Below are 139,880 nucleotides of genomic sequence, written 5' to 3'. Positions count from 1 at the left end.
GCGACGTTCAAAATGTATCACCAAGTATGTCTGGACCACAATTTTATAACTCACAGAAGGAAAAGATGTTCCTGCATCAGTAAAAGCCATTTACACTGAAAAATTTGTAAAAAGGTCATCGTGTGGCAAGCCATATGGGAATGGGGTAAAATTTCTTTTTCATTCATAGCCACAGCTATAGGGGAGGATACATGATCCCTGGGTATACTTGATTCCTTCGCTCTATCTCGAAACCGGAATGTCTTTCAAATATCAAATGTTCTTGAAAAGTGTGCCGAATAGAACGAAACAACAAGGCTGTTATCTCAACAGATTTCAAAAATTTTATTTTTCGAGTTATTGAACTTTGTTTGAAAAATTTAACAAAATGTGATTTGAATATCTTTTGAATAAATGTTTCTCACATGAAAAAAATGTAATAAAAATATTTATTCAAATGTGTCAATCATTAGAGTATAGGTAATATGAACTTCATAATGCCACATTTTCCAATCAATAGTAAACCCTCAATTTTTTTAGAAAAAGATTACCAAAATGTATGATATGGGTTTAATAGATCCCTAAGGTTCAAAAAATGTATTTTTCTTCTGAATAGATCGTGACCATTGGTTATCACAAAATTACTAAAATTTGTCCAATAACTAGTATCTATCCAGTAGTTACCTGTTAAATAGTACTCAAAATACTGTATTTATCTAAAAACTAGCAAATTGCGCCTTAAATATGCAATGAATCTAGGGTAGTAGAAAAATTTTTATAATTCACTTTAACTGATACTTACAAACTGTAAAATATGAACTAATATGGCCAAAAATAGTCAACCGACTTTTTATCTTTGGATTTTGTTAGATTTTTGCCTAGGGTCAGGGCACCCTGCATTAAGGATCAAGTCTCCTTGAGTAAAGGATCAAGTCTCCTTAAACTTTCAAAATATCACAATTTTTTTTCGTCTCACGAAAATGCTGCTAGTTCATCTAAGGGTTTGTGTATCGTTCTAGCTTTTGGAGCATATAAACTTCAAATTACACGCTGTCAGAAAATGCAAAAAACGACAAGATGCTAAATTTTTACAAAAAGATATGATGAAAATAAGAAAAGGGGATCAAGTATCCCCATTCTCCCCTAATGAACAGCAAAATGTACGTGCAAGAATATTTACAAAAAATGTTGCTGCCCTTAATTTTTTTTTTTTTTTTTTTAGGTTTGTCAATTTGTTTATTAGTGCTTATAAAATTATGTACAAGAGATCAAATTTCAATTCTTAAGTTAAATTCTAATTCATTCACATTAACTACTCTGTTTGAACAACTTTCAATGTACATAATTGATGTAACTAGCAAGCAAGCGTAGAATGATTGTGCGAGTACTCCTATTCGTACCCTCCAGCGAAGGCCTTAACAAATCATCACTTGATAAGCGCCGACCTCCAGCAGAGATGATAACTTGTTGTAGGCATCGAAAACTATCTTGAGCTCGTGCGCATGCAAAAAATTTGTGTTCCAACGTCTCCACCGAACCACAGTGCAGGCAAAGATCGTCGTCGGCGCGTCGCATTGTGTGTAATAATTGCTGATGGGCTAATTTGCCATTTACCCACACGTAAAGAAGGCTCTGTTGGTGGGGCAACAGCAAACGAGAAAAAATATTCTTCCAAATTCGTCTCCAGTTTTCACTTGGGTGATCTCGCTCGACTCTCGGCTGCTCCGTTTGCGAAATGAAAAAACTCTGTACGTTTGCGGCAGTCATTAATTGTCTCAGCTGATCGGGAAGACTGGGGTAACTGGTGAGAATTTGTGTCAAGCAAGGAAGTGTTGTGGGGCTATTCGTTGATTGGCGATGAATGATGAAATCTTTATAAAAAGGCATCGATTCAATTTCACTCAGATGACGGTTGATGAGTAGCGCTTTACATTTCATAGCAGGGATTTGTAATTTTAATCCACCGTGCTCAACGTTGCGGGCGAGTTGTTGAATTGGAACTCGGGCGCAGTAGCCGCGCCATAGGAATGTTCCAATTGTTGATGTTATTTTGGCTATATGTACGCTGTACGGCATAATTGTAGAGGATACGTACCATAGTTTGGAGGTAATGAAAGTGTTTAATAACGTAACCTTCTGATGTACAGTGAGCGTGCGAAGATTGTGAAGCCAGATCTGCCGACTAAAGTTTACAATTAGTTTTTCCCAATTTAACCGTATCATTTCACGAATGCAGTTAGTAAATATCAAGCCCAGAATTTTGATTTCTTTTGCCGTTTTAAGCCATGATGCTGATAAAGGGTTCCCAGTTTGCGAACCTACGTCGATCGATGTGGTTTTTTGCTCATTTAGTAGCGCCCCTGAGACTTGGTGAAAACTTCTGAACAAATTGCGCATGTTGGAGATCTGTTCATTATTGGTAATGATAACGCTTATGTCTTCAGCGTAAGCAACAATCAGGTCATTTCCGCATACGGTTTCTAGGCGCCGTAGAAGCGGATGTAGATACAATACAAATAGATGCATTGAAAGAGGATCGCCTTGACGTACAGAGCGTAAAATAGGAAGAGGTGTCGAGAGGTGGCCATTAATGAGAAGACGAGATGTGGCGTTGTTAGCAATGTTGTTTAGCAGGTGTATCAAATCCAAATTAAAACCAAGGTCCGATAGAGTTTTGAAAAGGAAACTGTGTTCTACACGATCGAAAGCGTGATCGAGATCAAACGATATAAGCTTACCCTTTCTTCGAGTCGTAATCAGCTGAGCAATTCTATCCTTTAAAGACAATGTGGCTTGAAAAATGTTACGTTGGCTGTTGGAGCATTTTTGACTATCGCTGAGCAGGTGGTGTTGTTGCATTACTTTTTCGATTCTCGCTTTTAATATTCGAGAAAGCAATTTGTAGTCGACGTTCAGAAGACTTATCGGGCGATAGGAGTGTGCCGTGTTTCCCGAATCTCGTTTTTTTACCAACACTATAACGCCGTTAACAAATTCCGATGGAAAATTAGAGTTTAGAGCATCATTCAGCACTAGATTGAGCTCTCGGTGAATGATGTCGAACGTACGTAAATAAAATTCTCTCGGCAAGCCGTCGGGACCTGGTGATTTTTTGGGTGCGCTAGTTTTGATTGCCGAAAAAATTTCATCCGTTGTGATGGGTCGCATACATGCATTATTTTCGTCGTCGTTTTCAGGAACTACTCGTTCGCAGCGGAAATCGTCGTTCTCTTCTACGGGGACATTTGTGTACAAATTTGTAAAATATTGCACCAAATGTCTTTGTATCGAAACGGAGTCGGCTAACGTTTGATTCTGCTCGTCTTGAAGATGATCGATCGTGGTTCTCCTCCTCGCCCTCTCACCCAACTGGAAAGTGGAAAGAGGCTCACCAGCAATGTGTGTCTCGTTGTTACGAATAAATAGCTGGGTAAAACGCCGCTGATGTGCAAGCATATCACCTTTTAGCCTATTTATCGTTGTTATCATCTCGGGGTTCCGAAAGTAGCTATCATACGCATGTTGTAGAAGACCGAAAAGTCGTTGCTGCTCGCGATGGAAATCATCGAAGGCTAACTTCGATTTCCACCGGTAGAATGTTTGGATTTTGTGTTTTGCGTATGATAGCCACCACTGCATCCACGATGAGTAGTGACGACGCTGGCGAGTCCAATATTGCCAGCTGATTTGGAATTCCTCAATGTTGTCATCAGTGAGAAGGTGTGGGCGAAGGCTCCAGAATCCTCTACCATTGGGCGGATTGGAAAGTGGAAGGCAAATCCGAGCGGTAACTGCTTTGTGGTCTGAGAAACAGCAGACGTGAACAGCTGTTGCCCTTAGCTGTGTTCGTAATCCTTCACTCACGTAGAAGCGGTCAAGGCGGGATGTCGAGTTGTGTGTAATGTATGTGTGACCAGCTTCGCGAGCCCGAAGTTGTAGCCACACGTCGCGTAGGTTCATCTGCTGGATCGTTGTTTGTAAAGCTGGGCTCGAGTTGTTTTGGCCTGTGGCATCACACTGTCGAAGCACACAATTAAAGTCGCCACCTAAAATTATGTGTTCCGTGCGATGTCTGAGGTAGTAGGCAATAGTTTGGTTGAAAAAACGTTCTCGCTGAGCTCGGAGCATGGAGCCAGATGGTGCATTCACATTGCACAGAGTTGTGTTGTTTATACGAACAGCTATTAGTCTGCCATCTAAGCTTTTCTCGACATGCGAATATTTCATGTGTTCCTTTAGGGCTATCGCTGTACCTCTTCTTGCTTCGTCTACATTGCACAAGACGTTGTAACCTGGTAAATGTAGTTGTTCATTTTCGACTTCTTGTAGGAAAATAATGTCCAGCTCCAACGTTCGTATAAACGTTCGGAGAGCGTTGAGTTTTGTTGGGTTGGTGATGGTGTTGATGTTAATTGTGGCTATATTGCAACTTGTGTTATCCATGTTTGTTGTTAGGCCTCTTCATCAACACTAATGTCGCTGTAGCCGCCAGTGTGCTTCATCTTCTTACTAGGTGGATTCTTCTGACGTTTGCTAGACCGAAGATTTTTTGACGCTTGCGAAGCATCAGATTCGCTGCCTTCGGAAGTACCTATCGGGGCATTGTGTGTTGGTTCTTGTGTCGGTTTTGGTATGGCAGGTGGAGGCATGTTAGCAATCTGAACATCTCCTACCTGTGTCGTGGTTTCCGGCTGTGATGCTGGTGTCGGTGTAGGTTGGCTGGCTGGTGTCGGTATAGGTTGGCTGGCGAGTGTCGAAGCAGAATGGCTGGTGGGTGTCGGTGTAGGTTGACTGGCTGGTGTTGGTCTTTGGAAATGTTGTCTCTTGGGGAGAGTTGGTTGTGTTGGTTGTGTTGGGAGTTTTGCTACATTAGCATACGAAAGTTTGTTTTGGTCTGCTGTGAGTTTCTGCACAAGCAGTTTTTTGTTCTGCACACAAGGTATCCCGTTGTGTATGAACTCGCTACAGTGCGGGCACGTCTGTCGCTGGCCTTTGTAGCTCAACGAAGTTGTTTGTCCGCCTATCACGACGAAAGAGGGGATGTTGACATCCACAATCATGCGAGCAGATCGAACACCAGTCGATACTCCTCCCAAGAGAAATTTGTCGTCCCACAGCACATCGCGTACCGATAGGACTTGGCCATAAGCCTGTAGAAAAATTGCTATTTCTTCGTTCGACACAAACTCAGTCAGATCGAACAGTCTCACTTCAACTGCTCCATCCTCCATCATGATGCGTACTTTGTACGGTTTGCCTTCCACTACGATCTCGTGTTTGTTATCATGTTCCTCGATGATACGCTCCGCGATCTCGAGGTCAGTCACCTTGACATACACACAACCGAGTCGTCTATTCGGTTGCAGTTGTAACACGTTTTCACGAGTAAGACCGAGCTGTTGCCCGACGAAATTATGTACTTCTTCATACGGCGGGGCTTTGGGTGCGAGGGAGAAATCGATGCGAAAAGTATTTTCACGTCTCCCCATCGCGAAATCGAAATGCGCGCGTTACTACACACACGGCACTTGATTCGCGTTATTTGTCGAAACGTACTTTAACTTCGTAGGATTTAATGTTTTCGCTCTTCTGTAAATCACGACCGATCCGCTCAAAAGCTGAGCGCAAACTGCAACAATCCAATAATCTGTTGGCCTGATCTCGCTTCGTTCCACTAATCTAAGAATGCATTATAGTGGTATGAAGTCAACAAAGTCACATGTTTACCGAAGGAAATTCGTCTAATCGAAACTTTTCGGGCTTTGCTTGAGGAAATATATGAAACCAATGGACAGTGTTGAAAAATTCAAGAAAAATTGGCCTAAACTGATAAAAATGGTTGAAGAAAGTACTGGGCAGAAGCTGATGAGTAGTGTTAAGAGAAAAGTAAGAGAACTCGCCTACCCTACAAAAACTAATGCTAAATGAATCATGAATTGAAATGAAACACTATTTTGCAATATGTTTGAGAATAGTGTTGCGACGTTACGCCGAGCCGTTACCGCAGCTGAGAACAGCATCGAACAGAGTGAGGCCGATGACATATACTGTATTTGTTTTCTCCACTCGTGGAGTGTTCCACCGTACCCGATAAAAACAAACACAAATCGTCGCCAGTGTATTGCTATCTCACTCACTCACACGCTCTCTCGCAACACTGGCAAAATTATCGGTGGGACACCGTCCGTAAGCAGAACTCCGACAGGTCAAAACCAGTGCAACACCGTCCGAATAAACAAACAGTTTGACAGCACCTAGTGGTGCACCAGTGCAACACTAGTGCAACACTCGGCATAAACAAATACGGTAATAGTGAGTGCGATGCGATGCGAATCAGCGGAAAATTTACGGACGCAGCCTACGCGAACTCGAGCGGCGGAACAAATTGACATCTGCTTCGCCGCAAGCGATTCACATACATTTTCATCAAATGTGGTTCACCGCATTGAATCGCATTCACCGCATCGCATCGCATCGTATTCACTATGTCATCGGCCTGAGAGGATCTGTAATAAGAAATGTCATGATAGAGAACACGGTAAATTTAGATTATTCAGAGACTGAATAATTTCGGTTCAGCGGTCGTACCATGTATGAAGATGAAAACAACTGAGTTGGAATCCATCAAAATTCTGAGTTGTTTTCATCTATTGACTTCCAAAGCCTGGAACTTAGCGAAGACGCATACGTTTTCGAATAAAATAGATGAAAACAACTCAGAAAGTTCCAAAAACCATTGTTGATTGTTTGGATGCGATGGTCGGATACAGTTGACGAAATAATCAAGGTGAGTACAACTTTTAATCACATTTTCTATTAGAAATTAAGTGGTGTCGAAAGGATAAATACAAAAACAAAATTAAAAAAAATTATCTTTTCTTCCAGCAATCTCTATGGAAGCCATCATTCACAACTGTAAGTATAATTTTGAAGTGTAAATCATTTTCACCTATGATGTTTTTTTTCTTGTCTTTCCAGATCAGCTCAAATAAGACAGAGTGTGCTGGCAGGTGAGCGGCCAAGTGGGACATCACGAAGTTCCACCGGCTGGATGCGGTCAAAGGCCCGGTGGCACTTACTTTTTTTGTCGTAAAAATAAATCCAACCGAATAAAAATGCACACATCCATATTCTAAATACACCGTACAATCGTCTTTTTCTTTTTAAAATCAGAAATTCCATTCAAAACCGCTTTGAAATTTCATAAATTTTTGATTTTTTTTCATTCAGTCGATCCATGAACAAGCCTAAACCACCCTGAACAAAAACAACTCAGAATTCGCGAAAACCCCTACAATTCATTTTTGAGTTTTATCGCTCTAATCAAAATTTGAGTTTTCCCAGTTTTGGCGCATTTTGAATTATTTTCCTTCAAATCTGAGTCAAGGAGAATTAGAGTGAAAGATAGTAAAGAGGAAGTAGAAAGAGTGAAGATAGCAAAGAAAAGATAAGTAGGAGGAGTGGTTTTGGAGTAAAAAGTTTGAAGTAGCTAGCAACGTGGTTGTGCGTAATATTGTAGTTCTTTTAGAAACCGTAGATATTTTCCGTTCGCTAATCCAAGTGCACCGGCTCGTGTGGTTATAGTTCAGATTGCACCAAACTGTAAGTTCCGCAAACCATAATTTAGAACATAATCGGTAAAACTTAGTTCTCAATTCTTAGGTAAGCGTGCTTCTTGAACCGGTCAGCACTGTAGATTAAACTGGAAAACGCAAAACTACTAGTTTCCGAATCCGATTGGTATTTCCCAGTAGGTGATATTCTGACCATTACGGATAATACCGTGAGTAGTAAGAAACTAGCACCCAAGTCCATCTTATTGATTTCCCCTAAATTGAATTTATAGGTTAGAAGGTAGAAGTTGAAAGGGGATTTGTAAGAAAAAGTTGTAAAAGCGTCTATAAATTTGTCGACTAATAAGAAGTGGCGTTTGTTTTCCGTAGCGACAACAAATAGAGTGTTAAAAAAAATCATTGGTTCTATTATTTTAAAAATAAATATAATTTAAAATTTAAGGAACAGTCTTTAAATATGATTTCACCTATGGTAAAAACATTTTAATATCCAGAAGAGTTTGGGACATCCTTTTTTATTAAATCCTGATTTCCGTTAAAGGCATCTGTTTATAAGAGCCTTCAACCTGCCTGATTTATTTCTCAAAGCTTAATAATACGGATTAATACGGTTATAAAAGTTTTTACTTGCAACACAAAACCCTTAATGTAAGAAACCCTTAAACATGAATAATCAGAGTACAACAAATAAAAATAAATTTCACTGCTTTTCATGCATACTTTGCTCGAGCAAAAATATAAAAGCGAAAATTCGTTTTTCTGTAGCTCCCAAACTTTATAATTTAGAAGAACTATTCGAAATTGCCTAAATCAATTGATGGAAAATAAATCTAAGTTGTATTTGAAAAGAAAAACACTGGTATTACTAAATGTACGGATGGCCTTCTGGAGCCACTTTTAAGTATGGTTGGTTCGTAAACCATCACTAGTTTTATCATATTTGAAATTAATGGTCTATGAACGAGAAAATTATCTTATGATGATCAATGTTTTATTTCTACTTTCTGTTATAGTAAACTCAACATGCATTTTTACTAATTAATTTGAAATATTTTTTTTTGTTTAATAGGTACATATGAAATAAAATACTCATTTCTGTGTTTATAAAAAAAAACTGGTGGTAGGAGTTTTGATTCTAAATTTTCAAAATTTTGTAGTTGAAATTCTAAAATTTTTCTTTTCATATTGAACTCCGCAAGCAGTATGTTTCAAATGGATTATTCAAAAACAGCTACTCTCGCAGGTCACACCAAATATCAAACAAAACGATACTGACTTCGTGCAACTCCCTTCCCACGGGAGAAAACCGGGGTGAACAGAGTGATGAATCCCATCGAAATTGGTATGCATTGCGGGAAAATGGCCCTTCCGGTAAACCTGAATGGTATGGTCGTCGGATGCTTGAAAAACACGTTTGAAAATGTCGAAAACCATACCTTTCCCGGGTGCAAAAACTTACGCAACAAAGCTACGTGAGAAATTTGTTTCTCTTTTCGGTTTCCGATGGATGGGTGTGAATGGCAAAAACAGTCTGTACCAAAACTTCTTTGGAGACCTTTAAACTCGGAAAACAAAAACCCCTAATTATATCCGAAAATAAAGTTCCGCCGAAGTCTGAAAAATTAAATTACTTGGAAGGGAAAATTACCATATTATTTTGTTTCTTGGAGAAACCGTCACAAGGCTATAAACAGATAAATTTTAACATTCTGATGACAACACAAAACACTTATCCTTTTCATTTAAGGAACACCGAGTGACAATTATCCCGGAGCTGTTGCTGTTTCCGTCACATGGAATAAATTTAAAAAAAAAACAGGAGATGTATCATTCATGATGAGAGTATTGTTTCGTCATGAAGTGTTCTTGTTCCAGTAAAAAAAAACCGTTCCTCAAGGAATGATAATTTTAGAAAGCTTCCAATTGGAGCACCAGAAGATAATCCATGAGATGGGACGGAACGAAAACAAACCACTTGTTGTAATTATTTTATGACTTGTGCTTTCAAATTGTAGGATTGGAAGACATTTTAATGTGTTAAAAAAATTTAAATATATATTTATTTCTAGTCAGAATATTAATTTAAAATGCCAGCCCACGACTTAAGTTGAGAAACTTTTTTCCAGTTAACAGCAATTTTATGAATCATATGTATAAACAATCTATCTATGTGCTTACTTATTTATGTGCCGATTTATAATAATTGGATTCCATGATTCTCATTCACTGATTAACGATTTTGGCCTTCCCATGTGACACTGGCCACAAAACCGCTGGATCATGAATGAAAATAATGCTCTCCTCAACGATTACATGCTGCCCATTATCTTTTCCACTAGACCAAACAATTGTTCCAAAGTGCTAATTCATAAACCATTCATCGAAAAGATATCTCTGCCAGAGCTAGGAACTAGGGTAAGTAGCCTGATTGTTGACATCAGAATGTTTAATTTTTTTCATCTTTTTTAAAGTTCAACCACCAGAACGATCACCCTACTTTCTGATTTCTCTTGGATGTAACAACAGTATTTTTTAACCTACGCATCATACGCAAGCCTCGTGGCGTCTGCGTAACGTTCCCAATATAATGGCGGTTGGTGACAAGAGTTTTTTTTATCATGCTCCATTCTCGGTTTCATTCAATATTTTCTTTCTAGTGTGGCGGCAAGTCACAACATCAAGCGAACGACGAGGGACGAAAATTGTGCTCGCAGATTTAATTCACCATTGCGCTTTGATGTTTTCCAGCAGAGAGTCCCTGGTCCAGTGGGGAATTAATTTTACACGCTACACTTTGCGTTCGTTCGCGTATTCATGAGGCAAACATCAGCCAACAGCAGCCTCGGTTTCAAGGTTGTCAAGGTGCAGTATCACAAGTCGAGGAAATGCAAAACATCAACTTTGCATCTTACTCTCAGAAGTTAATTTCTAAATTGCATTTTAAAATTATTCTAACACTCTGGCAGTTAGCTACACTCTTCCAACCTTAGAAAAAATCAAAATTCTCAGCAAAACCTACAAATTATTATTTAAAATTAAATGTACGTGTGAAAAAGCGCGGTGACATTTTTCTCTGCAGTAACCCAATTGAAACCGTATGCATGTACCTACCTGTCAGTGCGAATTTGTTGATTCATATGTTTGCATGAGAGATTTCCCTGTTTTCTGTTACCTACGTCAAGAGAAGTCCACGAAATGGAAAACATTTATTGAATTTTTTATTACAAGGGTTCAATCCGAACACAAACATACATCTGAAACGATACCGGGAGTAAAAATATTTGAACTCTGACACAATAACTTTCGACATTTGATGTTCAACGGTTCAAAAACTCATATTCTTTCTGTCAATCAGAATTATACGGTATTGAACAGCGATAATTTCATTGATTTATCCTAAATTAAACTTTTGAATAGTTATTGAGATAGTTTAATCCTTTGGTTTACGAGCACGACGAGTCTGACTCGTGTTTGGAACGAAATTTCAGAACTAATAAAACAAATGAACTGATACCGTGACTATTTGGCTGTGCCATTCAAGTCTTATTTTTCCGATTAAATTTTCGATTATGTTTGAAATTGCTTTGAGCAATCCTAATCGCACATTTTTGCAAAGGTGTATTATCCAGCAAGAGTGGATGGCTATTTCTTCCCAAGCAGCTTGAAAAATGCACCTCAGTGAATTTTTCGTTCTCAAACACTAGCTCAGCTCTATTTAAATCGTCGGGTGTACACCCAAATGAAGAGCAATGAAGACCACAACTAAGTGAGACAAAAAGCAAAAATTCCAAGATAAATAAGTGCAGAGAAAAGTTCTTTAAAAACTCAGTTGGTTGGGTTTCTTTAAAATCGGAAAAAGAAATAGCCAAACCGTTTCGTGATGTTTGTTGATCGGTTTCTTGGGTTCCATAGGTGCCACACCTACCGATTTTTCGGTATTCAAACCGATTTTTGGGCAAATTTTTATCCAAGAATCGGTATATACCGAATACCGATTTTTGGTAAAACCTACCGATTTCATACCGATTTTTGGAAATTTCTTTCCGACAGAATTTTTTTTTTTCAAAATATAACTATAACTTTCATTTTGCTTTTTTTTTAATTTTGAACCAATATAATTCTAGTGCCTATATAGCTAGCAAGTCTCAGAGTATTCGAAAGCATCTTTGTTGGCATCTTGAGATCGAGTTTTGATCATCAAATAACATGGTAGATTAGGGAGTATAGCAGTTTAAGACATAAAAAGATCATGTCTTGAAGTTGTATGTTAAAAATTTAGGAATTTAGGATAAGTATACGCTCTTGATAAATAGCATAAATAAAAAATAACTCCGATGTTTTTAGATAACTTTTGAAAACTGATAAAATTGGAGTAGGCTGTGGCCGTCGATGACAGTTGTGTTTTTTCCGGCTGGAAAATTTTCAAGGCTCACGAACTATAAATTCGAAAATTTAATTTGAGCCAAATAGTTATAAAATGTGAATAGAAACAGTTATAAATTCGAATAACTATCCAGAAATCTTCGGATAACCGGAGCGTAATCCAGTTGGTGCTACTCGATATAAAATCTACAAACTTCTTGATTGATGTCGGCCGTTCACACTAAGCGGGGAAGAAACGTTCGGAGTGAACCATTCATGTGCGTTGGTCTCTGGGAGATATTCAAGCTAAGTATTTTCTTTAATCTCCACCTTTAATATGATGCAAATTTAGTTTGAATACAACAACGTTTTAAATTTGAAAAATGTTCATGAATATTTGTGCCACTTCAAAAATTTGCATAATAGTTTCGTAATTTTGTTGAAATTAAGATATTTGATCATCTTGAGATTTGATTGATGATGTTTTCAAATTCTTGTCGTTTATTCATTTAAAAAATTTGAATTAAAAATATAATGTTAATGAGTATCACAATCACAGAATTTTTTGAATTTTTTCACTTTCATTCTTTTTCATATACATAAGGAAAATAAAGATTTTTTTTTAAAATATTAATTATTATTTTTAGAACTCAAAAGAAAAACTCGCTCAATTGGTGTTCAATTTTTGAGAAACTACAAATGAATAGTTTGCTATGGTTTTAATGAGCCGGAAGGATTACCTCGTTTACTGGGTAATATTGATTAATAGAATCACTTTGCTTTCTTTTTTTATTTCAATCCTATATTAGTTATAATTTTTTGAAATATTCCAAACAAAAGAGTTTAAGGTTTATTTTTAGGTTTCCTCCCAAGAATATATCTTTTTCTGTGTAATTTTACCCAAATTGAAACATTAAAATTTTTTCTAGAAACTTACTTTGGAGACAGTAAATACGAAACGAAATCAATCAATTTTATACAAGTTTTCAAGTTTTTGTTATTTTTCAATCAAAACAGTAAAGTATAGTAACACTTGTGATTGATTTGCAATAGATCTCAAAATTCGTCAAACACGTATTCAATTTGTTTATACAATACATTTTATTTCGTTTAAATGAGAAATAAATCTTTTTTTTAAGTTTTCAAAATTAATGCAGTTTTTTTTAAATTTAGTTTTAGTAGTGATACTTCAAGTAAAATTGAGATAGGAAATATTATTAAGGAAAAAGTCATAAACTAATTTCATTAGGCAATAGTAGGTAATTAGAAGAATAGGCTTGATATTTTTAATTACACTAGTCAAAAGTGTCTCCCGATCACCTCCTTTTATCCAAACCTCAAAACCAAAATTATTTTGCTAGGATGCAGAGGTGACCTCGGTCCTAAAGCACAAGATTGATCTTTCATCTTTTTCTATATTTTCCAATCTATCAATTGACTACTAGGACGTGGCCGGCGCCGTTATTGATGTAAAAAGAGAGAGCATCAGGTTTGAGCATTGTGAATGTGGTGCCAATCCCAGGCTCCATTTATTTGACCTCTGAACAAAACTGATGGCCTCGGTCAATCACGGCATCCATTGGCGATGTGGAACTCGTTCTACTGAGCCACGCCTGCGATCATGGAGTTCGAAATATATTTATTTTCATAACGATTTTTTCCAAATAATGAAACATTAAAAAATAATTCCAAATAGCATTGGTATATTCATACGAAAGAAAAATGTTGAAGAAACATTTCGGACTCAATGATTAAAGGTGGATGTGAGTAGTCAATCAAGCTAAGCTAAGCTAAACTCACTTTTGAAAACTGATAAAAATTCTTTTAAAATTTGGTGCTGCTTTGGCTTAGCTCCTAAACATTACAAATATTTTAAAAATAAAGAGTTTCACACAACAATCAACATTCCCGGAGACCACGAGTAATTTTGATTTAAAAGAAAAAAGTTATGGAAGTTTTGATTTCGTTATTTTTTTTTGTACACCGAAAAAACCGGAAATATTGACGAAATTTTAGAGAAATTTTAATCAGATTTGAATTATTGATATTAAAAAAAACAATAATTCAAATCGTTTCGCAGTCTTCATCAAAGTTGTTAAATGAGTCAAGATCTATAATATCAAATACTCAATCACTTTCTTGAATGATGTGATCTGCTGTAATCTTATCTATTCAAATTTTAAAAATTGTAGAAATTAAATTTTCCTCAACGTTGAATTTCTGAAACAAGAACATCCTGGCAAGATCTGGATCCATTAATGTAGAACAGGGGTGAGCAACCTTTTGGAGCACCGGGCCAATTTTAATTTGAAATTCGTTCGGCAGGCCGCATTAATATAAAATTAAGGTAATAATAGTTTGCAGAACTTTACGTAATTGTTTATAACGACACATATTTGACAAAACAAAACTGGAAAATGATAATTGAAACGAATTCATGTAGGTTGCATTTTTTTTTAGTTTAGGGCGAATAAACCAGCCGAAATTGAATAGTTTCATCACTCAATCTTGATCATTTTTCATCTTTCTATGGTTCGTAAAAAGATTTGAACCGTTTTCTTAAAAACTATCTTTTATTTGTTGAGCAAGGTTTCAAAATCATGAAAAATGCATAATTTCACAAATTTTGAACCAGATTTGTCAAAGTTACATTTTCAATTTGTGATTCTGGAAAATTCTTACAGATTTCATAAATTTTATCAATTTAATTTAGATTCCTCTTCGATAAGCTTTCTATGGTTGAATCATGAAAATCTTATAACTTTGGTAATGTGGATTTCTAATTTGAAGTAAAATGACTCAATTTAATCAATTTTGGTATGATTTGCCTATGAAATTTCTGAAAATTGCATCATACATAACACAAGACAACCAAATAAACATTTTTTCGATGAGCAAAAAATCTCAGAACTGATTTTGACTAATTCAGAGGCGCTGAATTCAATTAGTTTTTTTTGTAAGCTCAAGTTTTATTGATAACTTTTAAAACTAAGTTGAATATTAGCTATTCAATTTGTGTTCTTTTTTGACAACAATGTAAAATACTAACCCCCTTATTCTGCGCCGCGCGTGAGGTGACGATAGTCGAGTCGGTCGGAGTCACGTGAGTCTTGTCACCTTATTCCCGAAGCCGATGTGACAGAGCGTACGATTTGTCACTCACGGTGACTACTAGGTTAGGATAAAACTCAAAAATATCATTCTAAAAGACGTTTCTCACCTAAAGCGACTACTGGAATCGGAAGACTCGACTATCGTCACCTCACGCGCGGCGCAGAATAAGGGGGTAATACTTATTGACTAAACGATGAACTGTCCCAAAGACTGCAAGTTATTTCAAATTTTGAGAAAAAAGTTATTAAAGTTTTCTTTTTGATATTTTTCCCCCAAACTTGCAAAAAAACATCAATTTCGACGAAATTTAAAAGAAAAATTAAACTAAGTGAATCTTTTATATTTTTAAACCCTAAAGTCAAATCATTTAAATAATATTGCATCTATGCCTTTAAAAGAACTCAATGAAAAGCTTAAATCCTACAAAAAAGTCAACAATCTGGATGATTATTGGACATCTGCAAACGCAAACAAGTGACGTGAATATCAAGTTATTGGTCAATCATTTTTTTGTTTTATAGGGACTGCATTTTTATGTTAACTTACAATCTATCGTAGAAAAAAATCGTAAAATAAATTTAATCTGAGATAAGCTTCGCGGGGCGCACAAACATGTCTAGAGGGCCGCAAGCGGCCAGTGGGCCACTGCTTACTCATCCTTGATGTAGAATAATAAATTGATTCAAAATCAGCACCAAAAATTCTGTCCCCTGTGTAGTATTCAGTACGAAAATACTAAATGATAATAGTGTTAAGAGTGAGTAACACAATAAAGTCGCAGTGGACTGTCTTTTTAACAAAAAAATATCATGTTTTAAATCGCGATATCAGCAAAATAGCATTTTTTTAAATATTATTTCAATAAAAATGGTTTTAAAAGTTAAAAAAAAATCGGTTTTTATACCGATTTTCGAAATTTTCATACCCAATTCCGATTTTTTCGGACTTGAAAATACCGATTTTAATGTGGCATCGCTCCAGGGTAGAGTTGCCTAGCGTGATAGAAAGAGGAGGCAAAACATTGCTCCTTGGTGATGTGTTTTAGGATTTCTCCTTCTCTCACACAAGCGCTGAAACTTGAGCGCCGGCTGCGCTCGACACTTGGTTTTGGTTCCACTCAAATACGAGTGTAGAGCGTTTCGGAAAAAGTGTTGCGCTCTCGAAATCGAAGCAGAGAACAGTGCGATGATCACGTTAGATATCTTTGATCCTAAAATGGCAGATTTAGCTTCAAAATTTTGATTCCGCACCGAGACTTGCAACCCTCCATCATATCCCCCTGTTTTCGATGTCGCGTTGCTGTTGTTTTAACGTCGAGCATGACTCAGATGATGCTGATCTGTTACTGTGAAATAGGGGTTCAATTATACTACCTTGAGGACACTCTGACCCATTAGACTGAGTCGGTTTTGGGGTTATTTTTGAATTTATCAAATCCTGGGTTTTAGAAGCATCGTTTCGGTTCAAAACTTGTCTATGATTCTTCGAATATTTTTCAAGTAACGTTTACATGAATATATTTGAACTTTTAAGTTTGTATGGGAAAATTGAATATAATTTGTTCTGAAAAATCAATATAATTTTGTTTCTTCGGTGGAACGGAGCCTACTTATAGGCAGACGTGCATAAATTCGCTTCGGAAAAAATAGTTCTGATGACGCGTTATGTGCAGATTGATTCTATCTTCGTTCCAATGCGCACAAAACTAAGAGAACAGTTCTGCATTGATGATTTCGAAGCAGCGTTGCCAGATCCACGGATTTCTCCGTAAATCTACGGATTTTAAGCATTTCTATAGAGCTACGGATCGATTCTACCTGACAGCCACAAAAAAGGTCATCAAGTTGCATTTTGAAAATAAAAATCAGTATTTTTTTTTTATTCTCGTCAAACCTGTGGACTTGAGTGGTTTGCAATCTGGCAACAGTGTTTCGAAGCATCTCAGAAATAAAATCACACAAAGAAACAACAGAACGACGCGTTCTGAACACAAAATGCGCACCCGCACACGAGTTTCAATTTTGAATTCGCAGAACCAGGGTTGCCAACAAGTCAAGAACTGCTGAATTTAAAAAACAAGCTACGTCAAAGTAACGGAAATTTCGCTCAAAAAGATGAACCTTTTTTTGGTCGTCGCTCAACACTTTCACTTCAGCAATTGTATCTTATGCCATTTCTTACTACTTATTTTCATCACATTCACAAAAATTAGGTAAAATCTGGCTTATTTGCAAAAATCTGAGAAATACAATAGCTTATCAGGTTATCAGGCAAATTCTGAAAAATCAGACACATTGGTATCTCTGCGCAGAACTGTACGTTCGTTTTGCTGACGTTTCCTTTGATTACAGTAAACTCGACCGAGTTTATCCGAAATTCACTTACTGGAAGAGTTCTGGTAGGGTTCAGGGACTGGTGAAAAAAAAAATCAGGATCGTCAAAGTAACGGACATTTCGCTCCAAGTTACCGGGTTGTCAGGCTGAGCCTTAGGCAAATCCTTAAAAATCAGGCACATTGGCATCTCAGCTTACCGGTGTTTTCCGAGTTAAACCTACCGATAGCATCATTGCCTCCGAATTAGCTGTTTGCAGTTTGGGTTCAACGAATAATAATCGATCTGCAAATAGGGCCGAGTGCGAGTATGTAGACTCGCGATTTTAACTTGTCTGTTTATTTATAGGTTTTGTGTTTATTTAGAAATTCTCGAAAGGAAATTTTCCGCACTTTGCCGAAGCCGAAACTTTGTATCTTACCAGGCCAAAAAGTTATTAGATGTTGAATAGGTGTATGTCTTTTGGCATTGAAAATCAATAAATTCCACTGACATCACTGCTTGTGCCTATCGAAATATTCCTTGAAAACAGTCATGCAATACCTCGTTAGGCACAAGCAGTGATTTCAGTAAAATTGATAGATTTTCAATGCCAAAAGACAAACACCTATTCGCCTATTCAGAGCGATCAACAATTGGTGATTGATAGCCTTAGAGTTAGGTTCTTAGTGGAGCACTTGAGAGATATTGGGTCAAACGGCACACGGAAAGAGTGCGGTTGTGTGCTATTGTCGGAATTGTTTGATTTTAAGGGATAAAGGGTTATTGTCGGAATTGTGTAGAATCTCATCTGGAAGAGGCAACTAAGTTGCATATTGGTCAGGTTTAGCTGCTGTCTGCTGTGGAAGATTCGCGAGACGGACTGGTGATCAACGAAGAAAAGTGCAGTGGTAGGAGGAGATTCTAACGATTGATTAGTAAAACTGAAGATGTAGGTGTTAGATTTTGTCTGAGTAGATACACTGAAGGCTGGAACGTTGGAGCCATCAGGGATCCGGTGAAACATAGGAGATCGGAATACTGTTGTCGAATGACAGCTACTGGTCCAGGAACGAAGATGGATGACCAACGTTTATACAAAGAAGTCCATATTGAAGTTCAAAAAATTAAAAAGCTGTTATCCAGATCTCTGAACAGCATTTAGGACGCCATGATTTGGGACGACATGAACCAATCGGATTTTAGAATTCATTAAACGACCACCTACACGAATCAAATCGTCTTCGCTCAAAACGGAATCCATTTTAAAGGAGATTTTGAGGAGCCATCGTGATTTTTCTTTAGCAAAAAATGATCCATCCCTTTGTATTGATGGTAGTTGTTGGTAGATTTCATGTACCCTTGGGAGTACGAGAAAACTCATTGGCTTGGGGAAGCTAGAGTTTTTAGATCTGACAATCGCGTGTACTCTTTGTTTTACTTTAAAAGACGCTTGACCAGTCTCAGATACGGAAATTTGAACCCTTTTACGTGTCAAGTGTTCAGTCTCTGACTGAAAGCTTCTGTAATGAAGTTACTTTCCGAACCCGAGTCTAGGAGCGCTCGGGCCGGAGCCTGACATCCAAAATCATTCTCAATTATAACCACCGCCATCGAAAGTAAAATGCGCGACGAATTTTAAGCGTTGCAATGTTGCTGCTTGTAGTCACCGCGTTGACAACCTGGGTACAACCTGTTGCTGAAGTTGGGTTGGTGCTCCTAACCTAAGAATCCTCTAGGAATCCATCCTGCCAGTTAGCTTTGAAGCAAACGAGAGTGTGGTGTCGACCTTTTCAAACTCGGCATGAGAATCTCGATTGGATGTTAGACCATTTCACCGTCAGATGCCTCAGTGATGAGTCTTCCTTCTTTGTATTTCTTGGACTAGCGTAACCGTAATACAGTAGAAGAGATGGGTAGGGATGTTGTAGACCACTAAATATATTCAGCTTCGACAGACATATAGGTACTGCAGCAATTTACCTCAAAAAAATTCAGTGCGCCTCGTGTTGTCGTAATCCGCAATAAATTGTCGTCTTGAAAACTCAACGTTCTAATTCCAGGGTAAAACAAAACGCCTCGAAGTGAAATGTCGCAAAGTGAGATAGTCGTCCGAATGAATGATTGAATCTCAGGGAATGCACAGGAAGTAATCGAAGAGGATACAAATTTGTATTGAAAAGGGATGTATTAACATTAAACAGTGCCCAAGCAAAGGTAGAACATACACTATTCTAAGGTTATTTACCTGAGAAACGTTTTCCTGCGCTGTCTCTTCTTTCGATGTGTTCGACTTTTTTGTGGTTGGGAGATAATTTTGGTTCCGTATTATACCTATGCTATATTGTCGGGATCGTAAAACCGACTAGTTGTTTTCCTTGGATGCCTTGCGTTTGACGCGTTAACCGAGCTGGAAAAACAGGCGGCCGGCCTGACAGTATCTAGTTCTGCCAAGTTAGTCCTCTACGTTCTCCGTGTTACGTTAAAGTGGCCCTCGCTCGATTAGAACCCAGAAAAAGATCCGTTTCGTAATTCCGTTCCATTCCGAGATTTCGTGGGATCTCGAACTCTAACATATACTCGTAATTTGTGTCTTTTATTTTACGTGACATAAGTAATACGGTGCCTATCCAGTATTTCGACCATCAGCTTCGTTCAACAAATCAATCATGCAAACAATCGACAACGATGCAGCGATGACGTTTTTCATGCAAGATGGCTAATTTGGACGCCGACATGCAATGGCGGCCTTCCCTCCAAACTCCAAACGTAATGGCGCCAAATCTCAGCGCAAAGTCCTTTTCAATGTGAGATTGGCACAGCAAAGTACATTTCTGTGGTTCCTCACATCCGATTCGAAGGACCATTTGTTTGGACGTGGCACAGTGGGCCAGGAACCACACTTTTGCGGTCAAAATTGACTGCAGATCAGAGGCTTCGTTGTAGCTCATCGGTATCTTCGACAAAGTTACTCGACTATATTTTCGCTATCTATTGATGGATTTGAATTAGTTCTATTTTTCTCCGCAAGGTGGCGCCAAAATCTAACTTTTTACAGAAGCAAGATACAGGCATGGTTTCTTCTACAAAGTTGTTTATTATACCTTCAGCATCAACTTTGTAGAACATTGTTAAGCTCTATGTTGTGAACTTACCTTGCAAAATTAATAATTTAAGAAAACCTTGCAAAAAAATGGTTTTTTTCACCTATTTTATTTGAGCTATACAATACCTCAAATTTCCACAGAACTCGATTGGAATAAACTCAAATGAGATATTCTAGTGGAAAACTTTTTCCTTTCGCAGATTTTTTCTGTCAAAATCGCAAAAAATAGGTTAAAATTATACATTTTTCAAAGTGCAATAACTTGCTTGCGAGCAGTTTGGCGCACCTCATTTTTTGAGAAGTGACAGTTGTAGTTATGATCTAAATGCATGTAAAAAATGTCGTTGGGTTCTCGTGGGTTCCTTGCCAAATGATTTAATAAATTTGGTTAATTTTTTATACAAATTCTCATATTTAAAGACCTTTTTCAAAGAAAACTTCCGCATTTCTCGTACAAAAGTCGAATTTTCATCGTTCAGTTATTGGATGAATCTATTGCTTGTTGAGTCGATGCTTGAATACCATTTTTTGCAAGGTTTTCTTGAATTATTATTTTGCAAGGTAAGTTCACAACATAGAGCTTAACAATGTTCTACAAAGTTGATGTTGAAGGTATAATAAACAACTTTGTAGAAAAAACCATGCCTGTATCTTGCTTCTGTAAAAAGTTAGATTTTGGCGCCACCTTGCGGAGAAAAATAGAACTAGTTCAAATCCATCAATAGATAGCGAAAATATAGTCGAGTAACTTTGTCGAAGATACCGATGAGCTACAACGAAGCCTCTGGCCTGCAGTCAATTTTGACCGCAAAAGTGTGGTTCCTGGCCCACTGTGCGTGGTCTGGAAAATCCACACTTCCTCCTTCGATAGCCTTGAATAAGAATTGACGGTACCAACACATGGATGATGGAAATAATTGGGGTCCAAAATTCTTCGGTGATGGGTTGCAGTCCTTTAAAATTTATCCACGGTTCTTTTCAGATGATTAAAATGCTTTTGAACTTAGTTCGAAACAACACATAGTTTAATGAAACTGGTGTATTCAACTTATCATCTATTTGATACTTATTATAGCCTAGCCTAGTTACAAAGATTTTGAACGCTGCGCATTCGAACGAGAACTGACTCGAAAACCTAAGCCTACGCTAGCTTCCCCCATTTGACCATTCAACTTCCATCAACGATAACTCCCGTTTCAAGAGCCTTGAGAGCCTACAGCATCATTGACGGCTCTGGCTCCAATTAGTAATCAATACTGACGATGACCAACATGTTACTCTCCTTGCATCCACTATTACGATGAGAATTATTGCTCCCACTACATGCTCCCATTATACGGTGGAACCTGACTGCTCCAATCAGTGTCATCGCTAACTAACTTACTAACAGTCTGCTACCTTGGCGGAACATTTCTCAAAACCATTTGGTGGCTTAGTAGTCAGGGTGGAGTGACACAAATAGACTCCAACAGTGGTATTTTGACGAGTGAGGCCCATTTATCTGCTGGATACTCTTGCCAAGCTATCAAAGAGGATAATCTTCAACTGACTGAAGATCTGCCCAGAGGTTAGAAATAACTGTCGGACGGCCAAATCGATTTTTGGGGAGATTTTCAGTAGAAGTCATCCACTTATATGCCGCAAGTCTCGATTCGCTAACTTTGACTTATTTCATTCCAGAACGGGCCAGATAAGTCATCGCCACGACCCAGTGTCTCTAGGACTCACAGATTCTTATCTGATCCCCTGATTTGTTTTATCACGAAACCAGCTTTATCACTGACATAATTGAACCACACTTGGCCTACTATTGTGTGGTGTTAGAGCCAACTCTATCTGTATCTAACATTTCACAGTGCTGGACAAAAATTTGGAATGTGATGAAATTGCTTCTTAATAAAGTTCTACCCGTTCATTTTCACCAACTTTCATTTATTCTATTTTTCTATCTAGGTGTTCTTACTGAAAAGGACATCACTTTTAACCGATATGGCCGATAAATTAAGTAACATTAGCTGTAATTAAGCTGCAATTAAAGCGGTTCGAATATAAGGTTGGTTTCGGGGTAACATGCGATTTCATTCTATTTAGATCGATGTTTGATTCCATACATTCATATGTAGATACAATCTATAGGAAAAGCAAATCAAGTCAAAATCAATATCACCTTAGAACATTGTAAAATGAAAATTTCATGAAAAATTATCAGCTGCGAGAGAAATGGCAGCCTGTCATAGTTGGAAGTTTCTGCACTGCTCTGTGTGATTTTATTCTTTTTTGAACGACGCAACTGTACATTCCTTCTGTGTTTTTAACTCTTTTTAGCAAACTGCCTCTTCAGTACTTAATCATAACAAGTTCATGACAGCAAAATGGACACATCAGTAAAGGACCGCTCAAGTTGCTCAAATGCGGAAAGGAAAGTCATCAGTTCTCGTTAAACCAATTTTAATGGCTCTATTATTGTCTTTATTATTTTATACTCATTTCATCAAATCTATTCTTACTTATTAATAATCGACCTTTGCTTGTTTTAACTCACGCGAATAATACATAATTTATTAGTTATCATAAATAAGCTAGTACATAAATATTTGCTACGCTATTCAGCTACTCATTTGTACGCCACATGCGATGCGCCATATATTCTAGCTACTAAACTACCTAAATGCTTTGATATATAATTTCTAAATATGTATAATGAGCTCTTGAGCAAATATCGACAAGGAAATTATTCTACTGCTACCTATTGTTCTCCTCCCTTCTACTAATCAGTCCCGGAGGAACCCCCGGAAAGTACCCATGGTGAGCGTGGAACAGCCCGATCGGCCACTGTTGCCCACCTCCCAGGTGCTGGTGATGACCCCCGAATACACCACCAAGCTGCTGATGACCACCACCGAAAAAGGGCGGCTCACCCCGGAACAACCGCATCATCCAACCGGGTGCCAGGTACGGCATCAGCGTTCGGATGTTTGAGAAAAATAGAGCGGACATAAATTGACGGCAGCTCTGGTAGATACTTCGGACAAAGTTCAGGTACATCTGGAAACCTGTGGAAACCATACTGGACCAGAACGCCATGTATTGGGAGAAAGGGGTCCAGAGGGGTGGCGTTGGGGGTGCTCCTAGTGGGTATCCTCCGAGGTCTGCGTGGCCGGAAAAGGGATCCTGATGATATCCTGGATAAAATGGGGGTGGTGGCGGGGGAGGAGGAGGTGGTGGTGGTGGATATCCCCACAGTTGGTAGAACTGGGGAGCTGGCCTTGGAGTTGTGGTGGTCGTTGTTGTTGTCGTTGTAGTTGTGTGCTCATCGTGGGAACTGGAGGAACTGGAGGAACCGGATGAGGCGTGGAATATTCTGGGTTCCGCCGCCTGACTGATGCTATTTCGTGCTAGTCTACGATACGTGGTTAGCTGCTATTCTATCGGGTCTATACTGCGAGGTCCAAAAGTTGATTCGCGATCGTATATCAAGGCCTGATGGTGGTGAGGGTCGACGTTCTGGAAAACGCCGTAGTGCGGCGAGTTTACCTGTGAAGTTGTTATTGAGCTATTATTAATATTTATGTTAAAATGTCTTTAATAACGATGCTTATGACCGTCATTACTATGTCCAATCGGGGTACGAAAAACACGTGCTTCGATCCATCCATGTATCATTGTATAGATCAACGCAAAGTCAGCCTATCGACTTTGCTTCTTCTAGACAATAATACGGTGTGGGACAAATGGTCTTGTGCGGCAAGAAGTTTTCTCAAATCTCGCTCTTGGCTCATTTTCAACACCTTTCATGCTTCCTAATCTAATCTATCCGTCTATAATTTTCATAACTTTCATTTAATATTCTTCCTATTAGAATGTATAGTTCACCGAAATGCCATTAATCATTCAATTAAATCATAAAAATCAGCGGTGATATTCTGTTAACACTATGTCTAGTATGGTGGTTAAAAATAACATTAGTTTTCAATTGAAATTTGCTTATTTTTATTGATTCCAAGACTTTCAAACTGCAAGACTTCAAATAAATTTTTGAGTACTTTTTACCTGTGGGTAATATAGGACGAGGTTAGGGATAATTATTTTACGTAGTAGAAAATAACACATTCCAATAAATTTCCCATAAGCAGTAAAAACAAGATTTCGAAGCTCCGTTGGAAAAATCACACAGTAAATATGTTTATTTACCACGGGTCAACGGATTCATCGTAATTTCTCTCGAAGCCAGAAACTGTAAATGTAAATATCAAATGAGAATTTCGATTACATACAAATAATAGCAAATCAGATAGAATAAATTGGAAAAAACAGTTTTGTAACGCCGTTAAGCTGAAACTGACAAAAATGAAATAAAAATGACAAAAAGACAATTACCCAAATTACAAAAATAACAAAAATGAATTGTCACCATATTATAACTAACTTTGCATTTGAATTTAAAATTGTTACAAAATTGCAGGGTAAAGCCTCACAAGAGGGCATGTCAATAAATAAAAAAAAAATATCGAAGGAATAAAATGCTAAAACTTAAGTATTTATCGAAAAAAAAAACATAATAAAACTTAAATTCTAAATATCACAAAAATTTCATCAAAAGTTGAATAAAAAGGGGAACTTTATCAGAATTTTCCCAGCAAAATGTCTCGATTTCGAATAAAGTGTTCAAAGAAAGTTCTAAAGAAGTTTTACGGCTAATGAATATTTAAAAGATTCTACTCTTTGCCTCAATTTAACTTCATTGCTGAAATAGAAATTCAACAAATATTTGTTTTTTTTTTCTAAAAGTCAACACCATTTAACCAGAATTTATGTAATTATGACGAGTTTTCCAACAACACGTGTAGTTTTTTTGCAATCATCTTTGGATCCAGAAAAATCATGTTGTTGTGATTTAGAATAAAACATTCTTTAGCGGAAAAACCAATGCAAATAGATAGGGAGGAGAGTATTCCTTCACTTTGATTTCAAACGGTTATTATTCTTAATTTATCGCCAGAATCCTTTATAAGAAACGGCTGAAATTATGCATCAAATTTAGAACGCTCTCGAGTTTAACCCATTAATGCATAGTGTTGTTTCTAAATAACACTAATCAAAATCCAAATATCTCAAAAACGCGTGAATATTTTTGAGTGTTGCATTCACAAAAAATATCCTAGTGATTAAAAAAAATTAGCCCATGGTATTTTTAATACGATATTTTAATATACCTATGTTTGAGATATCGAACAAATTATGCGGAAGAATTTGGAAAATCAAATTTATTTATATTTTTGAAAAAAGTATTATTATTATTATTTATTTAATTTGGGACATTTTACCAACTTTTTGGCATTCGTGTCCGAGAAATTCTTAACCTACCTAATTCTATTAAATTTTGTTATACAATACAACATCTTTCAGAAATCTTTAAATAGCTTTTTCTTTTGCTGGGTCGTAACTAAGTATATCGCAAATATCTCTGATATTGTTGTTCTGCCTTGCTGAATCAAATCCCCTACAATCAGCAAGAATATGCTGGATAGTGAGTTGTACTCCACAGTATTGGCAAACAGGTGGGGAGTTCCTATCGAATAGGAAAGCGTGGGTTAAACGGGTATGACCTATCCTCAGTCTGCTTAAGATCCTTTGTTCAGCCGCACATTTACGGTCAGTTGGTTTGGAGGTGAATTTTTTATCTCTACGTAGGAAATTTGTTGAAGAACTCCACGTGCATTCAAATTTTTTCTCTTAGCTTGTATTTGATGAATCGTTTTATGTCTTGAGCAGGAACAGCAATAGTAGAAGATAATTCGTTTCTTCCTGATTTTGAAAAAAAAGTAGTTTTTAGAAAATCGCTGTTATTTCTTCAGATTTTCAAATTCTAACAGATTTTTTAATCTCTATCAATCACAAACACCTTCCTGCAGACGAGAAGCGGAGTAGGCTCTGGCTGGATACGACGCGAAAAATTTATCTCGCGTCAAAAATTTTAAAATTTGAATAGTTTTTTGATGTTTTTGAATCTACAAGTGCAGTTTTGAATTAGTGTTGAGTGTTTTCTTTGAGGATTACAGGTTTCTTTTAATTGTTGGCTTCCTGATTCGGATTCGGCGAAGATTACTCGGAATACTCTTTGCTGGAACTGTGCCTGAAAGGGGCTGGTTCTACGCCCTCCGGACTGTCCTTGGATCCTATTTCTTTGCGACCGGCGGGATGTTTAAGATAAGTGGTTATATTTCCGGATAATTACTCTGTTAATGATACTAGTTACAGTTAAATTGAGGTCGCAGTGGGAGGTCGCAGCAAGCCGTGCTCGAGAACGGACTTGTTTTTTTTCGACGTCGCGTTTTCTCGTCTGTTTTTCGCGTACAAAAAAAAACGTTAATTTGGGCTAAATAATGGTGATCGACTCTCAGTGCAGTGTTTTTAAGTTTCATACCTTGGGAAAGTGGTTTTTGTGCAATATTTAGTGTTAAAAAGTGTTATTTGTTTTCGAGCTGTCTCAGTACTACAGAACCTACTACTGAAGAAAAGGGGCTCATGCTATGCCCTCCGGAAAAACTCCAGAGAATGTTGATGGAATCCGAGCCAGGAACTTGAGGATGGCTATCCTTCTAATACCCAAGCTAAGTGGAAAATTTATTTTGCTTTTTAACTTATCTTTTTATTGATATTTCATTAAATTCTGTTATAATTAATAAATCATAAGAGTCTGACGTTTACAGCTCGTTCGTAACTTCAACTTTCTGGGAGCTTAAAGTATTTCCTAGAAAAGATTCGAACCTGGATAAGTTACCGTTAACGGAGCTTCTTTTTGTGCCACGCGTGTTTATTTCGGCTCTCAGTAAAATTGGGTTTTTTTTTTCGAAGAAAGTAAAGTGAATTGCAGTGTAAAATAAGCTGTGCTATGCAGTTTTCGTTTTCGTGTTAAAAGAGTGCTAAATTTAATGAGAATAGTGTTTCGGTGGCTTTATTTTTAATAATTTTACTTAGCATTTTCCGTAAAAATTTCATCAATTTTTCTAATAATCAACGCGAGTGTTGTTATCTCTCTTTTTCATATGTCTACGTTTAGAGATGTGCGTAGTCGGTGGCGGCGGCAGCAAACGAAAATCAAAATGGGATGCTCGCCTGCTAATATTATCATCGTTCCGTTTGTTCTGCTAACCAAATTTAAAAAGGGTTTTTTTTTTTGGAATAATGCCTTCCTGGTTTGGCCGATCTCGGGTACCAAAAGTCCGGGAATATCATAAGATAAGTATTAATCTTGGCTTCAAATTTGATTTTTGTTCCCAGTGATCTAAAATAAGAAATGTGCGCTAGGAAGTGTCGAGTTCATCCACAAAAATCAATCTGAAATATTCCTGTTCAACGATTGATTTTCCTTTTAATTTGTTTTGTGTATAATTATGTTAAAAACAAGATAAAGCTTGTGAGATTTGGCGAAAATTTGGGGAAAAAATTGAGAAAACATAATCCAGTTGAGTTATCAGAAATACAGGCACGCCAAAGCAGGATGAAAGAGAAATTAATCATGCCATCTCGTTTACTCGTGTGGTTGCATATGCTTAAGTATGTCAACGATGTTACTGATATTCATTGCTGTTTTTGCCCTAGCGCGGAATGCTTTGCAGTACTTCTCAATCTTAAAAAAAAAAAAATCAAAATCCTAAGTATTTGAAGAATAAGATTTTGCGGTCTTTGAAATTAGGTATAAAAAGAAAGATTTTCGTGACTCACTTCTTCGTTTAATGTTGATTATTATGTTTTTAATGTTGGTCCATCTATTCAGTACAATACACAAAAAAAACCCTTCGTTTGTGAATCAATGTTTAAAAATGATAATTAAATTCGAATTAATTAATATTGTAAAGGTTCTAAAAAAATGTATTTTTGTCCTAATAACCATTAAGTTTGCATATTATGATAAGCTCGGATAAAAAGTAATATCGGTTGGGTAACACCGACTAAATCAATATCGTCGCCCCATGATTGTGTACTAGCATTACCAAATACCGATGTTAAACGTTGTTAGAAGAGATAGGAAAAAACATGGTTGCTTTGATATCGTGCTGCGCCAGAGGAAGGGGGATGAAAGATTTTTCTAGCCAGCTCGCTCACACTTGAAAATGATGAAAGACGGAAGCTTTAATCAAAATTAAATGAGAAGACGAAAACTGTCCCAGGTGTTTTAAATTTAGATAGGTACTACTTGGGCGAGGGACTGAAATAAGATGAAGAGATGGGTTTAGTTTGTGTAAGGCGCCATGATGTACATGTTTGGATGTAGATTTTTTATGACTTTTATTTATATTTACTTATATTTCAGTTGTTTTGAGCAAATATCTAATACCTGCTTATGAGTTTTTGAATGAGGAAAGGTTGACCTTTAAAATTGATTACCGAAATTATAATGGCTGATTTTTTACGTATGTTTTTGGTGATTGTTGCTGTAAAACAATTCTTTCAAAAATTATCAATTTAACCTCATTTTAATCAGCTTAATGGATATCTTATGCAACAATGTTTATGGTAATAATAGGAAATAACAAATCCATGAATTTAAGCTCATTTTAAACATCAAAAATGGATTGATTGAAAAGTAGAATACTCATTCTGAACTGAATGTGTAACAGACGTATTTTATTATTCCAATTCTTTGCAGCTGAGTGAAGAATATCGAAACCAATCATTAGTTAATAAATGTATGTAGAATCTCTCGTCATTTTTTTTTTTAAATTTTATTAAATCATGACATATTTTTGTAAAAGGCATTAGGTATTGATAAAAATTAGTAGTTTGATAGTTAGTAAAGTTTTATTTTTTAAGTGATAAGAAAAAACAGTTCCAAGGATAATATGTCTTCTTTTTTTTTTTGAACTTCATTTTCTTGTATTCAATCGCACCAAATCAGGAGTTAAGGTTCAGAGGGATTTAAGTACCGTAAAGTTTCGTAAAAATTTGGTTCAAAGTTGTCAAGGTGCTAATTTTTCAATATTTTTTTCGAATTCGAGTAGTTTCATTTAATCGAAAAAGGTCAATAATTTCTTTTTTTTTAATGTTGCAGCATATCTAGATTGAGAAATGCAGAGTTGATTAATTTATTCTAAATTGATGCTTATAGCAATTGTATCCCTCTGATCCAAATAGTTTGAACAATTCTGATCATTTGAAGCTTTGTTCTAAAAAATTTCTTATGAAATCGAATAATTCTTCACAATAAATTTGATTTCAAAGTGTCATTAGTTATAAAATATTTTGGTAAAAGTTTAGACAAAAAAACTGGGAAACTAGGAGGAAAGAAATCAGTTTCAGGCTTAATGGGCTTCTTCATTTGCCAAGCATATATTAGCAATTTAAAAAAATGTGAAAAATTTCATGCTACCGTGTTAGCACAAGATCATTTTAAATGAATTCTAAATACATAGATTTGATATAATGGAACACCAAATTATGACTTTCAATTATATGAGGCCAAGTTCAGCTAGGAACACATTAGATAGTACAGAACAGTCTTAATTTTGTAAACAAACACCTTTTTAAGGCCTCTAGGTTCGATCAGGAGTTTCAATAGGAAACTTAGGAGTTTTAAGATATTAGGAGCTTAGGTCTCAAGTGGCTTAATCGTCTACCAAGGTGATTTTCCATGCCGCACTACCTTATCCCAAAACACTCAGCGTGGAGATTTGTGGAGGGATGGCGTACAGCCGGTCTCCATTAAACATATCTCCACATGTGCTGCTCTTCCCTTCCTCCTATCGACTACATGGACTTGGCCGGCGTCGTTATTGGTTCATTTGAAAGTAGGAGATTCTCAAAACTGTACAGTGAGATTGTGTTGCTTGTTCCCAGCACCTTTCACTTGGTTCATTGTGCAATGTTGATTATCTCGAACCAATCACGGAGTGCAACCATTATGCCATTGGCCAGGAGGGGCCGCAGGTGGACCGTAGTTGATAGCAAGCTCAAGCTCAAGCTCAAGCTCAAGCTAGTTACAGTTAAATTGAAGGTAAACTTGCTCAGTAACAATTTGATTGTCCGACAAGAAATTTCATTTTGATACCGATAATGCCAAACAAATTATTTATTTAATCATTAAATTTCTTTTTACTTTAAGTTGTTCTTTGTTTAAAGGTAACTAATTTTATGTTACTTTATCAAGATTACCTTAACCTTATTGAGCGTTAAGAATCAGATGCAAAATGAACGACCTCATTTCTCTAGCAATCGTACATCGGAGTTCCTTACAATTGAAGTTTTTCATATTGCTAAAAGAGTTCATTTTGTTTTATAAGTTATCAGATGTTGTGGAGTAAGTAATTTTTTTTTAAATTTGACTGTTATAAATTGAAACTTTAGTCGACAAATTGTTCAATACTGTAACGATGCGAGATTTTTGTTGCTCATACGGATTTCAATAAATCTAAGTAAAGAAAAATGGCTTACAAAATTGATTTATGTATGAAGTAATTTGAAGGATTATTTGTTCGAAACATTTCGATGTGGATAATCATTTGTTTGAAAACTTATAACACTAAATATAAAAATAATGGCAAAACTTAAAAATTAATTTTCAGAACGAAATATGAAATTTATAATGAATTACCAACATGAAAATTTAGTTATTGATTCCGGAGTTTGAGTTATACTAACAGTTTTTAATAGGAGTAATCCAGTATTTAAAAATAATAAAATGTTCTGATTGATTAGAAGTTACTCGAATGGGTAAATCGAAAAAAATATCAGATCTTTTCAAAAGAAGCAAAAATTTGAACATTACTTTGTACATGCAATGAAGCTCAAAAAGAGGCAAGGAGAAGAAAGGATTGAAGAATTTTCAAAATGGTATTAATCACGAAAAATAGTTTGAGAAGTTTTTGTCGGCATATTATGAATAATACATTCAATTAAAAAAAAAATGTTTTTTTTTTCAACCATAAAAGCCTTTTGATAATTCTTTGATTAAACAGGGATCACTGATAGGGAAAAAAAGCTAGTTTGGTAGGGATGAATTGTGGATGGTAATAATTTTCTTTCAATACTTAATTCAATATATATTTATTTAACGTTTATCGAATGCCTCGTAGAAGTAGGAGTTTCCTTATGAAATGTCTAGGAGCATAGAAGGTGTAGGAAAATACGATCGCACCATTGACCAAAATGGATCCTGATCTTTACCTTTTTCTAACACACACACTCCTTCCTTTGATACTTGAATATAGATTCGCAGACGTACAGACGGTTTCCATAGTTGGTGATACTTACTTATTTCTGGTTCTGACTATTTCAAAATTATTTTTGGAGTATCCAGGAGCATGAAGTTGCTAGTTGAACCTAAAGAGTATCAAACTAACATTCCTTCCTTTTCCCCATTGACTACTAGGACGTGGCCGGCGCCGTTATTAATCATTTCAAAAACGGAGAGCATGAGTTTTGTACATTGAGAATGAACTGCTAATCCCAAGCACCATTCTTTTGGACTTTGTGCAAAATTGATGGCCTCGATTAATCACGGAGTAGCAACCATTGGCGACGTGGAACTTGTTCTGCTTAGCCACGCCAGCGATCATGGAATTCGAAATGCGCACGAATTGATAAAAAATAACAAAAAAATCATCTTTTCTTTTGAAGTACGTAATTAAATAGCATTACCATCCCCTGAAACAATTAAATAGCATTTTGAGTTCAATGATTTAAGGTGGATATGAGTAGTCAAACAAGCTAAGCTAAGCTAAGCTAAGCTCTATCAATCACAAACACCTTCCTGCACCCAATTAACAAGGTTTTGAAGAAATTAGCAAAATCGTACTGAATTGAACTAAGAATTTCAAGAAATATTTTTCAACTTTGATGGGCCACAAGATTTATTATACTCAAAATAACGACTTCAAACCTGTTGAGTTTTGTTAGTCGAATTAAAAAAGTTATTATGTCACTGAATCAATAACTGCAATTCTCATTTTTAAAAAGTCATGCATTAAAGGGTAAATATTTTTTCTATAAAATAGCTTTCTCCTCCGTTAGATAATTACTCTCAATAACAACGTTTTGTACCCAAATAAACTTATAAAAGTTCATTTTTCAATGTCAAAGTTTTTTTTTTGTCTGAAACTTACAAAACTTTATATTATCGAAAAGGGACTTTATTTGTTTTTATTAATATGTCTCGCATTTTCATTTGAAATAATTCGTTTTCAAATGGCAAACCCATGGATGGTCAAGATTTTCACCAAAATAGCCATTCTAAAAACTGAATTTTTTCATGAAAATTTTACATCCTAGATCTGCCTGTGGATTGCGTAAGCACAATAAAAGAGGAAGGGAATTATACCACAGAGAACCAGAGTTCGGGCTGGAGCTCCCACCGTGTGTAAAAATACCAACCGCGATTTCAAAATAAACAACGCCATTTTTGCAACTCAGCTAAGAGCCACTAGATGTCGTTACCGGTACTTTTATTTTTCCATTTTTTCTACACGCTCAGACAATAGTACCTTCAACGAATGAAAAATGCACTCAATGCTAAATGTATTTTTTGTAACCCAACCGGGTATGAAAATAATTGTATGATTTTTCCTTTTTTTTGCATGTGTTTGTTTTTGTCAACATTAAAAAAAATACACTACATCAAGCACACAAATTTTAAATTTCTTCAATTTTTTTTTACATAATTGTTATCTCGTTAGGATTGGTAAAAAATTGGCGCATTTTGTTATCGGATATCTGTAATGAGTATAATGGAAGGGAGGAATATTTGAAGAATTTATTAAACATTGATATCGAGTTGCTTTCAAATGCCTTTTTCTTTTCCCTTAAATTCTTAGGAAGTGTCCGGTTAACCTCCATGCTATTACTCTGCTCCGACTAAAAAGCAAAATTCGGTATTTTTAAAGCTATTCCAATTTTCAAATATTTTCGGAAGTATGTACTGAAGTCCTTTCCTGGCGCAGGAATGACGCAATGTTAACGTGCTATAATTTTGCAATGTTCGAACGAAGATAGGTGGTGAAACTTTCAATTGATTATATTTGAAATGCTTCGTATGAGTGAAATTTGTTTTAAACATCTGATCCTAAAAGAAAAGTTTAGTTTATTTATCCAATCGAGGAGTATCATCAATTCACACATCATACAGAAATCCTGCGGCAAATGTTAACTTAACTATTTTTGAAATTATAATTCACATTAAACCAGACACATAATTGAACTGTTAAATTACCTTACTCGTCAAACAATTGAATAATGTTTGCTTTTTCTCCCAAACAAAATCAGTGGCCCAATACAAAACGAGTACCAAAAGCAACATTTCCAAATAAATATTTCTTTTAAAAACCATATGGTTCCTGCTGAAAATTCCATTATGTTACTTTCTTACACCCAAAAAAAAGAAAACTAGCTGAACTCTGTTTTGGTGCGACCTGGAATAGAATTTTGGGTTATTTATGTTCTGAGTATTCTCAACTGTTGACAAACAAAACCAACAACAACAGCTGGTGCTGTTTTTAGGCAAATTTTAACGGTTTTAAAATGGCCGACGATTCAAATTCTTACACAAGGATTCGACACATATTTGTTCGGGGCCCGTTCTCTGGTTCTCTGTGATTATACCTTGCTTAAAATTTCTTAAAAGGTAGGGAAGGGGGGTTCCCAAAAATCTTACATAAGCAACGATACATATATAATTTGGCAAATAAAATCATCACAATGATGCGACATTTTGAAAATTTTCTGGCTTTCAGTCAAATTTATTGAGAAAAACAGTGTTTTCTTATTTCATCCGATGTTTCGGCGTAGTGTATTTCGCTTTCTTCGGACTTTACTGTTATTGGTGAGTGTTACAATAAAAGGTGTTGTGAATTGTGATTTTTGTTTTACTTACTAGGGTGCTATTTCTTGTAAAATAATGTTGTGTCTGAACATCTTTCCGTACTGTTTTCTTAATTGTCCACAAGTTCAAATGTTACTTAGTGCTTGAAATAGCTGAAGTTAGAAGCAATATGTTGCACATATGGAATATTTTGTTAAAATTTTGTTAAGATCATGGCCATAAAAAATTTAAAAAAGTTATGTAAAACCAGAACTTTCCTATCAATCCACCGCCAAAGCTGTTCCTGTTACAGTAGAAAATTTAAAAAAAATGTGAATTGGAAAGTTGACGTATGTCACATTTTGGCATCTTTAGTTTTTTGAAATACGAAATACATAATTTGTGACGACTTTTTAAAGGTAGCTGTTATTCGATTTTTTTTTTATCAATTTGGATTTTCTGAGACAATTCCTACACCTAAATTCAGCTTTGCACTGGATTTTGAGTACGTTAACGTAAGGTTTAGGCAATAAAACTATATGCAAAAGAAAGCAAATCTCATACCGGTTCTAGTGATGTAATTGCATTGGCGGTGCAATGCTTGACAAAAATAAGCTTTGGCGGTTGATTGATTGGAAAATACGGGTTTTATACAAATTTTTAACATTTTTCTGGTCATGATCTTAAAGAAATTAAAAAAAAAAATTCCATATGTGCAACATATTGCTTCTTCAGATTTTTCAAGCACTAAGTAACATTTTTTTCGAGCACTTAATAACTGATTCACAGCCTTTTTCCTGAAGCATGTTTTTTCATAAAAAAAATTCTTGAACTTGAAATAACTTTAAAATAATTAATTGTAGCTGAAAATTGTCTTTAAAACATATTTCACAAAATTCACAAAACTATAAGTTTTATAGAAATAAGTTTTATAGAAAACAAGAGAGTTTAAGCGAAAATGGCCTTTGCCGTCATTTCACCGCTCGCGGTATGAATAGGTATATACAATGTGTCGGTATGTTCAGTGTTAAATTCGCTTCATCAGTTCATGACTGGCGAGTGCTAAACAACTTTCGGGTAGTGGTCACAACTCTTACAACTCCGATTCTCAATCGCGCAGGTAGCTTCGACAAAGCGATGGTTTTCCTCAAAGGGAAGGAGGATATCATGGGTTTTTAGGTTTTTTTTTAAGATTTGAAGACTACATTGATATCAAATTTTGCAATATTCAAGCCACATTTTTAAAAGAAAAAAATTAAATTTCCCGGAGACGAATTCGTCGCACCGTACTGTGAGCGGCCTGGAACTTATTGGCCAAATCGCGGTCTGAAAGATTGGGATTCCTCTTGACGGCCTTGATGACTTTCCCACGCAGTTTCCGGTCGACAGTTCCACTCCGACGCTTCGAATGCGGCTTCCGAGCCGTCGTCAATGTTTCCTTGTACTGCTTGATAACACGCCATACGGTATTTCTGGGCATTTTAAGCTGTTTAGCTAGCTTCGATGCCGACAAAAATGGATTTTCAAGAAAACTGTGCACAATTTGATCTCTCCGTTCGGCTTCCATGGCGGTTGTTTACAAAATGCTATCGTTTGGTGTTATGACATAAATACATGGTGAAAGGTAATGTTTTTCCCGACACGTGGGTGAAAAAAGTTTCCAAATCCGTCCACTAGGAGCGCCACAATGAGCAAAAGAATTTGTTCCAATATTAAATGAAGCAGACTTTAGAGTGGAACTTTACAACTCTATGTTAAAACCTTACTTTCTTCTACATTTAAAAATATCGTTCTTACTGTAGAGTAAATACCAATGAATGGAAATAATGTTGTAAATATTCGAGAAATATGTTAGATGCATATTTGACGTGGTGTATCTTAAGACAACGAATTGGATTCTCTCATATGATTTCCCATAATTATCGTATGATGATGTAAGCGTATTATAACAAGAGAGAGTGAGAAAATTTTTAACTGAACGAACGGGTTATCGAATGATCAGACACGACGAATACGTCTTAAGTAAATGACCTCTACGAGTAAAAATACAAAATTATATGTTTTGAATATTGCAAAATATGCTTTCTTCGAACGGAGTTTGGCAATGATAAGGCAAATTTCAAACGATACATTTTATTGTCTAGTAATCCGTGGATAATATTTTATGAGTGTGCATCACGGTATAAGTATATAAGGTAGGCTACTAAGACGAGTAAACAACTCGTTTGAATAAAACTAGTGACGTCATTACTATCTGCCTATAGCGTGCCAGGCAAAAAGTTTTGCGCGCGTAGGATAATGCTGCATACACCGAGGATCACTAGATGGATAGTAATGACGACATTATCGGGGAGATATCTCCTTATTATATTGTACACCGTGAGTGTGCATATGTATATGAATGGAGGAGTAGGCTTTGCTGCGGTGATGACGGGTATGTCAGCAGAAAAATTCGAAACAGAGAAAATTTTAGAAAACTTAAGTTAAAAGTTAAGTGAATCAAATTGTGCAAATCCGAATTTTCCGGATGGGATTTCATACCTGTATTGAAATGGGATTGGGCCGGAAAAACTTTCTGGAGAAGATAAATTCTAAATTATTGCAGATTGGGCAGCAGTTAATCGCTTATAAGTTTCCTCTGGATGTATCCCAGGCCCTCTTGGCGCGTTTTATGGTTAGATATTTAGGTTTATTTCGAAGGAGTGTTAAATGTTTTTGAAAGTTTAAACTACATCATTTTTTTTAATCAAGTCCTATAACAATGACTTATTCCTATGATATACATATGTATTCATATGAAACGTTTGGCAGGAAACTCCTCGTTTCGTTCATCTTTTTCTTTTGTGGTTTTCATCACATGGTTGGCCTGGCCATAGTAGTATCTACAATGTATATATGTAATAGATACTATGTTGAAAATAAAAATGGAAAACGCATGTTTTTCATTTCCAGGATGCCTGCAAGTTTTGGCCATATTGGTGTTAGAAGTAGAGGAATCCGTGGATAACATTTTATGCTGATTCAAAAAAAAACTATGTAAATAAATAAATAACATGTTCAGAAGAGAACCAACTCCTTGTGGTCCACAAGTTGTTGAATGAGCCTAAAGCTAAAATCGAAAAAGGTTCACAATGCGATATTCAAACATGCCATTTTTTTACCTTCATACATGCTGGTTGATTAAGTTGAATTCCAGGGCCAGAACAAAACTATATTTATGAATGAATAGGCGCGTATTTTAATCGATAGCTTTAAAACTTAAAACGGGTTACTTTTTAACACAGTTAAAACCTTATATCCTCAAGACTCAAAATAGCCATTCAATTTTACTTTTTTAAATAACAAGTATGTGTCGTATATTTTTAATATAATTTGAAGGGCAAGGCTATGGAATCTTATTTTTGTCATAATTTCGGGGCGCCCCAAAGGCTAAGATATAATGTATGCTTTCGATGAAAATTGTATTTAACACAATATCAAATGAAGATGAGGGGCTATTAAAAACTACCCAAAACAACAACAACAAAATCTTACTCAAATACTTACAGCATTCTTACCCTTTTCAGACTGTTGATTGAGGCCAGCAACAGAGCAAGCTTGGCCATCAGGAACGCCTTTCCCCCGAGAGCGGCCAGAAACTGGAACCCAATTGGAACCGCGAACATCCCGAAAACCGTCACCCCGAAGATCATCATCGGAATGACCTGATGATGGCGCCGGTGCCGGTGACGACCTGGTGGTGTTGAACGAAAATTGAAAAATTTTCAGATGAAATTGCAACTATTTAAAACTATGGATTAAACTTGACGGCTTATTTCAACTTTCAATAGGGATAAATTAGCCCATTCAATACAGAATCGTGCCCCCTAACGGAGCTGTCTCAAATTTCATTAAATTGTAATTAATCCTGACGATGATAAGTCATCCGCCTTTTGTCCGGCGTTCTTTGAACCAATCTTATAACTTCTCCGATAATATTTCCCACCGTTTCATCTTTTCCAGCTTTTTTCACCTCTCCTCCGGAGGTAAGCGAGCTTTACTTTTCCAATCATTACTAATGGAACTGTTTGCCGGTGTTGATATTATTTTGTTTCATGCTTTCATTTTTTTCAACACCGCGAATCGGAAGCGCGGAGATCCGAGCACCGGAAATGGATGTCCAGCATCCGAGTAGTGGAAGCATCAAAATAGCATCACGAACTCCATTAGGAGTTGATTCCGGTGCTAATTGAGTTTCGCTGTTGGTCTGCTGGATCTGGAGCCGGGTCCGGTGCATCACGATGACGGAATTCAAGGGCATCAACAAATGGTGGACCGAAAAAGCAGGAGAAATAACTACTTATCGATGGTCATTTTCATTTGACACTTCCATCCGGAAAAGGTTTAGTGGAAAGAGAGAGTTCGGTCAATGGCGCAATTGGCGATTGTTTATTGCCTCGATAAAGGGTCACAGGTCACAAAAACGGTGGCGGTGAGAAAGAAAAGTCGTAAAATAAAAATAGCTCGCTCCCAGTGGAGTTGTCGGTTGATTAGCAAAAGTTGTAACGATAATAATTTCGGATATATTGAACAGTGTATTGGAAACATGATCCGCTGGACAAACGTTACTAAATTAGCTGCCGATGAGGTAAACGACTTAGCTGCATAAGTTTAGATATATAGCACTTGAATTACCAGTAATAGTCGGTCCTTTGAATTCAAACAGCTGTAACTTGCCGACAATGTTTGTATGTAATGTATTTAAATGAAATTTTCAAATTTTGAAAGAAATTTAAAATGAAGTAATGTGATTTTTTGGTAGGCATAAAAGTTTTAAAGAAAACATTTCTAAATCTTCTACTGATACGACCCAACATTTGGTTTCGAACTTTTTGAAAATATTTTAAGCATGATTCAGTACTGTAAAACATTGCAAACTATATTTATAATTAAAAAAAATGGAAAAACAAATCTCATGGATTTCTGCAAACACATGCTGAACTGAGCTTGCTCAGCTAAGACTATCTTTAATGATTTATGCAAAAACCAAGATGAAAAGTGGACAAGTAAGGTTTTAAAAATCAAAGAGACTGTTGAATACAATGTTTTGAAGCTAAAATCAAAATTGAAAAATGCACATTACAATAAAAACATGATATGTATCTACATGTTTCCGAATCTGTAAAGCCTTTGTTTCGATAATTTATTTTGCCGTACTGATTTCGAATCATTTGTCAGTTCTGGGTTATTGGGTTATGAAATTAAAAAATTGCTAAATTTAAAGTTAAATCAATAATTGACAACTAATAAACTGTCACTCTTAAAAAAAACAAAAACTGCTTTTGAATAAAAAATAAAAAAAAAATTCCAAAATATCATTATTTAAATTCTCATATTTCACCAGACTGTAATACATAAATTTGAAGGACGCCTCAGTTTACTCAGAAGTTTCAACTGCTTGCGGTCTTCAAAAAAGTTTATCATTTATTCGAAGTCTTCGATATGAGTATCTTGGAAATTTTCTAAAATGTTGCTAAAATTTTTCGTAGATTAACTCTTGAATCCTTAAAAAACTAGAGCTAGCAGTAAAAAAACCAAACTGCATATTTGGACATTTCGCCCTCAAATTGGTCAAAATCAGCTCTCAATCCCCGGCAAACGGAAAAAATGAAAATTTTGCTGCCTTGTGCTATCGAAAAGAAATTAGTAAAAATAATTCACTATTTTTTTTTATTACTATGGGCATTTTTTAACATTCAAATTCAAGGATTTTTTTTATTCTTCACACGAAAAACTAATTTGTATGTTTTGAGGGAAGTACCATGCAATATTGAATCATTTTAACATTTTAAAAGAATTTTCATAGCGTCTTCTATCGACATAAACACACCCTCATAGAAAAAGCTTTTAATAATTCTGTACAGTGTTGCCAAAAATTTGGAGTAGATTTTCAATGGAATTTTCTAAATTTTATTTCACAGGTTATCAGGTTAGAAATAAGTTCATTCGAAAATTTCGCAAATTTTTGAAGCAATCTAAACATATTCAAGCTTCAAAAATTGTAATTTGAAATTTTTTAGATAAATTATGACCAGTAATCAAAAAATAGTTAATTTTGAAAGCATAACTTGAAAAAAAAAATCTGGATACATCATGGTTTTTTTTTCAAACAATGCGTTTGATAGAAGATGATTTCCTTTTTAAGTCAGCGAATTTTCTGCCATGTCAAATTTATTATTATTAAGCTACAAAAACACCGTGCCGATTGTTTAGTGTTTGCTCTTGAATTAAGCACTATCGCTGGAAAATTATAATATTAGCATCTTTTTACATTTCCTAATTTGCAATTTGCATTTAACTTTAATTTACTGGTTTTTAAATGATTGAAGTTTTTTTAAATTATTGTAATGATGTGCGATACTTGAACAAATTTTAAGAGACTTTCTGAAGTTCTTATCTCATTCTCATGTTTGCCGATATAATAAAAAAAAATCTATAATTTCACAGAATTTTGAGCGAATTTTCAACAAAGAATCTGTGACACAGAATACAGAATTTCGTGAAAAATCACAGATTCACAAAATTTTGAGAAATCATTCCATGTTTGTTTATACTGTCAACTACTCAAATCAAACGTCAGGTATATCAAATCTAACATCAAGTCGATGCCTGACACAAATGGAGAAAATTGTCAATATGATCACAAGAATAACCTACATTAGTTTGGAAAGCGTTAGGAGTAACACAGGGCCGTGGGAAGAACCGACTCAGGGTTTTAGTGATTAATTTTTACCTATGATTTTTTGCCCAACAACACACGAATAAAATAAATTAAAACAAATTATGTTTGTAACTTTGTAACTATATGATTATTCATTTTGAAGTACTCATTAATAGTTTTCGTATGAAATCGTAACTTTAGAGAAGACACGAATGCCACAAGGATGGTAACCCAAGCAACCAAAAGTCTCATACGGTTTCAAAGCGAATTGGTACCGAATTTTCTCGAATGTGAGCGTGAAAGTTTCAAAAGGTTCCTCAAAGAGCCTTCTATGAACTTGAAGTTCCAAGAAGTTCCTCAAATATCTTTTTTGTGACATGTCAATCGCATCCACACAGTATAAAAGTTACAAATTAGGTCTAAAATAGCCTTCTGCGAACTTCAAGTTCTAAAAAGTTCCTCAAATAGCCTTCTGTGAACTTCAAGTTCCAAGAAGTTCCACAAATAGCCATTTCTGTGACATGTCAATCGTATCATTCAGAATGAAAGTTACAAATTGGGTCTCAAATAGCCTTCTACGGACTCGAAGTTCCAAAAAGTTCCTCAAACAGCCTTTTTGAGACATGTCCGCCATTTCATGAATATGAAATGTAGACGAACATCTCAAAAGGGCATATAATAAATAAATCATTTTTTGGAGCTTGGAAAATGTTGAAATGAATAATTTATATTGAAACTTCAACTCAGAACAACTTAAAGGTAACTCGCAAATGATTGTTTTTTAAAAGAGTTAATATGTTGACTCTATAAAATTTTGTCCAACTGTATTTACTTACCACGAATTTATCACACATTGAAAGGCAGTTGAAGCAATTCGTTAATTAAATATCAAGATTAACTCAAGAATTTGTATAATTTTTAGCTTAACAGTTATAAACATGGAATTCCATTTTTTTAAACCGATATTATTTTAACCGATGATTGTTTATATGCCATTTCGTAGTGTTTCTTAATATTAATCAACATGCATCTTTGCTGCTGGCCGCTGGCTGCCCTTGCGGGTATTCTAGGAAGCTTATAACCACTTCGAGTTTTAGCTGCCGGCAAGGCAACATCTAGGCGTGGCGTCGTGGCAGCGTGTTTGGCTATCATCTCGGAGGATCGGGTTCAAATCTGGTACCAGGACTATTTTTTTCCATTAGGTTGTTTGATTGCTTGAGTAAGCGAATCAAATAATTGTGTAGCAGAACTGGCGAGCGTGCCGACATGTATCGACAAAGTTAAAAATAAAGCAATTAAGTAAGATCAATTGGGGGAGGTGATGGGAGGAATAAAGATGGATGCCGAGAAACCGGCAGCACCACATAGGCTGATGGTGACCAAAGTAAGAGAGGAGAGGAGAATTTTTTTTGCTGATTAAACGTTCACTTGTGGGCTGAATAGAAGGCCGTTCAAATCTGTAATGGAACTTCAAAGTTTCAATAAGAACTATAATTTTGGGCTGAATAAAACGAACTTCACCACACTGATAATGCTGATTAAGCTGTGTTCGACCCTTTTAACGAGACTTTTGGTTGCTTGGGTACTTAGATATAAGGTGCAAGATCTGGCGTTCCCACTATTATCTCGGCAGTCCTAGCACAAGTTTAATTGATTTTCATCTCAGAAACTGAAAATGTTGGGGCCGTACAAGTGATATGATCCTCGTGTTGCATTTGGGAGTGTGGCTCAGCATAATTTATGCTTCAGCCACCTGGCTAGAATTAGTCATTTCCCTCTGTTTCCCACGCTGGGGTTTACGGGTGTTTATCTTTAACTTAGTTTATGTTTATCTTTAACTTAGTTTATGTTTATCTTTAACTTAGTTTAGTTCTCCCGCTGCATAGGGCCGTGGGAAAGGTCCTCCACTGTTGACGATAGCCAGTGTCTTTTCTTGTATAAATAAAGTGGAACGAGGTTCCAAAGACATAGTATAAGTTTAACCATAGAAGTAGTTATTCTTCTTCCATCCGAAATTGCCACAGTGGTGGCAGCGGTGTGTTCAGTCTGGTAAAAGCCATCGACCAATATAGCGTCTAGTACTCGCTTACTCTAGTGCCACCAAGTTTCTCTCTCAAATTAAGAGACCAGTTCAAACAGTGTCAGCGAAAAACTATTTAATAGTTTTGAAGTCCTGTCAGTGAAAACCTATTTAAAAGTATTGAAGTCGGAAAATCTGATCTTGCTCAGGACTTGTAGTTCAAAGTGAATTGCCGATCTCAGCCTTAACGATTAATCGAATCAACGAACAATTCGATCAACGTTACTATTTTTCCTCGACGTTCGGTTCAGACAAAGGTCTATGACTAACGCTGGCCTATTTCAAACGTTTCTAGTAAGTGGCGCTACCGGCAAACAGTTTTTGCTGCACATCATCATCATCTTCAATTTTTGCCAATATTGAGTGAACGTTTCTAGTAAGTGGCGCTACCGGCAAACAGTTTTTGCTGCACATCATCATCATCTTCAATTTTTGCCAGTAAGTGTCGCAATTGAGTGAACGTTATCATTGATCAATGTATCGCGTCGTGTGCTAATTGAATTTGGAGAACCACCTACGAGTACACGCGATACAATAATCTGAAGCCAAGAAGAATTAGACCATCCGTGATCCGCGCATCAGTTGCTGTAGTGTGCCACCATAGTCCCATCATCGCCACCGACGCCGTTGCCGCTCCGCTACCGCTCGCCACCAGTCACCATCATCGGTTGTAATTAAGGTACCTACATTTTATTTCTTCTCTTTCTTTTCTCAACCTTATAAAATAAAAAGGGAGACCAAAAAAAAAAAAAAAAACAAATTTGATAAACATTAGGATAAGGAATCAGCAGTTTATGAATTTAATTAAAGTGGTTAGGAAATTAAGGAATAGGGATATAATTGAAGAAGCCTCTCCTTCCATCCCATCAGATTCCGATTCAGAAGACACTACGTCATTGTGTCCCGAAAGAAATTTAACACAAATTTTTAGAACAATGTCTTTCGATTCTCGTGAAGCACGAGAAGCTATCCCAGCTTTTGAGGGAAAAAATAATTTTTTTCAATTCATTACAATTTGTAATGAATTTCATGAAGAACTCGGAGAAGAAGAATCAGATGGACCACTCATTAGGGTCGTTAGGCAAAAATTAAACAAAGAAGCATTTACTCTTTGTAGAAATGCTACATCATATGAAGAATTAATAGACATACTAACAAAGAAATATGGGGAAGATATCCCTCTTACAGTTTTGGTGTCAAGAATGGTAAGCCTTAAGCAAAATGATATCGAGACCATGAAAACTTATGGTGATCGATCAATTTTGCTTTTGGAAAAAATTACCATGACATCGGAAACTTTAGTGAAAGCGTCCAATATTAGAAATAAAAATGTAGACGCAACAAATTTTATTTATAAAAAATTAATTCTTGAATATTTTATAAATGGAATAAAAATTCAAGACGTGAAAAATATAGTTAAATCAAACAATTTTGAAAATTTAACAGAGGCAGTTGAATATGCTGTAAATTTGGAACCAAGTTATAGAAAAAGCAATTGGTCAAATGATACGAACTCTAATAACAATAAAAGAAATTCAAATTTTGAAAATAACCATTACAGAAACACAAATTATAATAATGTTGGAAGGAACAATAACTTCCAAAGCAATATTAATACAAGAAATTCTGGTTACCGAGAACAAAGACATTTTACCCAAAACGGGAACAAATCCAATTCCACAACTCAACAAAATTTAAATTCAAACTACCGACAACCGCGTTGGTCTGGAAACAAACAAATGAAAATTGAACCGGTAAATTCATATTCTCAGCGTCCTGTTTGCAACTTTTGTGGAATAACAGGACATTATGAAATAAATTGTCGCAAAAAGGCGACATATAATGTAAACATATTGGAATCAAAAAACGACGATTCCAATCGAATAATAGCTCCCAATATAGAGGAGTTGAAATTTTTCAAGGAACTGGGTATCTGAAGATACCTTTTACAAAAATTAATTCGACAAATAGAGCTGTAATTCAGTTAAATGTTGATTTTTTTAAAATACCATTGCTATTTTTGTTAGATACGGGAGCTGAGGTAAGTATAATTAAAAATATTTCTTCTATTCCTAAACATAAAATTTCTTACAAAGACATTTTGAAAATTGCTGGGGTAACTAACGAGTTGCTTTCAACCAAGGGCTCAATTGAATTACAATTTTATATAGAATCTTTTACCGATAATTTCAAATTTAATGTAGTTGAGTCAAATTTTCCAATACCTTGCGATGGTATTCTAGGAAATGATTTCTTTCAAAAGTATCCCTGTTCAATAGATTTTAAGGAAAATAACTTTAAATTCTTTCCTGATTATAATGTTTCAATAATTAACTCTATAAGAGAAAAAAATAAAATTAAAATTCCTCCTAGATCAGAAGTTATTAGGAAAATATTTGTTCCGATTAATGGCGATATTTTATGCCATGCCAAAAAATTTCATAATAAAGAAATATATGTTGGAAATTGTATTTTGAAAACTATTGACAATTTTGCTCTTGTTCCAATTTTGAACGCAACCCATGATGAAGTTGAAATAAATTTGAATGATTTGCGTTTTGAGCCATTGGAAACTTTTTCAATTTTATCATTTAATTCGGATAGTCAAGCTGAAGCTCGTTTTAATCGAATCTTAACTGACATTAATTCGCAACATTTAAGTCATGAAGAAAAAGATTCTCTTCATGAACTTTTGAAAGAATATAATGACATATTTTTTTTAGAGGGTGATAAATTGTCTTCTACAAATTCTTCAACCCATAAAATCAAACTTAACACTGAAAAACCTATTTTCACTAGACAATATAGGTTACCAAATATTCAGAAACATATTATTAATAAAGAAATAACAAATATGCTTGAAGATAATTTAATAAAGGAAAGTGATTCTCCTTGGAACTCTCCATTGTTAGTTGTTCCGAAGAAACCAGGTCCTAACGGGGAAAAAAAATGGCGAATAGTAATTGATTTCAGAAAAATCAATGAAGCAACCATTTCGGATGCATACCCTTTACCTTTAATATCAGATATACTTGATCAACTGGGTAAGGCTAGATATTTTTCAAACTTAGACTTGGCTAGTGGCTTCCATCAAATCAAGATGGATCCCAAAGATGCTCCAAAAACAGCATTCTCAACTCCGTTCGGGCATTTTGAGTTTGTCAATATGCCTTTTGGTCTTAAAAATTCTCCTGCAACATTCCAAAGACTTATGAATACAGTCTTAAGTGGATTGCAAGGGTATAAATGTTTTGTTTATATGGACGATATTGTGATTTATGGAGAAGACTTAAAAGATCACAATGACAAACTCCAAGAAATTTTCCAGAGGTTAAGAATTCACAATTTGAAACTACAACCTAATAAATGTTTCTTCCTTCAAAAAGAGATCACATTTTTAGGTCACAAAATTACATCTGAGGGAATATTTCCAGACGAAACTAAGATTCATGCGGTTAAAAATTTTCCTATTCCCAAAACCGCGAAACAAGTTAAAATATTTTTAGGAATGTTAAGCTACTACCGTAAATTTATTCCCAATCTGGCAAAATTAGCAGATCCTATAAATAAACTGCTAAGAAAAAATGAAAAGTTTATATGGACGCAGAGCTGTCAACGATCCTTCGACGAGTTGAAGATGTTGTTGACCAGCTCCTCCATATTGCAGTACCCTGATTTCAGTAAAAAATTTGAATTAACAACTGATGCTAGTAACGTTGCCATTGGAGCAATTTTAAGCAACGAAGGTAATAAATTACCAATTTCATATGCCAGCAGAATTTTAAATCCTGCCGAAAGACGATATTCTACAGTAGAAAAAGAATTACTTGCTATAGTATGGGCAGTAAAACATTACAAGCCTTACCTATATGGTCGAGAATTTACAGTTAAATCTGACCATAAACCTCTAGTGTATTTATTCAACATTAAACAATCATCTGATCGACTAATGAGATGGCGCCTCTCATTAGAAGAATATGATTTTAAAGTTGTTTATACACCAGGTAAAAGCAACGTTGTTGCAGACGCTCTAAGTAGAATTGAATTATGTGATCTAGATACTGCAGATCTGATCACAAAGCAAATTCATGAACAAGTGATAAGGCATAAAGTTTCACTTACAAAAAAATTAAATATTATTACGCGGAAACAGGCAAAAGAGTCAAAAGATAACGATACGGGAGATTTAATGCAAAACAGAATAGCTGAGGATTATTTGTGTTTTGAATTATTGAAAAATCCCATTCAACATATCAACATAAAAAATAAAGCTGACGTCAGTCAAAAATCAATAAAAGTTTATATATTACCCTTGATCACTGATCCGAACAAGGAGTTCGATCAAGTTGTTTTGAAAACAAAAAACATCAGAGAATTTGATTACTTTTGTGAATCAGGGAATCATTTCATAATTAGTAAAAAACATTACAATGACAATATTTGTTTCCATAAATTGTATAAAAATTTGAAAATACTAAAGGAAAACATAAAACAACAATCACAAAAAAATATTAATTTCCATTTTGTTTTGGCAAATAAAGATGAACAACAATGGAATAAACTTGTAAATATTACTGCACATATTTTTTCTGATTTCAAAAATACCATAAATTTTGTAAATAATTTAAAAATCCAACTAGTGGATAGAGAAAAAATTAATAGAGTAATAAAAGAATTTCATGATGCTCCACTTGGTGGTCATGAAGGACCAGAAAGAACGTATAGAAGGATTTCTGAGAAGTTCAATTGGGAAAATATGAAGAAAGATATTGCTGATTATATTAAAAAATGTGAATCTTGTCAAAGAAACAAAATTTTGCCGAAAAACAGAATTCCACTCAAAATAACTTCCACTTCAACGAAGCCATTTGAGAAAATCTATTTAGATATTGTTGGACCGTTACCAACTACAAAGACTGGAAACAATTATATTTTAACAGTTCAAGACGATTTGACAAAGCAATTTATAGCAAAACCCATACCGGAAGCTACCGCAGAAGCGACTTGCAGAACTTTTCTGGATAGTGTTATATGTGTGTACGGAATACCCAATGAATTGGTAACCGATAGGGGAACTAACTTCGTTAGCGCATTGTTTAAAACTTTATGCAAATTATTGCATGTTAAACAAATTCAAACAGCTGCGTATCATCCACAAAGTAATGGAGCTCTCGAAAGATGTCACCGAACCTTGAAAGAATACTTACGATCATACGTATGTAAAAATTTGAATAATTGGGATGAATTCATACAGTTGTTTGCATTTACTTATAACACTACGGTCCATTCGTCTACAGGGTTTTCACCTCATGAGTTAATGTTTGGATATAGAGCGGAGTTGCCTTCTTCTATTTGCTCAGGGGTAAGAGAAGATAAAACTTATTTTTCCTACCTTAAGGACTTAAGGTACAATTTGGAATCCATCCAAAAACTAGCAAAAGAAAACCTAGTCCGAAGCAAAGAAAAGAGAAAACAAATATATGACAAGAAAAGCAATGAATGGCTTCCAATCTGGGGTGATAAAGTTTTATTAGAAAATATTTCAACTGGTGTAGGTCGTAAACTTCAAACTTTATACACTGGACCTCACGAAGTTATATCCGTTAATTCACCTCAAACGTGCACAATTCTATTAAATAATTCACAAAAAAAAGTTGTTGTGCATAATGATCGACTAAAACTTTTTAGATAATTGATCAATTGAAAATTCATCTTCTGTTTTTTTTTATTTTACAGAATGATTCATCTGGTGTTTTTGTTCACGTTAATTGGTTTGACCATGGCAAACTTACCAATCGAAATTTTTCCGATGTACAGCCATGGGATAATGTATGAAAAATTGGATGATGTTGTAACGTTGCTTGAGCAAATTAACCAACAGCAGCTTAAGCGCCACTCTCTGAAAAGGAGAGACTGCTGAGGCGCTTTTAAAGACCCGGCTAAGGCTCTTTGTCTCGGGCAGGTGAACGCGTGGCTCAAACACTTCGTCTCACTTCGGTGTGTCCCAAACGAAAGAAGACCAAGGACTGTTAGTAAACTACGTGGATGAATGAGACGAAAACTTTCTCCATATAACGGTGCGGAAATAAAACTTAATTAATTCGAGCGATAATCGTAGACGTCGTCAAAGAAAGGGACTTAAGCTTTGCCAATCAACAGTATTACGATAGGTTCTCATTTGAACAAAGCTTATATTCGGGCAATAACGTAAAATCCCTAAGTGACGTCACTATCCTACTATTATGCATTTCTTCGGATTTGTTTTAGAGTTTAACAATTTCGAGTTTAGTTAGATCTAACCTGAATTTCCGGAACGGCTTACGCTGTGCACGGATGCCTGGAACGGTGCTTGAAAAAGAGATGAGCAGGTCACTTCCGATGGTGCAGGAACCAAGTTGCGCTTCGAACAAGTAAGCACGTGGCGCTTCAAACGAGGAAGCACGTGGCGCTTCAAACGAGGAAGCACGTGGCGCTTCAGACGACGAAGCACGTGGCGCCGGATTCAGCTGATCAACCGGCGGCGGCAATAGCTTACTACGAAATTCGCCAATTTCCCAAGCGCTCTGGCTCTCCGTCTTTCTTCAGAGCCGCTGGTACTTAGCGAGGGCACCAATCGTATTTCTGGGGGTTTTGTAAAGTGGCACTAGGTGGCGGAGCTGGCATACGGAATTTGCGATGAGATTCGAGCTAGTCGGTTGTGTAACCCGAGCTGAGACGCAACATATGTAACGGGATGCGTCTAAAAATATCTCGTGGAAACGCTCTTTGTAGTTACACTATCGCTCGAAAGTCTCGTGACAGGACTTCAGTCCAGATTTGCCAAATCTCCAAATTGTAGCCACTAGCCGAAAAAAACACAGTGAAAATATGGTCGATTTTCCAGAATTAATTGGCCAAAGGCCCACGTTGGAATAATCACCAGTTTTTTCGGGGCTCACTTAAGACAAAACAAAGTAATCCCAATTCCAGGCGCGCAATTTTGGGTACTTTTTGGTTTCAGCTAGCACGTCGATGAATTCACGGCCGATAAATCAAGTAATCCCTTTTCCAGGTTTTCACAATATGGAGGGATACTTTATTATAAAAAGCACGTTTTTTGATGTAAAGTGCACGGTAAAAGGTGTCTACTTCCTAAGACTTTTTCCACGAGAATGGCTCGAGACCGATTGTCTATTCAAATTAGACCCGAACAATTCCGCTGAGTTACCATGAATCTTTTTATTATAACGTTATACAAAGAGCTGTTCTCAACTCAAATACTTCAAGGTTAGTCAAAAATTTGGAAGTAAGGAGAGAACAAAAGGCAGGAAATATTGGACGGATTTTATATGGGACATTGCTTAAGATAGCCTTACAACTCGATCGGCACACAGAGTAATGAGATCCATCGTGGAGCTCATTTTTTTTGTCGAATAAAACTAAAGCTCTCAAGAATCTCATCCCGACCACCAGAGGGTGTGCAAGGTTTGTTTGCTCGTATTTAGGTGACACGCAGAGAAATGTTCATAGCAAATTTTAAATAAAGTAAATTGTTACATTTTGCCGATGCTTAAAGATAAAAATTTTGAAATTTGAAGAATTTCAAAATTTTTATGGTTTTTTTTTTTAATTTTACTTCCAACATGATTTTTTTTTTTTTCAAACTTATTTCATTATACATTTTCAAAACCACTCTTGATCGATGAATTATTTTCCTAATAACTAGCTCAAACTAAGGATTACTTAAATATTGTCTTAATAACATCAAAAATATCTGATAATATGCTTCAATAACTCCGACTTACGAACCAAATAACTCCAATCATAATTGGTAAAGAAAAATGAAATTATCCTAACAATCCATTACTTCAACAAAAATTGAAAAACAAAAGATATTTTTTTTTTTTTTTTGCTAGTTTTCTTTCCGTGTACTAGGCACTTTCCTACGAGCGCGCAACATAAAAAACATCGCACGAAATGATAATCAAAACAAACACTGAAAATCAAAAATACCCAAACTTGAGAACTGCCACCCGCCAAACCTAAGTTCAAGATTGACAACTTAAGTTTGTGAAAAAATCACAGCTTGCCAATACGCCAAACTTGTCCTTCAAGCGGAGAACTGTTTTTTTGGGGGGTTTTTGTTGTAAGCGCATCTTATTCTGTTACCTCCATCGTGGCAGATTTAGGTTTGGGGGGTAAGTTCAAAGCGAAGAACTGTTTTTTTTGGGGGATAACTTTTATTCCCGCTTCATTCGCAGAAAGTTTCGCATATACGATGATGTAGCTGCCTCTCGCAACAACTCTTCGGTGGTCGAGCGGTTAGCATCCTGAGATGGTAATCGCAGAGCCATTGCAGGTATGGGTGTGATTCCCGTACCTGCATTAATTTTTTTTTTATTTTGATTTCCATTTTATTGCGGTATCAGATTTTGGGGGATGAGTTCTCTTTTAAAAGCTTAACTTTGGGTTATGCCACCAATAGCCAAACCTGTAGGGAGGGAGTTTCATTCGGGTTGGCGGGGAAAGTTCTCAAGTTTGGGTATTTTTGAGGTTCAGTGAATGGGCTGCACTTGACAAGAAAACAAAGCTAGCTGTCAAAGTCGAATTAGAGAATACTTTAGTGGTTGGATTAAATTTTTGTAATTACTTTTTGGAAATTATATGCAAAAGGAAGGAACGCAAACTATTTAATTGAATGGATGATGAGGCATATTGAATTTGTGAATTAAAATAACGAAGTATTAATAGAGCAAAGGTAAGTTATTGGTAAGCTGCAATGTTTTAATGAAAATTTTATGTGAACTAATTTTGTTTTTGTTTCCTTTCAGGTTCCAAACTAACTGAGTTGTGAAATATATAACTGGATTTATAAGGATGGTAAAGTTTTTCTGCTCGGAGAATCGTAAGTGTGAGGAAACACGGGGACATCTCAACACCACGGAACAAGAGTCAAATTGGACTTCATTAGAACACCTCTTAAGAGTATTTTCATTTCGAAAGATAATTGTTTATGCACGCACTCATGGTGCCGTCATAGCTGAAGGAATATTCGACCTAAACCCGTTTAAGAAACGACCCATGATAATTTCCGGAAATTGGTTTACCATGCATGTCTTCCAAACTGTAAGTATTCGTTCCGAGAACTTCTTTTATACGAACTTTGGTGAACTTGTTCGCCAACTTGCCGACATAGTCACGGCCTTTGTCTGAGAGATTTATATTTTTCTTGTAAACGATTTCCCCCGGAAAGAAATGTTGTTTAGAATTCGCGCGTAAGTTGTAGGGACGTGAATATCGGTTATATGCTTTGAGTAAATTTTCGCGAACGATCTCGTGTAGCTTCCGTTGATTATCGGATAGCGTTATCGGAAGACGATCTTCCGGTAGATCAGTATTTCGTAGTACTTCATATTCGGATCCACTACTAACCATGTTCCGTCCGAAATTAATGAAAAACGGGCTATACCCTGTGCTATCATGCACCGCGGTTCTTATTGCTTTTGCTATCAAATGAACGGAGGAATCCCAATTTCGGTGATCCTTTTGCTGATTCAAACTACAGCGGATAGCTGTCACAATCACTCGATTAACGCGTTCGGTGGGATTTGGACCAGGGTGATAAACCGCTAAATTCCAATGACTTACTTCATACTGTTTCAACAACTTTTGAAAAACGTCGGATTTGAAAACTTTGGCATTATCGGTAATGCACACAGCAGGAACCCCGAATAGATTAAAAATCATATTTTCCGTAAACATACAAACAGCGGGGCGGTAGCAGTTCTTAGGCATTGTATCATAACGAATTTCGAAAAGAAATCGCTGACCACCAATAACCAAACGTATCCCTTTTTGCTTCTCGGATATGGACCTAGGAAATCCATAGATATTACTTCCCATGGTCTAGAACAAAGTTTCGGTTTGCCACACATCGGTCGTAAATTAATGTTAGGTGTTTTACTCTCCCGACAGACCTCACACGCGTTGCAGAACCGTTTTACTTCCGTGGCCATTCGGGGCCAGTAATATTTTTCCCGGATTTTAGCCAATGTTTTGATGTAGCCAAGATGGGCATCGTCATGATTCACTTTGATAAGTGAATTTCTATCGCATACGGGAACCACTAGTTTCCAGCGATACCCTGGGTCTTCGACCAGCGTAGAATTGGAGACAAACTTATAGACACGCCCTTCGCGGATTTGAAAATCGGCGTAACGCTCCGGTTGTCTTTCAATCATGCTTTTCAAACTGACGATAAATGGGTCCTCTAACGGAGTGTCGATTGTAAAAACGGAACGAGATAGAGCGTCGGCCGGAATATTTTCCGAACCTTTCTTATACTCCAACCGAATATCGTACTTAGCTAGCTTGAGCGCCCAACGCGCGATGCGTGGCGACTTCGATTCGATTGACATGCTTTGCAAAAACGTTAAGCTCATTGCATCTGTTGACACAATGAACGGGGTACCTTCCACGAAATGCTTGAAGTGCTCTATACTCAGCAGAACGGCCAGGCATTCGCGCTCTGTAGCACTGTACCGCCGTTGTGTACTCGAAAGTTTCTTGGAAAAGTAGGCTATGGTTTTTCGAACGTTGTTTTGAACTTGTATAAGAACGGCTCCAACGGCCAAATCAGAACTATCTGTTTCAATAACAAAAGGTAACTTGAAGTCTGGATTTGCCAGTACTGGTGAAGACACCAATGCGGATTTCAATTTACCTAGTGCGATATCGGCTTCCTCATTCCACGTAAACTTCTTTCGATCTTTCTTAAGAAGGTTCGTGATAGGGGTTGTAATTTCGGAATAGTTTTGGATAAATTTCTGGTAAAAACCAGCGAGTCCTAGAAGACGTCTAATTTCTTTAACCGTAGTCGGAGTGGGATAGTCTAATATCGGCTGAATTTTGGACATGTCCATGGATAGTCCTTCTTCGGATAAGACATAACCTAGGTACCGAATTTTCGTTTTACAGAATTGACTTTTTACCAAATTTACGGTCAATCGCGCCTTCTTGAGTCGGTGAGCTACTTCTCGGATCAGGGCGACGTGTTCGGGAAATGAATTCGACATGATAATAATGTCATCAAGATAAACGTATACCAATGGTTCCAGATCGTGTCCTAGCACGGCAGACATCAATCGCATCATCCTTGCGGGAGCACCGGTTAAACCGAAACACATTACCTTGAAGCGGTAAAGATGTTTATTCGTTTTGAAAGCCGTTTTGTTCTTAGATTCCGACTCTAAGGGTATCTGATAGTACGCCTCAGATAGATCGATGACGGTGAAAAATCTAGACTTCTGTATTCTTTGCAGAATTCCCATCATATTTGGGAAAGGGTAATCATCCTTTTTTGTGCATTGGTTGAGACGACGACAGTCAAGGCAGATTCGCCATTTGCCGTTACTCTTTTTCACCGGAAGTAGCGGGTTCAAAAAATCGACTGGTCCAGGACATTCTTCGATTACCCCTAACTTCTTCATTCTTTCAACTTCAGCATTGATTACCTCTTCAATTACGGGGGACCACTTATATGAACCGATTTTTGTGGGTTTTGAACCAGGTAATAATTCGATCGTATGTTCCATGAGATGTGTACGACCTAGTTTTCCGTCGGCAGTAGCAGGTAGTTTTTGAATTGCAGCGAATAACTCAGATCTTTCTACATTCGAAAGATCATGTTCAGTCGGTACGTCAGTCGGCACCGTGAACGGATTGGTTGGAATCTCTACTGTAGGAATTTCTAAACTTTCGTCGATTTCAGAGGGGGAAGTCGTACTATCTGGTTTCGGTATTGGTTCTAGTTGGAAACAAACCGTATCTCTATCATCTCCGAAATATTCTTCTGCTCTGAATAGATTCAAAGGGAAGGTTGTAGTTACAGAATGCAATGGAACTAATAACTGAAATCCAAACTGCTTCATAAAATCTATGCCCAGAATAAGGAATTTCTTCAACTCCGGAACGACAAGAACCCTTAGAACTTTTGTATTGTCTTCGAAGGATATCGGTAGATTAACATACCCCAGGCAACGATAAGGCGTACCATCCGCAGTCGTAATTTTTAAACATGCCGATTGCATGCGTAACCCTTTTTTATGTATAAATTCTAAGGAACTCAGAATGGAAAGACTCGCACCTGTATCTAAAAGTCCCTCAACTTCTTCGGAAAGTATCGAAACTTTGAGATGCGGACATCGATGTGGAGTAATCTTGATACAATAAGTTTTCGAAAATGGAGCAAATTTGTGGAGAATCTCGGAGCTATCAGATGAGGTCGAAGGATTCTCCTTTTCTTCCTCAATTATTGGTTTTTTGAATCTGAGACTGCCGAGTCTACCGTAAAATGTTTCTTCGGACAACGCGCTGCAGTGGTATCCGCTTCACCACATACATGACAAAAAATTACTTTTTCCTGGGAACAATCCCTCCAGAAGTGTCCGAGTTTACGACAATTCCAGCATAGCATCGGTAATGTTTGACCTACAGACTTTTTTCCATTACGATAGTCTTTAAGCTGTACGGCGTAAACCGTATCCTCTAACCTTTCTTCACTATCGATATCGTACTCATCCTCTTCGACATGAACCTGATTTACTGTTTTTGATGGACCAGAACCGTGATAAAGCGTAGATTCAAGGGCATCGAATCTAAAACACAATTGTGCTAGATGTTCCAACGAATATATTGTTTCTAAAGCTAAACGTCTTTTGTAGCTCATTTTCATGTTTTCTACAATGATTTCGAATTTTTCCTGAGCAGTCATTTTTCGATTCAATCTCTGAGCTAACATTTCCATCTCAGTGAGATACGCGCTGAAGAGTTCGTTCGGCCGTTGTCGACGATTACGCATCTCTTCTTTTATAATCCTATCTTGATTAGGGTTATCGTACCGCATTTTAAGATAACTTACTAACGTTTCCCAATTTACAAATTTGTCTTCGTACGTCGTGTACCATACATAAGCTCCGTCGCGAAATAAGAGATGGGCATGCATTCTTAAATCTTGTTTGTCGATTCCATAAGAACGACACAAGATGTCAATTTGTTTTAGGAAATCCATCACCGGCACAGGATTATTATCTCCACTGAATTTTGGCCATTTTTCTATAATGTTGCATTGCTGGTGTGGTTGTCTTCTAACATTTCCGTAATTATAAACATTTGGTGCAAAAGTCTGAAATTCTGGAGGAACGTATTGGTTGTTACTTTCCCGAGGATCAAATCTAACTCCACGAAAATCTCTCAGCGGCACTTGCTCTGTTGTGGCTGGCCTATTGTGAAACACCGTTCGATCTTGCGTAGCTCTTCCTAAAAGTTGTGGAGGAACAGACGACAAACCTAACCTTTCATTTTCAAAATTTTCTCTTTCAGCTAAATTTTGGGGAGACAGTTGTAAAGGTGCTACTGGAACGGATACTGCTGGAAATGATTGAGAAACATAAGGGTCTGACGAACGATGGATCTCTACATTTTGTTTCCGGTTTGACAGTTCTCGAGGATCAGTGGTTTTCAAACTCAATAAACGATCGAGGTAAGAGTGGATATAATTTTCAATATCCGACACATGTACATATTCTTTGTTATTTCCTTTTCCAGGAACCCGTCTGTTATCATCAACCTGATGAAGGATACCATCAGACGCAAGAGTCTGCAACTGTGGTCTAGATGTTTCCTGAAAAGCGGTTAACCTACTCATCGTGTTTAAACCCATCCTACGTCTCCAGTCCACACTGTGATTGTCATATCCATGGAAGCTGAATTCAGGTTGATCAGTCGTACCACCTACACTTTTTGGTAATTTCAAAGGCCACGGATTATCTAAACCTTGCTTAGGGAAACCTGACTCACGGCCCAATTGGTTTGGAAACATGGAATCCCTAACACCTCCTATGGCACCTTCGACTGGATCGGGGGAAATTAAATCCGCCGTTGCAAAATCAAGTACTCCTGGATGACTGGACTGTGAACGAGGCATAAAATTACCTCTGACCGAAACGTTATCTGGCCTAGTCGAATTAGGATTAAAATTGGAGAACGAACTGTTTCGAGGAACGGAATCCGAAATTCGACCCGTGGACATAACCGGTGGACCAGTAGATAACGAAAACTGAGGATACATTATTGAAGTATTTACAAGAGAACTGGTTACTAAAGGTACCGATTGGGTTTTCGCCGAATTCCTAGAAATGGGATCATTTTTTTTTTTCGGTATCGTTCCTGTATCCAATCCTGAAGCCGAAGACATCGAAATATTAAAGTTTTCCAACTGCGAAGTAGTCACTGGTAAATCGGTCCAAGTAATTCTTAAAGAATTAACATCGGATGTTGCTGCAGAGGAAGTTTGTTCCAGTAAATCAGATTCGACCCTACTAGGTGGAATAACTTGCATCACTGGATGGCTCTGAACGGCTTCTTGGAAATCGACAGCAAAGTATCGTCGGCCCAATCGATCGATCAAATCTAACAACAATTTCTGATTTTCAATCTGCTCTGCGGTTTGGGGTAGATATCGACGAATACGCTTGTGGTAGTGCACTAATCGCGATAAACATTCTGGAGCCGGGCCATTGTTAAGGTTTTCTCCAATTCTCTCCAATTTACTCGGAACCTCTAAGTAATCCGTAACTAAAGTGTAACTAGAGACATGAGTCTGATTTGAGGCTTCATCTTTTCTCATCAACGCTCTTAAATCCCGTCGTTTCATTTCTAATGAACCTTCACATGGCTGAGATCGAATGCTCAGCTCATAGTTCACCTCATCCTCTTCTAGGTCTTTAACGTTTATAGTGTAAAAGTCCATATTGAGCAGAAAACAAAATTGAGTATTGTATGTAAATAGGTAAATAGAAAGCTTAATAATAATAATAATTCCAATTTAGTTTGAAGATCAATCACTATTCCTTTCCTGAAAACTCCCATCTGATTTCTTACTAAATTCTCAAATCTTATTTGAACAAACTTAACGAATTACTTTAAATTAAATTTTAAATTGAAATGCAGCCCAAATTCAATTCAATCGATCAAGGTAGCATAAACACAAATTAACTAATGCCACGTGTCTCTCAGGCCCCACGTTGGGCGCCAAAATGTAACGTTGCTTGAGCAAATTAACCAACAGCAGCTTAAGCGCCACTCTCTGAAAAGGAGAGACTGCTGAGGCGCTTTTAAAGACCCGGCTAAGGCTCTTTGTCTCGGGCAGGTGAACGCGTGGCTCAAACACTTCGTCTCACTTCGGTGTGTCCCAAACGAAAGAAGACCAAGGACTGTTAGTAAACTACGTGGATGAATGAGACGAAAACTTTCTCCATATAACGGTGCGGAAATAAAACTTAATTAATTCGAGCGATAATCGTAGACGTCGTCAAAGAAAGGGACTTAAGCTTTGCCAATCAACAGTATTACGATAGGTTCTCATTTGAACAAAGCTTATATTCGGGCAATAACGTAAAATCCCTAAGTGACGTCACTATCCTACTATTATGCATTTCTTCGGATTTGTTTTAGAGTTTAACAATTTCGAGTTTAGTTAGATCTAACCTGAATTTCCGGAACGGCTTACGCTGTGCATGGATGCCTGGAACGGTGCTTGAAAAAGAGATGAGCAGGTCACTTCCGATGGTGCAGGAACCAAGTTGCGCTTCGAACAAGTAAGCACGTGGCGCTTCAAACGAGGAAGCACGTGGCGCTTCAAACGAGGAAGCACGTGGCGCTTCAGACGACGAAGCACGTGGCGCCGGATTCAGCTGATCAACCGGCGGCGGCAATAGCTTACTACGAAATTCGCCAATTTCCCAAGCGCTCTGGCTCTCCGTCTTTCTTCAGAGCCGCTGGTACTTAGCGAGGGCACCAATCGTATTTCTGGGGGTTTTGTAAAGTGGCACTAGGTGGCGGAGCTGGCATACGGAATTTGCGATGAGATTCGAGCTAGTCGGTTGTGTAACCCGAGCTGAGACGCAACATATGTAACGGGATGCGTCTAAAAATATCTCGTGGAAACGCTCTTTGTAGTTACACTATCGCTCGAAAGTCTCGTGACAGGACTTCAGTCCAGATTTGCCAAATCTCCAAATTGTAGCCACTAGCCGAAAAAAACACAGTGAAAATATGGTCGATTTTCCAGAATTAATTGGCCAAAGGCCCACGTTGGAATAATCACCAGTTTTTTCGGGGCTCACTTAAGACAAAACAAAGTAATCCCAATTCCAGGCGCGCAATTTTGGGTACTTTTTGGTTTCAGCTAGCACGTCGATGAATTCACGGCCGATAAATCAAGTAATCCCTTTTCCAGGTTTTCACAATATGGAGGGATACTTTATTATAAAAAGCACGTTTTTTGATGTAAAGTGCACGGTAAAAGGTGTCTACTTCCTAAGACTTTTTCCACGAGAATGGCTCGAGACCGATTGTCTATTCAAATTAGACCCGAACAATTCCGCTGAGTTACCATGAATCTTTTTATTATAACGTTATACAAAGAGCTGTTCTCAACTCAAATACTTCAAGGTTAGTCAAAAATTTGGAAGTAAGGAGAGAACAAAAGGCAGGAAATATTGGACGGATTTTATATGGGACATTGCTTAAGATAGCCTTACAACTCGATCGGCACACAGAGTAATGAGATCCATCGTGGAGCTCATTTTTTTTGTCGAATAAAACTAAAGCTCTCAAGAATCTCATCCCGACCACCAGAGGGTGTGCAAGGTTTGTTTGCTCGTATTTAGGTGACACGCAGAGAAATGTTCATAGCAAATTTTAAATAAAGTAAATTGTTACAATGTCAGGTTAGATCTAGGTAAATGGACTCTTCAAACAACATTACATTTGGAGGATTTAAGCAATCAAATAGACTTAGTGGAAAAATTAACAAATAATATTAAAGATACTTGCACACATTTAGATTCCGTGTTCCAATTAGATTGCAAACAAATTACGAAAAATATATTTCTTACACTAAAAGATTTAATTGAAATTCGTAAAACCATATTTTCAATGTGCCCCCAAGATATTTCTCCCATTGAAATCCGCAGAAAAAAAAGAGGAGTAATTGACGGAATTGGTTCTTTAGAAACTTTTCTATTTGGAACTATGAGTAACGATGATAGGTCCAGAATTGACAACGATTTAGTGAAAATGCACAATAATGAAGAGAGTATCGCGAAACAAGTTGAAAAGCAAACAGTTGCCATTGATTCTATATTCGAATTTGCTAACGAATCAATCATCTCAATTCAAAATCAGTTGAAATCTTTTGAAACCGTGTACAATGTATATACCGACGAAGCAGACAACCGTAAAACTAGTTCTTTATACAAGAATAAATTTTATGAAGTTGTTAATGAAGTTGAATTAATTCTAAACAATTTATTTGAAAAAAGAGACACATTTTTCACTCTCTTGAAAACAGTAACTTCTCCTTTATCGGAAAAAGTTTTAAGTCCGATAAAATTGCTTGAAAATTTAAATAAAATTAATAGAATGTTGCCAGCCGGATTTGAATTTCCGGTAACATTAGATTTTAAAAATATTTTTCAATTATATCCAATTTCTCAAATGAGTTCGTCACTAGACAATTGTACACTCAATGTTGTTATCCAAATTCCGGTTTCTAATAAAAATGTTTACCATGCATACAAGGGAACAGGTATTCCAAGCTTGGAAAGCGGTAAACTTTTAATGACAATCACTAAAGATGATGTATTTTTAAAACCTCAAGATTCTGATATTGGTATCACAGTTACATATAAAGAATATGAACAATTTCCAAAATTACAAAATTTTAGGTTCTGCAGTTCCTTTCATCAATTTTCAAATTTTCGCAAGTCCAATAACTGCATAATAAGAACATTTTTTAATGATTCTAAGGACGTTTGCTTGCCTGAATCAATAAACCTGAAACATCAATTGTGGATCCAGATGACGGATTTGAATTCCTGGATTTTTGCGGTACCTAATCGTACCAAACTTTCTGTTTTATTTAGAAATACTACAGAAATAATAGAAATTAACAATGTGGGAAAACTTATAATTAAAGAACCAGCTATTATTCAGTCAGGTGAAATAATATTGAGATTTTACCCCAAATTTTCTTCTAATTTGCCAACAGAAGTCTTTAAATTTAATTACGAATTTAATCCAGCGGAAAACAGAATATTTGACAATAAAATTCCGGAAACAATTGCCCACACAATTATTTCTAATGTTAACAGAAAAAACGTTTTTGACGAAATAGTCAATTTGAAAAATATGAACGCTGGAAAAGTCCAATTATTAAATATTGAATTGGATAAACATACGTTTGCGACATGGAAATCCATTTTGATTTTTGTATTCTGTGCTACTTCATTTTTTGGAATTTTCAAAATATATGGATATTTGAAAATTAAATTACGGAGGGTGGAGGAGGTTGAGTCACATGAAGCTCAACCAGGGGCAAGTCCCCTATCTGAAATTTCAGTAACCGATTCAAATAATAGAAAAAATAAATTATTAGCTAACAATAGAGCCAGATTTTAGAATTTAATAAATAAATTTAAAAAAAAAAATGTCTGCAAGTGTTTAGGACCGTTAAGGGTGACACCTTCTGGCCCTTAACCGTAGGTATTATAAAAAAAAAAAGCTAAGTTAAGACCGTCAAATATATATATTAAAAAAAAAAAAAAGATTTGTTAGGACCGTCAAGGGTGACACCTTCTGGCCCTTGATCGTAGGAATTGTAACTGAAGTTTAGCTCAGGATGATCAAGGGTGACGCCTTCTGGCCCTTGATCATAAAAAAAGGGGTGAGTAATGTGGCTCAGCATAATTTATGCTTCAGCCACCTGGCTAGAATTAGTCATTTCCCTCTGTTTCCCACGCTGGGGTTTACGGGTGTTTATCTTTAACTTAGTTTATGTTTATCTTTAACTTAGTTTATGTTTATCTTTAACTTAGTTTAGTTCTCCCGCTGCATAGGGCCGTGGGAAAGGTCCTCCACTGTTGACGATAGCCAGTGTCTTTTCTTGTATAAATAAAGTGGAACGAGGTTCCAAAGACATAGTATAAGTTTAACCATAGAAGTAGTTATTCTTCTTCCATCCGAAATTGCCACAGGAGCAACGCCCAATAAATACACAGCCACAACACAAGAAGTTCTGGGGAACTGTTAAGGTTCATTCAGTCAAAAAGCTGGTGGGTGGGGTGACAGTTAAGGCTAATCAGCTCGATGAAAAAGAAGAAATAGAGCTGCGTAACGCTTTAGTCTCGCAATGTGAAATAGCCGGAGACGAAACCGCAATTCGGTTTACCATAGGCCCGCACAACGGCGGAACCCAAGTGGTACTTGTACAGCTGCCAGTGATTACAGCCAATAAAGTGCTCCAAGTCGGACGGATAAAAGTGGGATAGTTGTTGTGCCGGATTAAGTCCTACTTACTACCAACCAGGTGCTAGACTAGTGTAGTCGGTGCGCTGCGTCTGCGGCAAGAAGCCAGCGAAATGCTTAATATGTACGGGTGTGTGCGCAAACGATCACGTCAGGGATGGCGCTGCACGCTAGAAATTACTAAACCATTTATGTTTCAAAAATAACCATTTTTGACCTTTTCCCGGGAAATGTCATTTTATGAGTTCTCCATGAGAAGTCATAAAATGACTTCTAGGGGAGAAGTTTGAATATGGTTATTTTTTAACCGAATGAGATTCTAGCGGAGAAGTTGAAAAAGGGTTATTAATTTTACCGTTTTTTTTTTTAAGAGCTACTGTGTAATTTGCAGATTTGGAAGAGTTTCTAGTAAAATTTTCATTAAAATCTCCGGTTTCTTTTTAGTATTCTTATTTATTTAAACCAATACACTATAGCATCAAAAGCCCCTCTCTCCAATACTACCGAATTAAAATGAAAAAAAAAAAACTAACATAACGGCGGTGCCGGACAACGCCGGAAGTGGCGATATGCCTTGGTGACATTTTGTAGATGAAAATGGTGAAAATATCATTGTCTTCAGTGCTGTTCGTTCACGGGGGATGAGGTGTTTATTTTTGACTGGCGGATGATATTTTTAAAGCAGTCCAGCCCGTTCCAGCTTCTTCCGGATGAGGAAATTGCAATCGGAAGAGAATCTTGCATTTTCGTACCAATACCTTAAACAAAAATACTTTATTAGGTAACGAACCTTTCCATCCTTGGAAGGATTTAAAAGTATTCTAAGGAATGTTAAAACTTAACGGAAGTGTGATCCGGGTTATCCTTTTAGGATATTTCAATATACCTGATAGTGCGAGGACCAGCCAGCAAACGGCTTCTTTAAGTTGATTATAATTTAGGTGTTTCTATTGAGACTTCATGCGGGGTCATAACTCATCGGTATCCTGAAATTCAATTTTATTTGTTTATTGTGAGGTTGCAATTTTTAGATGACTTATTTATATTAAAAGATGAATTTAGATGAAAATTTATATTTAAATATTTACCTTTGAAAACCACCAATAGATTCGATGGGTTCCGACAAGGACCGATTTAATCTCGAACTCGATCTAGTTTCGCGAAATACTGGAGTTTTGAAAAACGCGTTCGTCTGCAAATTGGCAACTTTCAAAATGGCTACGATAGGAAAACCAAATTATTCAAACATTTTGTGGGTAATGCTCAAGAACTACAAAAATGGTTAAAATTTGACAAGGAGAAATTCTTAAAAAATAAACAAATTTGCAGTTTTTGGGCCAAAGCCATAAAATGGTTATTTTTTAACCGAAAATGTTTAAATGAAAATGAGCGTGTGCCCGGCAGTTCGGAAGATCCTAGCGCAACTTGGGTGTAAACGTCAAGAGTCATCGTCGGATGAGTCATTTGAGGCTGAGTAGGAAGACGTCTTCGTGGGAAATCACTCGCGTTTGCGACCAGAGAAAGTGTCGTCGACAACTCGATTCTTGTCTCTGGATTTCCAGGACTAGATTAGCAAAGCAAGTAGTTGCGCTGATACCCAGCACCCTCTTCAGCATAAGGTTCATTCTGCCTGATATTTATGACCTCCGGCCTAATGTTCCATTCAGCCTTACGAGTTTCGGCGGACCTCTCTACTATCTTTTTTTTTCCTTGTAGGGGAGAGCCCACTGCGACCAGTAATTGATCTATTGTGGTAATTACCCCGCGTTACTGTATGCTATCAGGCTCACCTGCACTATGGGTTGAAGTGACAGTTGATTGCTGATTAAGCATTTTATCCCAATCGGGTATGATATCAAAGATGTATGATATAACCTTCTTAGGGCTGATATGCAACCATATGTCTTGTGCGCTTATTAACTTTGCCCCAAGTACACGCTCTCTCCTATTTAGGAGGGCGCAGCAGTTGCATAGAAGATGCTCTGCAGTTTCTTTTTCGAACCCGCAGAACCGACAGTCATCGTATTGAATAATGTTTATCCGTTTTAGATGTTGTTTGATGGACAATGTCCGGTCAAGAGACCTGTGTAAGTACTTAACTCGTGCTTACTTAGTTTCAACATGTTTTTGGAGAGTCGTGCGCTTGGTTCAATGAATCTTTTCGCCTGAGCTGCTCCCTCTGCTGTTCTCCAGTTGGAGACAATAGTGGTGCTTTCCCAGTTCTTGAGTTCCATATTCAAGGCACTCCTCAAGGAGGTCAAAGCTGCTCAAGGACCTGGGCTGCCTAAACCGGGCCTTGTAAAGGACCAGTCGGCGATAGACCAAGTCCGATCCGCAGAAGGAGAGACGATTGGCAAAGGTACCACTGAGGCCTCATCAGATCTCAATGAACTGGAGTCTATGAACCAGGGCCAACCTATGGACCAGGGACAAGACCCCGGGACTAACAAGAACAACGAGGAAAGCCACAGTGGATCCAATGCCGATTGCTCACCAGAAGGAACTGGTAAGTTGTATAAGGGCCGTATTTTGGAACTTAATCAACAGAAACCAGGACCGAGCGGGATGAGCAGCGTTGGGGGCATTTTAACCTCCAATAAACCTGTTAACACAAAACCGAAGACCGATAAAACGGCTCCGAAAAAACCGAGCACATGGAGCAAACCGAAAAAGGATAAGCAAACATGTGCAAATGGCAAAAAGCCGGTGCATTGCCCCACATCCACGGGCAAAGCACTACCAAAATAAACACCTTAAAATGTGTCCAGGTGAATCTTCACCATGCCGTAGGAGCCTCGTGCACACTACTCAGAAGATTCGCCGCCGAAGACCTGGACCTTGCCTTTATCCAGGAACCTTGGATTAACAAGGGTAAAGTTAAAGGGCTATACACGCCGAATGGTAAGATTCTATACGATGAAAGCAGTTCTCACCCAAGGGCTGCTTTACTAGTAAACAATAGAATTAAATTTACTCCCTTTACAGAATTCATCAGCGGAGACATTGCAGCTATAAGGGTCGAAATACCAACACCGAAAGGTAAGCACACGGTAAGTGTAGCGTCAGCGTATTTCCCCGGAGATAGCACCGATATACCCCCACCGATGGTTGTAGAATATATGAGAAAGTGCCGGGCTCAGAACCAGCAATTCCTCGTATGCTGCGACGCCAACGCACATCACACGCTGTGGGGAAGTACCGACATCAACGCTAGAGGTGAGTCCTTACTAGAGTTTCTTTCACAAAATAATATCGAAATTTGCAATGAGGGAAACAAACCAACGTTTATAACGAGAAATAGACAAGAAGTCCTCGACTTAACTCTATGCACACCACTACTTCTAGATAAAATTAAAAACTGGGAGGTATCGGATGAAGAATCACTGTCTGATCACAGACATATCTCATTCGACATAGTGGGAGGGGTTATAATCAAGGACGTTTATAGAGATCCCAGGAAAACCAACTGGAGTCTTTATAAACACACACTTGAAGCTTGCAATCCTTTGTTGGAAACGAAAATACGAACAACAAAACAATTAGAGGAAGCTTCAAACAGGTTCACAAATAAAATTATATACGCTTTCGAAGCCAGCTGCCCACTCAAGGAACGTGTTTCAAACAGGAAAGTTCCTTGGTGGAACAGACAACTAGAAAAGTTGAGGAAAAAAACAAGAAAACTTTTCAACAAAGCAAAAGCTGACTCAAGCTGGGATAATTATCGTAAATCCCTAACAGAGTACAATAAAAACATTCGAAAAGCTAAGAGGAGTAGTTGGAAGCACATGTGTGAAACCGTGCAAACTACACCCGAAGCTGCCAGACTCCAGAAAGTTCTATCAAAAGAACATTCAAATGGACTGGGTCAATTGAAGAAAAAGAACGGGGAGTTCACTACAAACCCAAATGAAACGCTTCAATTACTACTAAGTACGCATTTCCCAGAATCCATTGAAGGAATAGAGATTAATGACACTCCGATTGAAAGACTCACTCGAAATGTCAGACGTGATGAAGCACTTCGCAAATCACGCACAATCTTTACACCTTCAATGGTTGACTGGGCAATAAGTACATTCGAACCATTCAAAGCAGCTGGTGAAGATGGAATTTTACCAATTCAAATACAGCAAGCTAAACAAATGGTAACACCTGCCTTGGTAGAGATGTTCGTCGCCAGTATGACCCTCTGTCATATTCCAACTCAGTGGAAGAAGGTGCGCGTGATCTTTATCCCGAAACCAGGGAAAAAAGATAAAACACAACCTAAGGCATTCAGACCTATTAGTCTAACGTCCATTATTTTGAAAATAATGGAGAAGATACTTGACGAGTACATTAAATCGCAGTATCTTAGCTTAAGTAAGCTAAACAACTTCCAGTTCGCTTACAAAAAAGGTATGTCCACGGTTACGGCCTTACATACCCTTACACAAAAACTAGAAAAGACTGTAGAGGCAAAAGAAATAGCACTCGCTTCTTTTTTAGACATTGAAGGGGCATTCGACAACGCATCTCACACTTCAATCGAAACAGCTATGAAAAGACGAGGGTGCCACTCGGCAATTGTTAACTGGACTAGTGCGATGCTAATAAACAGAACCATTTATGCAAGCTTGGGAGGACTTACAATCAAAGCCACACCAACGAAGGGATGTCCCCAAGGCGGGGTTCTATCACCGTTGTTGTGGTCCTTGATAGTGGACGACCTCCTAAACAAACTTGTATCCATGGGATTCGAAGTTATTGGCTTTGCAGACGACGTAGTTATTATAGTTCGGGGAAAACATGAGAATGTGCTGTCTAATAGAATGCAAACTGCACTCAACTACGCACTATTTTGGTGCAGGGAAGAGGGACTAAATATAAACCCTTCCAAAACTACTGTGATAGCCTTCACTAGGAGACGAAAAATTACACTAAAACCTCTAACATTAGATGGGGAAGTGTTAAACCTCGAATCACAAGTGAAATATTTAGGCATAGTACTAGACTCAAAGCTATCATGGAACCCACAGATAGAGCATGTAATCGCTAAGGCTACAACAGCTCTATGGGTCTGCCTCAAAGGAGTAGGGAAAAAATGGGGACTACAGCCGAAAATTATCTACTGGATATTTGCAGCTATTATAAGACCCAAAATCTCTTATGCCTCCTTAGTATGGTGGACCAAAACTATGCAAATTACGGCCCAGAAAAAACTAGCGAAGCTCCAAAGACTTGCAACGCTAGCTATAACTGGCGCAAAGCGAAGCACACCGAATGAGGCTCTAAATGCACTACTAAATATTCTGCCTCTACATCAATTCATTGAGTTAGAGGCGGAACGTAGTGCCTTGAGACTCTCCAAATACAAAACTCTCTATGAAGGAGATCTTACAGGACACCTCAAAATCCTAAAGAAATTTAAATTAAACTCACTTATTGTGAAAAATGATGACTGGATGGAGCCCATTTTCAACCTAGACATACCATACAATGTAACTATCAATGATAGGGACGTGTGGGAGTCAGGTGGACCTGCGGTTCCTCCCAGATCGATCCTATTCTTCACTGATGGGTCAAAAATGGATAAAAGAACTGGGGCAGGGGTTTTCGGACCTAGACTCAGGATCTCAATTCCTATGGGAAACTGGCCAACAGTATTCCAAGCTGAAATTCAAGCCATTCTAGAATGCACTTTAGCCTGTTTGAAAAGGGGATACAGGTACACAAGTATCTGCATGTTCTCTGACAGCCAGGCTGCTCTCCGAGCACTAAGTACGTTCACATGTTACTCCAAACTAGTTTGGGAGTGTATAGTTGCACTAAGAAACCTGGCCATAAGGAACAGAGTATCTTTATTCTGGGTACCAGGCCACTGCGGTATCCTAGGGAACGAAGAAGCAGACCAACTAGCTAGGGAAGGATCTCAGGGACTGTTGATTGGACCTGAACCTTTCTGCGGAGTATCGAGAAGTGCCTTGACTATGGAGCTCAAGAACTGGGAAAGCACCACTATTGTTTCCAACTGGAAAACAGCGGAGGGAGCAACCCAGGCAAAAAGATTCATTGAACCAAGCGCACGACTCTCAAAAAACATGTTGAACTTAAGTAAGCACGAATTAAGTACTTACACAGGTCTCTTGACCGGACATTGTCCAACAAAACAGCATCTCAAAAGGATAAACATAATTCTGAACGATGACTGTCGGTTCTGCGGGTTCGAAAAAGAAACTGCAGAGCATCTTCTATGCAACTGCTGCGCCCTCCTAAATAGGAGAGAGCGTGTACTTGGGGCAAAGTTAATTAGCGCACAAGACATATGGTTGCATATCAGCCCTAAGAAGGTTATATCATACATCTTTGATATCATACCCGATTGGGATAAAATGCTTAGTCAGCAATCAACTGTCACTCCAATCAATAGTGCAGGTGAACCTGACAGCACATAGTAACGCGGGGTAAACACCACAATAGATCAACTACTGGTCGCAGTGGGCTCTCCCCTACAGGAAAAAAAAAAAAAAAAAAAGGCACTCCTCGATACTCCGCAGAAAGGTTCAGGTCCAATAAACAGGCCCTGAGACCCTTCTCTAGCTAGCTGGTCTGCTTCTTCGTTCCCTAGGATACCGCAGTGGCCTGGAACCCAGAATAAAAATACTCTGTTTCGTATGGCCAGGTTTCTTAGTGCAACAATACACTCCCATACTAGCTTGGAGTAACATGTAAATGTACTTAGTGCTCGGAGAGCGGCCTGACTGTCAGAGAATATATAGATACTTGTGTACCTGTACCCTCTTTTCAAACAGGCTAAAGTGCATTCTAGAATTGCTTGAACTTCTGCTTGGAATACTGTTGGCCAGTTTCCCATAGGAATTGAGATCCTGAGTCTAGGTCCGAACACCCCTGCCCCAGTTCTTTTATCCATTTTTGAACCATCAGTAAAGAATTTTATCGATCCGGAAGGAACCGCAGGCCCACCTGACTCCCACACGTCCCTATCGTTGATAGTTACATTGTATGGTATGTCTAGGTTGAAAACGGGCTCCATCCAGTCATTATTCTTTACAATAAGTGAGTTTATTTTAAATATCTTCAGAATTTTTAGGTGTCCTGTAAGATCCCCCTCATAGAGAGTTTTATGTTTGGAGAGTCTCAAGGCACTGCGTTCTGCCTCTAGTTCAATAAATTGATGTAGTGGCAGAATATTTAGTAGTGCATTAAGGGCCTCGTTTGATGTGCTTCGCATGGCGCCAGTTATAGCTAGGGTTGCTATTCTTTGAAGCTTCGCTAGTTTCTTCCGGGCCGTAGCTTGCACAGTTTTGGTCCACCATACTAAAGAAGCATAAGAGATTTTGGGTCTTATTATAGCTGTAAATATCCAATGGATAATTTTCGGCCGTAGTCCCCATTTTTTCCCTACTCCTTTGAGGCAGACCCACAGAGATGCTGTAGCCTTGGCTATAACATGCTCTAATTGTGGGTTCCATGATAGTTTTGAGTCTAGTATGATTCCTAGATATTTCACTTGTGATTCGAAGTTTAGCACTTCCCCATCTAATGTTAGAGGTTTTAGTGCAGTTTTTCGTCTCGTAGTGAATGCTATCACAGTAGTTTTGGAAGGGTTTATATTCAATCCCTCTTCCCTGCACCAGAATAGTGCGAAGTTTAGCGCAGATTGCATTCTATTTGACAACACGTTCTCATATTTTCCCCGAACTATTATAACTACGTCATCTGCAAAACCAATAACTTCGAATCCCATAGATACAAGTTTGTTTAGGAGGTCATCCACGATCAGTGACCACAACAACGGAGATAGAACCCCACCTTGGGGACATCCCTTTGTTGGAGTGGCACTGATTGTAAGTCCTCCCAAGCTTGCATAAATGGTTCTATTTATTAGCATGGCACTAGTCCAGTCAACAATTGCTGTGTGGCACCCTCGTCTTTTCATAGCTGATTCGATTGAGTTGTGAGATGCGTTGTCGAATGCACCTTCAATGTCTAGAAAAGAAGCAAGTGCTATTTCTTTTGCCTCAATGGTCTTTTCTAGTTTTTGTGTTAAGGTATGTAGGGCCGTAACCGTAGACATCCCTTTTTTGTAAGCGAACTGAAAATTGTTCAGTTTACTTAAGCTAAGATACTGCGATTTAATGTGCTCGTCAAGTATCTTCTCCATTATTTTCAAGATAATGGATGTCAGACTGATAGGTCTGAATGCCTTTGGTTGGGTTTTATCTTTTTTCCCTGGTTTTGGGATAAAGATAACACGCACCTTTCTCCACTGTGTGGGAATATGACAAAGTGTCATACTGGCGACGAACATCTCAACCAAGGCAGGTGTTACCATTTGGTTTGCTTGCTGTATTTGGATTGGTATAATCCCATCTTCACCAGCAGCTTTAAATGGCTCGAATGTACTTATTGCCCAGTTAACCATTGACGGTGTAAAGATTGCGCGCGATTTGCGAAGAGCATCATCACGTCTGACATTCCGATTGTGTTGTTCAGCCGGAGTGTCCTTAATCTCTAGACCTTCGATGGATTCTGGGAAATGAGTACTCAGCAGTAATTGAAGCGTTTCTTTCGGGTCTGAAGTGAACTCCCCGTTATTTTTCTTCAATTGACCCAGTCCATTTGAGTGTTCTTTAGATAGAACTTTCTGGAGCCTGGCAGCTTCTGGCGTAGATTGAATGGTATCACACATGTGTCTCCAACTACTCCTTTTAGCTTTTCTAATGTGTTTGTTGTACTCAGTTAGGGACTTACGATAGTCATCCCAGTTTGAGTCAGCTTTTGCTTTGTTGAAAAGTCTCCTTGTTGTTTTCCTTAACTTTTCGAGTTGTCTGTTTCACCAGGGAACTCTTCTATTAGAAACACGTTCCTTCAGTGGACAGCTGGCTTCAAAGGCGTATATGATTTTATTGGTAAAACAGTTTGAAGCTTCCTCTAGCTGCTTTGTTGTTCGTATTTTCACATCCAACAAAGGTTTGCAAGCTTCAAGTGTGTGTTTGTAGAGACTCCAGTTGGTGTTCCTGGGGTCTCTATAAACGTCCCTGATTATTTCCCCTCCCACTATATCGAATGTAATATGTCTGTGATCAGACAGTGATTCTTCATCCGATACCTCCCAGTTTTTTATTTTTCCTAGGAGTAGTGGTGTACATAGAGTAAGGTCGAGGACTTCTTGTCTGTTCGTCGTTACAAACGTAGGTTTGCTTCCCTCATTACAAATTTCAATATTGTTTTGTGAAAGAAACTCTAATAAGGACTCACCTCTAGTGTTGATATCTGTACTTCCCCACAGCGTGTGATGCGCGTTAGCGTCGCAGCATATGAGAAACTGCTGGTTAAGTGCCCGGCATTTTCTCATATATTCTACTACCATCGGTGGGGGTATATCGGTGCTATCTCCGGGAAAATACGCTGAAGCTACACTCACCGTGTGCTTACCTTTCGGTGTTGGTACTTCTATCCGTATAGCCGTGATGTCTCCGTCGATAAATTCTGAAAAGGGAGTAAATTTAATTCTTTTGTTAACTAGTAAAGCAGCCCTCCGGTGAGCGCTTCGTTCGTCGTAGAGAATCTTACCATTAGGCGTATAAAGCCCTTGTACCTTACCCTTGTTAATCCAAGGTTCCTGGATAAAGGCAAGGTCCAGGTTTTCGGAGACGAATCTTCTCAGTAGTGTACTCGAGGCTCCTACAGCGTGGTGAAGATTCGCCTGAACACACTTTAAGGTGTTCATTTCTGTGGTTTTTTGCCCAGGGAGGTGGGGCAAGACACCGGCTTTTTGCCATTTGCATATGTTTGTTTGTCCCGTCTCGGTTTACTCCATGTGCTTTGGGTTGTTGGAGCTGTTTTGGCAGCTTTGAATTTGATATTTGCAGGTTTGTTAGAGGTATCTTTATCTCTAGAACTGCTCTTTCCACTCGGGCCTGGTTTTTGTTGATCTTGTTCCATGGTAAGGCCCAAGTCCAACGTGCCAGTCCCTTCCGGTAAACGATTCGCACAGGATTTACTGAGGCTATCTACCTCTTTCTCGCTGATCCCGGGGTCTGGTCCCTGGTCCATAGATTGGCCCTGGTCCTTTGACTCCGGTTCATTGAGATCGAGAGTTGCCACAGTATCTCCTTTACTTATCGACTCTCCTTCTATGGAATTGACCTGGTCTATTGCCGACTGGTCCTTTACAAGGCCCTGTCTAGGCAGCCCAGGTCGTTGAGCAATTCTTTTGATGTTGCTACCTGTTTCAACCCTGCTTTCAATCCTCCGGTTTACTTTCCAGATTTTACTGGAACCAAAACCGTAGTAGATCACGAAATTTCTTTTCTCCAGCTCTTTCATTGAAATCTCGTCTACAGTGAAGACCACTTCGAGAGCTTCGTTCCGTTTTTGGACATCGTAAAATCTCTACTATCAACGGAAACATTGATCTACAGCTGGTCCTCGTTTTAATTAACCAAAATACTGATTTTTTTTATAATATGGATTATACTCATTCCAACTTGAAAAGCTGTAGAAGCTTGATGATTTTTAGTTCAATATCGGTAATATTTATTGAAAAAAAAATTCAGCTCATTGGGTCCATCGATTTCTTGAATGATATAATGTTTAAGCCATATCTCGCAACCAGAAATCAAAACTGTAGTAAAATGTTGCGAAATGAATCATGATTACTATACAAATCGCCTTGAAAAATAAAAAAAATAAAACAAACATAGTCATTGCATTACCTTTCTTAATACACTCATCAAAACATCACTAAGAGATCCTTTTTAAACCCATGTCGATTTTTTTTACGTGATTGAACATTCAACCCAATACCAAAAACTACAACGAGTTGGCATTTTTATAAGCAATATCTAACATTCAAGCTTAATTTTTTTCCAAGGTAAATTTATTCCTCAAATCCACAACCTTGAGAGGATGTAAAAGATGTGAAAATCTTATAAAATAATTGAAGAAAATATGATTGATCGCGATAAGACTTGTGATTAATCCGCTAGATTAAACATTGTTTGAGTTTTTGAACATGATTACTCAGTGTCAATTTCTCTATAAATAAACTGCAATATTCTTAACTCTATTGTGTTGTGAGCCTACTTGGTTGAATGATTCAACTGAATCAAATCAATCGAAAGATGCCTTTTAATTCAACCACGGTGAATGAAAAATTCAGATACCGATATTTCGATAGCTACTTACTATCTTCTTCAGTGAACGTTTTCGATTGATCGTTTTCAATCGATATCGCTCACTGAAGAAGATAGTAAGTTGCTATCGAAATACCGGTATCTGAACTTTTCATTTACCGTGGTTGAATTAAAAGGAATTTTCTATTGCCTTGATTCTATATTCTTATTTTTTTTTTTTTTTCATTTCAACAGCAGCGTGCGAAAACAACCATGCTTGACTGATTGTTGTAGTAAAGTCGGTTCACATCAATCTATATGTATTTCAAAATTCAGTCGCTGATGATAAAAAATTTGAAATGTGGTTAGAAGTTTCTGAATTCTCTTCGCTCATTTTTAACAATTATTATTTTCCATCTGTCTATCCGAAAGATAATAGCCTACAATATCCTTGAAGTATTCTATTTTAAAGAATATTGTATTCTCTAGTATCACATTAAAGAAATACACATTTTCAATGGGTCTGTTTAAAATTACCTTCAACGACATCCTTTCCACCATCCACTCTTGCAAACTTTCCCATCCACCATTTATTTTTCCGATTAATTCGTTGTTCCAGTCCCGCTGCGGCATCTTTTCTCCTGTCATTGTCACTTTCATTGAAACCACCATCACCGGAAACAGCATTCAACAAATCAATCTGCAGCACATGCGTTCGGAACATGTGATCCAAGGCATTTACAACCCGACCGGTCCACGAATTGGAACTGGTTTTGTTTTTGTTTCTGTTGGGCACACTTCCCGAATCCGTTTCATTAAAACTGGGACCAGCTTCTTCCGATTGGTTTCGCACATTTTTCACCCGCACCAGAGAAACGCCGCTAATCAGCGGAATGTTCGCACTGTTGGCAAATTCATCAACCGCGTTCAAACTTTGCTCCCAGAGACAATCCCAGCGGGATCCATTTTTGCCGGAGCACGTGACCAGAAAATCCTTGGCCTCCCACGCCAGCTGCCTTAACGAACTTTTGAGCACCAATTTTCCGGCTGCAATGTCACCAATGACAGCCACCATCAACCAACATCCGAAAAACACGAACTTCTTTGTTGCCATTTTATCGAAACCGTCAAACCGAAGAACACCGACGATGTTCAGAACATAATCATGATCACCGTGCACACAAATCGAACTTATCAATCTGATCCGGTCGGATGTCCACGCGTTCAGTTTTATACTTAGTTGGCAATCCCCACCAGCCATGAAGCAAAACTGACCGACCAACTTGCCATGGTTCCATTCACCTGAAGATGATACCGTTTCGGATCCGGTGCCATATGGGACGGCGACTGGACGCATCATCACCCAATAACGATATTATGAACGGGTGCATATCGGTGGGTCATATGTGATTGTCAACGCCCCATCCAAGCAACCCAATTACCCAGTAAGCCTTTAACAAACATCGATTGTCACCGTCTGCCTACTCCAGGCATGCATACATATGTAGTGGGCTGTGCAAGTTTCACAGCCTACCTTGTACAAGAAATTCATCAATGGGAACGTTTTCAATTGTTGTGGGTGGAAATAAGAAATGGGGACTGCGGACTGAGTCAGTTGTTCATTTGGATGCAGTTTTGCATTGGAAACTATGTCTTTCTATTCTCGGAACTCTGCTAGCTCAAAAAGCTTTCTTCATTTATACTGATAAATAAAGGTGAAATTTAAACTCAAACATCAATTTAGTAATTTTAGTATTCTGACACGTAAAAGAGCAATCAAACCTCATTTTTTGGTAGGACAAGCTCTAAGAAGCTTTAAGTAAACAACAGCAAGAGTTTTTGAGCCAGGAAAAAAATAATAAAAATGACAAAAATGACAAAAATGACATCAATGACAAAAATGACAAAAATGACAAAAATGACAAAAATGACAAAAATGACAAAAATGACAAATATGACAAAAAATGACAAAAATGACAAAAATGGCAAAAATGACAAAAATGGCAAAATGACAAAAATGACTAAAATGACAAAAAATTAACAAAATTGACAGAATTGACAAAATAACATATAATACAAAAATTACAAAATTGAAAAAATTGACAAAATGACAAAAATAACAAAAAACACAAAAATGACAAAAATGACAAAAATGACAAAAATGACAAAAATGACAAAAACGACAAAAATAACAAAAATAACAAAAATGACAAAAATGACAAAAATGACAAAAATGACAAAAATGACACAAATGACAAAAATCACAGAAATGACAAAAATGACACAAATCACAGAAATGACAAAAATGACCAAAATTACAAAATGATAAAAATAACAAAAATGAAAAAAGGACAAAAATGACAAAAATGACAAAAATGACAAAAATTAAAAAAATAACAAAATAACAAAGTTGACAAAAATGACAAAAATGACAAAAATGACAAAAATGACAAAAATGGCAAAAATGGCAAAAATGGCAAAAATGACCAAAATGACAAAAATGACAAAAATAACGAAAATGACAAAAATCACAAAATTAACAAAATTGACAAAATGACAAAAATAACAAAAATTACAAAAATGAAAAAAATGAAAAAAAATGATAAAAATGACAAAAATGACAAAAATGACAAAAATGACAAAACTGACAAAAATGACAAAAATGACAAAAATGACAAAAATGATAAAAATGACAAAAACGACAAAAATGACAAAAATGACAAAAATGACAGAAATGACAAAAATGACAAAAATGACAAAAATGACAAAAATGACAAAAATAACAAAAACTACAAAAATGAAAAAAATGACAAAAATGACAAAAATGACAAAACTGACAAAAATGACAAAACTGACAAAAATGGCAAAAATGACAAAAATGACAAAAATGACAAAAATGACAAAAAAGACAAAAATGACAAAAATGACAAAAATGACAAAAATGACAAAAATGACAAAAATGACAAAAATGACAAAAATGACAAAAATGACAAAAATGACAAAAATGACAAAAATGACAAAAATGACAAAAATGACAAAAATGACAAAAATGACAAAAATGACAAAAATGACAAAAATGACAAAAATGACAAAAATGACAAAAATGACAAAAATGACAAAAATGACAAAAATGACAAAAATGACAAAAATGACAAAAATGACAAAAATGACAAAAATGACAAAAATGACAAAAATGACAAAAATGACAAAAATGACAAAAAATTACAAAAATGACAAAAATCACAAAAATGACAAAAATGACAAAAAAGACAAAAATGACAAAAATGACAAAAATGACAACAATGACAAAAATGACAAAAATGACAAAAATGACAAAAATGACAAAAATGACAAAAATGACAAAAATGACAAAAATGACAAAAATGACAAAAATGACAAAAATGACAAAAATGACAAAAATGACAAAAATGACAAAAATGACAAAAATGACAAAAATGACAAAAATGACAAAAATGACAAAAATGACAAAAATGACAAAAATGACAAAAATGACAAAAATGACAAAAATGACAAAAATGACAAAAATGACAAAAATGACAAAAATGACAAAAATGACAAAAATGACAAAAATGACAAAAATGACAAAAATGACAAAAATGACAAAAATGACAAAAATGACAAAAATGACAAAAATGACAAAAATGACGAAAATGACAAAAATGACAAAAAAGACAAAAATGACAAAAATGACTAAAATGACTAAAATGACTAAAATGACAAAAATGACAAAAATGATAAAAATGACAAAAATGACAAAAATGACAAAAATGTCAAAAATTACAAAAATGACAAAAATGACAAAAATGACAAAAATGACAAAAATGACAAAAATGACAAAAATGACAAAAATGACAAAAATTACAAAAATGACAAAATCAACAAAAATGAAAAAAAATTATAAAAATGACGAAAATGACAAAAATGACAAAAATAACGAAAAACTGAAAAAACGACAAAAATGTCAAAAAAGACAAAAATGACAAAAATGAAAAAATTACATAAATGACAAAAATGACAAAAAGAACAAAAAGGAAAAAAAATGCCAAAAATGTCAAAAAATGACAGAAAAGACAAAAATGACAAAAATGACAAAAATGACCTAAATGACAAAAATGACAAAAATGACAAAAATGACAAAAATGACAAAAATGACAAAAATGACAAAAATGACAAAAATGACAAAAATGACAAAAATGACAAAAATGACAAAAATGACAAAAATGACAAAAATGACAAAAATGACAAAAATGACAAAAATGACAAAAATGACAAAAATGACAAAAATGACAAAAATGACAAAATTGACAAAAATGACAAAAATGAAAAGAATGACAAAAATGACAAAAATGACAAAAATGACAAAAATGACAAAAATGACAAAAATGACAAAAATAACGAAAAACTGAAAAAACGACAAAAATGTCAAAAAAGACAAAAATGACAAAAATGAAAAAATTACATAAATGACAAAAATGACAAAAAGAACAAAAAGGAAAAAAAATGCCAAAAATGTCAAAAAATGACAGAAAAGACAAAAATGACCTAAATGACAAAAATGACAAAAATGACAAAAATGACAAAAATGACAAAAATGACAAAAATGACAAAAATGACAAAAATGACAAAAATGACAAAAATGACAAAAATGACAAAATTGACAAAAATGACAAAAATGACAAAAATGACAAAAATGACAAAAATGACAAAAATGACAAAAATGACAAAAATGACAAAAATGACAAAAATGACAAAAATGACAAAAATGACAAAAATGACAAAAATGACAAAAATGAAAAGAATGACAAAAATGAAAAAAATGACAAATATGACAAAAATGACAAAAACAACAAAAATGAAAAAAAATTATTAAAATGACGAAAATGACAAAAATGACAAAAATAACAAAAAAATGAAAAAAATACAAAAATGATTAAAATGATAAAAATGTCAAAAAAGACAAAAATGACAAAAATGAAAAAATTACATAAATGACAAAAAGAACAAAAAGGAAAAAAAATGCAAAAAATGTCAAAAAAAGACAGAAAAGACAAAAATGACAAAAACGACAAAAATGACAAAAATGACAGAAATAACAAAAATGACAAAAATGACAAAAATGACAAAAATTACAAAAATGACAAAAATGACAAAAAAAATGACAAAAAAAATTACAAAAATGACAAAAATGACAAAAATGACAAAAATGACAAAAATGACAAAAATGACAAAAATGACAAAAATGACAAAAATGACAAAAATGACAAAAATGACAAAAATGACAAAAATGACAAAAATGACAAAAATGACAAAAATGACAAAAATGACAAAAATGACAAAAATGACAAAAATGACAAAAATGACAAAAATGACAAAAATGACAAAAATGACAAAAATGACAAAAATGACAAAAATGACAAAAATGACAAAAATGACAAAAATGACAAAAAAGACAAAAATGACAAAAATGACAAAAATGACAAAAATGACAAAAATGACAAAAATGACAAAAATGACAAAAATGACAAAAATGACAAAAATGACAAAAATGACAAAAATGACAAAAATGACAAAAATGACAAAAATGACAAAAATGACAAAAATGACAAAAATGACAAAAATGACAAAAATGACAAAAATGACAAAAATGACAAAAATGACAAAAATGACAAAAATGACAAAAATGACAAAAATGACAAAAATGACAAAAATGACAAAAATGACAAAAATGACAAAAATGACAAAAATGACAAAAATGACAAAAATGACAAAAATGACAAAAATGACAAAAATGACAAAAATGACAAAAATGACAAAAATGACAAAAATGACAAAAATGACAAAAATGACAAAAATGACAAAAATGACAAAAATGACAAAAATGACAAAAATGACAAAAATGACAAAAATGACAAAAATGACAAAAATGACAAAAATGACAAAAATGACAAAAATGACAAAAATGACAAAAATGACAAAAATGACAAAAATGACAAAAATGACAAAAATGACAAAAATGACAAAAATGACAAAAATGACAAAAATGACAAAAATGACAAAAATGACAAAAATGACAAAAATGACAAAAATGACAAAAATGACAAAAATGACAAAAATGACAAAAATGACAAAAATGACAAAAATGACAAAAATGACAAAAATGACAAAAATGACAAAAATGACAAAAATGACAAAAATGACAAAAATGACAAAAAAGACAAAAAAGACAAAAAAGACAAAAATGACAAAAATGACTAAAATGACTTAAATGACTGAAATGACAAAAATGACAAAAATGATAAAAATGACAAAAATGACAAAAATGACAAAAATGACAAAAATGACAAAAATGACAAAAATGACAAAAATGACAAAAATGACAAAAATTACAAAAATGACAAAAATGACAAAAATGACAGAAATGACAAAAATGACAAAAATGACAAAAATGACAAAAATTACAAAAATGACAAAAACAACAAAAATGAAAAAAAATTATAAAAATGACGAAAATGACAAAAATGACAAAAATAACGAAAAACTGAAAAAACGACAAAAATGTCAAAAAAGACAAAAATGACAAAAATGAAAAAATTACATAAATGACAAAAATGACAAAAAGAACAAAAAGGAAAAAAAATGCCAAAAATGTCAAAAAATGACAGAAAAGACAAAAATGACAAAAATGACAAAAATGACAAAAATGACCTAAATGACAAAAATGACAAAAATGACAAAAATGACAAAAATGACAAAAATGACAAAAATGACAAAAATGACAAAAATGACAAAAATGACAAAAATGACAAAAATGACAAAAATGACAAAAATGACAAAAATGACAGAAATGACAAAAATGACAAAAATGACAAAAATGACAAAAATGACAAAAATGACAAAAATGACAAAAATAACGAAAAACTGAAAAAACGACAAAAATGTCAAAAAAGACAAAAATGACAAAAATGAAAAAATTACATAAATGACAAAAATGACAAAAAGAACAAAAAGGAAAAAAATGCCAAAAATGTCAAAAAATGACAGAAAAGACAAAAATGACAAAAATGACAAAAATGACCTAAATGACAAAAATGACAAAAATGACAAAAATGACAAAAATGACAAAAATGACAAAAATGACAAAAATGACAAAAATGACAAAAATGACAAAAATGACAAAAATGACAAAAATGACAAAAATGACAAAAATGACAAAAATGACAAAAATGACAAAATTGACAAAAATGACAAAAATGACAAAAATGACATAAATGACAAAAATGACAAAAATGACAAAAATGACAAAAATGACAAAAATGACAAAAATGACAAAAATGACAAAAATGACAAAAATGACAAAAATGACAAAAATGACAAAAATGACAAAAATGACAAAAATGACAAAAATGACAAAAATGACAAAAATGACAAAAATGACAAAAATGACAAAAATGACAAAAATGACAAAAATGAAAAAAATGACAAATATGACAAAAACAACAAAAATGAAAAAAAATTATTAAAATGACGAAAATGACAAAAATGACAAAAATATCAAAAAAATGAAAAAAATACAAAAATGATTAAAATGATAAAAATGTCAAAAAAGACAAAAATGACAAAAATGAAAAAATTACATAAATGACAAAAAGAACAAAAAGGAAAAAAAATGCCAAAAATGTCAAAAAAAGACAGAAAAGACAAAAATGACAAAAATGACAAAAATGACAAAAATGACCTAAATGAAATGACAAAAATGACAAAAATGACAAAACTGACAAAAATGACAAAAATGACAAAAATGACAAAAACGACAAAAATGACAAAAATGACAGAAATAACAAAAATGACAAAAATGACAGAAATGACACAAATGACAAAAATGACAAAAATGACAAAAATGACAAAAATGACAAAAATGACAAAAATGACAAAAATGACAAAAATGACAAAAATGACAAAAATGACAAAAATGCCATAAATGACAAAAATGACAAAAATGACAAAAATGACAAAAATGACAAAAATGACAAAAATTACACAAATGACACAAATGACACAAATGACAAAAATGACAAAAATGACAAAAATAACAAAAAATGACAAAAATGACAAAAATGACAAAAATGACAGAAATAACAAAAAATGACAAAAATGACAAAAATGACAAAAATGACAAAATTGACAAAATTGACAAAATTGACAAAAATGACAAAAATGACAAAAATGACAAAAATGACAAAAATGACAAAAATGACAAAAATGACAAAAATGACAAAAATGACAAAAATGACAAAAATGACAAAAATGACAAAAATGACAAAAATGACAAAAATGACAAAAATGACAAAAATGACAAAAATGACAAAAATGACAAAAATGACAAAAATGACAAAAATGACAAAAATGACAAAAATGACAAAAATGACAAAAATGACAAAAATGACAAAAATGACAAAAATGACAAAAATGACAAAAATGACAAAATGTCAAAAATGACAAAAATGACAAAAATGACAAAAATGACAAAAATGACAAAAATGACAAAAATGACAAAAATGACAAAAATGACAAAAATGACAAAAATGACAAAAATGACAAAAATGACAAAAATGACAAAAATGACAAAAATGACAAAAATGACAAAAATGACAAAAATGACAAAAATGACAAAAATGACAAAAATGACAAAAATGACAAAAATGACAAAAATGACAAAAATGACAAAAATGACAAAAATGACAAAAATGACAAAAATGACAAAAATGACAAAATTGATAAAAATAACAAAAATGACAAAAATGACAAACATGACAAACATGACAACAATAACGAAAATGAAAAAAATGATAAGAGGGCAAAAATGACAAAAATTTTAAAAAATGACAAAAATTTAAAAAAATGACAAAAATTACAAAAATGACAAATGTTTGACATGGGGTTTTTTTATTGTCTGACAATTTGGGCCGGGGGTCTTCAAATTTTCCCCAAAATTGAAAATTGGGTTCATTTTTACGACTTAAAAAATATGTATTTTATTAGATTTCTAACATTTTTATTTTTCGAGTTAGATTTGGTTAGATTTCTCTAAAAATAGAACAAACCCATATTTTTAAGCTACATAACTCTGTTATTTTCCAACGGAAATCATAAAAAAGGGCATAAAACGCATTTAAATTTTACCAGCTTTTCAAAAAAATATTTAATAAGCTTTAAATGATATCTTAATGTCCCTCTGTATCACCAAATATTCCGCAAATAATACCGTAATACTCGTTCAATTTATGATGCAAATTTCATCAGAAGGCATCAAAGTGGGCCGACGTCTCCTTTAAGAGTTATGTAAAAAAATTACAACAAATCTCATTTTTGCCTCAAAGACAAACAATGATCGAACAATTGCACTAACGTATGCAAGCAGCGCGCGCTTTTAACAACTTGGGAACAAAAGTACTTGTCAAAGCAGGTATAAACACTATTTTTTCGTGCTTTGTAGAGTGTTCACAGCATACTGACTTTTGAAAAATAACAGAGCTATGGAGCTCTGAAATATGGTTTTATTTTAATTTTTTACAAAAAAATATAACTAAATCTAACTCGAAAAATAAAAATGTTAGAAACCTTATAAAAATCACGTGTTTTTAGGTCGCTCAAATGAATCAAATTTTCAATTTTGGAGAAAATCTGAAACCCCTCGGCGCGAATTGTCAGATAATAAAAAAAAATCCCAATGTCTAACATTTTGTAGTCTCTAATTGTATTTTTAGATTTTCTTTTTTATTTTAGAAATGGCTACCTGATAAAACGAAGCAAACGCCACATGTTTGTCAGTTTGACTTATTTCCTAAGAAAAATTGATCAAATGTGATGTGGCGGCATACGGTGAAAGGCATTCAAATTGTGAGGGCGATAAATTTAAAAGTGTTCGTATATTTAGATGTTTAGCCTTGAATCAAGCATTTTGAATATGTAAATAGGGAATAAATTCCGTAGGAAAAAAAAAACTGCATTGAAAAATATTAAAATAATAGGTACTCAAATTGTACCTAAAAAGATTCTTTTAAAGTACAATTTTGTCTTATTTTCAGCGAGACAATCGATGCCTGTATCAGATCCGAAAAGTCAAAAAACCATTAATTGCCCTCGATAGAAAGCCACAAATAGCCTCTCATCACCCAGCTCGTTCATCATTCCTGCTCGATTCCAATAAAACCAGACAATGTCACAACATCACCATCAAATCAGTCAAATGACACCCTTGCTTAGAAGCAGAGCTACGTATGAATGAACGCATCAACGAAGATGCGTTTTGATTGATATATGGGCTCGCACACAAAATTTGCATGCCGCCCATCATCGAAGTCAAACAAAATGACTCCCTCTGCTCCCTCTGCGTTTTACCGTTGTGTACCTGATCTACCTGATCGCACAAAATCATAACAATTACGGGTCTTGTCCGGTTAGATTTGCATCTACTGGGAAATTATTCCAGCCTATTGAACTCACTGAACTAGATTCTTTCCATTTAATATAGACTTTGAAAAAGTAAAATTAAAAGAATGTATGTAAGGGAAAGTTTCTTTCAATTGAATCTATACAACTCGAACATGTGTTTGAAAATTTTATTATTCTAAGTTGTTCTAATATCTTTAAAGATCTCATAAGTTTGTAGTTTGTTGTTTGATCCAATTTTGTTTACTAAGTTTTGTTTTTTTTTATCATACGAGAAGGCTAAAATTAAACTATGTACAGAGTTCTTGAAGGAGAGAAGAAATCATTCAATCTAAACACGTTGCGTTGATTGTAAAAAAAATTCTCGTTTTTGTTTGGTTAAAAATCATGTTTCAAAAAATAGATGTGACAGTCGCTCGAAGTCTAACAACTTTTCAGAAAGCTCGATTTTTGGTTTAAAAAAAAACTCTAACTAAAAGGAAATTTTCAAAATGGAGTTAAAGGAAAACCTAACAAATAGTAAGACTCTTCTGAAGGTTCTTCCTAGTAGACGGCAGCATTTTTGCGCGCTTTCAGCGCAAGATATTTAGATTAGGCGAATGGATGTTTTACCCTATATTTTTAATGCAATATTTCGGAGATTGAATGCATGTCTGGCTGTTAACGCGTGAGGTAAATTGCTGCAAATTTACAATGGTTGTAACGTGGTGCTGATTCATTTTCAATGCAGCCTGTGTGCAATTAATAGTGATTGTAAATAGTTCGTTTTTTATGTTTGCAAAACGAGAATTGATAAACGGCTAACAATGTTCCGGATTCGATAAACAATATCCAACTATTTTACAACTATAACGTCCGCTTTTGGCAGCGATTTTACATGTTTTTTTTTTGTGTATGGTGCAGAACGGATTTTGTGCAGATTTTTCCATAAACGATTTAACATTTGAAGATTGGTGATGTTTTTTTCCCTGCTGTGAGTGCATTTTTTGTTTTACTTTTATCAACTTGAGCTAACACTATGTAGAGCTTTAATATTCCACTTCAGTATAAGTATATTTTTAGTTTGTTGCTTCATCAGGAAGATACATGCGGATGCAATGGCCTATAACATTGGGCGATTTTTGTTTCTATTTCAAATGCATGGCTGTAACTTTTGATTAATGATACAAGCTGCTGTGTCCTATAAGTGAGTTTTGTAGAAGACGCGTAAAGCAAAACTGATAAATGCATTTATTTAAATGGTATTTATGAATTAAATATTTAACTCGTAAAATATTTTGATTAATTTTAGGATCAGTATTCGCAATTTCAGAATTTGCAGATGCCAGAGCCCATATGTCTGATTTAAGTATTCCGATTTTCTTTGATTCATATTTACGAAAGTGATCCTCTATCTGATTGAGAATAGCAAAAAAAAAAATTAAATAACTTTTCGTTTCCTAAACAACTTTCGAAATCAGTCCAGAAAAAAACATAAAATGTGCAGAACGATTTTTTTTTATTTTCCCGTTTTACGGTTTGCCTATCAAAGCAAATTTTGGTTCACTTATTCCACTCATTAGCGAATATAAAAAGAAAAGAAAACATTCTGTTAAACTTTTGGTTTGGATAAGCATCCCTGCCTAGCGTTAACTTTTCTGCAGTCCTTTCGAAAAGGCTTTCTATCGAGCAAATAGGACACTTACGTCCTAAACTACCCTCTTCTCACGTATCAATTTCATCATAGATTAATAAATACTCGACTATCGCTCTCATCAGCTCCTTCACAAACTTAAAGTCACTCCTCACTCACTCCAAGCGTTCTTGATGCTACCGAAAAAAAAAAACCTTCTTCAGTTTCCTACTTAAACTCATCATGAGGCTTGTGTCTGCTGCTGCTGTTGTGGTTTGACGGGAAGTTTGAGGTTAGAGCTGAACCGAGGTAAGCTGAGCCCGAATTTGGTTTCAATTCCGTTTAGCATGGGAAGCGCCGCCTGGTAGCCACCGATATGATCCGGATTCACCTTGGTCAGCTCCTGTTTGGCAGCTGCAACATCCGAACCAGCCGGACGTGACCCACCAAAGTCCACGTAGAGCATTCGCTGCAGAAGTTCATAGGTCACCAGGGTCACACCGAACTGTGGCGACGATCGGAAGACACGAGCTGCGGAAGATCACCGTTTGAAATTTCAAGATAAATTTCCCAAAAACAAAAAACTTGAAAAAACCTACCGGTTGTTCCCTTCCAGAAGGCACGTGGTCCCTCCTCGGCCATAATCTTCCGGGCGGCGTCCAGCACCCCGGTATAGGTGGTCTGTCCAGAACGTGCCACGACCTGAAGTCGCGTTTTGATCACATCGGCCGGAGTGACCAACGAGGCGGCCGGAATACCGGAAATGGCACCCGCTGCCAGCAGCGACATCGGATGATTGTAGCCCGCAAAGGCAGCCTTCGTGTGGGCGTACACCGGGAAATAGATGGCAGAGAATGGCACATCTCGAAGCAAACAGGCCCGAGCTCCTTTGTACAGGCCGAACAGACCCAGTTCCCTAACGACGTTCCAGGCTCGGACCTTTGCTCCTCCAGCGATCTCACCGGCCACCTGTAGCCGAATTTTGACGATTTCCAGCGGGTTGGTAAAGATTACTTGGGAACCACCGGCCTGTTACGAAGAAAACATCATAAACTTCAAGGTCAAGATCATTAAAATCCACGCCAATACTCACGCAAGCACCGGCAAGGATTTCGGCCCACCGAGGAATTTGGCCCTGCTTATCGGTTAGCTTGTCCCGCACCAGATCGTTCACCGTTAGTTTGATGGCCTTTTCCGGTGCTACACCCAGCAGTTGTGGTACTAGACCCCGGTACAACCCTAGGAAACCTTCGTGGCGAATGACCTACACAGAAGATATCATTAGGAGTGATCGTTACTACGATTGATATAAATAGCGATTGCATACCTTCTTGCAGCAATCCCAGGAGTTTCGGTAGGCCACCTCACCGATGAAGGAACCAGTTCGTTGATTCTGCATACGAGTTTTCACCAGATCGATGGGGTATACTGCGGTTGCACCAACGGCTGTAATTATCAAGAGAAGTAGATGGTTATCGGTTGAAACGACCCTTTACTGATTTATTGCTACTCGATAGTCAACTTCGATTCAATTTCGTGGAGCATTATGTATAGGAAGTTTTTCAAGCACCCTATAAAAACAACAATTCTTGGGGAAAAAGGTAACTTGAAAAGGTAGTTAAGCAAATTGAGAGTGTACTTTCTCTACGGTGTCCAGAAGTCTCATTCAAAACGCATCCCGACACTTACGGGAACTCGTGTTATTTGACGAGCGATGGGCGAACTGCGGGGCACGATTTTCAACAGATCCAGTCAACTTATCTGCTTTGCCGACGACATTGGTATAGTTGGCAGATCATCTGCTGCTCTAGAGATCTACCGCAAACTGAAGCGCGAAGCAGGATAGGTTGGGTTAAATGTTCGCCTCCGGATTCGAAACCGAACGAATCCGCTTGTCCAGTAATGACACAGCCTCGATCGACTGCGTCGATCTGGAGATAGTCGAAGACAGCCAGGAGATCCGGCGTCGAATGATCGTCGGAAGTCGTGCCTACTACGGACTCCACAAGCAACTGCGGTAGGCAAGACTTAATTCTTGCACGAAGTGTAACTTGTAAATGACGCTCATTAAACCAGTTGTCTTTTACGGGTACGAAACATGGGTGTTGCTCGAGGAGAACCTGCGTATACTTGGAGTATTCGAGCTACGAATGTTAAGAATCATCTTTGGCAGCGTGCAGGAGAACGGAGTGTGGTGACGAAGGATGAGCCAAGAACTCACGCGACTCTACGACGAACCCAGTACCAAGAAGGTGGCAAAGGCTGGACGGATAATCTGAGCAGGACATGTTGCGAGAATGCCGGACGACTGTCCTGCAAAACACGTTTTCTCTGCGAATCCGAAAGGAACAAAACGAGCAGGGGCGCAGGTGATGAGGTGGTTATACTAAGAGAAGCGTGATCTGGAGAACGTGGATTGCTCGAGAAATTGGTCGCTGCTGCTCTGCTCGCTCGTACGCTGTGTCTTGGAATACGCCGCACCAGTTGGACACCTTATCATTCCGTTCACATTGAAAGAATTGAGAGGGTCCAGAAAAGATTTTTCCGTTCCGCATTGGGTCATCTGCCTTGGCGAGATCCCGTTCGATTGACTCCGTACTCCGATAGATGTGGTCTATTATCATTGACGTCGCTGAGCCAAAGGAGAACTTATCTACAACGAATGTTCGTGTATGACATCATTACGAATGCTATCGATTGTCCACAACTGCTTCACTCTTTGAACCTACACGCTCCAGCTCGACAACTACGTTACTAGACTCTTTTCTGGCTACCAAAAAGCAGAACAGTATTCGGCCAAAATCATCCACTTCAACGTTGCTGCCAAGTCTTTAATGACGTGTCTTATTTGTTCGACTTCAATGTATCCAAAGCAAAATTCATATGTTTGATTCGTGATGTAACCTAATTTTAACCCAACTTTATAACCTAATTTAAGATCAAGTTAATACTCATGGTCTGTATGACAACATAGTCAAAAACATCAAATAAAAATATAGAAAACCGTTCGTTCACCATGGACCGAATCAATCGGAGGAATTTTGTTCTTCAGGTTATGTCGTGAGACGGAAAACCAAGTAAATAATAAATAATCAACGCCGTTGGATAAAAATCTGGACACGAATCCTTCAATTTGAACGCTGCATAATCGATCGCCATGTATTTAATCGCTATGCAACCAGAAATTGAATTTGAAATTCCATTTTGTGAGTCTTTCTTTTGGACTATCGAATGCTCCTGACATTTTCCAGGAAGTCATGAAAAAAAAAGGTTCTGTAAAAATGCAATGGGAAAAAAATATTTGGATCATATTTTGGTAGCGAGGTATTTAGACCAAGTGGAGCGAGAACTGGCACATGTGGGATGTCCGAGAAATTGAATAACGGTTGCCATGGATCGAGTAAATTGGAGGAATTTTACTAATTAGGTTATGTCGTAAGATGGAAAACCATGTATATAATAAATAATCAACGTCATTGATTAAACAACGTAAAACGAATCCTTCAATTTGAACGCTGCAACTGTAAAATTCTCTGCCATATAGAAAATAATCAAACCAGGTACTTAAACGCTAGCAAACAGAAGAATTTGAAATTCCGTTTCGTGAGTCTATCTTTTGGACTATCGAATGCTCCTGACATTTTCCAGGAAGTCATGAAAAAATCCGAATTCGCACCTTTACGAACGCGTTTTGTTTTATTTTCATTGTATGGGCTCTTTAGGCTCTTTCCTTACCCCGTACGCTTCTTCAGTTGCGTCAGCCTGTTTCATCGAAAACTTGTCGGCCTTCGAAAGTTTTAGATCGTTGAACGCTTTTCCTGCTCGACCTTAAATTTAACTTTTTGACAGCAAAATTCGCTTTTTGTTTTTTTTTTTAATTCTCACAGTTTGATCAGTGAATCGAAGTTCAACAGCTATAATTCTGGCATCATGCTCTTCCTAAGTCTGCATAAATATCAAATTATCATCCAAATATTTTTTTTGTCCCATAATATTCATGCAGAATCTCTTTGTCCATGACTTCCTGGAAAATGTCAGGAGCATTCGATAGTCCAAAAGGAAGATGAACGAAACGGAACATCCCCAATTCCTTGCAAAAGTTAGTAAGGTGTCTAGATTCATCATGTAGTTGAAAATAGAAATAAGGGTAGCTTAGCTCAGCAACTATCTTTTCCAAGGTGGACATTAGAAGACTGCAAAAATTTACTTTCATCTTTCGTATGTTTTTTTCGATACTTTTGGGTTACTAAGAATTCAGAGTAAAAGATGAAATAATTTGATTGATTGGTTTTTGAACATTAATACTTTCAAAAAATTAAAATGAGCTTGAAATAGAATATCTTTTCTACCGATTTACTTTGCCTTTTTGTAAGTCTATTTTTTTGCTGATTCATGTTGAACTACACTCGCGAAAACAGTGGTTTACACCGCGGCGATTAATTCGGACTGACGGACCGCGTAGCAAATGTAAACAATAACAGAGAGTCATAAGTGAGAGAGAACGTCAATTCATAAGTAGGATGAAAATTGATTCAACATAGATTTGAGGCTGAATTTGAATCCAAAAAACAGGCTTCAAATTCAAAAATACTCATGTTTTGAAATAGTCAACACTATATCTCTAGTTTTAAGTTATACATAGCAGCACTATTTTGCAACTAAACCGAATTGAGGCCCATTTTCGAATACCCGGGATTAATTCAGGTGAGCTGGATGATTTTGGTCAAGAAATAAGTATTTGGTACCATGTAAACGCCTTAGAAATTCTAAGATCACTAAACCAAAAAATTAGAATTGCATCAAGGACACTAAAAGTGAATTTCTGAGACCGATAATCAGAATAATGTTGTACTTTCCGATGAAGCTTGATGGACCAGACGGCTAGCAGTAGTATTGGTATGATTTGCAATTGGATCGGAAGTTCAGACGAGCAGGAATTTTGGCGGTGGAATATTCTTGTGCTGGTGATTTTTGGCAAATCCGGAAAAGTCGATCGGATTTGGAAAATTCAGAGCACATAATCCAAAATACACTAGATTCGGGAAATTAGGAACTCTTATACTGATACTTTCCAATACAGAAAAATGAACCTACCTCCAGCGACGGATCCCAACGTAAATCGATAGCTGCTTTCCAGAAGCTGAATCCAGATCGATCGATCGGCAGGCGACTCCACGGCCCTAATCTCCGCCAACCGGTGGGTGATATGTTTGGTGTAGTGTTCCGGTGCAATGTTGCTCAGATCCCCATAAACGATGCGCCTGTTTCACGATCCACCAGACAGGCAGTTTTGTTTTTTTTTTTTTTTGGTGTTGTTAAATTTTGTGTAAATGCCAATTGGAAACAAGAGAATATAAAAAAAGAAAAAAAAATAGGACGATAAACGAAATTCAACCAGAAAGTGTAAAATTTAAAAACAATTGAAATAAGTTAACAGAACAAGACGGTAGAAATAAAGACATACACAGAAAAGATAACGCAAAGTGAGAGAAAGACAAATTTAGAACAAGAAATCAATGAAAGAACTTTTCAACATTACTATCTACAAAGTAGTGTGGTATGATATTTTTAAATAAAATAAACAAGTTAAAAGCAAATAAAAAACTACCAGACTTCTCCAGGAGAAGACATGGGACAAAAAGCAAAATTATCGTCAACTGAATGGTCTAGGTATTTAATTTCCATAAAATGTAGCGGTTCGAATCTAGCGAAGGGTTGATACTCAACAAACCTATGTATGAATTATTGCCTATCAAAGGTTCAGTTCAGTGTCTCAAAAAGCTCTGAAAGAATGAATGAATTCGGTTTTTGGTTTGTTCGTTGATCCTGTTTGATTTTTTGATTTTCTCTATGAAAAACAAAAACTACTATCGATTGTAATAAAAATTTGAACAGTTACGAGATAACTTGCCTATTCGTGTCTACCACTTTTTTTCGTGTCCACCACACTCTAGTTTTTTTTATTTTAAAGCATTTACAGTATTTTTTTTTTTTTTCAATCAAGAAGCAGCATGTTTTCAAAAATTAGAAAAAGACATCAATGGAAGCGTTAACTTTTCGTAAGGGCTCGTTGACATAACATCAAATTTGAAGCCAAATCATTACACTCAAACTTACCCCGTCTGATTGATGGTGCTGGTGAGCTGGAACAGGATGTCGATTTCCAGCGGCGTGATTTGGCTCATCGTCTGGGCCGAATGGAGCATCACTTCCTTCGTTACCGGTTCCATACGATTGTTGGCCGTGGCACTCAGATAAACTCGCTTGATCAGTTCCATGTTGTTGAGCAACGAGTTGAACGCCATGAAGTAGGGAAAGCTCACCTTGTGACCTTCCGTAACCTGAGAATGAAAAACAAACGGGATTAAGATACTATGATTTGTCAGGGTGAATACTTCAAAAGTTGTAAAGCTATCATCTGTTTCAAAGAAGGAGAAGATGAAGTATCCTTCCGGGATAATCCGGGAAAAAAATCAAAAGGAGTTTTTTTTTAGGAAAAATAAATTTTTATTTTTGTGATCTTTTTCAAAATTCCGTTTCAATACTTCGTCAAATTTACAATCTGAATTTTTAACTTTAAGAACTTTATCTGAACAGGATGTTTTTCGTGTCGTGTTCATTCTTATTTCGGAACCTATAAAAAAACCAAGCCTTTTCTCCAGAGTTTTTTTTGCCATTCAATCAAAAGTTTAGGAAATTTTGGAATGGTAATGGTAATGTTTATGGTAATGTTTATTTATGGTAATGTTTATTTAAATCTATTGAAGGTTCAGCGCTTGAAATCTCAAATCAACTTTTCAATTCAGGTCTGAACAAATGTCAAATTCTTCTTTTGTCACAGCACCCTCCTATCTTTTTCCGAAAACCCTGAAAGGGAAATATAATCTTTCTAATATTTCTCGATTTTGCGATATTTTACAATGCAGATAATATGCAATTTATAGTATGCTTTTTTCGGCTTATTCCAGTTTACCGTTTATATTTCGAATGATTTTTAATGGGTGTGTCGATTTGACACTCCTGACTGAACCCGTTAAATCTCTCTTGTTTTTCAACCAATTTGTACAAAATTTATAGTTTTCGAAATCTCGTTATGTAACTCAAATATAATTCTATGACAATGCTCAGCTACAAAAAAAACATTTAAACGTTATTCTTGGAAAAGTCTTCGAAAATCGAAAAAACATCCTTCGGATAAAGAAAATAAATCAGATACCAAATTGAAGATCAAGATCAAAGATACCAAATTTTCAAGAATATAATGTAATGTTTTTTCGTGAAGCAATGCAGCGCTAATGGAATTTCATCACTAGAACCAGTATGAAATTGTCTTTCTGGCGAATATGTATATTTATTTTTAAAATCTTGTGTTAATATATGTACTCAAAATCTAATGCAAAGTTAAATTTAAGTGTTAGACAGTTCCGGAAATCGAGAATTGATAGAAAGTTCGAAAAAACAGCAAAATTCCTAAAAAATCGGTAGTTTGAGAATCTTAAGACGCAAAAATGTGTCAAATTATGTCAACTTTCCAATCCACTTTTTTAAATCTGTGTACCTAAAATATACATCAATGTAACCTCATCTGGTCCAAATTCTAACTCTGGGTTCTTGAAATGAATTCATGGGGTTCAAACAATCAAAATATTTTAATTATGAGCCAAAAATCCGTAATCGGATTTTGAAATCGGAATTTCGAACATTATTTGTTTTGAAAAAAGAAATTTTTGATCCAAAATTTGAATCATGGTAAGGCCGGAACAAATTTCCAATCCTTCTTTTGTCACTTGGAGTTGGAAAATCGCGAGAGGGGGGGGGGGGGGGGGGGGAGTAATATGAAAAATAATGCGGAAAACAAATAAATTGGAATAAATTGCACAAAAGCTTGTTTGCAACAAAATTGCATACAATATCATTGCACAAAAACGGTAAAAAAACGGTAAAATATCTCCAATCTATAAATATTTGTTTTTTGGTCTTGTAATCTTTCGAATATTTGATTTTTTTTCGAAATTTACATTAAATACTTAAAACTTTATGTATTTCCCCCTTCAGGCTTTTTGGAAATTTCGAAAGAGAGGGGGGTGGGTGACAAAAGAAGAAATTGATATTGGTTCCAGTTTAAATGACGAATGCAAAATATTATAATACGCGAAATTTTTCTTCGTTGGAGGTTGGATCGAAAGTTGGAAGTCGGACTTCCGAAGTAAAATTTATTGCGTAGAAATCGAAAAGGAAATGTTGAATTCTATAACTAAAATCTGGCTTGGACTGGGGCTTGGGGGAGGAGTGGTCGTGGTGATCACTAAGTTTATCAAAACTTAGAACTTCGCCTAGTTGAAGTAATTTAATTTCCAAAATTTTCCATTTTCCTTATCTCTGAAAGTCCAAGATTGGTAAAATTGGTAAACTCTAAACTTAAACAGCTGAAACATTTCCATTTCTTGGGCCGAATGTCACTAGATAACTTTTGTTGAGTTACTAAGAGTGTTGAGTTTGAATTGATGACCATCTACTATACATTTAAAAAAATAGCTACGTAATGGAATGTAAAAGCTACTTTTTTCGTAAAAATTCTCATCCCCTGACAAAATTAACACGAGCAAATGGTATTTTGTATTTGCTTCAACTTCTTTTCACTTTTACTTAATTTTCAATGAAATGACAAATTTGAGAAATTCAAATAATTTAAATATTTAGTGAATCAACATAGCTTGGTCCTTGGAAAAATGGAAAACGACATTGGGTCTTTAAAAGTTAGGTCTCTCACTGGCACCTAAGATTCTTATCTTTTCTTTTTCAACATTGTAACCATTATTTGATGTTTATGTAATTCTATTTATAATAAACAAATTAAAAACAGTTATGTATGAAATAGACATAGCGAAAAACTTTTTTCCTCAATTTTATCGGTTGGCTTATATTTTTATTTATTAAAATAGTTATAGTTAGTTATTTGTTTGTTAAAATGATTAAAAAGATAAATTAAAACCTTTAACATGAAGGGATTTAAATTTTTTACTACTTGAAACAACTTTACGACTTGGAAAAAAAAACTTTAAATTTCTTGTTATATTTTTGATTCAAGTTTCCATTTTACAGAATTCATCCAAAAACTCAATTCTTTCTCTTAATTAGAGATACTAAAACTTACTTGACGATTTCAACCAAGAAGACCCTTATAGCCAAAGGGGTATAAGTGACACAATTGTCGATTTTGAGTTAATAATGCCAAACAATTCTTCATATTTCAGACTTTATTTGGTGATTTTTTCGTATTTTTAGAACTTTTTTCATACTTTTACATTTGAAAAAAAAAAATCTCGAAAAATATATGGAAAACGGCCAAACACAAAAATTTTAATGCATGTTTTTTCGAAATAAGCTTTTATGCACTTATACCCCTTTGGCTCCAAGGGTCTCATATATAAATTGAAGAATATCAAAAAATAAACATTTATTTTATAATCTATAATCAGCTTAGATCGAACGAGTACTGCTTCAAAAACTAATAAATATTTCATTTTTCCGCTCACATACCCATAAAAAATTTCTTGCAGAGATTTTAATTGCAAAACTTTATCACAAGAAAAATAACTTTGTTCTTATTTTATTTATAGTTTTCATCAAAAAATTTCATTTAGCAAAAAAAACTTACAAATTCATCGTTATTAAGAAGAAGTAAAAACTGATAATGTAAAAGAATGTTCCGAGACAAAATTACGATGAAACTATGAAATAAATTTCTTATTTTGATACCCACAAAATAGTTTCAATCGTAATGAAACACAAATGTTGGTGTTAGATGGAAATCCATTTTTTTTAAATTCAATTTTCGGGGAACGGAAGGTTCCCTGTTAGGAATTTTTTTTTCTATTTTCAAAATCGACGATTTTGAAATCAAAGTCAAAATATTATAAAAAATCTTCGATTTCCGAATAAAAAGCATGTAGATGAAATTGAAATAAAAATTCAAAATAAATTTCAAATTCAGTATCAGAAATTAATTTTTTAATTGTTCAGATTGCAAAATCATAAATTATGTTCTCTAGCGCTGAATATACCATTGTTCACTTGTGAAATTCTAAATAAATTACATCATGAATTTCGATTTAATTTCAAATTTCCCCGAAGATCTGAAGTAATTTTGACTTCTAAGAAGAAGCTTTAATATTATTCAAAAATGCCGGATCAAGCTCGGATTCATCCACAATATAAGCGAAACCAAACCAAAATCATAAATTAGGTTAACACAATTCATTATTTTTGAGTCGAATGGATTTTTTTTAATTGTTCTATCGAAACTTGTAAACATTTTTTGGAATTTTAAAATTAGATCTAAACGCCCCTGATGTGACTTGATAAATAAATTATTTTACATGTGTTTATTTTTCTTGCTTTCTTTCATTTTTTTATGACAAATACCAGGATTTTTGCAGAACTTTCCCGGATGTTACCCGATATTTTAGCTGAAAACTTTGAAATCTGATATCCATATTTTGCCAGTTTTTGTGTAGAAATGCTTGGGCCGGATAAGTTTTGAAAAAATTCTGGAAATTTTATGTGGTAAAAAAATTTATCACAAATTACGATCAGTTTTTTCTGTAACGTTTATTTAAAATAAATAATTTTTTAAACTTTCAGTTTGAATAAAATTTAAAATCAAGTATATTTGCTTGCAATTCTTAATCAAATTATTAAAAAAAACAAGTTTCATAAGCATCGTACCTCAGATCCTGATTTTGGTGATCATATTTTAATATTTTGAAATAACCAGGTAGATAGAGAGATAACCAGAATTGACAATGAGAGTTGTATTTTAGAATTGATAATAATAATACAATATTTCCGAATAACTTATTCAGTGAAATATTTCAGAATAATATTGAAGCATCATAGTTTAACATTCAGCATCAAATTTATTACAACTATTTTCGAACACCTATCTCAATTATTTTCTTTTACAAACGTACAGCTGCAAAATGAGAGTAATTAAAATTCTATTGTGAGTCTTTCGCTGATCTGAAGAAGCCTAGAAAAAAATACCAAACTAATAAATTTTCTCTTAATTTTCTTCTTCAACAACATTTGTATTATTTTCAATCAAATAACATTTCTTACAAGATATGCCTTGAAGAGCTCAAAAGCTGATAATTTTTAAACTTCCAGATTACATTAAAATTTCCTTTGTTTTGGCGACCTTTTCCTTTGAATTAAAAAATATCTATTCGCTTCGTGTAGGTTCGCCGAGTTCTGTTATGTTAAAGGATATCGAAGTAAGTATATTTAGAAAATAGGACCGCGCCTGCTTGGATCTGATTATAAATTATTCGGAATTCGAGTTTCATACTTCGATTTAGAATCTTATTTATGAGTCTCAATATGAATTTTAAATCTGATTCTGAATATAAGTGAAAAAAAGAATCCTTTCATATGTATATCGAAATAAAAGTCATTGAACTTCAGAAATTTCTACCAGTGGCTAGTTATGTTCTTTTCTTAGGTGTTTTTTTGGTATTTATAATATTATCTAAAAGGTTTTCACCGTCGGTTTTTCCCGATTGAGTCAGTTCATACGAGATGAAATAATAAAACTTACCGCTACCAGATTGTCCTTAACTTCGCCCGTCAGCAGATGCTTCTTCACATTCAGCATGATATCCTGAAAGTCGAGCGCCGAAATGAACCCGGACCCGGATGTATCCTTCATCCGGAACGCTTCCAGGGCGCACTCCTCATGAAAATCATGCAAAAACTGGGCAAACTCCACATAGCTGATCGCCCGCTGCCGATCCTTGCCGAAGTAGAGCTGTATGAAGGGACCGTCCAGTTTGAACGGAATTTTAGCGTGCAGATCTGTCTTTTTGAAAACATCGACAAACTCACTGTACGTCACCGACCCATTCCCATTGCGGTCGAACAGCTGGAAGGCGGTTTTGTACAGGGCATCCGGGGTACAGAGCATCCCCTCGAAGGCCTGAAACTCGGCGAACGATATCAGGCCATCCTTGCTGGTGTCCGCGATGCCGGCCAACAGTTTGACCGAATCCTGGAACGAGGAAAAATATTTTTTTAAACTCTCATTGAACATAAATTAGTAGCTAACATTAAAATAAAAACACTCGAAGCACGTGAATGCGGTATGACTAAGAAAGTGAGCACATCAAGCCTGAAAGCGCCGCCATACGCAAGGTCGCCGAAAGGTTATCGAACCCTTGTGTAGCCTTACCTCATTATAGGACTGGCCGAGAAATCCTCGCACGAAGTCATCACTGGTCATGTGCAGCTCCCCGTTCACATCCTGGGTGGCATATTTCTGGAAGATTTCCCGCAGCTTTTCCGTCGAGGCACGCTTCAAGTACGATGGACTCTGAAATGTGAAAAGTAAAACAAAAACAACTCGTTAGCCGGAAACCGATTTGGGTGATACGAAAATTTGAGAAAACAAATCAATCCAACCGTTTGAATATGTAACATTCTGCCGGCCGGCGTTGATTATCTAACTTTAATCGCTACGCAGCACGTAATTGTAACGTGTACTTTCGCTCCTGAAATGACTAATCCCAAAGAGTGACTGAAGACGATTACGACGCAGCGTAGACCAGCAAAACGAAAATCGAAATCAACTGACTTTACCGAATTTACGAATCGATTAGAAACAAGCAAGCGTTCTTATCGGAGTCAGCGTACCGCGTGTTTGTATGCTAGATTTGGCTGATTTAAGGTAAGTGTTCGAATTTTGAGCTTCTTTCTCGAAAATTCCACATACAGTGAGCGAAATAAGAATAGCACCACTATGTGTTTTGCTTGTAAAAATATGAATGATTGGAAATCACGAAAATTTTCTTCTGCAGTTTGTTCTGAATTGCTTAACGGATAAATCTAGCATAAGTTTACTTTTTTTGGATGTAGCAATTGGCGTTGAGGACCAAAAATGTGAAAAAAGGGTGCGAAATAAGAATAGCACCACTTGAGTTTTTCAACAAAAACAAGATTATTTTAAAAAATTTACTGTGTAAAAGAGATTAATAATGCTTCTACGAATAATTTAAACAGATAACTGCATTTTAAGGAGTTTTCTAGAATTCCAAAGATTTTCAAAGGTTTTAAAATGGGGTTTTAAGAGATGCTCTTCTAGCGTTAAGGTATTTGATATTTGAGCTATAATTCTTTATCAAACTACTTACTTTCTTCATTAAAATGACGTGAAATGATAAAACAAACATTCGGGATTTATTTTGAATCAGATAAAAATAGGTTGGAAATCAAAAACTTAGATTTTTTTTAAAAACCACACTTATTCCAGTTTCCAGTCATAGATGGCAGCACTATCTTGCAGTTAAAACCAAATTAAGTCTCAATATTGATTTTACAGGTTTATTGAGGCCCATATTCATCATTTTGAGGTACTTGCCCATCACAGCTTTGTGGAAATTCACGCTGCAGAAAGCTTTTCCGAATTTGCAAAAGAATCACCAGCACAAAAATGTACAACCGCCAAAATTCCTGCTCATCTCAACTTCCGATTCAATGGCAAATCATACTAATAATACTGCTAGCCGTCTGGTCCATCAAGCTCCATCGCAAAGCAAAACTTTATTCTGATAATCGGTACAAAAAATTCAATTTTAGAGACCTTGATGCAATTCTAATTTTTATTGATTTAGTGATCTTAAAATTTCCAAAGCGTTCACACGGTACCATGTATTTATTTCTTGACTAAAATCATCCAGCACACCCTAATTAATCCCGGATATTCGAAAATGAGCATGAATCTGGTCAAATTGCAAGATAGTGCTGCCATCTATGGTTTAAAACTAGAGAAATAGTGTTTGACTATTAAAAAACAATAGTATTTTTCAATTTCAACCTGTTTTTCTTGATTCAAACTCAGCCTCAAATCTATGTTTCATCATTTTGCATCATACTTATGAATGTTAATGAAGAAATCATGCAGTTTGATAAAGTTTTATAGCTCAAATATCAAATTCCTAAACGTTAGAGGAGCATCTCTGAAAACCCCATTTTAATACATTTGAAAACCTTTGGAATTCTAGAAAACTCCTTAAAAAGCAGTTATCCATTCAAATAATTCGTAGAAGCATTATTATTCACTTTTACACAGTAAGTTTTTAAAAATAATCTTGTTTTTGTTGAAAAACTCAAGTGGTGCTATTCTTATTTCGCACCCTTTTTTCACATTTTTGGTCCTCAACGCCAATTGCTACGTCCAAAAAAAGTAAACTTATGCTAGATTTATCCGTTAAGCAATTCAGAACAAACTGTAGAAGAAATTTCCGTGATTTCCAATCATTCATATTTTTACAAGAACAACACATAGTGGTGCTATTCTTATTTCGCTCACTGTATTAGCTTATGAAATATTTGGAGCTTGTACAAAAAAACTAAAATTGTTCCGTCTCTATATGGGTCAATCGGTCAAGATAACGACTATTTACGAGCATTCCGTTAAACTGAATGTGTTCTTCCTTACGTTGTGTATTTGCGGCTGTTCAAAATGGAATGCAAGTCAAAAACATCCGGGTTACAATTGATGCATTCTAAACTGAAAACAAGACTCTCTAAAGACAAACTTGTTATCTTGAAGCTAAGTTGGTATCGATTTCAAACTGAATTTAGACTCTATCGAAAGTGTTTTGTCCTCCTAAATCATTAATTTGATATTTTTGTGTGTAATTCACCCCAAACAAACATGTGATTACCTCGAGAAACTCTTCAAATTGACTCTAGCTAGACTGATTTGAGACTGCTTTGAAACTGGTTTTGAGTTGAACTGAGACTAAATCAAGCAAAAGTTCGGACTAACTTGAGCTGCTTGAGAATGTTTTAAAACTAACTTTAGACTCAAATTAACTTGATTTGACTGACTTGACTGATCTTAGAACTAGACAAACTTATTTGGAAGTGATTTCAGAATGACTTCAACCTGAAATTAGCTTGACTACAAGGTGCAGCCTGACTTGAAGATTAATTAAGACTGATCTGATACCAACTTTAAGTGGGAATTGGTTACAGAATGACAGACAGACTTAAGAATTTCGTACGAGATCAACTTTGAACTGGCTTGAACATGAAGCATCACTCATTAAAGATTGACTTTTAGAAATCCTTCCACAATTGATTTGGTTCTAACGGATTTAGGCGAGCATTGTAGTCAATTAGTTACTCATGCGGACCTCGATTCAGACCACCTTCCAGTAACTTTTTCTTTATCCCAAAGTCCCATTGAAAACCCTTTAAAATCAACTTTTAACTTTCAAAAAGCTGACTGGGAGCGATATAGGAATTTTATTAAACGTAATTTGGATGTAAACGTTCCACTTAATTCAAAAGAAGATATTGATTTGGCTGTAGAAAATTTGACAACTTCAATAGTCAATGCTAAAGCCGCTTCAATACCTAAAGTTAAACATAAATTTAATCAACCTTTGATCGATGATGATCTTCAGTTTTTGATACGACTGAAAAACATTCGTCGACGCCAATATCAACGTACTAGGGATCCTTATTTGAAATTTATTTATTGCGACCTTCAAAAAGAGATCAAACGTCGTTTAAATTTCATCCGTAATGAAAATTTTGCTAAAGCAGTAGAGGACATAAAACCCTACTCAAAGCCATTTTGGAAATTAACTAAAATTCTGAAAAAGCCCCAGAAGCCAATTCCTACTTTGAAAGATGGGGATAAACTTCTTTTAACTAATGCAGAAAAAGCTCGAAAATTAGCCCAACAATTTGAGTCTGCTCATGATTTTAATTTAAACGTTGTAAGTCCAATTGATGCTCAAATTTCCCTTGAATTTGATGATATTCTTTCTAAACAAAATGTATTTGAAAGTTCTTGTGAGACAAATATTGATGAACTTAAATTGATTTTCAAAAAATTTAAAAATATGAAAGCTCCAGGGGAAGATGGGATTTTCTATATTCTTATTAAAAAGTTGCCTGAAAGCACTTTAAATTTTTTAGTTAAAATCTTTAATAAATGTTTTCACTTGGCTTATTTTCCCAATAAATGGAAAAATGCCAAAGTAACTCCAATTTTAAAACCTGGAAAAAGTGCTTCAGAGCCTTCAAGTTATCGACCAATTAGTTTGCTTCCATCTTTAAGTAAACTATTTGAGAGAGTTATTTTGACTAGAATGATGATTCACATTATTCAGAATTCTATTTTCCCTGATGAACAATTTGGTTTTCGTCATGGGCATTCTACTACACATCAACTTTTGAGTGTAACTAATATGATTAACGCTAGCAAATCTGAAGGTTATTCAACTGGTGTTGCTCTTCTAGATATTGAAAAAGCTTTTGACAGTGTTTGGCACAAAGGTTTAGTAGCAAAATTAGCTCGATTTGATTTTCCTGTATATCTCACCAAAATTATTCAAAATTATTTGACTAGCCGAACCTTACAAGTAAGCTATCAAAATTCATGCTCTGAAAGGACACCCATTAGAGCTGGTGTCCCTCAGGGCAGTATACTTGGACCAATCTTATACAATATTTTTACTTCTGATCTTCCTGATGTACCAGAAGGAAAAGGTAGAAGATTATTTGCTGATGACACTTTGCTTTCAGCCAAAGGTCGGAATTTACGGGTGGTACGCAGTAGATTGCAACAAAATTTAAATTCCTTTTTGAATTACTTGAAAATGTGGAAAATTTCTCCTAACGCTTCCAAAACTCAACTTATTTTATTTCCCCATAAGCCAAGAGCTAAATTTTTAAAACCTAATGAAAATCATTCCATAACTTTTAATGGGGTTTCATTAGAATGGTCTGATCACGTGAAGTACTTGGAACTCACACTTGATCGGAACCTTACTTTTAAAAATCACATTGAAGATATTCAATCTAAATGTAATAAATACACTAAATCTCTTTATTCTCTCATCAACAGGAAATCCCGACTGTGCCTGAAGAATAAGATGCTTATTTATAAGCAAGTCTTCCGACCAGCGATAATGTATGCAGTTCCGATTTGGTCTAGCTGCTGCGCGACGAGGAAGAAAGCCATCCAGAGGATTCAGAACAAGGTTCTGAAAATGATTTTGCGGCTTCCACCTTGGCACAGCACCAAAGATCTTTATCGGATTGCGGGCATTGAATCGATCGAAGAGATGGCCAACAAAATCATCTCCAACTTCAGAGGCAAATCGATGCAGTCTTCCATCGCAGAGATTCGTTCTCTCTACAATTAGTTTAGTTTTAGGATAGTTTTAGTTTTTAGTTATAAGTTTAAAATATTTTTGACATTACAGGATGTTCTCCTCCAAGAAATTCTTGATTGTGCTCAGCAAATTTAAGTTGAATAAATAAACTTGAGTGATTAGTAAACTATAGGGCTCTGGACAGTTCATTATTGAACTGAACACCTAATTTAATGAAATAATGTAATATAAATGTAATGATGAATTGATACAAATAAAGACATATTTAAAAAAAAAAAAAGATTGACTTGATGTAGATTTATTTACCATAAACAAACTAAACTGAGATTGTCTGTAAAAGGACTAAACAGATGTCCAAATGCGGGAAATTCAACATGCTTTGTCTCGGCAAGCACTGGACCAACCTCAACAGTCTTTTTGTTGGTTTCGAATTTCGAATCTATTTATCTTGAATTATTCTTCTTTAAAAATTTCAATCAGGGGGAAAATGAAAACAAGAAATCTCATATTTGGTCCTCAATGTGTTAAGACTAGATTGAAACTTGCCCTTAAATTTTCTTATGGATGAGTTTAAGCCTGACTTGAGACTTGGAAGCTTATTTCCGATTGACTGAATTGAAATCAATTGAAATAGTCTCAGCACAGTCATAACGGTTAAATCCAAATTTAATTCAAAATCTCCTATTTTGTTTTTATGTATTTTTGGGGATTTTCCCCTGCAACGATGATTCTTCCTTAAAATAACCAAATCCTAAATCTACTCCTGACTTTGATCCGAAACCAGTTGGTAGATCCTGGATACAGGGTTATAATCTCAAATCAAGGATTTTGGATAAGTGTTCCCAAGATGTTGGATCACAAGTCTGATGCTGATTCTGGACTCTGATCGCGGTTTCTAATGCTCATTCTGGATCCTGATCCCGATCCTGAGTCTGGATTATAAATCCAGATATAAGATGATGATGTTTTCGGATCCTTATCTCTGGTTTTGAATACTCTATCTTGAGCACGGTTTTTGAGCCAGATTTTAAATCTAAAATCTTGATCCGGCATTATTATACTCGATCCTGATCCTGGAATCTGATCTTGGATCCAGAATCCCGAACTCCGATTTCGGAATCTTGCTGATCCTGGATCCTGAAATTGAATAGTGATCCCGGATAATGTTAGATTTGAACTTATCGCCACAAATGTTTACTCCCAGATTTTATCGACATTTTCGGCGAGTTTTAATATGGAAAAAATAAAATTTACCGGTTGTCAAGGCGGATAATGAACACTTTATCTCGATTTTGAATCCTAGGTCCTGAATCTGATTTCCACACTCTATCCTAAGCTTTGATGTCGGATTCTGATCCTAAACCATGATCCTGGATTCAGAACTCGAATGCTGATTCTGATCCATGATCCTGGATTCTTAATTCTGATCCTGATGCCAGATTCTGAATTCTTCATTCTGACCCTGATCCCAGTTTCTAAATATGTACTTTGTTTTTAGTCTGAATCCTTGTGTGGATACGAGATGAAGAATGCTTAGAATGATGAATCCTTGACTAGAGATGAGATGAAGAATGTTCAAATTAAAAATAAAAGTTATTAACCCTTTATTTCATGATTTTTCCTTAAAAATCATTTTTAACAGTTGGAAATAATAAGTACATCAAGAAAAAAAAATCAAATAAACTACGATTTTTCACTTTTTTTAAACATTAATTGTTGCAAATTTGTTACTTTATGAAACGAAGGGTTAAAATAAATTAAACGAAAATGTGGCAACACTGAAAAAGAAGCTTTAAAGTGATTCTATCTCTAAAAATGAAGAGATGTGATGAATAATATGTGGAAAATAAATCAATCATTAAAAAATAAATAAAATGATAATTGAATTCGGCATCACTGAAAATGAATTAAATTAAAATAATTGTCTATGGCAACGTTTGTAATTTTGGTAACACTAGGAAAAACAAACAAAACAAAGTCAGTAATCTATCTATTCTTGAGAGATACGAATGTGCTTGAGTGAATCTCTGAACTGAGATTCGTAAGAATCATTAAATCACGACAATAACGGCGTAGTTGGTTGAGTAAGCACAGAAAACGCAGATTATCAAGGCTGTGTTACGAAAGAGAGCGCAGATTTCTAAGGCTGCTGCTACAAAGAAAAGTTTCTGATGCGGCACTCGAAAAAAAACGGATTCACGGAGAAAAAAGTATAGTATTTCCAACAATAATCCACTTATATTCAATAATATATCTAATTGATTCTCGACCAATTATAATTATCAAAATTTAAACATTAAATATAACTAACAATCTGATTGATTTCGTACATTCAACAATATATTTAATACATTCAACTATGGTTGTATGATTGATTTTGTGCATTCAACTATAAATATAAAAGATTCAACTATAATGTATGATTAATGTCATACATTCTACAACAATTATTGTAGATTCAACTATAAAAATAATATGATTGATTTGATTGTAAATATGATAGATTCAATTATAATAATATGATTGATTCAATTGTAAATACGGTAGATTCAACTATGATAATATGGTTTAATTAATTATAAATATGATGGATTTAATTATATTTTTATGGTGGCTTTAATGAGGTCAACTATAAATATTGTAAATTTAAATTCTGTTCATATCGAAAGTTATCATATCTTATGATGTTTAATTTTCTTTTAATTTATTATTTCTGTTTTTTTTTTCAGTTCTTATAAGCCGCCGTGATGCTGGAAAAGCTAACCGAAAATCCCGATATCCATGTACTGGTTCCGCCGCTGTTTTCTTTTTGCATCTTGATGCATGGTTGCCCACCAATATGTGCGTCTTAACTAATCGGTCCCGGAAGACGTCATTGGAAATCGGTGCTTCTGCACCTGGCGAAGATTGATCTTGTGTGATCTTGTGGGGGGAAGATTCATTCAATATCATGACATCAATCTATCATTTGCTTAACCAAACTTCCTGACTTACAAAGTGGCATCCCCTGCCATGATCACGTAAAGGAACGACGAGATCCACGTTGATTTCTCGGGCAGCCAGAGTAGGTGTACGTTTCCCAATTTCAGGAACTGGTGGAGGAAAAAGGTTCTCCACCGCCGGAGAGCGCTTGCGCTTTGCCACCGATGTCAGGAACTGCCAGCAGAGTCCTCAAAATAGCACCACGACCGCTGCAGGGAACGCGTACTGGTCTCACATTTCCTTTTTTTTTGCTGATGAACACGTATGAACACTATAGTATTCAAGTATCACCAAATCAATCATGAAAATATAGTTGAATTTACTATATAAGTTCAATACCTAGAATCAATCATACATTTGTAGTTGAATCTGTCATATTTACGGTTGAATCAATTATGCCACTACAGTTGAATATAGCATATTTATAGTTAAATTTTAGAGGTCAACCAGAAATGTACAATTGAATCTATTATATTTTAAGTCAATACCTAAAATGAATCAAAAAATTTTAGTTGAATTTATCATAATTACAGTTTAATCAATAATACCATTACAATTGAATCTTTCATATTATGTGTATAGCACCAAACCGAATAGCAATAGTAGGACTAGCGACGCTTTTTTACTAGCGGGATCTCTGTCATTCGCAGGTTTGTTTTTCTTTTTTCAGTCCAGTAGGCGATTTTGATGTAGTAGGGGAGATGAGGGCATAACGAGCACCCAGGGCATAATGAGCACTCCTTTTTTCTACATAAGTACGTATTTTATTAAACATGTTTTCATAAGGACTTGTTTCGTACTACCCATAGTATTAATTTTTCACCAAAAAAGAAATATCCTTTTCATCTTTACAGAAATATTAAATAATAACCAGCTAAGTTCTCAAGTGACGAAAATATTATAATTTTTGAGCACCACCAAATAAGCTTTTATGACCTTTAAATCATCTTGATCTGAAATGTACGCACTGCAACATGATCTACACATTGTTTCTCAATTTTCAACATCATAAAATTTTTGATTTTTCACTTTAATCAATTTTAAAACGCTTTCTTACTTTAATTTGTTCACTAGAGGCGAACAGAGCACTTTCAATGAAGGCATAATGAGCATTTTCTGCCGGGGAATCTAGCAGCGAATTCAACTCGATGAAGTCAACTGAATAATAGAGCTACAGCTTGGCATGATTCGTCTGTCGATTTGGCCTATTGGTAAGGTGTCGGAGAGGTAATCAGTAGACTCGAGCTCGATTCCTGTTCGAGGGGATTTTTTTGCACATACCATTCATGATTGATTTTTTTTATTGTTACGTTATACGGCTAATAGCATCAAAGCATCATCCGTCAAACAAAACACCAGTAACATAATGTATGAGCATGTGTTAATTCTTTAAATTCTACAAACAGACCTAGATTATTTTGTTATTGCTTTGTTTGATGAATCTACGCCTCACCGTTCAGTGCAATCATGATCATGAATGATAAATGAAAAAAAATCACCTCGACCAGGAATCGAACTCGAGCCTACTGATAACCTCTCCGACATCCAACCAATAGGCCAAATCGTCAGACGATACAAGTCAAGCTGTAGCTCTATTAGTCAGTTGACTACATCGAGTCGCATTTGCTGCTAGAATCCCCGACAGAAAACGCTCATTATGCCTTCATTAATGGTGCTCATACTGCCTCGGGGGGTTTCTCATTATGCCTCTACAGAGACTGGTTTTCAGCTATCGGCAAAAATTTTTAAAATGCATTTTTAAACGTTTTTATCTACTTTTTCAAGTTTCATCCAATTAGGCAACAGACTATTTGAGTTTTTGAACACGAAACAATGATGTAATTCACATATTACAGCTGTTCTCTATGGTTAAATAAGCGTTTTCCTTAAGGTGGCCATTATGCCCCCATCTCCCCTAGGTACTCGAACATTGTTTATGTTATTTACTGTACATTTTCCTTAGGCCATCAATTGCATGCTTCAAGTCTCCAAGGAAACTCGCGCTGCGTCGTTATTATTTTCAACGTCGCGACGTATGTAACATGTCGCTAGTAGGCACAGCTGCTATGATAATTAGCACTCATATTTTGGATTTTTTCTGCATGTATAATATTTATAGTTAAATGTGAGAGGTCAACCCGGAATGTATAGTTGAATCTATTATATTCATAGTAGAATGCCTCAAATCAATCATACAAATGTAGTTGAATCTAACATAGTAACAATTGGATCAATTATTGCTGCTGATTGTTTATTTCGATTTGGCCTTCCAGTGGAAAGAGACGGATTAACTGCTACTATTGTTTGTTGGTATTGATTTGGCCTTCCGGTGGAAAAGACGGAATTAGCTTAGGAAGCGCAGATTTTTAAGACTGTGCTGCTGATTGTACGTTTTGATTTTAAGGCAGCTTCTGTTGATTATTTGTTTTGATTTGGCCTTCCGGGGGAAAAAGACGGATTGGCTTAGGAAGCGCAGATTTTCAAGGCTACTTCTACGAAAAAAGCGCAAATTTGAAAGGCTGCTGCTTTGTTTGTTTTGGAATGATTCTAACTCCGAAATTGAAATTCAGCTCGTTTAAAAACTTCAAATTGAACGAAGTTTGAACTTTAAAAGAAAGTTCAAGTAAAGTATAGAATAATCAGAAAACCAAATTGAAAAACAATCGGTTTTGAAAATGCCTTTTCAAAATATAAATTTTAATTAAAGATTAGAGGTGGGAAGGAATGTGAAGATGAGAGGAAGAATGTTCAGAATAAAAATTTATAAAAATAAATTAAACAAATATGTGGCAACACTGAAAAAGAATCTTCAAAGTGATTCTATCTAGGAGTTTTTGTGATTTCGAAGGACCTTGAAATGAGTTTCGTTGGATTTTTTTTATGGTTTCGTCGATTTCGTGATCATTTCTTCAAATAAAAATAACAAATTCTATTCATATTTTCATACATTTAATCATATCTCTACAAAGAGCAGAATCAGGAAACGACCTAAAGTTAGAATTGTTGCAAAAGCATCTGATTTGAATATGAAGAAGTGGAGCTCACTCCGTTGCTTAGATAAACCAGCTGAAAGCTGAAAATCTCTGTAATAAATATATTTAAAAAATACTCCGTTGCTTGATAACAGACGTCTTTTAATTAGAATGTCTTTTTTAAAGTAACAATTTTCGTGCCGCGAAATTTGTTCGAGAACTTCCATTTGTCTTCCTATAGTTTTGCAGTAAGACGTAATTCTACGGCAAAATATGTCTTGGTTTTGATTTATTTTTAGGTTTTGAGGTTTCGTAAAATTTATAGAACTCTCGGAGGTCGTTTGAACAGAAAAGAATTGGAACTATGATTTGGTGCTCGCAGACAAAACAAATATTTAATACGTTCCAGAAGAAAGAATGAAATAAATACAAAATCATTCCTAAGTTTCAGAATTAATTTTTTTTTTTCATTCTGATGAATTATATGTCTCTGTTAAAAAAAAAAGATTTCTTTCAGACAGAAAATTTGTAAGGTAATTTAACCGGAAATTGTACACCATTGTGCGGTATATTCGGAAAAAATGAGCTAGCCCTGTTCATTGCTTTCAATAAACACAAGCGTTAAGGTGGATTGATCAAGCTGCTCCGAAAACTGAATAAAAACACAATTATGTGCCAGCCCGTTTTTCGTCACATCAACAGCTGTTAGTTCGAAATGCAGCTCGGTATTCAAATACCGACAAAAAAAACCTACTCCTCTAAACCGATACGCAAACAAACTGTTTAGTGCGATCGCGCGTAAATTTCTCGCGTCAATAAGTGTAAGTATAAACAAATTTAAATTTGTGAAACGCTTCCCCACTTCCTTTTCACGTTGCTTTGAGCACCTTCCTCTGCTTGGTGTGTGAGAATTTTTATACTTTCATTCATTCATCCGGACCACCACATCAATCAGTCAGTCAGTCTGAGTCAGTCCAATTGCGCGGGATACCTTCTTACCATTCTCTTATAAATTGCCATCCGAAATTCGCGACGATGGAAAGTGCTTTTTCTGTCAACGCAACGGATCACGCTTGTAGCTTGTGACAGATGATTTTTTTTTTTTTTTTTTTTGGTTCTGTGACCTGCGAATGAGGGAAGCGCGTGGTTTTTTTTTTGCCTTCTATATATTTAGAATGCCATCACGCGAAACACGAGGCGAGAGAGAAATTTTTGTCTATATTTTTTTCAGTGATTATATCTTTTCTCTTGTTTGTATGTTGGTGTGCCAACATGGTACATGATAAGAATTTTTTTTTTGGTTCCACGGAACAATTTTCTCTGTGGTGATTTTGTTTTGGGAAAGTTCAATTGATAGGTGAGAACTTCTTCAAAAGATTTTTTTCTTTCCGATGAAACCAAAAGTTTTTGAATGTCATTAAATCGAGCTATGTTTAATTCTGTTTGGCTTCATTTGGGAAATGGTGACATTCAACAGAAGTTAATTTTTTATATGACAAACTTCTCCATATTGACATTCTGAGTCGAAATCCTGGTCTTACTTCCTATATTGTTGATTTCGTCATATCAATTAAAAATGGTGAATCTATGAAAGAGAGGTCATCAAAAACTCTCACCGTAAGCAACAATTAGAAGATGACTGATTGGATTGATTGGAAACAGAAATTGAACTTGAATGAGTGAGACCTTTACGTGATGATATTTTTAATCCAGTTATGGAATGTCCATATCCATATCGGATGCACAAGTCCTAATCCAATAATCTCAGACATATTTCAAAGCAAAACAATAATACCTATATTGTTACATCAGAGGTGGAGTTGAGGTAGGCAATAACTTTACTCTCTCAAAGAATTGAGAACAGAATGAAAGAATTAATTTAATTTTATTATGTCCACATATGCCTTTTCCAGTAAGGAGAGGTTTTTTGGTTAGCAATTAAATCAGGAAACAAATAAAGTCGAAAGGGTTATGTCAATCGTAGGACAACTGTGTAACTCATGGTCGAATTTAGAGGAAGGGGATGTTCCTCTGAAAAAATCATGTCAAACAAGAGCAAACCAGGGGTGAAATTATGAATCCTATTCGATTCGAGTTACCGGTTTCGAGTTTAACTCGAATCGAATTAAAATCAGTATTACGAATCTCGTTCGAGTTCTAAATTTTAAAGTACTAGATTTCGAGTAAATCGGGTAATAGATCATCGCGAAACGTTCCATTCGAATCGAGATCGGTAATGCCAAAGTTGGTCGAATCGAACGAAACTCGATTGTTTCGAGTTCCATAATCCCGCCCCAGATCATTTTTACAGTTAAATAAGGAACGTTTACAATTTACATAATTGTTCTAATATTTTCATAATCTTAAGTAAGCTTATCAAATTGCCCGATTTTATCCTGATTTGCCCAGATATACAATTTTTTTTTTTTTTTTTGGAAAAGTCCAGTCCGGCCTGGTTGCCCGGATTTCAATGAAAAATGCCTGGATTTTGCCCAGATTTATTTACTTTATATAGCAAATCAAACAAAAAAAACCATACGTTTTATAATTTTTTTTTATGTTCGTCCAAAGTGAAATTTGAGCAAGTTTATAAAAATTAACATGAAAATTTTTTTGAATGCCTAAAATACAATTTAAAATAAACTGATAAGTTTTTGATGGAAAAAAAAAAATGGGCAAGTTTTTTCTTCTTGATTTTTATAGAGTAATTCCTGGATTTAGACAAAATTCGCCCGGATATTGCCCGGATTTTTGGTCGAAATTATTGAACGCAAATGCCAGATTTTGCCAAATTTTAAATAAAATAACCCGGATTTGCCCGACCCGGACACGTGCTGAAGAAATTATGGCAACCTTAAATTAGAACCCATATCAATCTTGATGTTAAAGTTTATCATTTTGAAAAGTATACGTTTAAAAAATTATTAAATTTTATAAAAATTACAAAAATTTGTGATTTTTGACAAAAAATGACAATAAAATCTGTAATTTTACAAGAATTTTCGCAATTCTTCGTGACAGAATCTGTGTCACAGACCACAAAATTTCAAAGTTTCTCACAGACAATTTACAATTTTTTTTTAATTTTGAACATTTTTTCAAAATTCAAAATTTTATGTTACTCCTGACTTTGAATTTCTGACCCAAATTCATGAAAAATGTTATGACCTTGGTAGTGTTAATCGATTTTAATCAAGTGAATTTAATTTCTGGTTCCAAGTCACAAAATTGTAGACTTATTTGTCAAAATCACAAAATTATTTTTCGACAATTTCATGGCAGCCAAAAAGCCATATTGAATTTCAAAAATCAACCATAAACATTTTTTTGGTGGTCCAGGAAACTGACCTGCTCAAAATTTGTGCTTAATGAGATTTGACGCTCAAAATTTTGATTTTTTTTTATTCTCAAAAGTCACCGAAAAAAATCGGTAAAAATCTAAAAATGCATGAAACATCGAGATAAATTTCGAAAATAAAAAGATTTGCCGAAAACCGAAACTTTGATGGAATGTTCAAGAATAAGCTTGTAAAATAAAACACAGTTCGCTCCAAATCACATTTTATCCCTTCGCTTGTTAATATGGCGTCTCAAAATTAATTTATCACTCATATGGTTTATAAGTCTTCTAATATCCATCCACCATAAAAGAAATTCGAACACAAAAGACAATGAAAACACATTAGAAAACTTTCTCACACGATGATCCGTAAAAATTCTTCAAAAACACAGAATCACCAAATAGAAATATAAATTGACTAAAAAGAAAATATTTTGAAAACAAATATTGCAAAAATAAAATAATGATTATTACAACAGATAAGACACAATTAAAAAAAGGGATTAACATGATTAAAATAACAAAAATGAAAAACCTAGCGAAAATAACATAAATTGCAAAAATATAATCATGAAAATAATAATAAAATGACAAAACATAAGAAAAATCACACAAAAATAAAAAAATGTATAAAAACTATCAAAAATTACAAACATTACAAAAAATTCAAAAACAACTGAAAAAACAAACATTTGTCATTCTGTAATTTTGATTTATTTCATAGCTGGTTTCTGAATTTTTCATTTTTTTTGTAATGTTTATAACTTTGTCATTTTTGTTATAGTATTATTATTATTTTTGTCATTTCCGTCAGAATTGTCTTTTTTTTGTCTTACTTGTTTTTTTTGTCATTTGGGTAGTTTTATAGAAAAATATTTGTGATTTGTCATTTAAATTATTTTGAATTATATTTCGAAGCTATTTAATGATTTTTAGGACAACCCTGGTGGAAAAATAATGATCCACCAATAATGCAAAAGTGAAATAATAATAATTACAACAAAAAAGACAGATTTTAAAAAATGAATAAAATTACAAAGATGAAAAACCTAGCGAAAACAATTAAAATTTAAAAAATATATATTCATGAAAATAATATAAAAAAATGAACAAAAACTACCAAAAATTACAAACATTACAAAAATTGCAAAAACAACTGAAATGACAAACTTTTGTAATTCTCTAATTTTGGTTTATTTCATACCAGGATTCCAAATTTTTCATTTTTTTTGTAATGTTTGTAATTTTGTCATTTTTGTAATAGTTCCGTCATATTTGTTTTTTTTTGTTTTTTGTCTTATTATTTGTCTTTTGGGTAGTTTTATAGAAAAGTCTGTGTGATTTGTCATTTCAATTATTTTGAATTCTATTTTGGAGTTTTTAAATTATTTTTAGGACAACCTTAGTGGAAAATTAAAGACTGACCAATATTGCAAAAGTGAAATAATGGTAAATACAACAGAAAAGACATAATTTTAAAAAAAATTGATTAAAATTACAAGAAGAAAAAGCGAAAATAACAAAAATTTAAAAAATATAATCTTGAAAATAATATTTAATATCACAAAAATTAGAAAAATCACAAATTTTTTGAAAAAATTACCAAAAACTACAAAAACAACTGAAATGACAAACTTTTGTCATTCTGTAATTTTGGTTTATTATATATCTGGTTTCTAAATTTTTCGTTTTTTTATGTTTGTAATTTTGTCATTTTTGTTATAGTATTTTTGTAATTTTAGTCATTTCCGTCATAATTTTTATTTGTTTTTGTTTTATTTGTTATTTTTGCAATTTGGGTATCGTTTTATACAAACATCTGTGTAATTTGTAATTTTATTTTCTTGAATTGTATTTTGGAGCTTTTTAATGATTTTCAGTACAACCCTAGTGGAAAACCAATGATCCAACAATATTGCAGATCAAACAATTTGCAGAGGTAAAAAAATGATAATTACAACAGACAGAATAAAAAAAAAGAGAAACAAGATATTAAAGTTACAAAAATGGAAAACCAAGCGAAAATAAAAATTTTAAAAATTAAAATCATGAAAATAATATTAAAAATTAGAAAAAATCACAAAAATGTTGAAAAAATTAAAAAGCTGCCAAAAATTTCAAACATTTCAAAAATTACAAAAACAACTGAAATGGCAAACTTTTGTCATTTTGTAATTTTTAATTTATTTTTCATGTGGTTTCTAAGTTTTTGTTTATTTTTCTGTAATGTTATGTTTGTAATTTTGTCATTAAAGTATTTTTGAATTTTCAACCATTTCCGTCAGAATTGTCTTTTTTTGTTTTTTTTTGTCTTATTTGATATTTTTGTCATTTGGGTAGTTTTATAGAAAAATCTGTGTGATTTGTCATTTTAAGTATTTTTAATTCTATTTTTGAGCTTTTTAATTATTTTTAGGACAACCCTAGTGGAAAACTAATGATCTACCAATATTGCAGATCCACCAATATTGCAAAAGTAAAATAATAATGATTACAACAGAAAAGACAGAATTTAAAAAAATGATTGAAATTACAAAGATGAAAAACCTAGCGAAAATTTCAAAAAAAAATTTAAAAAACTATAATGATAAAAATAATACAAAAAATGGTAAAAATTAGAAAAATCACAAAAATTTTGAAAAATTATCAAAAATTACAAAAACAACTGAAATAACAAACTTTTGTCATTCTGTAATTTTTGCTATTTTCATACCCGGTTTCTAAGTTTTTCGTTGTTTGTAATGTTTGTAATTTTGACATTTTTTGTTAAAGTATTTTTTGAAATTTTTGCCTTTTCCGTCATAATTGTCTATTTTATGTTTTTTTTTTTGTCTTATTTGTTATTTTTGTAATTTGTGTCGTCTTATACAAAAATCTGTGTGATTTGTCATTTTAATTATTTTGAGTTCTATATTTGAGCTTTTAAATGATTTTTAGGACAACCCTAGTGGAAAACTAATGGTTCAACAATATTGCAGATCCAACAATATTGCAAAAGTAAAATAATGATAATTACAACAGAAAAGACAAAATTAAAAAAAAAATGAGAACAAAATGATTAAAATTAGAAAATAGAAAAACCAAGCGAAAACGATTATAAAAATTTAAATCATGAAAATAGTATTAAAAATTAGAAAAATCACAAAAATTTGTAAGGAATGTATGAAAATTATTATTATTAAATTACAAACATTACAAAAATTACTAAAACAACTGGAATAACAAACTTTTGTCATTCTGTAATTTTGGTTTTTTTCCCTAACTGGTTTCTAAGTTTTTCGTTTTTTTTCGTAATTTTGCATTTTTGTCATTTTTGTTATAGTAATTTTTGTCATTTCCATCATAATTGACTTTTTTATCTGTTATTTTTTTCATTTTGGTTATTTTATACAAAAATCTGTATTATTTGTCATTTTAATTGTTTTGAATTCTATTTTTTAGCTTTTTAATTATTTTTAAGCACAACCCTAGTAGAAACATAATGATACACCATAGTGAAAAACTAAGCGCAAATGATTCATATCTTACAAATGTTTAAATTGTAGTTTGGACCTAGATTTTATTGGCCAATTCTTAAACATTCTGTTTAAATACAATGGAGTTCCGAAAAACAGCGAAGTCTCAGAAAGTCGTCGAACATTTTCGTTGAACATAAAATTTTCGATTTTCCAATTTTACTTAACTCTCCTTAACTATTGATAGGTCATTTTTGAGGGTCAAAGAATTAAAAAAAAAACACCACAAATTAAAACCGTTAAGCTCAAACTTTGCACAAATAAATTCCTTGGGCCAATCCACTAAATGTTTGTGTTCGGCTTTCAAAATTTCCCATTGCCACCCTTCGGTGTAGCATGTAAAGAAGTATAAAATTAGGGTTGCAATGGATGTATGGAAAAAAAACACCAAGATCTAATTTTGAAAATCGATCATATTCATTTTGTAGATTGGCCCAAACAACTGACCACTGCAAAATTTCAGCAAAATGGGACTTGATTTAGGAGTGCAGCAAAGCGCTCAAAGCTTCGGTTTTTTGCCCCTCAAAAATCCCCGAAGAGGGACCAAAGGAAATCGGAAAAATCTAAATTTTAATTTTGAGATACCTAATGACTTAAAAATGCATATAACTCCGAGATCTGGTGATATCTTGAAAAAATTTTGACCAAAAATCGACTTTCTGGGATGGTTTTTCCGAAAAACCGGCCGTTTCTCCAAAAACCGACTAAGTCCAGAAAGTCCATTTTTTTTTCAAACATTTTTTTCGAGATAACATCAGATCTCGACATTTTATGCATGTTTAAATCAATAGGTATCTCAACATTAAAGTTTAGATTTTTCCGATTTGTATCCCGATTTGTATGTAAACCGATGGTATCAAAATTAAAATTTCAATTTTCCATATTTTCCAGGGTTAATTAATTTTGAGGGTCGAAAAACTTGAGCGCTTTGAGGCACCCCTTAATCGAGTCAGAGTGAGATGAAATTTTGCTCAGGTCGTTTTTTTTTGGGCCAATTTTCAAAATGTATATGGTCGGTTCTCGAAATTCGACATATCCCATTTTGCTGCCACCCTAATAAACATTAGGGTGTGTCGAACTACAACTTTTCTGAAATATAAAATACCCTGTACTTAGTCTAAAAAAAATTGCTTTATGGTCAAAACGAACGATAGAGTTTTTGCAGATTTTATAAATTACATTTAGGTAGCCGGGTTTTGATTTGAAATTGTGCATTGAAAGCCGAAAAAAATTGTTCGGAAAATGTTGGTTTTTCTTGAATATTTTGTTCTCACGCAATGCAAATGGAATTCCAACATATAAGCGGTAGGAGTAGCGCATTATTTTTTCATGAAAAGAAACTAGCAACACTAATAAATTGCCGTCAAATTTTAAGAATTATTATTTTAACAAGAAGTAATTGATTTTTTAGCCAGCGAAAAAAATTCCTTCAAAGAATTTATAGGTTGACACCAAAAAGACAGAAGGTTCGGTTCTACAGAAGAGAGAAAAATGATGTTGATTTTCCAGAACAAAATACTTAATTTTCCATAGGTACATAGCCAAGAATTAAAATTTACTCACTATTGAAAAAAATCTTGAATAAATTTTGAAGTTAAACATTGTGTTTTAGACCCCGGCATTGAGAAATTTTAAAATGACCACAAATCGACTCAGCCTAATACTACAGCTTATCATTCCGGAATATCTACGCAAGATTGTATAACATTCAAATTTGATAGAAAGAACTTCCGACTGGTAGATAAACGATACCAATGCATGACATTTACTTTTCTGCCATTGCACGGAAATAGATGTAAGCATGAAGGTACTCCAACAACGGTTTGAGAACAAACATAATTCCATTAAAAACACAGGTAATGAATTGTCTGAGAAACTCCAACCTCACCCCGAGTCCCATTTCAATTGGTATTTACCTCTTCATCTTCCACATTCGACGGCTTGTCTTCGGCTCCCATCAATGCCTCTTCTTGGCAATACTCCTTGTATCGTTACCTTGTATCACTCACTCAACAACTTAGCAGCGAAAAACAAAACCCAAAGACACACCAAATCGATATCGTGAAAAAAGATTTCCACGCGCTTTTCACCTGCTCACCAGCTGCAGCAGTTCCTTTTTAGATGTCTCGAATGCAATTGTGAACGGAATCCGATTTATTTGGTTTTTTTCGGGGATTCCTCGATTAAACTTTGAACTACCAACAACACTAACACAAACAAATGTCAAAAGAAAAACTTAATAGTAAGGACCTTGGGGCCAAACTCCACGGTCGTGACCTCGTCGTTCACGTAGACGGAATGCGATTTAAGTTTTCGCAAAAGCCGAAAAATCGGACTACCATTCCGCGGCGATAGCGTGATACCGTGCGATTGGCGAAATCTGGCAGAAACGGATTGGAAGATTCTCTGTATCGGTATTTGGCTTTGATGGACTTCAGAACGATAGAAGCAACACTCAATTCGGTTGTTCTGAAACATTTTTTTCTGTACGTTCGTATTAATTTTTTAGTAGGTTTTAATAAATCAAAATTGATAGAAGAAACTTGATATATAACTGGAAACTCGACTCCATGTTATTGTTATGGCATGCAGAATTTCCAAGAGACCGTTATTCTTTCTGTGTTATCTTACTGACTAACGGGTAAGACTACACCCACAAATCAGAATTTACTCCAATAATGAGCTTCCTTGGGGGTGAAATTATCGGCATAAGATTATATGCCGCACCGGCATTAACAAGCTTTCTCATCGCTGGCATTGTACTCCCAGCGTGATAGCATTGCATTTGTCTGAAATAAACCAAATAAAACAACTTCCATCTGTACCGTTGAGCCGTCAACACGTACGCTGGAGCATCGTATCGTTGCTGTGTACCTGCAGGAACATTTTACATTATTTATTTTTTCCTTACCTGTATTTCAATCAGCACTTTTCAGTGCTAAAATTATTTTCATTTTCTTTTATTCATATTTTCTCTTTTCTTTCCAGCATGGGGAAGTCTTCGGCCGGCTCAAGGGCCGGAAGAAAACGGATTGCTGAACCTAATCCAGGGCCATCTGCCAAAAAAGTTGAAATTTCCAATTCATTCGATGTCCTTCATAACATCGGTGATGAGGAAATATTCATATTTAATTCTGATAAGAGTACTAAGAAACCTTCTTCTTCTTCTTATACTCTTAAAAACGAAAAGGTTTCACCAATTACGGTCACGATTCCTGACTTCAATGCCTTTCGAAAAGAAATCGTCACTTCCGTCAAGGATGTGAAGATTTCTTTTCAGATCGGTCGAAGGGGAACTGCTCGTATATTGGCGGAATCTTTTAATGATTTTCAAAAAATTTTAAATTATTTGAATAATAAAAAACACCAATTTTTTACGTACGACACTAGAGGTGATCGTCCCTTTAAAGTTGTACTTCGTGGTCTCACCGGCGATCAGACACCGGATGAGATCACAAATGAATTAAATTCTTTGTTAGGTTTTTCTCCATTTCAAGTAATTCAAATGAGGAAAAGAACCAACACGAATAATACCAGTAGTGTTGGTTTTGCTCCTGAACTTTATTTGATCCATTTTAAAAAGGATCAGGTTAATAATTTGAAAATTTGGGAAAAGGCTCGTCTTATGTTTCATTGTCGAGTAAAATTTGAACCTTTTCGTAAATCCCATACCAATTTTTTACAAAATATTACGCAGTGTCGTCGTTGTCAAGCTTTTTGTCATGGCACTAAAAATTGTAGAATGAATGCCAGATGCATGTTTTGCGGCTCATTCGATCATGAAAAATCTAAATGCCTTTTTGGTGGTGATAAGCCAAAAACAGAATTTTTTAAGTGTGCGAATTGCGCAGGTAATCATTCCTCGAATTCTCTAGATTGTCCCGTTAGGGCAAAAATTGTTGCTTCTAGGAAAAACCCCAAAGTTTCCAGAAAAGTTTCTTCTCCTCCTTCCTCTTTTTCGTCTACACACGTCAGACCGGCAAACAACCTGCCTGTTCGCAGTCAGCCTCGGCCTACATTGGAATCACGGCTGGGTAATACCCGAAGTGATTTTAATGTTACCTGGGCTGATTCTGCGCCACAGACTCGTTGTTTATCGTTCTCAGAGGTGGTTGAAAATGGGTTGCCCTCTTCAGGTTTAACTAATAAAAATGGGAAAAAACCAAGTCTCAACGTTCATGCGAAGGCTTGGGAAAATCCCCGAAATTCAAATACTTTTTCTTCTCCTTCCTCTTCTGATTCTAACAATTTTGTTGATTTGGGTGAGATTACTGAGGAAAAATTAAAATTTTTGCATCAAAATTTAATGGAAATGATGCAACTTATGTTGAAAGCAAATTCAATGTTTGAAGCTTTCCAAACTTCTTTTAATTATGCTAACAAAATTATTATGACTTTACGATTCCCTCATGGATCCAAATAGATGTTTAAATATTATGAATTGGAACGCTAGATCTTTGCTGGCTAACCAAGACGAGTTCTTTTTATTTTTGAAAACTCAAAACATACATATTGCTACCATCACTGAAACTTTTTTAAAGCCAGACAATAACTTGAAAAGAAATGCTTTCTTTAAAATTTTACGAAATGATCGACTTGATCGACAAGGTGGGGGTGTAGCTATTGTCATCAATAGTCGTCTCAAATTTAGACTTCTTCCTTCTTTCAATACAAAAGTCTTAGAAACAATTGGAATTGAATTAGAAACTTCTATGGGGAAAATTATAATTGATGCCGCATATTTGCCTTTTCAATGTAGCGGTGAACAGAAAAATTTTTTGAAGGGAGATTTACAAAAACTCACTAGAAATAAATCTAATTTTTTTATTATTGGTGACTTTAATGCAAAACACCGATCTTGGAATAATATTTCATCAAATTCAAATGGGAATATTTTGTTTAATGACTGCTCTGCAGGTTATTATACTGTTGAATATCCTAATGGGCATACTTGTTTCTCTTCGATTAGAAATCCTTCCACAATTGATTTGGTTCTAACGGATTTAGGCGAGCATTGTAGTCAATTAGTTACTCATGCGGACCTCGATTCAGACCACCTTCCAGTAACATTTTCTTTATCCCAAAGTCCCATTGAAAACCCTTTAAAATCAACTTTTAATTTTCAAAAGGCTAACTGGGAGCGATATATGAATTTTATTGAACGTAATTTAGATGAAAACGTTCCATTGAATTCAATAGAAGATATTGATTTGGCTGTAGAAAATTTGACAACTTCAATAGTCAATGCTAGAGCCGCTTCAATACCTAAAGTTAAACATAAATTTAATCAACCTTTAATTGATGATGATTCGAAAAACATTCGTCGACGCCAATTTCAACGAACTAGGGATCCTTATTTGAAATTAATTTATTGCGACCTTCAAAAAGAGATCAAACGTCGTTTAAATTTCATTCGTAATGAAAATTTTGCTAAAGCAGTAGAGGACATAAAACCCTACTCAAAGCCATTTTGGAAATTAACTAAAATTCTAAAAAAGCCCCAGAAGCCAATTCCTACTTTGAAAGATGGGGATAAACTTCTTTTAACTAATTCAGAAAAAGCTCAAAAATTAGCCCAACAATTTGAGTCTGCTCATGATTTTAATTTAAACGTTGTAAGTCCAATTGATGCTCAAATTTCCCTAGAATTTGATGATATTCTTTCTAAGCAAATTGTGTTTGAAAGTTCTTGTGAGACAAATATTGTTGAACTTAAATTGATTTTCAAAAAATTTAAAAATATGAAAGCCCCGGGGGAAGATGGGATTTTCTATATTCTTATTAAAAAGTTGCCTGAAAGCACTTTAAATTTTTTAGTTAAAATCTTCAATAAATGTTTTCACTTGGCTTATTTTCCCAATAAATGGAAAAATGCCAAAGTAACTCCAATTTGGAAACCTGGAAAAAGTGCTTCAGAGCCTTCAAGTTATCGACCAATTAGTTTGCTTCCTTCTTTAAGTAAACTATTTGAGAGAGTTATTTTGAATAGAATGATGATTCACATTAATCAGAATTCTATTTTCCCTGATGAACAATTTGGTTTTCGTCATGGACATTCTACTACACATCAACTTTTGAGTGTAACTAATATGATTAACGCTAGCAAATCTGAAGGTTATTCAACTGGTGTTGCTTTTCTTGATATTGAAAAAGCTTTTGACAGTGTTTGGCACAAAGGTTTAGTAGCTAAATTAGCTCGATTTGATTTTCCTGTACATCTCACCAAAATTATTCAAAATTATTTGACTAGCCGAACTTTGCAAGTAAGCTATCAAAATTCATGCTCTGAAACGATACCCATTAGAGCTGGTGTCCCTCAGGGTAGTATACTTGGGCCTATTTTATACAATATTTTTACTTCTGATCTTCCTGATGTCCCAGAAGGAAAAGGTAGAAGATTATTTGCTGACGATACTTTGCTTTCAGCCAAAGGTCGAAATTTACGGGTGGTACGCAGTAGATTGCAACAAAATTTAAATTCCTTTTTGAATTATTTGAAAATGTGGAAAATTTCTCCTAACGCTTCCAAAACTCAACTTATTTTATTTCCCCATAAGCCAAGAGCAAATTTTTTAAAACCTAATGAAAATCATTCCATAACTTTTAATGGGGTTTCTTTAGAATGGTCTGATCACGTGAAGTACTTGGGACTCACACTTGATCGGAATCTTTCTTTTAAGAATCACATTGAAGATATTCAATCTAAATGTAATAAATACACTAAATCTCTTTATTCTCTCATCAACAGGAAATCCCGACTTTGCCTGAAGAATAAGATGCTTATTTACAAGCAAGTCTTCCGACCAGCGATAATGTATGCAGTTCCGATTTGGTCTAGCTGCTGCGCAACGAGGAAGAAAGCCATCCAGAGGTTTAAGAACAAGGTTCTGAAAATGATTTTGCGGCTTCCACCTTGGCACAGCACCGAAGATCTTCATGGGATTGCAGGCATTGAATCTATCGAAGAGATGGCCAACAAAATCATCTCCAACTTCAGAGGCAAATCGATGCAGTCTTCCATCGCAGAGATTCGCTCTCTCTTTAGTTTAATTTTAGGATAGCTTTAGTTTTTAGTTTAAAATATTTTTTTTTTCACTACAGGATGTTCTCCTTTATAAAAATGCTTGATTAGGCTCAGCAAATTTAAGTCGAATAAATAAATTTTAGTGATTATTAAACTATAGGGCCCTGAAAGTTCATTATTGAACTGAACACCTAATTTAATGTATTAATGTAATATAAATGTAATGATGAATTGGTACTAATAAAGATATATTTAAAAAAAAAACCAAAAAAACAAACCGGCAAAGAACCACCGCACAGTGATCCAGAAATGAAATTTAGCAGAAAACAGTTAGTATCGTCTTCCCCTTAAGTTTGATGCATTTGATGTCATATATAAACTTTTTCAACAACTAATGGCGGTCATTCTGACTCAGTCTTGGTTGAGCTCTTACCGCGAACGGTCGTTTTTTTTTCTCGTCTTGCTGTGTCGACGATGTGGTGAATGCTTTTGTTGGGCGGAGACGCGGACGGATTTTCCAGTGAAAAAATTGAAGCGTATTTTGTAGAACGTAAAACTTCGATAGTGAATTTAAAAGTGAAAGAATGGAAATTCTTCGAATTTTTTTTTCTGCTAGGGGGAAACTAAGTGGTTTTTCGGGTTAGCACTCTGAATACGATGCAATTGTGAAGTGTAAAACGTATTGGGTGTATGGATTTTGTGTGGATCTAGCTCTAATCTTTTGAGTGTGAGAGGACTAATAATTTAAGGTATGTTGCGAAAAATCGAAGAAAATCGAAATTCCGCACGATGGATCCTGTCCCAACAAGTTTTGCAGAGAAAATGGCAGCGAGAAACACGAGATGAAAGCTGGAATGCAAAATCGGTGAGGAAGCTCTAATTATCAGTTTGTGTTCTAGAAATTACAATGAGATTATACACATCCAAAGTACGTCTAAAACTTTATTTTATTTTACCACAAGTCATTCTTTTTAGTATAACTGCGTACAAGCGCGAATCAACGCTATTCAAACTAGAGAAGAACAAGTAGAGCGTTTTTTTTTTCATTGTGCTTTCTAAATGTTGCACCAATTTGCTAACAATGTAGGAAAACTTTTGCTCACATTTTTTTCTGTGTTCCATCGTATGTCAAACAAAATGAGAGCAAATTTGGCTATTGGGGCGTAATTGTAAAATTTGCTTAAATTTTGCCATAAAAGTCAACTTGGGATATATCTAAATATCGCAGAGACAGTTGTTTGTATGAACGACCTTTCTTCTAAGTTTTGTCTCAGAATTTGATATCGTAATTGAATAGGTTGTCTCACAAAATCTTCGTGTATCGATAATTTAATAATTATGAGGACGACCCATTGACCCGCAATTCGAACCAGAAGACCGATGGATTATCTCCTTTGTTGATTTTAACATCGTTCCGCTTATTTTTCACGACAATATCGCATAAACAAAGAACGGGTATCGACTTCTGCCTTAGACTTTCAAATTTTCCACAATTCGTGTTCAAAATTATCTGATCGAAGACAATGACTTTCGTTGTACGTTAATTCGATTCCATCCAAAGTTCTACCAACGCACGGTATTTCTTGCTCGTTCAAATACTGAGGACTGGGAAGAAGGCGCACTGCAATTTTCGTGAAACTCGCGAAGCCTCTTCCCTCCTGAGGGAGGGAGCGCAGACGTTGCTGCACGTGCAATGACAAGTTATTATCCAGCAGCAAACGGTTGTGGTCGTCGTCGTGATGCGCCAGTCAAATCGTTTCCAGCTATTCTAGCTTCTATGGCTGTAGGACAAGCTAGTAGGGCACTTTCGAGACGAACGATAGGCACTACACCTGCAGGTTGTTTGTCTCTGGGAAGGGAGGCGCAAACCGAAAACTACCCCAGGCGTAACAATATAATTAGTGATAAAATGTTTCACGATGCAACACGCTAACGAACTCGGCGACAAACTCACGAAACTTTTCGCGGAACAGCACGAAGAAAAAATTCAGTAGGGCTACTAATTCTATTAGACCGAACCAGATGACCGGAATCGACCTTGCGATCTGGAACTGTGGAGACTGTTATAATTTTTCAAAATAAAAAAAAACTTCGCCCGGACACGTTTTCGCGGGGTGACTCGGTTCAACTGAGCATTGGTTGGATTTTTGTTACAGAAAGATCCTCGAATCAGAACATTTGAACGCCCTTTTTCGGCGGACGTCATCAGCCGGGATCAGTTGGTATTAGTGAAGAAAAACGCTTGGGTCGCTCTTTTGGATTATTGGGAGGAAAAATGAGGAAAATTTTATAATATGTATCTATTGCGTTCGAGAGGGAGATTGATTTTTTTTTATTTTCTGGGAATCTCGATTCGAACCAGCAAAACAAAATTACGCTTGCGCGCTCTCATCAACCACTTGAATTAAAATTGCCCAAAAGTCTCATTGTGTGTGGCCATGGCGCTGCTCAGAATGCTGAGATTTGAACGAGGTTTTCCTTTCGCTCATTTTTTCCGACTTTGACTGTGACCTAGATTTAGAAACAGAAGTGTCTGCGTGAAAAAGCGCGTTGAATGACCTTGTGTGTTGACATTGAAAAAAAAACTTATCGATACTAGACCAAAATTGAGCACTGATTTTCCACAAAAATGATCGAAGAGAAAAATTGTGGCCCCAGAGAGTAATAAAAAAGGGATTTAATTAATTCGAAGTTCAGAATATGATTGAAGTTTCTATAATCAGAACTCGAATCAGTTCAAAATAAGATTTCTTAAACTTATAACTCAGATTGAAATTTTAAACCCTCTGGGTTGAGCTGTATTATTTTTTAAGGGATTTTAACCCCCCATGGATTATCAATCCCTAATTAAGCTGTGTTAAACTCCGTGAGAGATAATAACAGTTTTTCTTCATCAATCTTCTTGAAACTTGTTTTGTTTGACTTGTTTGTTAAAGTAGTCGGATGACCACCATCCATCCATCCAAGGAAGAGCCATGACTTAATTTTTTCCATCCAAACAACCAGCAAGCAAACTACTCACCAATGTCGGGTGTAACGCTCATCATTCAATAAAAAAAATCAACAAACATCCCATTGTCAGTAAACAAACCGGTGAAACGACGACGATTTGCTTATCAGTATACTAGCGGAGTGGATTCTAGGAACTGTCCTCGAAAAAAGTGCAACATTTTGTTTTGTGAATGACTTTTTATAGCGTCTATGGAAATTTACGAAACCTCTAGCAAACCTAGCTTGAAATGTAAATTTTACATATGCAAAATTCGGTGACAATTTATAAAGATGTTTTTAAAGTTATTAAAGTTTCTCAATAATAAGAACATTGCCAAAAAAATTGTAGTAGTAAAAAAATCAGGAAATACAGATAGATCCCAAAACAGATAATCATCAACTTTTTAACCATGCTCCATGAGGTGAAGTCGTTCAAGAAGACATTAAGCTGAAAGTGGAATAAAATCGGAGATGATCAACAAACAGTGTTGAAGTTTTTTCGAGTACAGTCCCTACTTAGTGCAATGCAGTGCAGCCCAGAATGCGACTTTCCTGTTCTTCTAATCAAACAAGTTACGGACGTAGCTGCCTGCTACCTTCGAATAGACATAATAACAAGAACGCATCATCACAAATACAGTGACGTTGCTCTTGATCACGTTTTGGGTTCACGCATCTAAATGAGGTTCAAAATTTAAAAAAAAACTGCAGGATCTTATGGACAAAATTATTTAAATTTGTTAGGAACAGTGTAATACCGTCTTAGTAGCTTAAATTCAATTTCCAGCTACTCATACTTGATACGAAACGATGGTAAGAATTCAAGAAACGCCTTTTTACGACCGACATTCCGTTTGAAAAGCGATTCATTCCTTGTTTCTACAAGTCGTAAACTTGGGTTTATGTAACAGAAATTCTCTGAAGCTTTCGCCTACAGGTGTGACTTGTTTATTTAAAGTTGACTTTATACAAAATAACAACCGGGAAGAGTGTAACTGAGAAAAAAATCCACTTGAAACTCTATTAAACTTAATTTTTTTTTCTAAATTTGGTTAATTTTAAAAATTCTGATAAACAGTGTATGGCCACAGTTTGTTAGTCATAAGGCCGGAGCAAACATTTTATACTTCGTATGCCACTTGAAGCTGAACTGCAGTTAGAATTCCGCGAAACGGATATTGAATTAGCAATGATAAAATTGGCTTGAGAAAAGTCGTTACATTTTGCCTATTTAACCCTTTTAATACCGAAAGACCATATATCGTTTTAGCTGGCGGGCCATGCGCGATCCTATGGGGGGGGGAGTGATCGAGGTGATAAAACCGTCACAAAATATACGAAAACTTTCAGAAATTCATAATTTCATAATTTTAATTTCGGTTCCCATTTATATGTTTCCGAATATAAAATGTTGCAGACACGTGTCCGGGCCGGGCAAATCCGGACTATTTCGTCTAAACCCTACAAAATCCGAGCATTTGATTTCAAAAAATTCCGTCCAAAAATCCGGGAGATATTTGGGCAAATTTTTTCAAAACCCAGGTATAACCCTTCAAAAAAAGAAGAAACATCTTTTTTTTTGTCTTGACACATAAGCCGATTATAAATCGTATTTTGAGCTTCTAGAAAACCATTATGGTAATTTTAATAAAATTTGCTCAAAACTTTCGTATCTGGATGCAAAATTAAAACGATTAATAACTTAATTGGTTTTTTTTATATTTTATCAAAAAAAGGACGAAATCCGGACTTTTTACAACAAAATCCAGGCAACTATGCCGAATCGGGCCTTTCCTAGATTTTGTGTAACATATTCGGGCAAGCCCGAAAAAAACCGAGCAATCTGAGTTTGCAGTCAAGAAGGGATAATAAGTTTTAAATACTAACGCTAGTTTAATATCAAGAAATAAGTAATTTGACGATAGACATTTATATTCAGCTCCAGAATTCAAAATACTGATGAAGTTTTTTAAATGAGCCAGAACAAATGGTATAGACGAAGGCCAGCAAATTGTAAGATGTATTTTAAAATATTAAAGCGTAGGATTCAATTTTCAAAATATAATTTTAGTGTATGCGTTTAGAGTATGCTCGAAACGTCTGGACAACTGGTAAAAACGTTTTTATTTTCTAAAACTCACCGAAAAACGTCGATTAGATAACATAGAATTCAAAATAATCACTCACAATAATAATTTAAACTACCCCATTATCAGTCGACTATTTGTCTCGGTAACGAAGCAATTGCTCGAAGATCTTAGAGTGAATTTTGAGCACAATTGATCGGGTCACGATGAGCTCTTTCTGCCGTAGAATCTTGCAGCGAATTTAATTCGATGAAGTCATCTGAAATAGATGAATAAGTGATCAACTCGGCAAAATTAAACTTTATAAGTAAAATGCCTTAATAAACAAATTATAGAGCCACAGCTTGACTAGTTTATATCTGATGATTTAGCCTATTGGTTAGGTGTCGGAGAGGTAATCATTTACCATTCATGATTGATTATGTTTATTGTTGCATGTAAGGATAGTAGCCAAAGTTGCCGAAATCACAGAAATATCTGTAATTACACAGAATTTCGAGCAAATTTTCATCACAGAATCTCGGTCACAGAACACAGAATTTTGGAAAATTCACAGATTTCACAGAATTTTTGAATTTTAAATGGATTTCCAAAACCATAATTTTTTGGCCAATATAAAATTAAAAAAAAAATATCACCTCGACCAGGAATCGAACTCGAGTCTTTTGATTACCTCTCCGACACCTAATCAATAGGCCAAATCGTCAGATTAAATAAGTCAAGTTGTAGCTCTATAATTCAGTTGACTTCATCGAGTTGAATTCGCTGCTAGATTCTACGGCCGATAATGTTCATCGTGCCCCGATTAATGGTGCTTATACTGCCCCAGTGGAGACTACAGTGACTGATTTTCAGCTTTTGGCAAAAAATGCATTTTAAAACGTTTTTATCAATTATATCACAGCTCCCGGTAAACCATTTAGCGGTATTCGTTTTGGCGGTATGACATTTCGCATAAGAACCTGTTTGGCGGTTTGTAACACTTGGCGGTTCCTCATTTGGCATATGGCCCTTTTGTCGGTTTGCCATTCAGCGGTTTTATAACAAATGTGTCAGCTAGCGGGTTCAGCGGTGTTGAAACTCCCCTATATATGGCTCAGGGTCGGCTTAAGCTACAGACGATTCGGCTAGCCAAGAAAACACTTTGTATGCTTCGAAACCTCCCACGTTTTATTCCGATTCAGTCAACTTATAATTGGGTCATGTGCACACTAGGGACTACGTCCCACCCCCTTATGCTATCTCCTACCTCGTGACACGTAGTGATTGCACCACCTTGTGTCTCACCTTCCTGGGTGGACCAGCCTATCTGCTCCGCAACAGCGATGCCACTCGGTGATAGATACGGACGCCGACGGTTTGTTCCCCACACGAACTAGTTTGGCTTCGGGTTGTAGGTTCCCACGCTAGCGGTCGAATTTGAGTGTAATTCGGAAGCCTCGGGCGGGACGGCTCACCACGGTGGATTGCAAAGGCGGGTCCTTGGCACTCTCGACGTTCGGTAGATTGTGGACCGATGCGTCTATGGCTCGTGTGTTGACTTAGTAAGTATCGCTGCGGTGTGCGTGTGATTGCGACCTGCAGCGATGGCGGTTTCTAGGCAACAAAAAGCCGAACTACGGATCAAGGTAAAACCTCGGGGTCCTGTTAGGAAATCGGAATGGAGTTTGAATATGGCGTTGACGAACGGTGATCACTGTTGCTACGGGGCATAACCTGGATATCCTATTAAACTTGCACTTCCGAAATTTGAATAATTTCACTACAAGTACATACATAACTTGCGCCTTTATGTGCTGGCGTTTTGGCTTGTCGTAACGAAATAGTGAATAAGTCTATTTTTCGGTATGGATAGTTGTCAACTAAGTCACTTCGCGGTCTGTTTGAAATGTTCAAAAGTCCGGCCTAGAAACATGGATCAGACTTACGAGGATCGTCCCTAGCTTTGGGTAATCCTAGAAACACGGGGCTTTCGTTGGTATTTCAGGAAGCCTAGAAAAAACGTCTTAGAAACCAGTGTTCTGAATATCACTCATTTTCAATGAATGTTTCTGATTGCACTTCGCACCTGAACGTACAGCGGTCGGGTTTCGTTATTGATTGCTACTGGACCTACCCGATCATCGATCGTTCAATTCATCGCTAAAATACAGATCACCTCGCACGATGCTTGCTGTCAAAACAGTGCAGCACCATCATCAAATTGGAATATCACCAATGCGCAATGCATATGGCGAATCTTGTTGGTCTTCGATCAGGAGTGAATGGATCAGGCAGTGAGTGAATGATACATGAAGCCGATCATTAGCGTATTTTGTTTGATTTGATATAAAGCAAATTAATAAATTTATTTGTTGTTATAACGTTTTTTAACATCAGTATGATCAAAATCAAATTGCAGTTGTGTTTGTGAGGGAAAGATGTTCACTTTCGCCGTGTTTTTCAATTTTTACAAGTTCTCTTATTAAAATGTCGTACGTCACGTTAAAACTACTGAGAATTTATGGTGTCCCGCACAACTGTTTGATTTTTCTCGTCCTGCAAAAAATAATTTTGAATTTCATATAATTCAGGCAGATACTGAGTGAGCTACATTCAGAATGGATCAGTTTGTATCTCACTCATCTCCGATATGCGATGTTTGCTGAACCGATGATTCTGAATGATGCGACTCGGTTTGCATAGCTGATAGGAGCGCTGATCGAGATTGCATACCAGCCAGGCGAAGCAGTAGCGAGAGGCGCTATCCCATTATACAATCGGAATGTTTCCAACAGGAAACGCATCCTGAGTGTTTGTTTTGATTGATTTTCGGACCATTGTTAGAAACATAAAGGATTATACGGTCAAAATTTGGTCAAGGGAGAACGCGTGTAAATCGGTGAAATCGTTCATTTAAAAAATCAAATTAAATTTCTTTTTCAAGTTTAATTATAGTATAAAAATCAGGAAAAATATTCAGTTAGGCTTCCGCTTTTCCAAATCCGAATTTCCGGGCCTTACGCTTAGCCCCTGCCATCAGATTTTGTACAGCCACCTTGTCCACCTTCTTCGTCGCAGAAAGCCAGATTGCCTTGAACTGCTGCTCGTCCTTCGCAGTTTTTTTTTGTCTTATTTAGGTTCCGCTTGACAATAGCCCAGTATTTCTCAATTGGGCGGAGCTCTGGCGTGTTGTGAGGGTTCTTGTCCTTGGGAACCACGTTGTTGGCGGCGTACCACCCCATGGCCTTTTTACCGTAATGGCAAGATGCCAAATCCGGCCAAAACAGTAAATTTTTTGGTTGACAGTCCCGGGAGCTAAGAAAATGCTGCTTTTCAAGCCACAGGTACAGATGGCTTGCCAAACCAGATATTTCTTCGCGAACTTTGACATTTTCATGTGCTTGAAAATATCTGCTACCTTTCCCCTTCCTTTTGCCGTATAAAACTCATGTCCCGGAAGCTGCTTGTAGTCGGCTTTGACGTAGGTTTCGTCGTCCATTACCACGCAGTCAAACTTCGTCAGCATCGTCTTGTACAGCCTCCGGGATTGCGCTTAGGCCGTCGTATTTTGTTTATCATCGCGATTTGAAGTCACTACCTTCTTGTAAAGCGATAGTCCGGCTCGTTTTTTGGCTCGATGCACGGTTGTAGACGATACACCCAGCTTATTTGCGGCATCTCGGAGAGAGAGGTTAGGGTTTCGCTTGAAACTGCCGGCAGCTCTCTTTGTCGTCCCAGCGGCTTCCGGTTTTTGATTTCCCCCCGATCCATACTTCCTGGCTGTCGACAAACGTTCCCCAAACACTTTAATTACATTTGTAACGATTGATTTGGCAACTTTTAGCGATTTTGCCAGCTTTGCGTGCGAATAGCTCGGATTTTTGCGATGCGCGAGCAAAATTTTGATACGCTGCTCTTCTTCCTTGGACGGCATTTTGACAACTGAGGAGTGAATTCCAAAATCAAAATAGGAACAACATTCTACACATACACCCCTTCAAAATGAGGGGTGTTCAGGTTTTTTGAATGCAAATTTGAAAGAAATACATTAAGTTGATATTGACAAAATTTTGACCGTATTACCCTTTAAATCAGAGCTTAGAGGCCGCCTCCTCACGCTGCGCGTTCGAACTATGAATGATGTACGGTCCTTTGCTTTACGTTTCGAAACCACACACTCGAAACCAGAATAAATATTTGGGTACAACATTTGTTCGATATATATCTGATCAAATATCTTACCGCATAATGTTGCATATTGCCAAAAAGACAAATCGCAAAATACTCATACCGCAAAAAATAACACCGCCAAACACTATACCGCTGATGTAAAAACCGCGGACAGAGCTACAACCATTTTTATCTACTTTTTCAAGTTTTAACCCGTTAGGAAATAGACTTTTTTAGTATATTAACACGAAACAGTGAAGAAACACACAAACTATAGCTGTTTTCTATGGTTAAATTAGCGTCCTTTTTAAGGTGGCCATTATGCCCTTATTTCCCTTAAATGCTTTATACAAGTATAACCAATCAACAGCAAACAAACAAGTGTTTAGCGTTTAGCGAGTGTAAACATAGCTCCAATTCAAAACAACCACCCACCGAAAAACATTCCAACAGGCGTCAATGGAAACCGTTGTAAGTGTGGGTGTAGTGCATCGCTTCATTGAACACCATTTCGCGAACTACTCCATTCTACCGCTAGTTAGCCCAGCTGCGATAAGCAAATTTTTAGTACAACTTCCAGCAGGGGGAGCAAGGCACAGCTGTTTTGAGACATCTGATGAAATAGTCTCAAATTGAATCTGTTTATGAATTAGGTAAATTGAAATAAAAAAAAATTCAACCAAATACCAACATTTTTCTTCCTGCTTCAAATGTTTGACACGCTAGGTGTTAATTGATCGACCCAATCATCAAATATTTAGGCCATAATGATTTACATATGTCGATGTTTTCTGTAAACAATTTCAAGTTACATTTTTTTTAAATCCAAAGAAACGTGAAGGTATTGATTGACAATTATTTAAAGGAATCCAATAATTCTTCTGGCTTCCATTTATATTTGATTTCAACGTGCCCCTGTAGGTATGCAAATCATGCAAACATGTTTGACAGTTAGTCCGTCCTTGGCATGGCAGCATAAACGTTCAAACACAATCCTTTCTCGAAAGGGGACGAAAATCGTCTCCCCTCATGAATGCAACCAAAACAAACTCTCCTCGGAACCTCTGTTTCCGACCTTGCACGTCGTCGTCACGAGGCACTGCCTGGAAAGATGAACCAAGGACTCGGTGAAGGTTATCGGAAACGTCATCACAACCATTTTTGAGTTTTCTTCATATTTTTTTAGTTTATTTTGAGAGTATCCCACCTATGAATTTAAGACTTATTAGCAAGGCTGACAAATTTCAGTCAATTCCGTTTGATTCGACCAACGTCTAGTAGTCAATGTTATCGAAAGAATATCAGTTATTAGCCATAAAATAATGTTTCTCACCTCCTGACAGTAGGCCACCATTCCGCATAGATTCAGCACTTCCTCCAAGGTGAGCGACGGCATCGCCTTCTTCATATCGAAGCAGGCACACACACGTTGCTAGAATCGGCTTACTTGGACTGGATTACACCTTATCACACACTTTTTTACAGCTCGATTCAATCTAGACTGGTCCAGACTGATGTGGACGTAATCACTTCCGAAAAATCGACCTACTGACAATCAGCCGATAGTCGCGTGCCGACTTTTTTCGTGTTTGAAGGAGGAAGAATAATAAAACAGGAACCCCTCCTATTATTAGTGGCACTGATTAAAATGTAATCAATTTTTCGGGGGCTACTTATTTGTCACTTTTCGGGTCGATAACCGGTGATGACTGGGTTTGGGATGAATACTTTTTGTCGACAATTTTTTTTTCTCTTGTTCCTGACAGAACAACTGATTTCGGATAGCACTTTTCCACGATTTGCGTAATCTTTTTTCTTCCAACAAACACAACACAGACGAACGACGACTGGTCCGGTGTCTCATAAAGATAGATGGGCGGCCTTCTCAAAGTTGCCCGACATCAGAGATAACAAACCGGGACTGATGCATTGTCACGACGTGTATCTTACGATAATTAGAAAAAGTTAAAAAAAAAACCGCACACCTTTAGAGGTGACTTTCGTCGAGGGTGGCTATTAAGATAACCTTTTCTCGCGTTGTGGATGGACGAAATAGTTTTGCGATTGTTCTAGAATTTTGACGCGATTCGAACCGATTCCGATGGCTGACTGAAAGTTGCCTCCAGCGGAACTTTCACCGAGCTGGATGCTCTCTCACTATTACATTTGCCAGCTGATGAACTAGAGGAATTACACCATTCAGGGAAGTGGCTGAGACTATGCACTTACTACTTACTAATCGCCACTTGTTTGTATCAATGATGGACGAGCAATCGGAACAGACTGCAGCAATAGTTGTTAGTTCGGTACCTTTTCGTGTGACTTCCAGTGCTCACAAAAACAGTAGGGATGAGCTACTCACTAACAGGCTGATAATCCGAGCAGAAACAATCCACGACTCTTAAACTGAAGTGACTGAATTGATAATGAATCTGTTGTTGGATTCCACCAAAGCCACTAACCACCAACTTTTTCGAGAGCATTCGCAGTCTGTCAAGTCGAGCGAGAGCTGCTGCTGGAAGCGTGGTTCTAGTAGGGATAAAAGGAAAAAACACATGGGGGGGTGTGAAGGAGCAGCAACAGCAGCTGGGGAAGGGTTTGTTTTGTTGATTTCGCTTTATGAACATGTCATGTGGCGGAGCTGGCTGGAGTTGTTACCGTTCGGTTGCGCAATGAGGGACTGTCGATGGATTTTAACGGTAGTTCTATAGATTATCATGGGGTACAAAGGTACATTAGCAAGGCTTTTTCGAGGTAAGAAAAAATTTTCATGAAAAATTGCCATTTTCAACGCAAAACAAATGGGCAACTTTAAAAATTTAAGTACTGAGGCTGGAGACCTGCGATCTGAGAACTGAGACAAGAGACCTGAACCTGAAACCAGACATCTGCGACTTGAGACCTGGGACCGGGGACATGTTCCAAGAGACGTGAAACCTGATATTTCTATCTTAAACCTAAGACATGAAACATGAGACCTGATAAATGTCCCATGGACGTAAAACCTGAAATTTGAAATATGGGGATTTTTTTTGATTATCAGACAATTTGCGCAGGGGGTCTTCAAATCTTCCCCAAAATTTCAAATTTGGTTTATTTTTAAGATATAAAAACAAAAGAAATTTATTTTTTTTAATTGATCGAGATACATTTGGTTAGATTTTTTTGGTAAGTAAATTTAAATATTTCAATGAAACATAACTTTTTTATTTTACAACGGAAATTATAAAATAGCACTTCAAAACGAATTGGAATTTTATCAGTTGGTTAAATTAAATACTGAGAAGTAATTAAGTTTCAACTTTTAACATGAAATCTTGTAAATAAGCTTAAAATGATTTCTAGTACTGCCCACATCACCGAATATTCTGCGAAAAACACCATTGCAGTAGAGCACAGTTTATGATGTAAATTCCCTCTGAAGACACCAAAGTGGGCCATCAACTCTTTTAAAAGTTGCGAAAGAAATGATGACAATAAATCTCTTTTTTTTTTGCATCGAAAACAAAGAATGATCGAACAGCTGCATTCACATACTCAGGTAACGCGCGCTTCTAACCACGTGGGATCAAAAGTACTTACCAAAGCAGTTAAAAAACGCAATTTGTTCGTGCTTTGTACAGAGTTTGCAGCAAAACGTATTTTAGTTTCAACTGATTTCACTACTAGTTTTTCACTTTTTGCTCTCATTAAAAGATGAACCAAATTTAAAATTTTGGGGAAGATTTGAAGACCCCCGGCGCAAACCTCTCAGATAATAAAAAAAAACCCCACATTAGATCTTAATCCTAAAACCTAAGCCCGGAGGCCTGAATTGAAATCTGAAAGCTGTCACGTATTGGAGCCGGACATTCGGCCGAAGGCCGATAGGCCGAAACATGTTAGGCCGAAGATCGCTAGGCCGAATGGGTTAAAAGGCCGACGGATATTCGGCCGAATAGGACAATAGGCCGAATGCGACATTAGGCCGAAGGTTATTTGGCCGAATTTTATTTGGCTGAATTTTATTTGGCCGAATGGATGTTAGGCCGAATGGTCATTAGGCCGAATGGCCACTAGACCGAATGGTCGCAAGGCCGAAAGGTCACTAAGCCGAATGGTCATTTGGCCCAATGGTCATAAGGTCGAATGGTCATTTGGCCGAATGGTCATTAGGCCGAATGGTCATAAGGCCGAATGGTCGTAAGGCTGAATGTTCGTAAGGCCGAATGGATGCTAGGCCGAAAGATCGTTAGGCCGAATAGTCACTAGGCCGAATGGTCGTCGGGCCAAACGGTTGTAAGGGCGAATGGATGCTAGGCCGAAAGGTCGTTGCGCCGAATGGTCGTAAGGCCGAATGGATGCTATAAGGTCGTTAGGCAAAATAGCAACTATGCGTTAGGTTGTTAGGCTGAATGGTCGTTGGGCTGAATTTATGCTAGGCCTATAAGACATATTGTCTCTTTCTTGCATGTTAGTCCGATCAGTAGTTAGGCCGAATCGTCATCAAGCCGAATGGTCATCAGGCCTAATGGATGCAAAGCCGGATTTGTCCATTCGGCCTGTCGTTCATTCGGATTTACGAACATTCTGTCTAATAACCATTCAGCCTTGTAACCATTCGACCTAATGAGCATTCGGCCTCATGAACATTCGGCCTAACAGCCATTCGGCCTAACAGCTATTCGGCCAAACGACCTTTCGGCCTAGCATGCAGACAAGTGTAAAAGATTTCTTATTGACCTAGCAACCATTCATGACGATCATTCAGCCTTATGACCATTCGGCCCAACAACCATTCGGCCTAGCATCCATTTGCCCTTACGACCATTCGGCCTTACGACCTTTCGGCCTAGCATCCATTCGGCCTTACGAACATTCGGCCTTACAACCATTCGGCCTTACGACGATTCGGCCGTACGACCATTCGGCCTAATGACCATTTGGCCTAATAACCATTCGGCCTCATGACCTTTCGGCCTAGTGATCATTCGGCCGAACATCCTTTCGGCCTTGCGTCCTTTCGGCCTAACAGCATTCGGCTGGATAACCGTCGGCCGAATAACCCATTCGGCCTAGTGACCTGTTCGGCCAGATAGCCCATTCGGCCTAACGTCCATCGGCTGAATGACCTTCGGCCGAATCGCTTTCGGCCTCATGACTTTCGGCCGAATGACCCAGCCTCGTCAAGGATACCTGAAAATGAGAGATGAAACCTGAGATCTTAGACCATGAAACATGAGATCTCATACTAGAGACACACGACCTGAGGCATGCAACCTGATACATAAGAGTACGAGACTCGGGACATGCGACCTGAGATATGAGACTAAAATATATTTATAGTCAGTGAGTTTGTAGGTAACCAGAAACAATTCTCAGCACCTTATTGGTTATTTACCTTTTTATTAAAATGTTTTATAAAATCAAGTATGCTTCTTACTCATCATTTTAAATGCCTTCAAGACTACTGTGAAACTAGTTTTATGCAAAATAAGTTAACGTGTGAGTTAGAGATAGAAGTATGTAACCATAACGAAAATTCAGAATGACAGACGGTACTGCTGACCCATTTCCTGTATGAAAAGGTACAGGTAATGTTATGACCTGTTGACCTGCGAAACTTGATGCTTTAGGATCTACAGCCCTTACAGTTTTAAATATTAGACCTTAGAGCTCATTTATCAGGTTTCTGGTCTCAGATCTTACATCTCACCCCTCATGTCTCTAGTCTAAGATCTGTCGTCTCCTCAGTTGTGATCTCTTCCAGGTTTTTGACCCTTATGGGAAAATCTTTCTATGCGCTCCAGGATACTAAAAAACGATTCTAATAGCCTGTACACAATTGTGCTCTATAGTGTCAATTTTGGATAACTCTAACAACATAAAAAATATCAAACCAACCGTTTTTTGGGTCTCGCGCCGTTGGTATCCCTTTTGAAGAGCTAGTCTAAGTGATCGGTTTAAACCGGAATTGTGCAGTTATCAGATGATTTTTTTTTTCAAGGAGTAAAGATGTTTCTACTGAACGGACTGCGATGAACTCTTTAGATGTCATCTGGAACATCGAGAATCCATGTAGAAGAAAAATTACACGTGGGAAAATTCTCTTCACTATCTTTAAGTGATGGTATCTTAGCTACATATCTTCCTAAGAACCCGAACCTATGCCTTCACCTCAAAGATCATTTCACCGGTGCGGGTCCAGCGCATTCTCCTCCCGTTTTCGCCCAGATCAGCGAGCTATTTTTTCCTTTCGCATCTGTCGGAAGGCCTCGGTGCTCATCACATTCCCTTGTCCCTCACTCGCTTAGATCTTATTTCGGGTTGGGATTAGCTTCTTCAACCACCACGTTTCCACCTGGTTTCTTTTATTAGTTGGTTATCCATGTGGTAAATCCACGTTTACGGAATGCATTCCAAGGCACGTCGAGCCACGTATTCCCAGTATGCTACTTTGGATCCATGAGTGCAATTGGTCGACTCTAGATACTTTGTACCCCTCCTACGCCATAAAGTCCACCTGGGGCCTCTGGCCATAATTCCCATTCGGACCTGCAACGAAGGCTAAACCCATGATGGGAAACCCTACTCGCACAAAGCGCTTAACGACAATACTCGTTTATACGTAGTACTCCAGCATATATACCCTGCCTCTTGTTACGATTCAAGACTAAGGACCTGTCCTGTGACGACTCGAGGTCCGGCCTTTAATCGTACGTAACTCGAGGCTCGCTTGGTTTTCACGACTATCGTGCGCTTCGCCTCTATTCGAGACCACGGCAAGAGACCAATGACCTCTTCTCTAACGACTCGAGATCTTGGCTCCGCTTGGTTTGGCTCGAGGCCCCGTCCTCTTTGCCCATCCGTGTGCCGAACCGAGAGCAGCTTATCCTAGACTCGTGCCTGTAACAGCACACGTCCGGGGGTTTACGAAACTACCAGGATGATTCCCGACGAAGACGTCACTTAAACCGACTCGAGTAACTCACCCGCCGACGACGTGAAGTCACTCTACCCATTTGGCGGCGTGAATACTCTTCCCCCTACGAGTTCGACTGCAAAGAAGGTAAAGTCTTATCCCCGCAGCTTTCGTCGTAGGGAGCGCCTTCTACTCGGATACTCCGCGGCGGTGGAGGTATTCTACGCAAAGTTCTCGACGTACCTCTCTACCCGAGAGTTCTCCGCGACGTGAATATTCTTCCCCCTACGAGTTCGACTACGGAGAAGGTCATGTCTTATCCCCACAGCCTCCATCGCAGAGGGCGTGTTCGACTCGGATACTTCGCGACGGTAACATTGGAGGTATCCTACACAAAGACGCGCGACGTACCAGGCAGCTTGGCATACGCAGAAGGTAGAGTCTTATCTTTGTACGCTGCCAGGATCGGATGCACACTATGACACTACTAGGTGCTCCCCGACGAAGGAGTCACCCTACACCGGTCGCGGACTGGTGCTGGTTTCAACTCCTCTGCAGGACAGTCATGATCCGGGTGAACCCATCGCTGACCACGCGCCAAGTATTGGCATCCTCACACATCCTCCGCAGGATTTTTTCGGCTGTCGTGTCTCTGGTCCGCAGGCGGCAAGTATGTTACCACGTACCCCTTGGACAGTTGAACACTACGTGCTCTGGTGTCTCTATTGTGTCACCGCAGGTTGGACAGGATGGCGAGGCCACGTGTCCAAACCGATGGTGGTACTGCATGAAACATCCGTGACCAGTCAAGAACTGTGTCATGCAGAAATCCACCTTTCCATGTCTCCGGTCCGTCCAGGATCCGATGTTAGGGATCAAGCGATGGGTTCACCGGCAACGTTCCAAGCTGTCCCACTGTTGCTGCGAGTTGGACATCGAGGCCTCTCTGGCATGTTTCCGCACGTCAGGCATATGCCTGTGCTCGTAGCAGAAGATATCTTCCTCTAAAAAGACCGAGATGGGCATGACCCCCGCCACAACATAAGCATCTACCGAGGACACAGTTCGGTATGCGCTGATTACTCGCAGGTTCATCAGCCGCTGCACACTGCAGAGCTTTTGCAGGTTACACTGCCTGCTCAAGGCTGCCTTCCAG

At 36.1% G+C, this 139,880-nt stretch overlaps 3 protein-coding genes across 9 annotated transcripts; 1 reads left to right on the top strand and 2 right to left on the bottom strand.

Moving 5' to 3' along the window:
- Window positions 1-22,920: 22,920 nt before the first annotated feature.
- Window positions 22,921-74,672, bottom strand: LOC129757647 (uncharacterized). Of its 2 annotated transcripts, none has more exons than XM_055754923.1 (3): window positions 74,024-74,672; window positions 37,797-37,972; window positions 22,921-23,981 (listed from the first exon to the last, which is right to left on the bottom strand). In XM_055754923.1, exons 1-3 carry the CDS (start codon window positions 74,598-74,600, stop codon window positions 23,868-23,870), a joined length of 867 nt encoding a protein of 288 aa, XP_055610898.1. In that variant the 5' UTR covers window positions 74,601-74,672; the 3' UTR covers window positions 22,921-23,867. The 2 variants fall into 2 exon arrangements, with proteins under 2 accessions (XP_055610898.1, XP_055610905.1); XM_055754930.1 differs by having other exon boundaries at window positions 23,846-23,981; window positions 37,786-37,972.
- LOC129757658 (uncharacterized) lies at window positions 51,623-57,892 on the top strand. Its single transcript, XM_055754943.1, has 4 exons — window positions 51,623-51,756; window positions 51,830-52,124; window positions 56,379-56,538; window positions 56,604-57,892. Exons 2-4 carry the CDS (start codon window positions 51,876-51,878, stop codon window positions 56,627-56,629), a joined length of 435 nt encoding a protein of 144 aa, XP_055610918.1. The 5' UTR covers window positions 51,623-51,756; window positions 51,830-51,875; the 3' UTR covers window positions 56,630-57,892.
- Window positions 74,673-84,112: 9,440 nt separating the features above from the next.
- On the bottom strand, window positions 84,113-134,320 carry LOC129755749 (calcium-binding mitochondrial carrier protein Aralar1). Of its 6 annotated transcripts, none has more exons than XM_055752406.1 (11): window positions 133,157-134,320; window positions 128,921-129,315; window positions 97,798-97,938; window positions 97,168-97,617; window positions 91,686-91,909; window positions 91,480-91,518; window positions 90,663-90,829; window positions 86,896-87,014; window positions 86,662-86,832; window positions 86,168-86,597; window positions 84,113-86,099 (listed from the first exon to the last, which is right to left on the bottom strand). In XM_055752406.1, exons 3-11 carry the CDS (start codon window positions 97,846-97,848, stop codon window positions 85,810-85,812), a joined length of 1,941 nt encoding a protein of 646 aa, XP_055608381.1. In that variant the 5' UTR covers window positions 97,849-97,938; window positions 128,921-129,315; window positions 133,157-134,320; the 3' UTR covers window positions 84,113-85,809. The 6 variants fall into 6 exon arrangements, with proteins under 6 accessions (XP_055608381.1, XP_055608389.1, XP_055608356.1 ...); XM_055752414.1 differs by having other exon boundaries at window positions 128,959-129,315; XM_055752381.1 differs by lacking the exon at window positions 128,921-129,315.
- Window positions 134,321-139,880: the final 5,560 nt, after the last annotated feature.

The sequence above is a fragment of the Uranotaenia lowii genome, chromosome 1, assembly GCF_029784155.1.
Source record: "Uranotaenia lowii strain MFRU-FL chromosome 1, ASM2978415v1, whole genome shotgun sequence".
NCBI classification, from domain to species: domain Eukaryota; kingdom Metazoa; phylum Arthropoda; class Insecta; order Diptera; family Culicidae; genus Uranotaenia; species Uranotaenia lowii.
This window is presented reverse-complemented; position numbering and strand designations above follow the sequence as displayed.

Coding starts and splice junctions, on each gene's coding strand:
- LOC129757658 (XM_055754943.1), top strand. CDS start 51,876: ATGGTAAAGTTTTTCTGCTCGGAGAATCGTAAGTGTGAGGAAACACGG. Junction 52,125..56,378: donor CCATGCATGTCTTCCAAACT/GTAAGTATTCGT, acceptor TTTCTCTTTCAG/CTAAATTTTGGGGAGACAGT. Junction 56,539..56,603: donor AAACTCAATAAACGATCGAG/GTAAGAGTGGAT, acceptor TTCCTTTTCCAG/GAACCCGTCTGTTATCATCA.
- LOC129757647 (XM_055754923.1), bottom strand. CDS start 74,600: ATGGCAACAAAGAAGTTCGTGTTTTTCGGATGTTGGTTGATGGTGGCT. Junction 37,973..74,023: donor TGGAAAGGATGTCGTTGAAG/GTAATTTTAAAC, acceptor CAACACCACCAG/GTCGTCACCGGCACCGGCGC. Junction 23,982..37,796: donor CAATCAACAGTCTGAAAAGG/GTAAGAATGCTG, acceptor ACAACTTCACAG/GTAAACTCGCCGCACTACGG.
- LOC129755749 (XM_055752381.1), bottom strand. CDS start 133,231: ATGAAGAAGGCGATGCCGTCGCTCACCTTGGAGGAAGTGCTGAATCTA. Junction 97,939..133,156: donor TGGTGGCCTACTGTCAGGAG/GTGAGAAACATT, acceptor TTCACATTTCAG/AGTCCATCGTACTTGAAGCG. Junction 97,618..97,797: donor TCGGCCAGTCCTATAATGAG/GTAAGGCTACAC, acceptor TCCTCGTTCCAG/GATTCGGTCAAACTGTTGGC.